This window comes from Spermophilus citellus (assembly GCF_964194105.1).
Source record: "Spermophilus citellus genome assembly, chromosome: 4".
In the NCBI taxonomy this organism is placed as follows: Eukaryota; Metazoa; Chordata; class Mammalia; order Rodentia; family Sciuridae; genus Spermophilus; species Spermophilus citellus.
The window spans coordinates 65417266-65561444 of NC_138185.1; positions in this window are offsets into that span (position 1 = coordinate 65417266).

Consider the following 144179-nt stretch of genomic DNA (forward strand, 5'->3'; position numbering starts at 1 on the left):
ACAAAATCAACTAACCCAATAAATAAGCGGGCCAAGAACCTGAAGAGACACTTAGAAGATGATGTACAATCGATCCACAAATACATGAAAAAATGTTCATCATCACTAGCAATTAGAGAAATGCAAACCAAAACCACTCTAAGATATCATCTCACTCCAGTCAGAATGGCAGCTATTATGAAGACAAACAACAATAAGCGTTGTATGGATATGGGGAAAAAGGCACACTCATACATTGCTGGTGAGACGGCAAATTGATGCAACCAATATGGAAAGCAGTATGGAGATTTCTTGGAAAATTGGGAATGGAACCACAATTTGACCCAGCTGTCCCTCTCCTCGGTCTATACCCAAAGGACTTAAAAACAGCATACTACAGGTCACAGCCACATCAATGTTTATAGCAGCGCAATTCACAATAGCTAAATTGTGGAACCAACCTAGATGCCCTTCAATATGTGAATGGATAAAAAAGATGTGGAATATATACACCGTGCAATATTACTCAGCAACAAAAGAGAATAAAATCATGGCATTTGCAGGTAAATGGTTGGAGTTAGATAATGCTAAGTGAAATTAGCCAACCCCCCAAAAACCAAATGCCTAATGTTTTCTTTGATATAAGGAGGCTGATTCATAGTGGTTAGGGAGCGGGAGCATGGGACGAATAGATGAACTCTAGATAGGGAAGAGGGGTTGGAGCAGAAGGGAAGGGGCATAGGGTAATTAATAATGGTGGAATGTGATGATTATTACTACCCAAAGTACATGTATGAAGACACGATTTGGTGTGAATATACTATGTATACAACCAGAGATATGAAAAATTGTGCGCTCGCTCTCTCTCTCTACTATATATATATATATATATATATATATATATATATATAATAAGAATTGTAATGCATTCTGCTGTCCTGTATAAATTTTTAAAAACTACATAAAAAAGAGTCCACCTCATTCCAGTCAGAATAGCTATTATTTAAAAAAAAATAATAAATACTGATGAGAGTGTGGAGAAAAAGGAACGTTTGTGCAATATCGGTGGGTATGTAAATTAGTATAGCTAGTATGGAGAACATTATGGAAGTTCCTCAAAAAGCTAAAAACTGAGCTATCATATGATCCAGCTATACCACTTCTTGGTATTTATCTGGAAGAAATCAGCATCAAAAGTACTACATGCATACCCATGTGTATTGTAGTGTTATTCCCAATAGCCAAATTATGAATCAGCCTAATGTCCATCAACAGATAAATGGATAACAAAATGTGGTCTATGTATACAGTGGAGTATTATTTAGCCCATTTACAGGGAAGTGGATGAACATCCTGTTAAACAAAATAAGCTAGATACAAAAGAGAAGTATTATAGGTTTTCTGTCATATGTGGAAATGAAAACAGAGAGGAAGGAAGGACAAAATAAAAGGAGAAGATAAAGAAGACTTGGATGTAAAATATAAATTACACAGATGGAAATCCATTAATTTGTTTTTTAAACCATTAATAACTATTAATAAACTTTTTAAAAAATTATTAATCCCACATACAAAAATAAGGCTTTTCAAAAGAAAATAGGAGCCAACCTTAAGAATCTCCTAAAGATGGAACAATCTAATAAAAAATAATAATAGTGTTGGATTATAAATCAAATAATTAAACATCCTTGAGTGCATCCTGTGTAAGTTAATGATATGATAAATAAATAAGTGGGGGAAAATAGGCAGAACTTCATTACAAAATAATTCCAAATAAAAATGCAAAACAAAACTAATAAATCAAAGTATTTTCTCAAAACATTCATTAATCATAAAGGGAAATATAATAACTTTATAAAAGAGAAATTTAGCAGAAACCACATTAACCAAGGATTCAATCATATCTCTAACAATAAGGCTCCTCCATATCATGGACCCTGGACAGGGTATGTTGTGAAAGGCCAGAACTTCTGTGGTGTTCCCCTAACCCACAGCTTTAATCCAACTGCAAAAAAAGTTCAAACAAGCCCAAATTAAGGTACATTTCACTACATACCTGAGCAGTTCTCTTAAAAAGTGTCAGGGTCATAATAGACCAGGAAATATAGAGGAATTGTCACAGATTTTTGAAGAGTAAAGAGACATGTCAAATGCAGTGTGGGATCATGTAAGAAAGAAAGCATGCTAGTAGAAAAACTAGAAATATGAATAAGATATATGAATTTAGTTAATTACAATAGTATCCTACTTTTGATTATCATGTCATGGTTATGTAAGATGCTTTCATTAAGAAAAGCTCAGTAAGGAACATATGCGTATCTTGTATTGTTGTTGAAACTCTTCTATTTAAAGAATGTAAGTAAGCCTATTTAAAATCTGCTTTAAAATAGAAGACAAAGACAACAAAATTTTGAATCTTCCCCATCAGGTGGAACACAAAATTTTGAAGGTCCTGGAATAAGACAGAGGGGACATCAAGTATGAGGAAGAATGGCCACCAGGGTTTCTGGGATGTTGTTGGGGGTTTCTTGTTCATTTCAAGATGTTGCCTGCTTTTATCTTTGTTGTAATGCAATTCTATTTTACACTTTACCACTGAGCCACATCCCCATCCCATTTTTTATTTTTTGTTTTGAGACATGATTAAGTTGCGTAGGGCCTCAATAAGTTGCTGAGGCTATCTTTGAGCTTGCAATCCTCTTGCCTCAGCCTCCCAAGCTACTGGGATTACAGGTGTGCATCATTGTGTTAGGCTGTAATTCAGATTTTGCAAATTGAGTTCATAAGGATGCATTCCCTAGACAGAGATCAGTGGAGGGTTCTTATTCCACGATTCTTAGAAGCAACACCTATTGGGAACAAAATAAAGAATGAGCATTAAAAGTAGTTAAACAGATACATAATTTCAACAAAGGCTCCAGCTGACCTATAGGAAGCCCTGAAGCTAGGAAGGACCCTCAGGGTTGACCCAAGTTGGGATGAGGATGGCAAGTCTTTTACTCCCAGTTCATGAATCATGGAATGCAGTTTACTCCTTGGGAAAGGCAGTTTCTTCAATGGAGACCATCACAAAATGAGAATGACAGCTCAGTCATCCAACAGAGATATAAATCAGAGAAGTGAGTCTTTCATTTATGAAAATGGACCCACCGTGTTGTTCCTCTACAACCATTAGGCAACATGTTATTCACACACACTAAAAATATTTGCAGTGATGTTCCCAGGAATGCAAAAGCAAATGAAACAACTAAAATAAAATAAAATAAAATAAAATAAAAACAAAGTGCCCAACCTTACACCCTTGTCATACAGCAGGCTGTCAGGATGACAGCAAATATTCCATCAGAAGTGGACTCAGGGAAAAAAATCATGGCAGGAAAGGGATGTCCAGACACAACAAGAGAGTATTAAATCCAAATGTGTGGCATAGGACCCGAGGCGGTTTATTTGTTCATAGAGGAAAATGTGACCCTCCAAGAAGGTCTAAAATCCCAATGGGTAAGAAAGTGTTGCAAAATTATATTACATAATTTTTTAATAAAATAATGGTGTAGTTAAAAGAATGATGTCCCAGGTCCCCATTCCTCAAAATTGTCCTCATTGTAATCCCTGGAATCTATGAACATGTTAAGTTCCATGGTAATGGGGTATTGAAGTTCCAGATAGGTAAGGTTTGTTAATAAATAGACCTTAAAAGAGGGAGATTATTCTGGAATATTTGAGTACGTGCAATGTAATCACAAGGGTCCTTTAAAGTGGAAAGGGAAGAGAGAAAAGTCAGAGGGAGATGCAATCATGAAAAATAGAGATGTTATGTGGCTGGTCTTAATGATGGAAAAATGAGGCCACTAGCCAAGGAATGTGGGGAACCACAATAAGCTGAAAACAGCTGGGAAAAGGATGTTCATCTAGGGCTTACAACAAGTCCTGCTGATATGTAGAGTTTAGTCCAGTTAGAACTGTTTCAGATTCCAAACTGTAGAAGGGTAAAATATTACATTCGTATTGTTCAAGCCACTAAGTTTGTGATCATATGTTGCAGAAGCCAAATAAAAATTTAAAAGTTTGGGGTCCCACACTTCCCTTTTAAGTAGCTATGTCTGGTGGGTAGGGTAGGTAATGCCTTTTATTCACCCCATCCCTGTATGTTTTTCTCTTTCCCCTTCTGGGAGCCAGGCACTGGAGGCTGTATCATTCAAAAGTAACTACAGGGAAAGGAAAAAGTCACTGTGTGTGCACAGGAGAAAGTACAGACTCGGGCTCAAAGAGACCTGAGAAGTTTACACCTCTAGCTAATCCTTGGCACAGACACAGTTTGCAACAATAAAGTGAACAAACAAAAATCAGAATCAAAACCCAGGCAAGGGAAAAAATCTGATTTCCAGAGTCGTCATATAATTAAATTCAAATATCCATACAGAGAAATGGATAAGAATGGCACATTCAAAGGAAAACAAATAAACCAAAAGAAAGTGCCCCTGAAAGAGACCCATTGATAGACTTACTAAATAAAGACTATACAATCACTATCTTAAAGTACTCAAGGAAAAAAAAAGGCACATATGAAAAATTCAAGGAAATGATTTATGAACAAAATAGAAAATACGCTTAGTGATAGTAAAACTAAAAATAAACCCAAACTGACCCCATGAATCCTGTCCCAGGAAAAGGTTGCACTAAAATTCTTCAATTTATGAGTGTGTGTCCCCATCCTTGAGATTCTTAAAAGGCAAGGCCAATGTCAGCTCTTTCTTGGTAGCTCCAATACCTAAATGGGGTTTGGCATTTGGCATTCGGTAAAGATTTGTGATCCCTATTCCATTATAGCTAGAGAAGTAGGACATGATCCTTAAGACCATAAAGTGCACTTGTGTTTGGTCTAAGTTACAGACCACTTATGTAAGGAATGAGGTACTAATTGCAAGTCACCAGTGTTGGGAAGTCATCAACAGGATTTGTAGCTGATATTATGGAGAAGCCAAAGTACAAAAACGGATGTGTTCTTGGCAGGGTAAGGTGTGTGTGTCTATCTCTAAAGGTATTTTAAAATAAAGAAAAAGAAGGAGAAGAAGAAGAGGGGAAGAAGGAGGGGAAAGAGGAAGAAGTAAGGGAGGTACAAAGGATGGAGGAGAGAGGAAATGTGGAGGGGAGACAGAGACAAACAGAAATTTTTTTTTCAGTCAGAGAAAAAAACACACAATAAAAAGATGGATATCAGGTGTGTGATCAACACTGTAAGAACACTTAGACAGCAGACTATACCTAAGGGTATGGTTTAGGAATCTAAGCATCAGGTGAGGCTGTGTGGTTGTCAGGAAACCAGATACCCAATTCCTGGCCAAATCCTAACAGAATTGAGTCCAGGCTTTATCCTGCTGACTATTCAAAAGTAGATCACTTCAGTTAGGAGTATAAGATTTCCTTCTTCAACCACAGCATTCAAAGCCAAAATCATGGATGCTCCAAAGAGCTATTAACAATCCTTTTTGTAACTTAGTTTGCTTCCAAAGGAAGATTGCAAGAATTAGTCTGTCTGTGTGTCAGAATTTTGCTCTCTTAGCACCCATTTATCAGAAAATTGAAAACACATTTGGCAGAAGGATGGCAAGAATATCTTTGGTTGGGAGACTGAGCTGGATCTTATATCTACTTGAATTGTTTTCCTGTAGATCACAGAGTATTTTTATTGGAAATATGAACGAAAATACATAAGCAGTTGGTATATGGGAGGAAGAAACTCATAAACCTCCATAACTTTATAACTCCGAGAAGAGTTCATAGATTATTAAAGAGTAATGAATAGGTAGAATATTACTGAATTCTCAGTGATTTGCCCTATTGAGTGTCTCTTCTCTGCCCTGTAATATGATAATGTGCAAAGAAATGTATGACTAATGCTTGAATTAAGAACATTATTTAATATGGTTTCAAGATCCCTGAAATCAATAAAATGACTTCAGACCCCTGTGACAAAAGTAAGAAGGCATCATTACATTATTACTATTGGGCAAATTGGAACACTCTGAATAAAGATTTGTGGTTGAGGAAGTGAGTGAATCTTGTTCCAGTCAAGAAGGTTTATGTAACTCTAAGTAATCTAATACACATTGCACTAGGAATTTGAATTTTATTATCAAGGCCAGCAGTCTTCACAGGGTACAAAACAACCAAGATGCAGGAAGAAATTATCAGAATTTCTATTTATAAAGATAGACAAAAAAATAAAGAAAATATGTTTTACTGATATTACTATATAGATTGTAACTAGGCCCATTGTGTGGGTCACGTAAAAGGTGATCCTAAATTGCACCTGGCATGCAAGCATCCTGTGCTAAGACTATGAGGGCCCAAAATAGGAGGTGATGACTCAATTCTTTTTTGTTTGTTCACTTTAGCACATCATGAGGGAGATGGGTGAGTGAATTTTTGTATTAAGTAAAATTTAAATTAAATAATCTGACTTTCATTAAATGATCACAAAATAAACAGGTGGTTTTAAGACTTTTTTTTTCACCAAGAGCAGCAGGCTGAAATAATATTAATAATACAAATACAAGACAACAACTCAAACCCTGCAAATCTGACACTTCCCCTTAACCTTGTAGGAGCCACGTGATAAAGCAAGAAATAACCACCATGTCATCCTTCTGACAAGGCATTAGCTAAAAATACTTGAAATTATTAAGAAGGTTCTTTGAAATAGTTACAGCTACTGTTGTTAAATATGAACATTTTCCTAAGTATATCTTCTATTGTTTGCTTTCAACTTACAATAGTATAACTGCAGCATGATTGGTGAAAAATGTTACAATACTATTCATTTCATACTATTCACATACTTTTACATATTTTATTATGCAGTGTAGCAACATACTCAAGGTAGCATAATATTGCAATGCATGGATATGCCTCAAAGTAACCATTGAAAAACTGAGCACAAATATTTGAGGAATCTTGTCATTAATGTCTAATGATGGGATTCTTGAAAGTAATTTTGAATGCACTGTTTTAATAAAATGGTTTCAAATAAAGAAGTAACTTTTCAGTCTAGTTTTGGAAAGGTGGCTAATAGATGAAGGTGAGTTGGAGGAAATCATAAAAGGAGTCACTAGCTAGTAGGCTATTTTGATGCTGAAAACAAGAGTCAAAGCAGATCTCAGAGAATCAAGTTGACTTCTCTCTAGGTTCTGCCAGCAAAATAGTCTCATATAGAGGTCTTTGTCCAGAGGGAATTTTCTTTTAAAGAAATAATATATTACAGAGGAAAAATCATAATAGGATAAAGAAAACAAGAGCAAGGGGGAAAAATGACTCCACCCCTCTCCTTTGCTGTTCTGAACTAAAATATGGAAGAGGAGAGAGAAATATTTACCCTCTCCTAGGAAAGCAATTAAAGAGTAGGAAAAAGTTTCTATCTGTTCTTTCCTTCAGAGATGCCCGAGATTTAATCCGAAAGTATTTACAATGCCAACATTTGGGGTCCTCAAACCTTACTGGGAAAAGGGAGCAACCAAGGATCTAATGAAAATGCAGATTCTGATTGAGAAAGCATGAACTTTGTTCTAAAATCCTGCATTTCAAACAGTCTCTCAGGTGATGCTATTTCTAGCGGTTGGCTGACCTTAATTAGAGGAGTAAGGCTTCGACAGTAATCTCTGAAATTATTTTGACCTGCATTATGCTCAATAAAAAATGTGAGAGCATGTACTCTGGATATATGTGGATTTATTAATGTATAAAGTAACAATTTTGCTATCATTTGCTACCAATATTATAACTGCTATAACATGCAACCAAAAAGTAGAAAAATAAACATGATAATTAAAAAAAAAATAAATGTAAATAGAAATTCAATTCTCTTATTCCTGCACCCTCTTTCGGTAGGATCATGTTTTGTACCCTTGGATCAGTTGCCTCATTCTGGAGGTCAAAGGGCTAGAGGAAGATGATTAGATGATTATTTGGTCTTGATTTTTTAAGTATGGGTGGTCACTCCAGGTCAATAGGAGTGCCTACACATTCTTATATAAGCCGGGCATTGAGGCTTCCACAACAGTCATTACTTGAGTCTACTGTGCGTTTCTAAAATATGACTTCCTATAAATTTAATGCTGCTTTTTTTTTTTTTTAAAAAAAGCATTATCACTAATTATTAATTTTCCAAAACACATATCAATTAAAATAAACAGAAATTGTTAATTAAGAATGGATGATCTAAAACAAATCAAGTGCTTTCCTAGCTAAGCTGCACTGTAACGATACAAATTCTCACATAAACTTTCATACATTTTTTTCCGGCTAACTTTCACTTACATACTAGATAATCAAGAATCTTAGCTTGTATGGGTGATGAACAATAGCTGTAAAACATCTTCAAGGGATCCATCAAAGCAAAATTATCTACCATCACCACCTTCCAAAATGCTCATAAGATGAGCAGAGAAAATAAGGGTAAGTGTCTTTCTTTGGCTTATTATAAGATTATATAGTTATTTTCCTTCCACAGGAAATAAAGTTTTCTTGACAACTACCTCTCTGCCATCAATTCACCATTAGTATGAAATCTAAGCTGTCATAAAATCCAGTGTGTGTAAGAACTTCCCTATGGAATTTGTTTAAAATCTGAATTCCTACAGATTCTTACGCATAGATCTAAATAAAATGAAAAGAAAAACGTGCAATGAAAAAGCATGAAATATCCCCCCAAATATAAGGGGATCACGGTGGAGGGAGGGAAGGAGAGATAAGGGAAGATCTGGGGAGTAAAACTGACTAAATTATGATTTTTGCATGTATGAATATACCACAGTGAATCCCAATTTTTATATAAATATAATGCACCAATGAAAAAAAAAACATAAATGTAAATAAATGAAGAGAAAATCAGAAGAGTAGTAGTAGGAAAACAGGGGGAGGGAGGCAGGGAGGAAAAGGGGAAATAACTGGGAACAAATTGGATTAAGTTATATGCGTATATGAATATGTCACAGTGAACCTCACTATTATGTATAATTATAATGGATGAATAAAAACATAAAAAAAGAAAACTATAAAGCCTAGAAACAGAAACAAAGGTATAAAACTACATAATAGATATATTTTTAATCAATAAGGAAACAATAGAATGAATACTCAATAAATGGCATTAAAACAATTAGTTTTCCTTATGGATATAAATAAAAAGGGGGTCACATAAAGTCAGCAGGAAATAGATGGCACACTAATGTTACAATATTTGAAGGAAGGTTTAATAAAGGGATTATTAAAAGAGATGCAAGCAGGGTATAGTGAAACCACAGAGGATGACATATCCCAGGACTAAAATCAGCAAAGCAGTTTCCGCCTTTAAATTCAAAGAGAAAAAGGGTGAGAGAAGATTACCAGAATCTGATAGCAGAGCTGCTATGTCAGGAGGGCCACCCTGACATTAGATGCCACCTTCAACCCAGAGGTACAATCAACTAGAAGCCATATTTCAAGGAAGAAGCCCAGCTTGAGTATCTACCCACAGACAGGCAACACCTCCCACCTTCCCTCCAGTCTCCTTTGGTAATTTATTGCCTGGAACAAACCAGAAATCAGAGATCAAGGGATCCCTTTGTTGTTCATTGTATAAAGAAGCATAACTGGGCAGAGAATGGGTGAAGAAAGGAAAGAAACCGATCTGGGAGGGGAATGTAAGATACTCAACAGAGATTACTAATGCACACCATATATAAAACAATTCCAGATCCCTTAATATTCCTCTTAATTCTGCTATTCTCAGAATATGGTTGTTATTGTTTTATTTATATAAAGTAGTATATCTACTTTTCTTTTCCAATTTAGTACCAGCATTGGAAAGCAGGGACACTCAATCCCTGAAACACATCCCCAGCCCTATATTGTATTTTATTTAGAGACAGGGTATTACTGAATTGTTTAGCTTCTCCCCGTTGCTGAGGCTGGCTTTGAACTTTTAATCCTCCTGTCTCAGCCTCTTCAGCCACTGGAATAACAGTCATGCATCAGCATGCCCGGCCAGTATATCTATTTTTAAGATAACTATTTTGTTGTTGCTCCGGGACACTTTTTTATCATAGTTTAAAATAAAATTACTGTTGATAAGGTTCTAGTCCTTAGCAAAATGCTTAACTAGCACAATTTCCAGGCATCGCCCCCAAGAATGGTCTCAAAGGAAATACAGAAGAAAAGCAAGATACACTAAAAATGTGAAGAATTGCTAGGGTGAACATTTGTTTGTGTGGTATAGTGGTTTTACTGAAAGACAAGAAAAAAAAATTTGCTTATTCTCAACCATTGCTTTGAGATCAATTAGTGATTCTAAAAATGTGGCACTACAGCATCATCATCATCGTCTCTGAATTTATGAAAAATAAAATAAAGTTGTAGAAACCAATACCATATAAACTGAGTCAGAAACTGCTGGGATGGAAACTAAATGTTCATCTCAGTGCACAAAGAGATTGATACTAACTCAAAATATAGTCTCTGAATTGGAAGTAGTCAACACTACCTGAGATGTTGTAAGAAATGCAGATTCTCAGGCCTGCCTCAGAACGACTGAATCAGAAACTGGAGAAGTGACCAAGAACACTGTTTACCAAGTTCTTCAGATGACCCTCTTGCAACCCTAAGCTCAAGAAATTTGAGAAGCATAGTGCAGTCGTCTCTCAGGATCTGCAGGTTACACATCTGCAGTTTCAACCAACCACACATAGAAAAGTTTCAAAGAAAAAAAATGTATGAGACATGTATAGACTTTTATTTCTTATCATTAGTCCCTAAATAATATGGTGCAACAGCTATTCACTTGCATTTACATTGTATTAGATATTAGAAGTCATCTAGAGATGATAAATAAGGAACTTGAGCAACGTCACACTTTGTCATCTGGTGGGTGGTGGGGTATGGGGATTCCTGCGTCCAATTATCTGAGAACACCAACGGACAACTGTAGTAACTGACCTCCAGCAATTAATCCTACCCTTTCTTCTTTCAAATGTGAAAGCCTGAGAAGCATCTCAAAGATGTTTCTCCTAGCAAAGCAAAGAATGAAGATTTGACCAGAGGCGTTGTTTTGTGTCCTATCAGCATTTCTGCTGAATTAAATGCATGAAAAATGACAAATACCTGGCTGAGGATCCATCTGGTCTCTGACTTTTCTTAGTTTGTAGGTATTTGATAGTATCTTCAATTTCATTGCTTGAAATTGTTCTGTTTCAATAGTCTATGTCCTCCTGATTCAATTTGTGTAGGTCATATGTCTCTAGAAATTTGTCCATGTCTTCAAGATTTTCTATTTTATTAGAGTATAATTTTTCAAAATTGTTTCTGATTATCATTTGTATTTCAGTAGTGTCCATGGTGACATTTCTTTTTCCATCACAAATTTTAGTAATTGAGTTTTTGCTCTCTTTTGCTTCATTAGCATGGCTAAGGGTTTATCAATTTTATTTAATTTTTCAAAGAACCAACTTTTTGTTTTGCCATTTTTTTAGTTGTTTCTTTTGTTTCAATTTTATTGATTTCAGCTCTGATTTTAATTATTTCCTGTCTTCTGCTTTTGGTGTTAATTTGTTTTTTCTAGGGCTTTGAGATGTAATATTAGATGTAATATGAGATGTAATATTAGATGTAATATTAGGTTATTTATTTGGCAATGAATGCCCTTCAACATATGAATGAAAAAAAGAAAATGTGGTATATATATATACAATGGAATATTACTCAGCTATAAAGAGAAATGAATTATTGCATTTGTCAGTAAATGGCTGAAACTTGAGACAATCATGCTAAGTGAAATCAGCCAATCCCAAAACCTCAGAGGCTGAATGTTCTGATATGTGGATGCTAACTCACAATAAGCAGAGTTGGGGGACATGGTAGGGAAGAATATAAGTACTTTGATTAGACAAAGGGGAATGAAGGGAAGGGAGGGGAAATGGGAATAAGAAAGATAGTAGAATGAATCATACATTACTTTCCTTTCATATATGAATACACAACCAATGTGATTCTACATCTTGTACAACTAAATGGGAAGTTGAACTCCATATATGTATAATATGTCAAAATACTTTCATTCTCCTATTATTTTTAACTAAAAAGAACAAAAAAGTACATATTTTTGTAGCTTATTTTAGTGAAACAAAGCATTATATTAAAAAAATTTAAAAACAAAAATAGCAAATACCTTTCCATAGTAGGGGGAAGGAATTATGCTCAACTCATGAAAGAAGAATATGATAAATTTGAGTCTATGTATTTTAAAGCACAATAAAAACAAGATGTTGAAGCTAAGTTTGTGAAAAAATATGAAATTTTAATCAAAAGAAAGCTTGCATGACTACCTTAATGTAAAATAAAATTAATATTAAAGCCAAAATTTCTGAATCATGGAAGTTAATAGGGTCATAAATAGAAAACAAAAATTCAATTTAGCAACAAATTTATAACAATTTTATAGGTGCAAGTATTTAATATAATAGCTTAAAATATAAAAAGCAATAAAAACAATAGAACTACAGGGAGAAATTTATAATTCCTCTAATTTAATAGAAAAATTCAAAATATCTCTCTTGGTTATTGACAGTTTACTCAGACAAAAAAATTAGTAAGGACATAGAGGATATGAAAAACATTCGACAGGTTGAATATACTGAAAACTTATAGAGTTCTATGCAGCAATTGGAGCATACACTTTTTTTCACACATATATTCAGATATTGGTTATTTACAAAGTCATAAAGAGTCAACAAGTTTCCTAAAGTAGGCATTCTAAGGTGATGATATCTGGTCAAAATGCAATTGATCTACACATAACAACAAGAATAGTTTCTTGGAACCTCCACTTGGAAATTTAAAAATGCAAGTGTATGCTGAAGAAGAAATCATAATAAAAATTTAGAAAATATTTATAAGTGATTATAAAAAAGACGGTCATGTGAGAAAACCCATGAGAGTCAGCAGAAAAATGCATCATGGCATATTTATAGCCTTAAGTACGTAATGAGCTAAGTGCCCATCTTGAGAAGTAGCAATAAAATATCAGAATAAAATACTAAGGAAAAGATAACAGAAGGGCAAAAGTAATAATCAAGAATATAAAATATAATGGTAAAGAAAAAAAATTGGTTATTTGAAAAAATTAAAATAGACACTTCTGGCAAATTACCAAGAAAAAATTTTAAAGTGATGCATGGGTGGAGTCCAAACAGGCTCACTCAGCAAGCAGTAGCAGCCAGGACTGACTCCTGTAATAGAGAAAGCATTCCTCCAGAATTCTCAATTAAGGAAGCACAGGGAGAGATTCTGGTATCAGACTCTCAGCAGGAAACGGAGAGCATCTCAAGTGGGGTAACTGAGGAAGGTTTAATAAAGGCACTGTCTCTAAGGATGCAGATAACCAACCAAGGTAAAGAAAGTGGCATGAATCAGCTAGGGGACATTTACCTTCACTGTCATGAGTTGTCCATGGGCTGTGTGTGTCCATGGGCTCTATTGCACATAGTAGCCAAATGAGGGGATAGGCCTGGCACTGCAGTTCCCTGCCAGGGAGTGATAGCATGATGCAAGTGCATCTCACCCTCTAGCTCTGCCTAAGATCCCACACAGCACCTGAGATGGCTGTGATTCACCAAGATGTCAATCAATCTGCTGACCAGAAGGCATCATGGAAGCAAAACTCCACCCTTGAAACCTTATCCCTGCCTCTGATGTCCCCCTCTATAAAATAAAGGAAACACTCTCCTTTCCAGCACATTCTTTCCAGCATGGAAGCTGACCCTTATGGTCAAAGAGCTGTCCTTACCTCAGTTTAAAAACTACTGTCTGTGTTGTGTGGTTTTCTTTTTCTTTTTCGTTTTTTTTTTTTTAGCTGTTTTCTTAGCTTAATGTGGCAGCCAGCTCATGTAAAGCCAGTTTGTCTCATCTGTTCGGGTCGTGGGAGAGACTTCACCATCCACAAAGTGGTAAGGATACACAGACTTTGTCAGAATCCAGTGAGAAGGGTGACCTCAATCCCTTCTACCCTGCAAATCCCACTAATGCTTCTTTTTGGTTGAACTCAACTGCAAGATTTTGATTAAAACAATTCTGTGCACCTGAGTTCTAAAAAGGGTGGTTAAAAAAAAAAATCAGAGAATTGAGACTCTGACTATTTGATGCTATGGCTGTAGTGAGGAATTGGGTAGACCTGCAGCCTCCTGAGCTTTTTGTTGTTTTGTATGAGGCCTTGTTCTCTGGGAGAAGGCATTCTTGTCCTTTGTAGTGGTCCGGAGTTAGCCAGAATGTCTCTACCTCTTTCTCTTGGTGCACTTAGGCATGTGCTAGAGAAGAAAGTGAACTCCACAATCACGGAAATGCATGTTGCATAGTCAGTTTCCAGGGTGAAGGCTGATCAGAGTAAGGTATGTCAGAGTTCTTTAATTCCAATGAACAGTACTGCCATTTGTCCTTTTGCCTGATCCTACAGCCCATCCCTCTGCCTCTGATCTTGGAGAAACTTCTTTCATGGAGATCTCTCTTACTGATTTTGCAGGTTGAGACACTCATTTTACTTTTTATGATGTTCTCACTTACTGGATTTTGTAACACACATAGGTTCTTAAATGGTACGGTGTGCTGGTGATCAGCTTTTCAGGTCCTTAATGCTACTGTAGATTTGCACTTTTTTTTCCCTGTTATTTCCCTGTGTTTTAGAGAAGAAAGTACAACTCTGATACTCCATCAGCTATCGTGAAATGGAACTTCTCAGAAATTCATTAGGAATGAGGACAGGGATCTGAGACCACTTTGGTCTCTTTGAAAAGGGAAAATATTGTTGATGGTTTAGAAATGATGTGTTCTAGTGGTTTGAGTTGAATTATTTACCAAATTCAGTCTGAGTTGCTAGAACTGAACAAAACAAACAGAATGAATCTGAAAGAAAATTGGGTTGCCAACAATAGAGGTTTTAAATAGAAGGCCTGTAGCCCTGGGCACAAGGGCTGTATTCCTCAAACCACAGCAACCTTCAGGCCCATGTGCTGGCTACATGTGGTTAGTACACCGAGTTGTTGAAAGAACAAGCCACACTTTAAATAATCTGGTACTACAGATTTTTTCTTTACTCTTTTGTTTTCTCACATTGGAAATGGTAATTTATGTTCTCCAGGAATGATTTGAAATTTTAATTTAATGTTGTTTGCAAGATATTCTGACCTGCAGAAATGGAATATATACTGAAGGATTACCTCCAACTTGTATCGTGTGTTTTAATGTGACCCCATCAGGAAATGTTCTGTTGGAGCCATTTGAAGAAGGTAGTCACATATACAATGTACAACAAAATTTACAGACAGATTTGAGACAATAAACAGTAAGGAACCCTGAGTTATGATACTATATTCTGCCTACTGGGGCATCTAAGGTTTATCCTCAATGCTAGCTAAGACTTTCTATGAATGAACTTGCCTCTTTTATCTTCTCCTCACTCATCCACCTTCTCTGGGTGTACCATAGTCTCTATGGCATCCGAACTCCTGATACTGCTGTATCTGTTACTTTTACGTTCCTGATTGTGGCTAGAAGCCACCTGATACTGCTTGCTCTTTTCCTTGTCATGGTAGTATAAGTACATTGTCTTGGGTTTCTGAAACATACCATGATCCTTGCACCATGCTCTTTCCACCCTGCCTAGAATACCCTGACTCCTTCACCTCTCCTGACCATCCTTTATCTCTCAGCTTAAATGTCACTTGTTCTAAGAAGGCTTTTCTGACCTTCTCATACAAATTTCTAACAGCTTGAACTTTTCCTCCAAAGTATTTATAAATATTGTGTTTTTATACCTGTGTTATATTTCATTGTAGTTCTTATTTAATGTGTCCCCGGTACTACATTAGGACAGATATAGTGCCCATTTTGTTTCCTATATATGTGCAATAAACTCACAGTACTCAATATTTGGTAAGTTTCCAATGTATATTTACTGAGTTACACAATCGGAAAGTACAGTTTTAGATAAATTAGGATTGAAGTACACACTAGAGGAATAACCAAGCTCAGGTTCACTTGGATACATATTAAAGAGGTCCAAATTACTAAATAATTCTGAACATTGTTTCTATCACTTCCTGCTCAGTTGACAGGCCCTTCTATAGTCATGGCATAGGAGATGATGACCCAAATTTGGAGCTAATGCCATGACTAGGTCTGTGACATGGTCAAATTATTGAACCACTCTGTGTCCCATTTCTCTTTCTTCAGAGAAAAGAGACCTATTAGCACATACTTCATGGAGTTGTTAATACTAAATGACTTCATAGAAATAAAGCTCGTAGTGTTTGGCAAACTATAAGTATAAAATGATGTTTATCATGTTTTTATTAATATTATTTTTCTACTATGCTTGCATATCCCATCTGTCCTAATGGCCAGTCCAATGCATGTAGACTTTAATTGATTTATTAATTTATTCATTCAACAAATATGTAAGAGTACCTATTATGTTGCAAACACAATCTTAAATTCTTGGAGTAGAGCAGAATAGTCAACATTCTTGCTTTTGTAATAAAACTTAAATTTGAAATTTGTAAGGGTTGCAAAAAAAAGCTAGAGAAGTCACTATTAAATATATGTATATGTACATATATGTGCACAAACATACATATTTCACATATAATTTTATGTATGGATAGAGACACATTTTTATATACTGATTTTATTGAGGCACAAAAAAGTAAAATAAGGCAATGGAGTAAGAGTGTTAAGAACTTTAGATAGGATATCAGGGATAAACACTCTGATATTTTCAGCCAAAATCAGAACACTGGAAAGGGTGCAGGCATTTGAAGGTTTTAGGGAAAAGTGTTCAAACAGAGGGAAAAGTAAATGTAAAGACACTGAATTAAAAGTAGCATCAAAAAGACCAGTGTGTCTGGAGAATAACAGGTAAAGGTAATAGGAGATAAATTCAGGCAAGTAGACAAAAGATACTGTCTGCTGCTATACAAGGAATTTATATTTTAACATAAATATAATGGAAAGTCAAAGGAATTAAGCAATTAGTGGTGTGAATTATTTCACATTTTATGTCACTCCATCACTTTATAATATTCAAGTGCAGAAATTCAAAGAATGATTTCTATCCCCAGTGTTGCTCTTCCTCTTGGTCATGTGAAATCCAAGGGTTTAGAAACACATAGCCCTTTAATTCTAGTATTTCTCTGTCTCTGTCTCTTTTTCAAGATTAGTAAATCATCAAAGATATTCCCCAAACACCTGTACCCATGTCTTGCAGACTACATATGAGGATCACCTGGGGACCTTGTTAAAGCTAGAGATTTCTGGGTGAAGCAGTCAGTATTTTTAGTTGCGAACAATAGGACCCACTCTTGCAAGTTGAAACAAAAAAGAACTTATTACAGCATATTTGGCTCCTCTCAAAATCCCCAGGGTCTTAGCAATTGAGATTTCAGCACACAGGTTATAGAGACAAGAACAGAATGGAAACCACTGTTTGGCTCTCAAATCACTGTTGCTGTGATGGGGTACCCAGCACAGATACTGACATTGCACCCAAAGCCAGCACACTGAGCAGAGCATGTTCCTGGTTCGAATCAGCTAACACTATCTCAGGGGGCTCTACATCTCTGCCACACTCCCCTCCAGCATCATCACTGATAAAACAAGACTTCCTTCCACATATCAGTCTTTTCCAGAAATGAAGCCCATGAAGGGGCACCTTGTGTACAGGACCTAAGATATATGCTGTAATCCCATTCACAAGGCAACTTGCAAAACTGAGTGTTTTAGTTAGCTTTTTTACTACTGTGACTAAAGGACCCAACCAGCATGATTGTAGAGGAGGAAAAGTTCATTTAAGGGCTCACATTTTGAGAGTTCTCAGTCCATATACAGCCAGTTCCATTCCCAAAGGGCTCCAGGTGAGGCTGAACATCATGGTGGGAGAGTTTGACAGAGGGAAGCAGCTCACAGAGAATCAGAAAGCAGAGAGAGAAGTCTCCATTCTCCAGATACAAAATATATACCCCATAGCCACACCCTGCAATGAACCACTTCCTCCAGCCACCACCCACCTGTCTCACATTACCACTCAGTTAATCCCATGCAGGGTTAACTTAATGATTAGGTTAAGGCTATGGCCCAATTAGTTCTCCTCCAAACCTTCTCACATTGTCTCACAAGTGAGCTTTTGGGGGACACCACATCTAAACCATAACATGAGTATTCAGGTTTCTACTTCAGGAAGATGGGAATTCTATAGTGGGAAATAACTGAAATGTAAGGGTAGTGTATATACAACTCTGACAGACACAAATGTTGTCAAGGAAGTGGCATCTGCAACCCATTAGCAGTTGAACTCCAAACACGTTTGCCTACTGAATCTTGGTATCATAATCACTAAAGAAAACAGTGCAACGGCACTCTGGATAGAACAATGCTTCACTTAAAGAAGAGACAGATCAGTGTGTTAGTCAGATTTCCATAGCTGTGACAAAATTACCTATGAGAAACAATTTAAAACAATTTAGCTCACGGTTGCAGGTGTTTCAGTCTGTGGTCACTTGACTGTGCTGTTTCGGGCCTATGGCAGCACAGTCCAGCAGGGCAGGAGTGCATGGTAGAGGAGACTGCTCACCTCATGGTGGTCTGGAAACAGAGAGATGAAGGCAGGCCAGGATCCCCAAATTCCCTTCAAGGGCAGTCCCACCTTCTTCCACTAATCTCCACCTCTTAAAGTTTCCACCACCTCCAAGTAGCACCCCACTCCACGCTGGAAACCAAGACTTAAACATGGGTCTTTGGAAAATATTTAGGACTTGAACTACAGCAATCAGCATCAGAACTGGGCATTTATCTCCAGGAGCCAATGAATCCTTCCCAGCAGCCATTTCAGGGTGGTTGACTTGCATTCACCCTTTTTGTGCAGAAGCAGAAAAATCTTGTCCCTTCTGAACAAAAGACAGACATAGCAATGAGCCTGCCCAGGTGCATAGAATGCATATGGTTAATCAGAACAAAGAAGTACCTGTTGAGCTTTAAAAAGGGAAAGATACTCCTGCACAAGGTTACAAACATAGCACAGCCTCCGGGACTCTTTGTCTCTTGGTAAGCAAGTATCCGGGGACTGTGGCCCCTTCTTATGCAGTTGAGTAGAGGTCAAAAGACTGTATTTAGGATATTACCTTTTTCAATGAATGTGATAAATTCCCTTGTGATTCCATGATTGTCCAGCCATAACATCAATTCATACTCTTCATATTGCATTTTCAAACACTCCCATACTGCTCCCACTAAATGTAATGCATCTATTATAAAAATAAAAAAATGTGTTTTCTTTTGTCCTAAAATGAGGTAAACCAAAGCTCATTTACATTTTCCTCCTATAAAACTTGTATCTTGAAGGGATGGCCATTCTCCTATAGTTCTGCCACAATCCTATAGACTAACTGGTGAACTAATATGAACTATGTACTAAATTTTATAGTTATAAAAGTCATTCTATAAATAATAATGGAAAATAGAAGACTAATTTAAATATTTATTGCTACATCCAGAAGAAATTATGGATAGATACTGCTCTTGTTTCTGCTATAAATTAAGAGGATTCGAATAGGATTTATTCCTTTATCCATTACATTTCCATGTTACCTTGTCCTCTGTCAGCACTTGAGACGCTCTGACTTCTTTTCCTTATGGGTGAACTATCCTATCCCTTTGTGACCCTGCCTTTATGAGGCTGCTTCAGCTTCCAAAGACTTTTACCACTGCACAAGACCTAAGTAGAAGGCATACCAGGGAATTTTCACAGTTTCAAAAAACAACATACTCCCAATCTAGTATATATGAACAGCAACATTACTGTTAAAGACCAAGATCAGTAACCCTACTTAGCATATAACTCACTTTTATTCTGCCTATCCAGTGTCCGAGAATCTTAAAATTTTAAAGGAACCATTATCAAATACCCTGGTGGAAACACATCTCCATTGGTACTAAGATCTCTGAATCAATAAAACCTGGAGGTAGGATAAAGGAAGCAAAATTGTGAAAATTAGTCCTTAGATATGATAATGTAGACAGCATTGCCATTTTTATCCCCACTTCTGGATTCATGTATTCTACCTATAAGTGATGTAACTGGAGTTTCGTCTTCTAGTAGAACTCTCACTCATTAACATATTTTCTATTCACAAGGCCTACTATTTCTGGATCATGGGTGATCACTGAAGGACCCCTGAATTTTATAAGCATAAGTCCATTGATTTTATTCCTTTGTTGTAACATCAGTTTCTTGGGCTGAAGCAATGCACTATATAGGACATTTACTCAATCATAATTCATATTCACCACAGAAACGTGATTGGTAGTAAAGACAATTCTAAGTCCAGATTATATGTCTTCCCCATTGAGGAAAAAACATCATTGACCCCTTCATGATGAAAGTTTTCCATTGTAACTAGCCTAACACTAGTAGGTAGGTTGCTCCTCCTAATGTAGTATGATAACGAGATTCAAAGACAGTCACATACTGCAAAACTAGCCACTCCATTCTGGAAGTAATGTTTTAGTAGCCTTCTTCATCTTTGAAAGCTTCTTAATGCCCCTAGATAAGATTTGTTTCCTCTTTTTGCATTTATTTAATATATAGGATATGGCTTTTTAGCTAGTTCCTTTATTAGTTTACTTAATAATAGGATATTGTTTTATAGTTATTTACTTCTCCCCCCATTAAATGGTATACTGTTACATGATAAAGACAGTTTTATGCATCCTTTCATTTCCAATACTTCACAAAATTAAAACAAGTAATGAAGGATGCAGAATGATGGCTAGTACATATATGGCCTTCATTTGTAAAATTTTATGTGAATGAATAGGTTTATATGCAAAATTTTGTATACAATCCATAGGTAGATATTAAATTGACAGTACAGATATAGACACACACACTCAGAACTTTAAACTTATTGACAAAAAGCAATGCAAGGTTTTGTTCCACATTTGTAAACCATGCAACATTTTGCATAGTGTTTAACAGGGAGTTAAGATTCAATAACTACTTTTTGGAATTAAGAATTAATTTTATTCATGGTCATTGAAAACAAAATAAAATTCTGAAGACCCTACCAATTATTTTGTGGATATTATATTAAATAAAATCCAATTTATCCAATAATATCAGTTTCTTCCCTAAAAGGTAAGTTGATTTGCTTACAAAGAGAGCCTGACACTATCCATGAGAAGGCTCTTTGTTTTCCTCTCTTCATGACAGATATTGTCAAACACCTAATTTCCAAGATTATTCATCGTCTCTCTTTGGAAGATCAGAAAACATTTATTTTTAATCTTCTGGTATTCCCTCAGTTCCCTATAATTTCATCAGCCTAGTGACTTTAAAATCTCGAATGATAAACCAAGTGATGTCCGTATAAGAATCAGTTATTCTTACTGCTTCTTACAAGAAAGATTGTTTCCAAGAGAGAAGAGCTCAAAATAACCCTCTAATTATCTTGACCATATTTCTTCAATTATGAAAAAGTTGAGTTCAAATTTATCATTTCAACCTGAGCAGTGTGCCTTGAAATTCATTGGTTTTCTCCCCGAAAACTGGATCCATTACCTCCCGTGGCAGGTCCCCCCACTGCAGTCCATGCATCCTTGAGGATCCTATCTATTTCTTCCTTTGCATTGACTCAACCTGTGTTTTCCCCCCTCCTAATTATTTTTGCAGAAGTGGCATTCACCACTATTCAGTCCTCACTCTCATTATGTTCTTTCTTCTCTCTTTCTGTTAACCGATTTCCACTTGGCCTGCAGGCAAAGAAGCAGCCTTTCATAAAGTCCCATTAACTGTTTCTTAAGAGTATTACCCTTTATGGGCCTAGTTAAAGAGGGTATTTCAGAAGCTGGCAGGTTATTCAATAACTCTGCTCATTTTTTTTAAAGTGTTTATTGTGATTTACAGATGAGCAGCAGAGAAATTGTGCATCATGACCTCTGAGTTGCCCAGCTAGTCCATGTAACCTTCCTCGTTACTGTATCTCAGAGCATTGCAAGAAACAGGTCAATGTGACTCGGGATGCTTAGTATACAAACTGCCAACACCTCCAGGGACAACCCTTTAATAAATGTGACATCAAATCTAGTATATTGTAAAATCTTAACTGGGTTTATAAAGGTAAATTAGAGGTTCCACCATGTTTTTAACATCTGCATTGATTTTATGTCTTGAGACAAAACAGAATCAGTTTCCAAATGCAGTTCGAGTTGATCTTTGTCTTTTATATCTCTTTGTTTATTTCAAGACAAAAAGGAAGCAGCTGAAAAGTACACGAGTTTAAGTATCATATGATCAAAGCAAAGGTGCTTTTCTTTGCTATTTTAGAAGATCTACATCAGTCACATATTATGGTTGTTAATGTGGACTCCAATTCTTAACATCCAAAATTTAAGCTCTAAGTACATTTTTGGGCCCCACTCAGCTGTACCTAACAGAGCTGAGGGCAACCTACAGGAATAACTATTGTTTTATGAGTCCCCTGGGCTTCAGCTATAAAGAGATAAACCAAGTTCCAAGCCAAGAAACACCAAATTCAAGATTTCCACTTATCTTCTCCACACACTAGAGTTTCAGTTTCAATCACAACTGAAAGATAAAATGTGAAACACAGGAGGATTCTAGATGAAAATGAGCATGTCCAAAGAAAACAAACTGAGAAACAAAATTAACTTTGCAAAGGGAACTTTAAAAATCTAGCAAATTGAAGTATATTTAAAGACTTCATGGATCTCTGGGGACTAACACTAAGGTTATCAAAATGAGAAAAGAATTCACTAAACTTAAACAAGCTTTGCTGTTTCCCCATGTCCCTTTCTTGCCCATGAGAAACACTGCCGGAGAGTGTTTGGCAAGAGGCCTGGAAGGAAAAAATAACAAAGGGTCTTTAATGATTGCACAGGTGAATGTTTAAAAACTGACTAAGAATAGAATTAGGTTTTATCTCTGATGACATAGTAGCATATTCCGTTGGAAAATGCACTCACTCTAGTAAATGTTTTTCATTTATTTGCCGAAGATATTTTCCTAAGAATCAGTAAAAGACAGCATATAAAGTATTTTTTGATAGTATCACAGATCTGATTATTGTTCCAAGATTTGAAGAAGTCTGAAGTTTAAAGTTGCTAAAGCTTAGAGGAGCAAGAACACGTGAAGGGTTAATGTTAAGAGAGCCAAAACCTTCACAATGAAATGAGTGCAATCCGATTGCAACACTTATTCTCTCATTCTCCTAAGTGGGCTCATGTTTGATGACTGGGTTGTATGCTGTAGAACAATATTCCTTTTATTAAATGAATATACATACACAACTTGTGGTGATAGAAAATACATGGGAAAATCCAGGACACATGGATTTGTTCCTTGTAAGAGGTCTTTCTTTTCAAGTTTAATTCTGTGTGAAAGCTATTTCTGAGAAACTCAGTTAATATTAACCTTAACTCAATACTATTTTGAGCTAAAGATAAGAGAGGAGCTTTGGGGCTGGAAGACCTTTTCTTCAAATTGTAGAAGATGAATGAAAGCACTTGAACAAGCATATCCCCTTTAAGATCAATGACCCCAAAGGCTAATTACCCAACCCTCTCACTCTAAATTTAAAAAGACCCCCCTTAACTGGAAGAACACATGATTAACTGGCTGAGGAGATTAACCACGATAAGAGTGGTTGGTGCTTCCAGCTTTATCCCTCCGTTACCCATTTGTCACATGCAGAATATACTCTAGAGCCTGTGAGCTGCAATTTAAGGGGTAGAGACTTCCATAGAGATTAGTGTATAGGTAAAAGGATGGGGTAAGATAGTCCAAGTCTTCATGAGCTTGTGCGTCCTGGGACAATGAGGAAGGCAGTGAGGCCTTAGGGAATCCTGGGCCAGTCTAAGTAACATTGTTCCTCTTCCTTTCAAATCTATAATCCTGAGTTCCTGGTGAAGGTAGAGCCATCTTTGGCTTCCAGGCATCATTATCCATCTAAAATTAATACTATCTTTACTAAAATGAAAATTAATGTAAACTATTTTCTTGCACTCCTCCTCCTTAGGCTGCTCACCTTGTGTTCACATCTGTTTGTGACTTATTGTATGCTATCCTCTGTTCATGAAGGGCCTCCCACACTCTCAGCATGGAGCTTTAGACCCCTTAGAACAATTTTCAGTCACATTGTTTCATTTTTCTTGCATTCTGCAATCCAGCTGTACCCTATCTCACATGTATCACTTACTTATCTCTTGGGCTAGGATAAGAAATTTATCACACAGGCCAAAGCTTAATTAATCTGTTTTCTGTGATGTTTAATGAAAAAAAAAACAAAAAACATTTGCTGGTGCATATACAAATTTGGTAAAACACTTTAGACCTATGTCATGGTTTATTTATTTTGGTTCATGAATGGCATTCCTGGGAATTTATCCTAAAGAAACAATTTAGCAGATGTGAAAACAAGCAAACAAACACAGTGATTATAAGGTAATCATTATCAATTATGTAAAAATTATTAAAAGCTATTCAAATGTCTGCCTATAAAAAATAGCTAAATACAGGTTACACCACTGAATAGTGTAGTTTAGGCAGATATTTGAAAATTTAATGATTAAGACAATGTAGAAAACTGAAATAGTTTACAATGTAGCATTAATTAAAAAGCATTATATGAAATAACATGTTGTTTATAATTGTAATTATATAAACCATAACTATGCAGATTAGGAGTGGGTGGTACTCTGCAAAAATGGAAATAGTTGCTGTGCTAAGTGAGGCTGTTAGTGAATTCTTTCCTTCAGAAATCTATATTTTCACTTCATTTTTGTTTGAGTTTTAATTGTATTGGTTTTTTAAAAGTCATCAAATATATACATTTTCACATATCAAATCTATGTGTGCTCTTCAGTTACTAAATATGGCAAATGGTGACTGAAACAAAATTTACCATTCGAAATTTATGCTTAAATATTACAAAACTAATACAAGTAAAATCATTTAAATAATTAACCATTAAATTATTTTTTAAATAGTTTGTAACGTTTATACTCCTGAAAATTATTAAAGCTCAAATCTAGTCTAAGACTTTTGGTTCACCTGTCTATAAGTAGACAGATAATCATTGATTTACTTAAATTATTGAGAGTAAGTTAAAGAGAGTTTGGCTGTCTAGTGACACTACTTCGGCATGTATTTCCTTGGAAAAAGAAAGCTTTCTCATGTAACTACAGCACAATGAGATTAAAAAAAAATTGGCATTATATTTTTTTGGGGGGTGTGGTACTGGGGATTGAACTCAGGGGCACTTGACCACTGAGCTACATCCCCAGCCCTATTTTGTATTTTATTGTGAGATAGAGTCTTACTGAATTGTTTAGCATCTCACCATTGCTGAAGCTAGCTTTGAACTTGCGGTCTTCCTATCTCAGCCTCCTGAGCTGCTGGGATTATAGGTGTATGCCTCCACACCTGGCTGTCATTATCCATTAATATTATATAATTCATAATTTATATTCAAATTCCATCAAATGACCCAATACTGTTCTTATAATTAGTCCCCCAGTTCCTATAGCTAGTCCCCAATCCAGGATTATGCAGATTATATTTAGTTTTCATAGACCCTCGGTCCACACTTGTAGTGTCCCTCACTTTGGTTTGTCAGATCTTTCCTCATGACTAGACTCAAAAAAAAATCACAAAATTAGTGAAGTAACCTTCTACACTTTATTTTTTATTATTAATAGAGAAAATTAACAATTTTCCTAAAGACATTAATTATATGTAACTGCACCCATAAAACAAATGTCACTACAAGTGAATCATGAAGTTTTACTTCTAAGAGATTAACCTTCACAAGAGAATGCATTATTGCAAGGGTTAACTTGAGTTTCTTAAAAGATGAAAAACTAAATAGAGTATTCAGTGTGCTACAATCAGTAGGTGAGGTAAGTCCTTCCACCAAATGAAGAGTTTATAAGAAGCTAATTCACAAGCCATCTAGCATTTACCCAAAGGACAATCCTGAGGGACATCAGCATTTTAAATATAGCTTTGCATCAGTGCAATTGAACCAGAGCGATGATGCTTTCTCTTCCATCACAAAATCCTAGCCACATCCTTCTGGCTGGTGAGTCTTCTCAGTCTCCACTCATCAGCCTTTGTAGACTAGCCCAACCACAGACCAACTGCTAGGTCAGAAAATCAGCAACTGCAGCTCTGCCGTAAACTGGGATGGTTCCAGTAACAGCAAAGCCAAAGCTGGGTGCTCAAACCTACAGAGCAGCTCCCAGTCTAGCTATTACAAAATTTGACAAGGAGTTAGATGCTGAGAAAACGTGATCTAGATATCACATACTGCAGATTCTTCTTCTGGAACAGGATGCTATTTGATGTGTTAATTTAGTTTCCTCTGCAAATCTCTACAAGTGATACTTGAAGAGGTACAGGCTGGGAAAAATTTTTAGAAAAGAGAATGTGTTCAATCCTCAAAAACTACTGTTGACTCTTCTGACAGTGACTCTGTTTATTTATTCCATTGATGATGCATGTTTTGTTCAACAAAAGAAAGCACATGATCATTCTGATGCATCCACAAATGTGACACCTACTCTTACAACTTCTAACCTTGGACTTTGATGATTATAAAATTTTAAGTGAATGTTTTCCATTTGCCTTGCCACTGTGATGCTTAAAGAGCTCTCGCTTATATTTTCAGTTGAGTATTACTGAACAGGGACAGGCAAGGGGATTGAGGTTACCTATTGCCAAACTTCTCAGCACCTTAAGAATGAGAAAGTGTAAGTGTGGGAAAATCAAGAAACAAGCCCAAAGTATGTAAAACTACATACTTACTGGCTTAGATTGAAGCAGAAAGACTGTGCTCCCAGAGCAAAGAAACAGAATCAGTCTGCCTTATTCCACTAAACTGCACAACTAATGTGTCCTAAGTAGACAATATGTCAAGTCTTCATTAAAGAATTTGAGACTTAGGTAGGGGAAGTAAAAGACACCAAAGGTTAGCAGAAACACAGGCCAAGAGAAGAAAAGAAAAAGAAAACTTAGCATATTGTGAAAATTAGCTCTTGCTACCTAACAAACTACCCTTAATGGTTTACAACCCTAATTTAACGTATTAGGATTCTTAATTAGATATGAGCTGGCCCGGCAGTTCTGCTAACATGAACTGAACAGTTGGCCCATGTATGCATCTTTGGTCAATTTCAGGCCAGGTTAGTGGCTTGACTGACCTTGCATGAGCTCTGTTACAGAAGTAGGGGCTCAGTTATAAGAGCTGGGCTGATTAGACTCTGATACATGGGTCTCAGTCTGCAACAGTCTAGTCCAGATAAAGTCTCATGGCAAAGACAGAGCAATGGAGAGAGCAGAAAAATGCAAGGCCTCCGAAGAAGTCTGAGCTCTGAACTGTCACACCTTCACTTCCGTTGTATTCCCTTGAGCCAAGCAAGTCACACAAAAGCTCAGATTTAAGGGAAGAGCTGCAAAGTCATCTTCGAAAGAGCTCAGATTCAGAAATGGAATTGGGGCCATTTTGGCAAATAATCTACAATAGAAAAAAAGAGTTAATCATCATATTTGGGTAAACACTATGACTATAGATGAAGGTCAGTGGTGGGAAATGAGACTGGTCTTGTAATTAAAGTCATAATTAGGCTTAATGTATTTTCAATTGGTTACCAGTGGGATGATCTGAGCACAGAAGTGATAGGATGGAGAACATTAACCCGGAAACATTGCATAGAATTAATGGGAGTAGGAAGGGATGATAGCTCCGGTTATGAGGCTATTAAAGGGTAGGGGTGGGGGTTAATGTATATCATGTCCCTGCGGTCAGTGTAGAGTTGAAGAGAGGCGTGAAGGCTTTTGAGACTTGGTGGAAATAAAATCAAGGGACTCGGTGTCTAAAATGAACAGAGAAGAAGGATGCCAACCTTCTCTGAGGATGTTTAGGATTGATGGCAGAAAGATGCTTATACAATTAATGCACACAGCAAAACTTCTCAGTAAATGATCCCAGTGTTCACTCACAGAAAGCACTGTTTACTTCTTATGATAAACCAGTTATGCTACGTATTACAACAAACAAATTCACAATGTCAATGGCTTATCAGGACAAAAACTCATTTCTCTCTCATGCACCATGGCCCACATCATGGGCTCTTTCCACACACCCCCTGAGACATCACCAAGGGTGAAGGCTCCATCATCTTGTAATAGTGCTATATTTAGGGTGACTGGTTTGTCTTGTTTTTCTGGGCACTTTGCCAGTTTTAACACTGAAAGTTCCGTATTCCAAGAAAAACCCCAGTCCTAGACAAACTGGGAGCGCGTGGGTCGTCCTGCATCTGGTACAAATATCATTCGGTGCCTTTCCAGAGAGAAAAGACAGCTGTTTTGCTCTACTTTTCTCCAACATCATACACTATTTCCTATTAGCTAGAATTTATCACCTGGTCTCATCAAATGTCAGGGAGCTGGGAATATAAGAAAGCACAGAGAGTATTTGCTAATAGCAAAGCCCCTGCTTTGAGATCTTTCAGAGGGCATATTCAACTGTGTCAAAAAAATGATGTTTAAAAAATGTATGGAATTACTATTTTTTTTCCATTTGCTCTATTACTGCATGTAAAATTCTTAAATTTTGTTTAGTCATGGTTTTCTGCAAGGCCAGTATCACCCTCTTATGATGTATCCCCACCAGCCCTACTGGGAATACCTGCTCTATTGATTAATGGACTCTTGCCCTCTCACCTTGAAGGTGCTCACAGTAGAACAGTCGAATGAAGTTCTGTTGACTAATCAAATACATGAAAATCTAAAGTCAGCAGATTTGACATGAAGACTGAATATATAGCATATTTCCTCATGGAAGGATACTTAACACAGAAAGGAGAACTCAATCTTAAAAATCAGAGGTTTTGGATTTAACTTCTGTATCTGATCTTTCTTGGTTATGTGTCCTTAGACAAGTCTCTTATTCTTTTTGAGTTCCTTTTCCTTTACTTGCAAATTTATGGAGAATAATAATGACCTTATTTGGCTACTGTGAAAATTAAATAAGATAATGTCTACAAAATGTTGAGAAAAATACCGACTACATTTTAGTTATACAGCAAGTGAACATTTCTTTCCCCTTAATTACATGAACATATCTCTCCACTGAATGTAACAGGAGAAAAAAGATATGAAGGGACTCTAATGCAAGAATTTTTTTCAAATGTTTCCTAATATGTTACAGCTTCTTGTTTGCAAAGATCCTCTCTATTAACTGATCAAGAATCACATTTAACTCTTTGTTCCAATTGCCTATTGCTGTACAAAAATAGAACTCAAAATGTAGTGACTGAAAACAACAATTTCACTTACTTTGGTCATAAATCTATAATCTGGGTCCAGATCATTTGGAAAAGTTCTACTTTCATGTACCAACTGGAAGTCTGGTGCTTTGAAGGCTTGCTTCTCCATCAAGATTTTAATCAGGCTGTACAGACCCACCACTCCATGGTCACCCTGTAAAAGAAACAAGTGAGAGGGATATATTGGAAAATATAGCCTGTCACATTCTCCAATCAGAAATGGGCCTTGGGAGGAAGGTTCATTTTTAAATTTTGGGCTCATTTATGCTCTTTATGCAAAGATGAAATAGGGTCGACTATATCACATATACTTAGGGTAGTTTTCTTCCTAGTGTGGGAAAAAGAGTTCAGAAACCTATGAGACAGTTCTTCAATCCAAAATATCTATTATAATTTATTCAACTATAATTGTGATACATTTTGTCTTTAACAAAAAGTCAAGGAAGAAAGAAAGGAAAGAAGGAAGGCAGAATGGTAAGAGGGAGAAAGATTTCGCAAAAGTACTTGTTTACCAATCTGTTGGTTGAAGTTGCAGTTCAGTACCAGAGCATATGTGAATCCCTGGATTCAATCCCCAGTACCAAAAAATAAATAAGAACAAATAAAAAATAAAAAGGTAAAACTCCTAAAGAGAATCATAGTTTACATAGTCCGGAATTGCTGATGTTTTCCTCTTAGCAGTGGTTCAATTTATGGATACATTAGAATGTCTTTAATGAATTTCCCATTTATGTAATTACCTCCATTGTTTGTAATGCTTTTCTACTATAAAAATACAAGAAAATACACTCTCTAATCAAACATATTCCTGAGCACTTTGCTTAGTTTCTCCTTAAGTCTTAAATTGTCTTAAGTGTGTCTTTTTGTTTTTTTGTTTTCTTAAAAAAAAAAGTATAAAGTATAAGGTGGCCATCCCAAGCTCTTTCTAAGACCTCCTCTAGTAGTGTCCCACTCCTGTGAGTCCTTTAAATTCTGACTTATTTTAAGCAAACTTGGTTAAAATGAAAACTTGCGTTTTGTTGCTTTACATCTGTATATAAGTTTATATGAATATGGCTTTTTATAACTCAGTTTGTATAATTGTCAGTCATGATACTATTGCTTCCTATAAAGTGTTTTTATTTAGTTTTCAAAACAAGTACTGATGATAAAATAAATTCAGAGTGGCCAAGTCACTAGTTCTCTGAAGACTTCCCGGACAGCCAGTGGCAGCTCTAAGTCTAAACCTGACAAGAGAAATTTAGCCTGACTCCTTTTCACTACATAACACTGAATTCTCACTAACATGTATAAAACATTGGTGGAGGCAAAAATGCAGTGACATATTTACACACTATACAATGTATCTTTCAGGGTGACTCCTTTCTATCCTCCTGAAGTCCTTCAATGGCTTTTTAAATATATATTATACAATATAAGTTAGATTCTCTATGTCTTTTCTCTCAGCTCTTCAGCTCAAGGATGTGGCTGATGAACTTGTCTGACCTCGGCCCTGACCCTGGCACCTGTTTTCACTGGCTTTCTCTGATCCTCAACCCTCTGCCTCCTTTTTCTCTCTTTTGTTTCCATCATTGGTTCTCTTCTTCCTCCTGCTCTCAGCATTGGGCTTTCCAGAAACCTCAGCCCTCTCTCTGTCTTCTCTTTTAACACTCACCCCAGGAGAGCTCATCCATTCTCATAGCTTTAAACATCACTTCTATGCTAATGACTTCTAAATTTACATTTCCAGGCCCATCTTCAATCAAGACAAACCCTCATTAATCACCAGGCTCCTGTTCCTTGTCTCCACTTGCCTACTGGACATATTCAGCAGGAATATTGTACTGTTAATGCACTCTTAAAACCATACACATCATCTATCCACTGAAATTAATCCTTCTAAACTCTCTTGTAGTCCATGGCACTATCCGTCCACTCCTTGGGTAACGCCTGCTAGCCCTCTCCACCTTAACTCTGGAAATAGACTACAAACTGGATGCTTCCTTTATTTTAATTTGCATTGTTAGAAAAAGCTAAAGGAAAAGATATTTAATGCATGCCTAGAGAGAAGCTTCTCATTCTTTAGTTGAATTTACAGGATAAACATAGCTCCATTTCTCTCCTCTGGGGAAGATGATAATGATGGCTATTAGTTTTTAGACACTCTTTATGAATGAGGTTCTGTTCTTAGCACTTTTCACATGTTAAATCATTTATTCTCTGTAGACACCTGATGCTATCCCCATTTTGCAGACTGGGTATCTAATGATAGATCATAGCAGAAACAGCTGATTGCATCATTTCTGCCCTGAATATACATGAACCCCACCCACTCAGTTCTTCCCTTTGTTTCCCCAGGACTGGGCACAAAATAAAACCAGTTAGTTTAACAGGCAGTTTAGCTTCCTTTTCTCTCTTCCACTCCTTTGGCTCTCTCTGATAGTCATTACCAGCGTGGGTCCCCTGATCTCCAGAGTCCTTGCTCTTCTGAACAGTGGTCAGTCAGATCTCCTGCTTCCTCTCTTTGTCTACTGCCACTATCCTGTGGCTGGCCCTCACCCTATCACCTGACCACCCAGTCCTCCTGGCTGGGTCTCCTGCTCCCCTTGCCCCTTGGTTATGACCCACCCCATGTGTTGTTTATCAGACAAATCCTCCAGTCCCAGCCTGGAAAGTCCACTTCTGCTGGGACATAAAAAATAATTCCATGTTCCTTATTTGGCCCCCAAATCGAATCTCAAATTATCATACTGATTATCATAAAGGGTTTTTTCTTCATCTACATTTAATTACTTTTGTTTCTTTCTGAGCCATTTAAAATATCTGTACACATGACAAAAGTTCATAGTATAGGCAGTCCCTGACTTATAATGGTGTGGTTTATGATTATTTTACCTTATGTTGGCACCAAAGCAATACACAGTCAGTAGACAGTTCAGTTACCATTTGACTTTTGTCCTTTCCTGGGCTAAGATCCTCTCACGGGCTTGGCAGCAGTAGTGAGCCACAGTTCTCCAACAGCCACATGATCATGAGAGCAAAAACCTGACACTCTACCAGTGGGGGTCCCTTGATCTCCAGAAACATTGTGGCCATCATTTTGGGAATAGAAGTCTCCAATAAATTATATGAAATATCTAACACTTTATTATAAAATAGGCTTTGTGTCAGCTGATCTTGCTCAACTATAGGTTAAGAAAATGGTTCTGAACATGTTGAAGGTAAGCTAGGCTAAGCCACAATGTTTGTAGGTTAGGTTATTAAATCCATTTTTTAACTTGTTTTTATTGGTGCATTATAATTATTGTTTTTTTCATGTATACAACTTAATTCAATCAATCTCTTTCTCCATTTTTTCCATATTTTTATTGGTTCATTATAGTTGTACATAATGTGGGAGTTGTTAAATATTTGTACATAAACACGATTTAACAGTATAATTGGACTAATATAATTGTCCAACATATTTTTTCTGTCCCAACCACTCATTCCCTTCTACTCTACTGATCAGATGGATTTATTGGGATGTCATTCATTCATAAGCAGGGGAGCATTCGTACAATGTATTCATCATAAAAATGACTTTATGTAAAAACTGGTGAAATGGTGAAATTTGGGTAAGTTTTGTAGTTTATCAAGGAGTTGACTCTATGTACACCTATTTCCTGGTTTTGATAACTTACTGTGGCCCTGCAATCTTATCACTGAGAGGAGCTAGGTGAAGCATACATGAGAACTCAATATACTATTTCAGCAAACTATTGGGAATTTTATTGATTTCAAAATGAAAATTAAAAATACACTAAAACATTTCTATATAAGGATATGCCCCATGCTGTTATCATTTGAGATGAATTGCAAAGAAAGGAAGTGAAAGCATTTTCTTTTCATCCTATATAGTTCTGCATTATTTGAATTTCTAACTAGATTAATATATCCATATGTAAGTAGTATGTGAATAAAATAAAAAATATATATATATCCAAAGACTCTAATCTTTTTTTTTAAGTGCAAATATATGTGTTTGGTCCTGAACTTCCTAATTATTGGTTTCTTACTATTGTCCAAGACTATTTTACACTAGTGACACACGTGATGCTTTCACATTGGATGAATTCCAGGCACCTCCCTCATTTGCCCTTGTCTTTGCTGTCTTAGGGAAACCTCGTGGATTTGGCCATGTCTCCTCCTGACTCATCTCTCATACATCACTCTTGAATTCCAACTGCTGGGAGTCCTTGGCATTTAGATTTTTTTTCCCCCAATGGTATCTCAAACTTTGTGAAAATATTGAGCTTTTCTTCCCTCACTGGCTAGCTTCTCCCTCAGCCCTGTGCTTGTCTGTTAAGGACATCATCATCTTTGCAATCACTTAGACCCAATCACATTAGTGTCATCTTTTTTTCTTTTGTGTCCCTTTTCTACCACCCTTATTATCCACACTTTATCCACACTTGGCTGTCTCTGTATCATGGTAGTTAATGTCATATAAAGTCTGCTCTCAGCACATTTTCCTAGGTCTCTCATTACTCAACACCATGCTTTCTACATTTTCATGAAAATGAAATTTTCACCATTTTTCTAACAGGTCTCTTTTCTTCTCCCTGCCACACACAGGTAGACAATGGTGTTTCAGAGGACTTGTAGTCATACTTCCTTGTCTTTATATCACTTGCCGGTATTATGTCACATTCAATAAGCACTCAAGAGGTATTTGTTAAATTAAATCGTTTTTCCTAATCAGATTATAGTTTTCTGAAAAGAGATTCTTTCGCACAAGAAAGATTGTGAACGCATAGTAGGAGCTTAATAAATATTCATTGATTGATTGCAGTTGGCGAGTCTAGTTTCATTATTCAGGGAAAATGAAATATGGAAAATACACTGTCATCTCAGGCTAGATTTTCCTCCTAGAAATAAGTGGAGATGAATGATTCCATTGAGTTATATCAGATGAGTATCTGGCCTAGTATCCATAAAGAAGAGTAAATTAGATTTTTAAAATAGTTTCAGAGTTAATAATGCAAGATGTTATTAGTAACACAAGTAAGGAATCATTCTTAATGCAGTCTACGACCTTTATCTTGATGTACGGGAATAAGAGATTTATACATCAGAAGGGATGAATTGTTCATTTCCATTAAGGATTTGAAGACAACCGAGCAGAAACTCAAAATGTGAAGATTCAGATTTTTCTAAAAACCAGGTGTAAGAATGCCCTGTGGTCTCTGGGACTCTGGAGAAGTTTCTGACTTACAGAATTGGCCTAAAGAGAGAGAGTAATAAGGACCAAGAAAGCTATCCTTTTTACACACAAGTAAACAAGTCACAACCATCAATAACTTAAGAGCAAAAAAAGAAAATACAAAACTCACCTATGTAAATTTATTCAGATTGGAGAAAATATGATATTCTTTTATTTCAATACAATAGGCCTCTTTAATGTATCCCTCATAGGATTTAATAGAGGTTAACAAGATTTAAACAATCATAACCCATTTTTATTAAATATTATGTAGATTTTATAAATTCACTTGAAAGTCAATACTTGGTATTGTAAATCAATATTAAAGTTAGTAAATCTTGCCTCATGCTTATTGGTACTCTGTAATTTAATGAGAAGTTAGGCATAACCAACACTAGGAATTAATATTTACAATTTTACTTAAAAATAGATGATTCAAAGGCTTAATCCAATATGCTTAAGACTTAATAGATATTATCTCAACTCAGCGAAATAAATACGGAATAAAAATAGCCCTAATTGCTTCCTCTAAGATAAGTGTTCAATTTCCCAATCATTTTATTTATTTTTAATAAGTTGATTATTAAATCAAGTGCAATGTTCATTACAGATTATATCAATTTAAGGAATGCATTTCATCTATGATTTATTCAATCTAATGTCTCATTGATTAAATGTTCTCCAGATTTTAAAAGTCCTCTTCAGATTTAATAGGTATCAGGTCAATTTAGCAAACCATCCCGGACACTTGAAAGCCAGCAAGCAAGGAAGGGATTTGTGTACTCTGTGCTATATGGGTGAGGGGAAAGGGAGTGATATTGGGAAATGGTTTACTTAAAATACTACTTAAAGGCATTTTGGAGGGAAAATACCGCAATCCTATAAGCTTCTCAGATGCCTCTAAGTGGGACAGATGGTAGCAGATACATGAGCCAGGGAGGAGGTGGTGGAAGGCTGATATTCTCAGGAGCAGAACCAGAAATACGACTTTTTGGCTAAAGTGCCTTCCCTAGGAAAGGCTTTTGAATTAGGGATGTAACAGTATCTCAAGGTTTTCAGGGGGTGTTGTACTCTCCACTGTACAACATAAGTAGGGCATCAATACAGAATATAGCTCGGTAATTTGGAGTACATTATTCTTTGGTTCAATTTCATAGTGATGTAATAGCCTTATTCCAAGATTTGATTCCTGCTGGCTATTATTTGATAGATACAGGATATATATATATATATATATATATATATATATAAAACATAAATTCTATTTGGATGCCTCATATGCATACATACCTTGGATACTGCTTCCAAACTGTGACTCTATGTGTTTATGGGCAGAGAAAGCATTGCATTTACTACTTAACTGTTAAGTCAAAAGTTCCTGGACATAATAGGCAATTAGAGCACTCAGATTGCTTATTTAACACCAAAAGAATACCATACTCATACCCATTAGCTTAGTAGCCACTTTACACCAGACATTATTTTAAAATTTATTATAAATATGTTGAATAAAAGTTCTAAATATCTCCAAATTGAAGATTAACAAATGAGGATTTGAAAATCAAATAATTGCGATTTCTGGTAAGTAGCATAAACAAGATTTGAAATCAAAATTATATCATTGCAAAGTCTATGATTTGTTTTACTACCCTGCTTTACTGCTTCTGTGGAATATCAGGATGGTCAAATTTGATTAAAACCATGAATTGAGTGTCTTACCTTTCTCCCAGTCACAGTGCTAAATAATAAAGATCTGTAGATTAAAAGACAAGTCTTTTTTTTTGAAGTCAATCACTGTGTGGTTGGGGAGACAGTCAAAGAAAGAGAAAATTAGCATGCAATAAGATAAAAATTTTGGTAGAGTGATTATCTGTGCTATAAGACACCGCAAAAGAGGGATTTCACTACAGTATATGGGAAAAATCAAGAAAGTTTTCTGAGAATATGAAGCTGTGTTTGGGGTAGTACTAAAGATAAAGAAAAATGGTGTTGGAGGCAGAAGAAATTTCAAATTGCAAAGGTCAAGTAACAGAATCCATTTCATTTTAAGTATGCATGAGGTTTCCACATTCCTAGGAAAAATGCATGTACACTAGCAATGCCATTTCTCCAAACTTAAGATCAGGTGTTCAGGTGCCAAGTCAAATAAATTAGGAAAGAAAATTATTTTCAATGACAGGTGCTTGAGCAATTGATGTCCAGATAAACAAAATAAGCAATGAAATTCTTGATCCCTAACTCACTCTAAGAAAGAAAAAATTAACTTGAGATGGTAAAGTTCAAAATGTAAAACTTAGAACCATAAAACGTCCAAAAGAAAATATAGGGTAGTATCTTTATCCATTTGGGTCAGGTGAAAATTTCTTAGAACAAAATTTGCTAATCATTAAAGGAAGATATGATTGATAGAACTTCATCAAAGTTAAAAATGTAGACTGATCTAAAGGCATTTTAAGAAAACAAGTTGACAAGCCGCAGACAAGAAGAAAATATTTGCAATATATAGTGTTGGAAAAGAAAATATTTTCAGAATACATAAGGGATCCCTATAATGCAATAACAAAGAAGACAAAATCCAATTTTAAATGGACAAAAAGACTTTCACAGATATGTCACCAAAATATGTGTGAATGGACAATAAACTCATGATAAAGTGCTCTACTGGTAATCAAGTGCTGACTTATACTATAATAAAAAGCTGGTTTGTACCTTCTGTAATGACCTAAATAAAAAAACTAATACCAAACACTAGAGAGCAAATGAAGTAGCCAGAATTCTCTCACACAGTGTTTATAGAAGACATTTTGAAAATTTCTATGGCAATTTTTTAAAATAAAGTTAGGTATCTCTATAGCCTGTGACCCAACAATTCCAACCTCAGTTACATACACAAGAGAAAGGAAAACACCAAATCCATGCATGACTTACATAAGAAAGTGTATGCTGTCTTCATTCATAAGAGCCTCCACTGAAAACAATCATCCAGAGACACATGAATATACTAATATGTCATAGTCATTCTATGCCTCAGTCCTCAACAACAATAATTAATAAAATGATGATGCATGCAAAAGTATGGATAAATTTCAAAAATATATTAATATGCTGAATAAACCAGACACTAAAGGAAATACACCATCAAAATGAAAAGAAAATGAAAAATAATATATACCATTAGAAAGCAATTGGGGTCTGGGAAGGCATAGACTAGGAAGGGTATTGATGAAACCCCCAGGAAGTATTCAGTATCTTGTTCGGGGTAGCAGTTTTTCATGGGTATATTTAATAGAAAAAACTCATCAAGCAGAATTTTAGCAATATATGTTGGGGAATTATACTTTAATAAAAGAAAAAGAAGACAAAAGAAGCCAGAACAAGATATTATTTTCATTCTTTTGCACTGAATTTTGGAGAATGAAGAGGAAGCTGATTTTAGGTCTTTATATTTCAAGAACTTCATACTGATAGGCTTTCAAGTTGGAGGGTAAAATGTGTTCTATACCTCACTAGTTATTTTTTAATTCATTGGATAGTGAAGGCCTGAATTTCCCTCTTCTATAATAACTATTAGAAGCTGAATATCAAAATCATCTAACATGAAGAAAGCTGGTGAAGATTTAAAAGTTTCAAGCCTTCCAGGCTCTTGTCAGTGGTAGTGTGTATGACTTTGGACAAGTTCAGGGACCACTGTGGAGCTCAGTTTTCCTCTGTGGGTCATGGCAGTGTGTGTTGAGGGTAAGGTGGCATTGTAATGCCTAAAGATGGACAAAGATTTTGTAATAGCAATATGATGAGAGATGGGAATGCAAAGGAAAGTTCTATCTTTCAAATGTCCTGAAAGACAGAAATTACTTTCTGGTAATTCTAAGGTGCATGAAAATGCTGAATGTTGAAAAGCATCATTCGGACGCTCTAAAATTAACAATCTGGAGTTAAATTTTTCAGCAAAGGCAGGATGTATGTGGCTAAGAAGCTCCAAGCTGAACTTTCAGAAGACGACTTTCAGCATTGAAGGCAAGAAAGAAAAATCTGGTCTAAAAGTCATGAGTGACATTAATAAATAACTGAAAACCTAGAGTCAGTCTGATATTTTGAAATGCACATGTGCATACTTAGTATGCTTAGTGCATGAGAGGGATATACATATATGCACACACTTTCTAAATATGAACTCTGTTTCTGCTGTCTTGTGTTAAGAGTACTTGAAAATTGCAGGTCAGAGCATGGACAACAAAATAGATTAGATATTTACAATGTATTTTTGCACAATTAGCACTATAGGTTACAATTATAAGGAAAGTTTCCTAAACATAACTTGGAGGCATAATATTTTGAAATATTAATCAGTATAGTTTGAATTTTATAACTATTAATAGTATTTTCCTGGGTCCTCATCATAAATGATGACCAGTTTGTATCTATAAAGTGATAAATTTGAATGACTTCTCCTTGAGTAATTTGTTTTAAAGAACTTGAGCCCAGGAAGCATTTTACATTGGGAATATTCTTTGTTGGGAAGTTAAGCATGTGATTTTGAATGTGACATTTATCTCTTCAACAAAAAGTTTTTCTGTATTCTTCATAATGTACTGAGAACTGTCTTTCAAAAATATTATACAAGTCATATTCTAGACTGTCACAAGTTCATGAGGATGTTATTACCACACCAATAAATAACTATGAGTGGCTTCATAATACTTAATGAGGTACTGGTTTCAATGCTTCTGTGGGGAGGAGGGTGTAACACAAACATTTATTTCCATGATGCTTCACAAATACCTCATATTTATACATGTAATGATGCCCCCCTAGTAACTTGTCAGATGATAGGCCAAGCATTATTACATATATTTGACAGACAAAGAAACTGAGGCTGAGAGGGTTGGTCATTTGACAAGTGAAACTCAGGTGCTAAAAGGCTAGAGAGAGATTTGACCTTAGTCTCCTGATTTAGATAGCAGAGGACTTCTCACAGCCCCACACAGACTCTCTGACTTACACCTTATTTCTAGAATCTTAAATACTTTTTGCTATAAAAGCCATAGAGCTTATCTTTCACATGAAAAGTAACAATGACTTATGTCCTTGATTTCAAGCTGCTAACCTTTAGCAGGACAGGAAAGGGGACTTCAGAATTTAAGACAAAGAGACCTGGAGGGAAAGTAGACTCAATACAAATAAGCCTAGTTATCCCTAGCTAATGCTCTTTTAAAATAGATCAGCCAGAGGGATTTCTGGGCAAAAGAGGAGAAACCATCACTCAGAAGGAGATAATAATCTTAATTGAAATCAGAAAACCTTCAAATCTCTTTGTGTATATATGTGTGTGCTGTAATAATGAGCATTTAGAATCCCATTGGGACTTCTAAAATTCTGGACAATGTTATATATATATATATATATATATATATATCATTGTGTATGTGTGTGTGTGTGTGTGTGTGTGTGTGTGTGTGTGCAGGAGAGCACACGTGCTCCTGCAGGCGAGTGCTTGTATGTGTTTTCAACTGGATGTGGGTATGAAGGAGGAAGTTGTGAGAAATCAGAATTACTGAACCATCCTCTGCTTTCTGAAAGTTCTTTGTGGTTACTTACTGGGCTTTCTGAAACCAGGGTCTTAGGGGATTGCCATGATTTGATTACTTCTAGTTAAAGAAACAAGCTGTAGTTGCAGGTATCCATAGACTCCTTTGGAGGATGGAAATGAAGTTAGTTAAAATTTTGCAACTTGACACCATAAAGACAGGGATAGGGGCTGGGATTGTGGCTCAGCAGTAGAGCGTTCGCTTAGCACGGGCGGAACCCGGGTTCAATTCTCAGCACCACGTAAAAATAAAGGCATTGTGTTGTGTCCATCTACAAAAAAGATTCTCTCTCTCTCTCTCTCTCTCTCTCTCTCTCTCTCTCTCTCTCTCTCTCTCCCCCTTTAAAAAAAAGATAAGGATAGCCCCATGAGGAAGGGAGAGGAGATGACACTGCTATGATTCAGCTCACAATATCTTTTTTGAGAAATAATTATAAAATGTAAATAAAATGGTGAAAACCTGTGATCTTGTGATAGAATAAGATATACTAAAGGACCCCTGGTTCTTTGTTCAGGGATGCTGAAATCTTTGGGGTTTTCTGATGGAGATGAGAGGGCCTTTTATTTTCATAACAAATGTCTTTCTACCTTACCTGAACATAAGTTGATAAGGTGATGGCTGCCACTGGAACCAACCATGTGATTATAGGGTCAAAACTTTTAGCCCCACTGGTTGAGCTCTGGAGAAGGGAGAGGAGCTGGACATAAATGTGTGATCAATAATGGTCAGTGATTTAATTGATCATGTTTTTTATAATAAGGTCTCCAGAAAAAAAAAACTTAACCAAAGGATTTCAAAGAGTTTCTGAGATGGTGAACATATGAAGGTTCTAGAATGGTGCTATGACTATGGAAAGCTTGGAAGCTCTGTGTCTTCCCCTAGATCTTGTATAATATACCTCTTCCAGTTAGCTGTTTCTGAGTTACATATTGTTATTATAAGCTAGTAAACATAACCAAATATTTCCCTGAATTTTATGACCCATTTTAGCAAATTATGTATCTCCATGAAAGGGTCATGAGAGCTACCAACGTATAGCTAGCCAGTTGGAAGAAGGGTAGGTAAAGACTGATGTTCACATCTGAAGAGGGAACAGTTTTGTGGAAGCTAACCCTTCACCCATGGGGTCCGCACTAATCTGAACAATTAATGTCAGAAATGAGTTAAATCATCCGCTGAGAACTAGATAATTAGTTGGTATGAAAAATTTTTAAAAAAACACAATTGGCTGTCAGAAGGGTTCTATGTGAACATAAAGAAAAATAGATTTTTCCTTTTTGCATCATAAAATAGAGTCAATCTATGAAGGCCCTACTCTCTTCTGTTCTCAATCATCTGACTAAAAAGAGATACTAGATACTAGTGATACCAGATACCAAATCAAGTGAAGAAAGGTTATTGCTGTGATCTGCAGCCACAGATACAGAAAGCAGACACAGCCCAAGTGAGGAACTTCCCAGATTGACCCTGATGCATTGATTCTTTAAAATGACAATCACATCTCTTAACCCCTTTTCCAGGGTTTAAATGTGTCTCCCAAATCATGTGTTGGAAAATTAATCCCCAGTGCAACCAAGGTAAGGCCATTGCCAAGGGATTGAGTCCTTACAAAAGATCAAGTTTAGCTCTCTTTTCTCCCGCTTGCCCTTTTGCCTTCTGCCATGGGATAATGAAGCATGAAAGTTCTTGCCACTTGTGATCCCTTAAGTCTGAGACTTCCCAGACTCCAGAACTACAAAATAAATAAATAATAAATAAATAAATAGATAAATAAATAAATAAATGATAAATACTGGTTCTTTATAAATTACCCAGTCTCAAAAACTCTGTTATGGCAACATAAAATAAGACTAAGAAAATTGTTACTGAGAAATGAAGCTGTTGATATAACAAATATCTAAATATACAGAAGCAGCTTTAGAACTGGTAATGAATAGAGGCTGGAACAATTTTGAAGTAAATTCTAGAAAAAAATCTTGTATTGCCATCAGCAGAGCAGTAAGGGTGATTCTGGTGAGGATTCAGAAGTACAATTCTGAATAAATATAAGAAAAGTCTGCAATTTCTTTGAGATTACAGAGGAGGTTGGTAGAAATATAGAGGCACTTTAGTATGGGATTTTTGTCTCCTTAAAAAAATATGTTGAGGGTTGGGATTGTGGCTCAGCGGTAGAGCGCTCGCCTAGCATGGGCATGACCCGGGTTCGATTCTCAGCACCACATAAAAATAAAGGCATTTTGTTGTGTCCATCTACAAAAGAGATTCTCTCTCTCTCTCTCTCTTTTTTAAAAAAATATGTTGAAACAATCCCCAAAGACATATGTTAGTGATGTTTGCAGGTGGAACTTTGGGGAGATAATTAGAATTAAAGTCATGAAGGTGGGGCCCTCATGATTATATTAGTGGCTTTATAAGAGGGAGAAGGGAGACACACATTAGCAAGCATAGTCTGTCTCTCCATGTGATGCCCTGTGCCATCTCAGGACTCTGCAGAGTCATAAGCAAGAAGTTTCTCACCTTTGATCTTGGTTTCCCCATACTCTAGAATTGAAATAAATGAATTTCTTTTCTTTACAAAACATCCATTTTCTCTTATTAACTATGGTAACAGAAAATGTACTAAGATAAATTATGGAGGCAATTCTGATGAAATTCCAGATGGAAGCAAGGAAGAGTGTGTTAGAAATTGGAGTAAAGACGGTCCTTGTTATAAATTGGCAAAGAAATTAGCTGGACCCTATATGTTCCCTACAGCTTTGTGGAAAGCTGAATTTAAAAGGGATGAATCGGGATATCTGGTGAAAAAAAAAATGTAAACAAAATGCTTCAGAAGCTGTGTGGCTTCTTTTAATCTCACTGAATAAAGTAAGAAAAGAGAGAAAATATTTAAAGATGGAATTTATCATTAAAACAGAAGTAGAATAAAAAAATGTAAAGCTCACAGACTGTAAAAGAAAAGAATAGAAACGTATGCAGGAATATAGCCAAGTGTTTCTTTGATATGAGGGTTAACATGGATAGAAAGAAGATGACTAGATAATTCCAAAGGCATTTTGGAAAATTTCCAGACTGCCCTTCCCATTAGCAGATCTAGAGGCTTCAAATTTCTCTAGTATCCTTAATTTTGTTTCCTCTCTTGTTTTCGGCTTCTTTGAGAATTTCTCCTCAGGGAGAGTCTGGCTATTTCAATTGTAATCTGTGAAACTCTTATTATAGTGGGGCTATATTTTTTTTCTTTTTTATTTGTTATTTTTAAATATACATGACAGAAGAGTGCATTTTGACATATTATACATACACGGAGTATAACTCATTCTAATCAGGATCCCATTCTTGCAGTTGTACATGAGGTGCAGTTCCACTGGTCATGTGTTCCTGTATGAACATAGGAAAGTCAGTGGGGCTCTAGTGACATGGTGAAAAGGCACGGAAAAAGAAGAGTGTTCTCCTATAAAGTACAATCTAAGTCTCAATCTTTTAATGGGACTGCTTCTCTGGTCTTTGAGTTTCTTAAGTATTTCTCCATTGTGGACCACCCTGGAGGGGACTGGAGTAAAAGCTGCACCCTTTTCCCACTTCTCTGTAAAAATTACCCCCCCACACACACACACACCAAAGAGTGGGCCTTTATTGTAGGAAAGACTTTTTGAGCATATTTCACAAGAATTACTTTCCTGCCAGTTCCAGCAGGGAGTCCTACTCAGATCTTCATTCACTATGTGAAGATTCCTGGGTATTCCTGGAAGTACATCTCTCATAAGTATGGGAGCCTTCCCCAGACTGCAGTTCCAGGAATATTGCATTCTCAAACTAGTTCAACTTCAACCTCCAGGAACTCATCAAAATTGTTATTTAAATGTTTCTATTAGCTTATGTCTGCAGTGATTTCTGTTTTCTATTAGCAGATCTTGGCTGCCATGCTCTGAAATCACCCAATTCTTTAGATTTCTTTTTATTTTTCATTTTGTTATTTGTTCTAATTAGTTATACATGATAGCAGGATGCATTTTGATTCATTGTACACAATCCCAGTACATGAAGTAGATTCACACCATTTATGTAATCATACATGTACCTAGAGTAAAGATGCTCATCTCATTCAACCATTGTTCTTGCCCCATGCGCCCTCCCTTTTCCTCCATTCCCTCTGCCCAATCAAAGTTCCTCCATTCTCCCCTTGCCCCACCATTGTGGATCAGCATCCACTTATCAGAGAGAACATTCAGCCTTTGGTTTATTGGGATTAGCTTACTTCACTTTGTATGATATTCTCCAATTCCATCCATTTAACTGCAAATGCCATAATTTTATTCTCTTTTAACACTGAGTAATATCCCATTGTGTATATGTATCACAGTTTCTTTATCCATTCATCTGTTGAAGGCATCTAGGTTGATTCCACAGTTTAACCATTGTGAACTGAGCTGCTATGGACAGTGATGTGGCTGTATCATTGTAGTGTGCTGATTTTAAGTCCTTCCCGTATAGACCAAGGAGTGGGATAGCTGGGTCAAATGGTGGTTCCATACCAAGTTTTCTGAGGAATCTCCATACTGCTTTCCATATTGGTTGCACCAATTTGCAGTGCCACCAGCAATGTATGATTGTATCTTTTTCTCCATATCCTCGCAAACACTTATTATTGCTTAAATGGTGCTGGGAAAACTGGAAATCTATATGCAGCAAAATGAAATTAAACCACTATCTCTCACCATGCACAAAGCTCAACTCAAAGTGTATCAAGGACCTAGGAAATAGGTCAGAGACCTTACACCTAATAGAAGAAAAAGTAGACACAAATCTTCATCATATTGGATTAGGTCCTGACTTCCTTAAGCAGACTCCTAAAGCACAAGAAATAAAATCAAGAATCAATAAATGGGATGGATTCAAATCAAAAGTTTCTTCTCAGCAAAGGAAGCACAGAGTGGGAGAACATCTTTACTACATGCACAACAGATAAACCACTAATCTCCAGGATATATAAAGAAATAAAAAACTTAACACCAAAACAAACAAACAAACACACAAACAAAAACCCAATCAATAAGTGGGCTAAGGAAATGAACAGATACTTCTCAGAAGAAGATATATAATTGAAAAACAAATATATGAAAATGCTCAACTTCTGTAGTAAGTAGAGAAATGTAAGTCAAAACTACTTTAAGATTTCATCTCACTCCAGCCAGACTAGCAGTTATCAATAATACAAACAATTCTTCTGATCTTAAGCTGTAGTCTAGCTTTATAAATTCACTTCTATAAGGAGTCCAAATTTTCATTTTGTCCATCTTTTCTTTGGAAGACTAGAGTGGTGACTTCTAAGATATTTGCATATCAGAGATGAAGATCGATGTCCCAGTATGTTCTGTGGAAGAGCTGAGGACTCCAAATCTTGCCACATTCTAAGGAACAATGCCTTAGTCTGTTTTGTGTTGCTATAGCAAAACACCTGAGTATGACTAATTTACAAAGAACAAAGATTTGCTTCTTATGGTTACAGAGGATGGGAAATCCAAGACTGAGAGGCCTGCATCTAGCAAGGGCCTTTCTACTGCTTATTCCAGTGGCAGAACATAAGAGGACAAGGGAAAGTATGGGAGCTAACTGAGTCTTTTGTAATAAATTCAATTCTGTGATCATGGCCTTCATCCATTCATGGGAGCAGAGTCCTTATGGCCTAATCACCTGTTAACACTCTCACCTCCTAACATCATTGCATTAGGATTTAAGTTTCCATTATCTACTTTTCTTGGGAGGGGTTTCTTCAAACCATAATATCTTCCTCTCAATCCTCAAACTAAGTCCTTCTCACATAGAAAATACATTTGTTCCATCCTAATAGCCATCCAGAGTCTTAAATCTAAATTATTTCTGCATCAACTCAGAAAGTCCAAATTCCCATGTAAAACATAAATAGGTGAGAATCAAATCATGATTTATTCCATGGTAAATTTCCTTCTAGCTCTGAGCCTGTGCAGTCAAATAAGCTGTTTCTAAAATGCACAATGGTGGGACATGGAGAGGTTAGAAATTCTCATTCCAAAAGAGATAAATAAGCAAGAAAGTAGGGGTAACTCTTCCAAACTAACTCCAAGACACAAAAGAGCAAACATTTTCATAGACTAACTCAAAATAGTTCATGCAGTCAACCATAAAATATGAAACTACAGAAATAGAAGACAACAAGAAGAAAATATAAATAGCAATGAATTTGATGACTAATTTTTATACCACACCAATAGCAATGATGCATGAAAAAAATTGCTAATTTGGACTTTATTAAAATTATAAATTTCTGCTTTGTCAAAGACATTGTTAAAGAAACAAAAAAGAAAATGCATGATAGGTGAATATATTTGCAAAACATATATCTGATAAGGACTTGTATCCAAAAATACAAACAACTTTCAAAACTCAACAATAAGAACACAAACCAATTAAAAATTGGGCAAAAATAGAGAACAAATATCTTGCCAAAGAAGATATACAGATTACAAGTTTTCATTTAAAAATGTTCAGCACCATTTGTAATTAGGGAATTGCAAATTATAGTAGTTATGATATATCATTAGATACTTATTAGGATGGCTAAAATCCAAAAACTGATAAAACCAAATGCTGACCAGGAAACAAATCAACTCCTATTCCTTGCCAATTGGAATTCAAAATGGTATTGTCTCTCTAAAAAGATAATTTGGTCATTTTTCACAAAGCTAAACATATTTTTTAAATATTTTAAAACTATTTTTGCAGCTTTTAGTTATAAATAAAATTAGGATTCATTTTGTCATAATTGTAAAATGATGGAATATAATTTGTTCTAATTCAGTCCCTAATATTTTCCCTTTACCACCTCTCCTCTCCCCTGATTCCCTTCCCTCTAATCTACTGATCTTTCTGCTAGTTACTTACAGTTGTTTTTTTTTTAATTATTATCTTCTGGATATACATGATGGTGAGATTTATTGTGATATATTCATGTATGCACTTAGGGAAGTTAGGTCTGATTCATTTCTCTCTTTCCCTATCACATTCCTCCTACCTTCTCTTCATTCCCCTTTGTCTACTTCACTGATCTTTCTTCTGTTTTATTTTAATAACTTCCCTTATTTTGGATTAGCTTCTCTATATCAGAGAAAACATTCAACCTTTGACTTTGGCAATTGTCTTACTTCACTTATCATGATAGTCTCCAAACCCATCCATTTACCAGCAAATGCCATAATGCCCTTCTTCTTTATGGCTGAGTAATACTCTATTGTGTATATATGTTTTTCTCATCTGTTCCTCTGTTGAAAGGCACCAAGATTGGCTCCATAGCTTAGCTATTTTGAATTGTGCTGCTATAAATACTGATGTGTCTGCCTCACTGTATATACTGATTTAAAACTTTTGGATATATACTGAGGATTGTGGGAAAACTGGGTTATATGCTAGTTCCATTCCTACTATTTTGAGGAATTTCCATACTTGTCTTAAGAGTGGTTATAGTAATTTGCATCCCCACCAACAGTATCTGAGGGTACCTTTCTCCTGACGTTCTCACCAACATTTGCTGTTATTTCTACTCTTGAGCATTGCCATTCTGATTTCAGTGAAATGAAATATCAATGTCATTTTAATTTTCATTTCCCTAATTGTGAGAGATGATGAACATGTTTTCATATATTTGTTGACCATTTGTATTTTTCTTTTGAGAAGTGTCTATTTAGTTCTTTTGCCCATTAACTGATTGCATTGTTGTTATTATTATTTGGTGTTAAGTTTTTTAGTTCTTTGTATATACTGGGTATTAATGCTCTATCTGAGGAGCAGGTGGCATAAATTTTCTCTGGTTCTGTAGACTCTCTCTTCATGTTCTTTATTGTTTTGTTTCCTTTGCTGTGAAGAGCTTTAAATTTGATGCTATCCCACTTATTAATTTTTGGCTTTTTTTATTGAACTTTAGGAGTCTTGTTAAGTAAGTCAGTTCCTGTGTCAACATGTTGGAGTGTTAAGCCTACATTTTCTTCTAGCAGTTGCAGGGTTTCTTGTCTAATTCCTAGGTCTTTGGTCCACTTTGAGTTGACTTTTGCATACTATTTCATATGAATTTGCAGTTTTCCCAGCACCATTTGTTGAAAAGGCTATTTTTATGTATGTTTTCTGTATGTATGTATGTTTTCGGCACCTTTGTCTAGCATGAGATAATTGTATTTATGTGAATTTTTCTGTGTGTCTTCTATTCAGTTGATCTTCATGCCTGTTTTCGTGCCAATACCATGCTAGTTTTATTACTATAGCTCTGTAGTGTAAGTAGTATAATTGAGGTCAAGTATTATGATGCCTCTTGCTTCACTTTTCTCACTAAGGATCTGGCTATTCTGTGTCTCTTTTTTATTATTAATTTCATAATTGATTTTGCTAGTTTTGTGAAGAACATCATTGGGATTTTGATGGGAATTGCATTGAATCTGTATAGTGCTTTTGGTAGTATGGCCATTTTGACAATATTAATTCTGCCTATCCAAGAATGTGGGAGGTCTTTCCATCTTCTAAGGTGTTCTTAAATTTCTTTATTGTACTGTAGTTTTCACTGTAGAGGTCTTTCACCCTTTTTGTTAGATTCATTTCCAAGTATTATATTTACTTTCAAGACAATTGTGAATGGAATGCTTTAACTAATTTCATTTCAGCAGATTCACCATTGGAGTGTTGATCTTGTAAACATTTTTATCATATTACTTATTGATATTACTAAACTAATTTGATAACTTAGGCCTAGACAAAAATTGTATATAAATGTTTGTAGACTATTCATAATTGCTCAAACTGGAAGCAACCAAGGAATTTCTTAGCAGGTAAATGGACAAATAAACTGTGGTACATACATAAAAGAGTGTTTTATTCAGTGATAAAAATAAATAAACTTTTGAGTCCTAAAAAGGTACAGGTTAATCTGAAATGCACACTGCTAAATGAAAGAAGCTGGTATTAAAAGGATATGTACAATATAATTCTGATATATGAAGTGTTTATAAAAACAAAATTATGTAGATTGTAGATAGCTAAGTGGTTGCCAGGGCACTGGTGGGGTAGAGCTGAATAAGTGGAGCACAGGGGATTTTCAATGTGATGAAACTATCCTGGAACAATGTAACGGTGAAAACAAGATTTCAAACATCTTTTAAAACTCATAAACCCTTATAGCACAGGGTAAACCTTAATGCATGTAAATTAAAAATAAAAAAGAACACTCAATAAGTTGAGAATTACAGGATGGAATATAGTATATTGCAAAATGTTTCAAATTTATAAGATGTGATAATATAAATATACAAAAAAATCTCACAGAAGAAGTGGAGGAATAAGATATTGACCTAAATAAGTCTGGAAATAAAAGGAGTCTAAAAAACTAAGAAAAGAAAGAAAAGAAAGAAAGAAAGAAAGAAAGAAAGAAAGAAAGAAAGAAAGAAAGAAAAACACTGTAATTTGATTAAGTTATTAGTTGTGGGAGTTACATATTGACAATTCTGATACTGTCATGCACATATAATGAAACTGAAGAAATCAGAAAATGTAAGGTGGACAGTGCTTTTCACTGTTGGAATGCAAATTGCAGATAAGTAAGGGGAAAAGAGTAGAATGTTCCTTATGCTAATAGATTAAAGTTGGAGACATCAATATGAACTTGTGTGTAGATGAATATAGGTACAGATGTTTAAGTATAGAAATAGGTATGCAAATGTATCTGCACAGTAGTTAAGACACACATATCCTTATTCTATCAGCTAAGACCTAGAAGAAGTGAAGACACCAATAGTAAAGAAGAGAATGAGCCCTCAGACTTTTGGGTAAAGGAACCAGGACTCCTTGGAGAAAGGACTGATACTAGAGATATGACAGGAAGTTTACAAGACAGTGGTGCTAAATAGTCATAAAGTGTTAAAAACTGGAAAAATAAATAAATAAAAACCAGGAAAACCCCACACTGACTAAAGTATGTAACAAGAACATAAGACCTCTCAATAGTCATATCTGGAATTTTTTAATATGTATTCTTTTAGTTGTAGATGGACACAATACCTTTATTTACTTTTATGTGGTGCTAAGGATTGAACCCAGTGCCTCACACGTGCTAGGCAAGTGCTCTACCACTGAGCCACAACCCCAGCTCATACCTGGAAATTTTGAGCAGTCAAATGAATCAAGCAAGAATCAAAATATAACCCAAAGTATAAAATAAGCAGCCATGAGCTCAAACTATGTAAATAAATGATTGAATAAATAAATGGTGGGAATAAAGAAATCCCATTGTAAAAGAATTCCAACTAGTAGTGTCATGCATACAGTATAACAAGCAAATCTGGACTCTTGAAGCATGGGCAGTGCACAATGTTCATCCAAAGATACAGTAAGGAAAGTGAAAGCAAAAGAGTGGAAAAAACTGACAAATAGGAGCTCAGGTCAGAGGGTCACAGTTAACCCCAACAGTGATAAGTTGTATTGATATGAAGTAATAAAAAAAGCATTTTCCTCTATTGTCCTCCCCAAACTGTATAACCCCAGTTGAATTATTAAACAATAAAATGAAATCTGACACATGCCAAATAAGAAACATTCTAAACAATAGTTGACCAAAAATCTTCAGATCTGTGAAGGTTATCAAAAACAAACAGCATTAGGCCAAGAGAAGCCTAAGGAGACTTGGCTCTTAAGTATAATATCCTGGATTGGATCCTGGAACAGAAAAGGGACATCAGAGGGGAAAATTTAACAGCTCTCTATAAAGTATGACTTTAATAATAATACTGATGTTAGCTTATGAATTGTGACAAAAGTTTTACTTTTGTTAGTAAAATACTGAGCATAGGGTATATGTGAACTATGTACTGTCTTTGTCAGTAATTCCTATGTCTATGCGGCTCTAAAAGAAGTTTATTTTTTAAAAGAATATGCAGTCATCTAAAATGCATTATATCTCTTTCTTGTCTTTATTGTCATGTAATTATAACAACTTTATGGAAAAGCAACACCTTTCAACACTGCTCATTTTCTGCTTCCTGTGATCTCTTGATAGCTGGAGAACATTTAATTTGAATTCACATCCTCAAACACAGTCTCTCATATGATGTTGCTTTGCAGAGAAACAATGGTTATAAGTGACATATTGAGATTTTTGGAGGGTAGTCTTGACAGGTGTGTTTCAGAAAGTGATCAATGGAAGGAGACAGTTGGGATCCCCAGAAATGTGTCATTTATTTTGAAAATAAGTGCAAGGATACCTTGACAATCTAGGTAACTTCTTCCCAGTGAGACACATCTATCAAGTCAAGAACTTTAACCCTGATTACCTGATATATTGCTCTGTTTTCTGCTTTTGTTTTATAGTTGGTTTTGTTAATTTATTGTTTACATGACTTTGAAAGTATTGAAGAATGTTGACAAAGTGCCCCATGATACCATCGTGCTTCGGGAAGATGGTAACTCAAGATCAAAATTGTTTCTAGATCACCAGCCCAGTTGAGTGTATGTTGATCTTCTGTTTTCCAAGACTCCTGATGGACAAGGTCAGTCGGAGAAGTGGGAGACACATGAGTGAAGGTAGGACCAGAGGGCCTGCATGGCTATAGCTTATTTCAGAGTACCCCACATTTAGAAGATCAACAAAGGAAGAGGAAAAGCCAGTGGGAAACTCTGAACCAAACAGAAGGGCAAGAAAGGAGGGTGCACAGAGAACGTGTGCAATGAAACTGGAGCCCTGAACCAGACTCAGGTGGACACAGTCTTACATGCATGTTAAGGTATTTGAATGCTATACTGGAGGCAGTAAAAGATAACTAAAAAATTTAAGATCCTAAAACTAATTTCATTCCTTGACTTATTTCTAGAACTAATGCTTCAGGAGCCAATGATGATAGAACATGTGCACCTATGGTGAACTCAGCTTTAAAATCACTGAAAAATTTACCTAATAGCATAATAGGTAAGAATCCTCCTTCCTCTCCTCCAAGCCAGAGAGCTAAGGAGTTAAGGTACAGGATCAAAGGTTAGAGGTCAGTCTTTCTGTTTTAAATTATTATTATTTTTTAGTTGTAGGTGGACAGAATGCCTTTATTTATTTTTATGTGGTGTTAAGGATCGAACCTAGTGCCTCATACATGCTAGGCAAGCGCTCTGCCACTGAGCTACAGCCCCAGCCCTGGAGGTTAGTCTTTTTTGTGGAGATTCAATAGCACAGATAAATGGCTAAGGCAGCCCTGGATGGGGAGAATAATAGTAGCAAATATAAACTAGAGTCCTTGAAAGAGACCACACATGACTTTAGAAAGTACTAGATAGATCATAAGATTTTTTAAAAAGTGGCAAAATAAGATCAAAAGATCAAAACAAGAGAGAAAGTCCAGGGTCAGGACTTTCTCACTGAGCAAATGGTGGAGCAAGTGGTGAATTAGCAAGTGAACCTTGAGGCAGGAAGTAGGAACAGCAGCCGTGCCATAAATAGCCATTGAACATTGTAAAAGTTACTTAACCTTTTTGTCCTTTTGTTTTCTCCTCTGTAAAATGGGAAAAGCCACTGTACCTCCCTCATAGGGATGCTATGAGGTATAAATGGAATAATGCACATCAAGTACTTAGAAGCACTCAGCTGGTGCTCAATACATGTTTAGCTCTTATTGCTTTGTATTATTGTGGCTGCTTTTTTAGACTCACTGATACTTGGTATGGGGAACTAATTAAATCAAGGTTAATAAGGAACGAGAAAACAATTTCAGGCTGGCTGAAAAATGAGAGATGGAACAACATTTTGATCCAAATGTGTACATGAACATCCCCATGAGGAACAGAGAAGGGCTCCTGGGCTTTCTGTAGATTGCCAACAGAATCATCAGTTCTCCCTTCCCTAAAAGACCTTTCATTCAGAGGGGAGAATGGCTTAATTTATGGAATCAGACATTAAGTTAGGAACATAAAAATCAAGACAGAATCATCTTTCCTTCCAAACAAAACTGTGCCAATAAACAGGTGCAGGAAGAGTCTACAATACATTCCTCCAAGCAGTCTCTTTGATGTGCTCAAACTGTCTGCCCTTTCTGTATTTGTTTATGGCGTGTTAACTGTAACTGCGCTTGTTTCTCCCAGATGTTTGGACATCCATCAATTAACACATCCTCTACAACATATTTGTGGATGTTTTTCACCAAGTGAAAGGGAAGGCTGTATCAGCTGGAAAGAAACTGCAATTAAGAAAACTCTCTCTCTCTCTCTCTCTCTCTCTCTCTCTCTCTCTCTCTCTCTCTCACACACACACACACACACACACACACACACACACACCTTGCAAATGTGAGAGGAAGACGAGGGGAGAATGTGAGCTCTGTGGAATGGCAGTCCAGTGGGGCCCATTCCTACCTTAAACATTTTCATGCTCACACATTGTCAACCAATATTTAACTAGCATGTGACTCCAAGGTCAGGTTGACTCAGGGAAAAAATAATCTTGCCAGAGTAAAAAAGAGAAGCCTTTTTTTACCCTCTACTGTGAAACTGGCCAAAGTAGGACTCCTCAAAATTCATTAGTTTTCTTGACCTCTCTTTGACCGTTTTAGTCCTGGTTAAGGAACCACCAGAGTAACCAGAGGATTCAGTGCAAAAAGAGCAACACTGATTTTTTAAAAATCAAACAGACAATCTGGTGGAGAGTTGGTTAAGTTGCCTCAACTTCCTACCTATGACAAACCTGTTTGAAAAAGGTAGAGAGTAGAAGGCGAAAGCTTCCCTTTCTCTAGTATTCAATCGCTCATCCTGGTCCCCCACCACCTTCCCTGGAGAACCAGTGTCCTATCCCTCCTATTAGAGGAGATGCCATCGATTCTCTCATGAAACAATAGGACCAACATCTGTTAACTCCTGAGTAGTTCATCAAACATTCATTTGTCAGATTTTACTCACCTCTTTAGCTCCTCCTTTTTATTTTATTTTACTTTTTGAAGTCAGGTATCCCTTACCCTACCTCGGTAGCTCAGGAGGCTGAGGCAGGAGGATCACGAGTTCAAAGCCAGCCTCAGCAAAGGGGAGACACTAAGCAACTCAGTGAGACTCTGTCTCTAAATAAAATACAAAATAGGGCTGGGGATATAGCTTAGTGGCCGAGTGCCTCTGAGTTCAATCCCTGGTAAATACCCCACCACCACCAAAAAAAAAAAAAAAAAAAAAGAAAGTATCCCTTACCCTGATCCATGACATTGACCATTTTATGGACAACGATGGAGGACATGCAAAAGGCCAGAGAGTGGGCCCTGGGAAACATCTCCTCTGGTCCAGAAATTCATCTCTCTGGAAAATTAATAATCTCTATAAAATCTCATTCCTCACATCCTAGGAACTAATTTTTAACTTTTAAGGGTCATTTCACATTTAGCCAAAGCCATAATGTGAGACTATGATTTGCAAACATTACATTGGAATTATTCATTATCATTTTAACATTTTACCTCTGGTTGTATTTCTTAAAGAGAAAACAGCCAAATGCCCCCTGAATCTTACTAAAACACATGTGTACTCAGAATGTACCAAGGAATTGCAATAAATAAACTCTAAAGCACAGTGCATTTTTTGTGAGGGTTTGTAGATGAGATGGGAACATAAGAGGAAAATGAGGCACTGTGCTAAGTGTAAGATCTTCTCTGTTCTCCCTGTACTAATATGAATTTGGCACTATTTTTCCACAGACAGATAAGGAAGGCGAGATGCAGAGGGAAGAAGTCAACTTCCTCAAAGTTGAAGACCCAGGAGGGATATTTGTAGGACTACTTCACTGAGTAAGAGGGTGGGTGGGCCTGAGAATCTACAAATGCTGGGTCACCTTTACCTTATCAAAGAAAGAGCTATGGAAGAGGGGGAGATGGGGAGCCAGGCTAAAATGACAGGGGGCCAACCAGACTTTATGTGCAGAATCCAAGTAGAGGAAATAAGTAAACATACATGGACCAACAGTGCATCCTCGTTAGCCAGAGAATTATTTAAAATATGTAAGTCAGATGCCCTCATTGCTGTGAGTGTAGGGTAAATTCTAAAGGCAAAGAGCTCAACCTTGGAATCTCACAAAGTTGTGACATAAATTGTCCAGAAATTGATCACTTCATGGGTAGATCAAAATGACTGACTGATCATTTCATATGTAGATTCATCTTAACACACAAAAGGACACACACACACATACACATACACACACAACACACACATTTTGAAAAGTAGGCATTATTGCTCCCATTTAGTGTAAAGCAGAGTAGATCACCCACATACATGGGCAGGGGCATGACTGGGATTTCAACGTAGATATGGCTGACTATAATCCCCACACCTTTATCCCATGCTTAATTAGAGAAATTATGAATGAGACTTTGGCTCCTTGGAGGCAGATAGGTATCAGGAATCAAGAGGAGCCCACATAAATATCAAAAGAAGTACAAACAAAAGGATAAAAATTTAATGGTGGTGGGCTACAAAAACACTCAACTTTACTAGTCACCAGGAAAATGAAATTAAAGCATTAACAGGACGCCACTTCTGAATTATATGGTTGATGGAAACTTTCAGTGTTTGCTCACATTCAGAAATTATTAAGTGTTAAAATATGGATAATCTTACACACTGCTAGTAGGAGTTACAACTTTTCTAGCTGTTTTGGAGAACAATCTGGACATATCGATTAAATTTTTAAAATGTAAATAACATTAACTCATCAGTTCTACTCTTTGGTGTACACTGAAGAAATATTTTCACAAAGATTGTGCTAAGTGCCAGAGATATGAATACAAAGACATTGTTGCAGAGTTGCTTGTGCTCTCCAAAATTCAACAAAACAAACAAAATGTCCAAATAGAAGAAATAGGCAAATCGAAATTGTGGTTGATTACATTGCTGCAGTTTTTAAAATGGGTTAGATTAATGTGTGCTGTTTGGGGAAAATCTCTCATATATATTATTATATTAAAAAAATCTGAGGCGCAGTTCTGATGGACTTCATTGGCACCTGCTGTGGCCCATTAAGCCGGTGATTTCAATGGTTGGGTCAAAAAAGTTAAACTATTACCACGTCTGTTGGTGGTCACCTGTAATCCCAGCGACTTTGGAGGCAAAGGGAGGAGGATTGAAAGTTTAAGGCCAGCTTGGAAAACTTGTTCCAGCAGCTGGTTACAGGGTGCAAATGGCCAGAGAAGGAAGACTTATGTCAAGGGATCAGATACCCAGGATTGCACAATTCAGCTCCTCTAGGAATTAAGCCTCGAGCCTGTATGTTTCCAGCATCAAATAAATTTATAGGAATAAACAGTAACTCAGCAGTCAATCAGAACAAGAAGCAACATGAGCAGCTTCAAGAAACAAGGAAGAAAAGGAGTACAAACAATGCAGGATAGCCTAAATATTCAGGAGGACCTAGAGTCATCAGAAAAAATGGTCATATAAAGACCTCAAGGAACACCTTACAGATGGAATGGAACATCAAAGAGGATACAAGACAGCAAATTCAAGCAGTGAAAGAACACATTGAGAATGAGTTACATAAACACCTAAAAGAAGAAGTTAAGCATCTTTATCAGGAGATAGAGATTATAAAGAATAATCAAACAATAATTCTAGAAATGAAGGAAACGATAAACCAGATTAAAAACTCAATTGAGAGTATCACTAACAGAGTGGAACAAGTAGAAACCAGAAAGTCAGATAATGAAGACAAAATATACCATCTTGAAAAGAGTCTAGCCAACTCAGAAAGGCTGGTAAAAAATCACGAGAAAAACATCCAAGAGATTTGGGATAACATGAAGAAACCAAACTTACGAGTCATCGGGATAGAAGAAGGTACAGAGATTCACACCAAGGGAATGAGAAACCTGCTGAATGAAATAATTACAGAAAACTTTCCAGAAATAAAAAAGGAAACAGATATACAAATTGAAGATGCATACAGGACACCGAGCACACAAAATCACAGTAGACCAACGCCAAGACACATTGTTATGAAGATATCCAATATACAGAACAAAGAGAAAATATTAAAAGCTACAAGAGAAAGGAGACAGATTACATTTAGGGGTAAACCAATACGGTTAACAATGGACTTTTCATCACAGACACTGAAAGCAAGAAGGTCGTGGAACAATGTATTTCAAACACTGAAAGACAATGGATGCCAACCAAGAATTCTGTATCCAGCAAAATTAAGCTTCAGGTATGACAACGAAATAAAGATCTTTCATGATAAACAAAAGTTAAAAGAATTTGCAGCCAGAAAACCTGCATTGCAAAGCATTTTGAGCAAAACACTACACGAGGAAGAAATGAAAAACAATAACCAAAACCATCAGTGGGAAGTGCCTCAGTAAAGACAGAGGGCGAGGGGAAAGATAATCACGGAGAAACAAACTAAATATTTAAAAAAAAAAAAAAGGATAAACAATCAAACATGGATGGAAGTTTAAACCATATATCAATAGTAACTCTGAATGTTAATGGCCTAAACTCTCCAATAAAGCGACATAGGCTGGTATCATGGATTAAAAAAACAAATCCAACAATATGCTGCCTCCAGGAGACACATCTGATTGGAAAAGACATACACAGGCTGAAGGTGAAAGGATGGAAAAAAATATACCACGCACACAGTTCTCGTAAGCAAGCAGGAGTGGCCATACTCATATCGAATAAAATCAACTTCAAGACTAAGTTAATCAAAAGGGATAAACAAGGGCATTATATACTGTTAAAAGGAACCATTCACCAACAAGACATAACAATTATCAATATTTATGCACCAAACAATGGTGCAGCGACATTCATAAAACAAATTCTCCTCAAATTCAAGAATCAAATAGACCACAACACAATAATTATGGGTGACTTCAACACACCTCTCTCACCATTGGACAGATCCTCCAAACAAAAATTGAATAAAGAAACTATAGAACTCAATATCACAATCAACAACCTAGACTTAACTGACATATATAGAATATATCAACCATCATCAAATGGATATACTTTTTTCTCAGCAGCACATGGATCCTTCTCAAAAATAGACCATATATTATGCCATAGTGCAACCCTCAGTAAATATAAAGGGGTGGAGATAATACCATGCATTTTATCTGATCATAATGGAATGAAATTGGAAATCAATGATAAAAGAAGGAAGGAAAAATCCTACATCACATGGAAAATGAACAATATGTTACTGAATGATCAATGGGTTACAGAAGACATAAAGGAGGAAATTAAAAAATTCTTAGAGATAAATGAAAATACAGACACAACATATCGGAATCTATGGGACACAATGAAAGCAGTTTTAAGAGGAAAATTCATCGCCTGGTGGTCATTCCTCAAAAAAAGAAAAAACGAACAAATAAATGAGCTCACACTTCATCCCAAAGCCCTAGAAAAGGAAGAGCAAAACAACAGCAAATGTAGCAGAAGGCTAGAAATAATTAAAATTAGAGCAGAAATCAATGAAATTGAAACAAAAGAAACTATTGAAAAAATTAACAAAACTAAAAGTTGGTTCTTCGAAAAAATAAATAAGATCGACAGACCTTTAGCCATGCTAACGAAGAGAAGAAGAGAGAGAACTCAAATTACTAACATACGGGATGAAAAAGGCAATATCACAACAGATGCTACAGAAATACAGAAGACAATAAGAAATTATTTTGAAAACCTATATTCCAACAAAATAGAAGATAGTGAAGACATCGATAAATTTCTTAAGTCATATGATTTTCCCAGACTGAGTCAGGAGGATACACACAATTTGAACAGACCAATATCAATGGATGAAATTGAAGAAGCCATCAAAAGACTACCAACCAAGAAAAGCCCAGGACAGGATGGGTATACAGCGGAGTTTTACAAAACCTTTAAAGAAGAATTAAAACCAATACTTTTCAAGTTATTTCAGGAAATAGAAAAAGAGGGAGCTCTTCCAAATTCATTCTATGAGGCCAACATCACCCTGATTCCGAAACCAGACAAAGACACCTCAAAGAAAGAAAACTACAGACCAATATCTCTAATGAACCTAGATGCAAAAATCCTCAATAAAATTCTGGCGAATCGAATACAAAAACACATCAAAAAAATTGTGCACCATGACCAAGTACGATTCATCCCTGGGATGCAAGGATGGTTCAACATACGGAAATCAATAAATGTTATTCACCACATCAATAGACTTAAAGATAAGAACCATATGATCATCTCGATAGATGCAGAGAAAGCATTTGACAAAGTACAGCATCCCTTCAGGTTCAAAACATTAGAAAAATTAGGGATAACAGGAACTTACCTTGACATTGTAAAAGCTATCTATGCTAAGCCGCAGGCTGGCATCATTCAGAATGGACAAAAGTTGAAGGCATTCCTTCTAAAATCCGGAACAAGACAGGGATGCCCTCTATCTCCACTTCTATTCAATATAGTTCTCGAAACACTGGCCAGAGCAATTAGACAGACGAAAGAAATTAAAGGCATAAAAATTGGAAAAGAAGAACTTAAATTATCACTATTTGCAGATGACATGATTCTATACCTAGAAGACCCAAAAGGGTCTACAAAGAAACTACTAGAACTAATAAATGAATTCAGCAAAGTGGCAGGATATAAAATCAACACGCATAAATCAAAGGCATTTCTGTATATCAGCGACAAAACTTCTGAAACGGAAATGAGGAAAAACACTCCATTCACGATATCCTCAAAAAAAATAAAATGCTTGGGAATTAACCTAACAAAAGAGGTGAAAGATTTATATAATGAAAACTACAGAACCCTAAAGAGAGAAGTTGGAGAAGATCTTAGAAGATGGAAAAACATACCCTGTTCATGGATAGGCAGAACTAACATCATCAAAATGGCGATATTACCAAAAGTTCTCTATAGGTTTAATGCAATGCCAATCAAAATCCCAACGGCATATCTTGTAGAAATTGACAAAGCAATCATGAAATTCATAGGGAAAAATAAAAGACCCAGAATAGCAAAAGCAATTCTAAACAGGAAGTGTGAATCATTCATGAATGAATCAGGTGATTCATATCCAAATAGCAGGAAGCACAAGGGTAACATGTGGATATTTTATCCGCAGTGAAAAGCAAATAAAAAGCAGAATGCAATAACACTTCACACCCATTAAGGATGGTTGTGATTTTTGCTTTAAATATTTTTTTAGTTGTAGATGGACACAATATCTTTATTTTTCTTTGTTTTTATGTGGTGCTGAGGTTCCAACCCAGTACCTCACACGTGCGAGGTAATCGCTTTACCACTGAGCCACAACCCCAGCCCAAGAATGATTATAATTTTAAAAAAGATAAATAATAAAGACAAATGCTAGTGAAGATGTGGAGAAATCAGAACTTTTAAACAGTGCTGATGGGAAAATAATATGGTGTGTTTTTCTTATCATACCGGGACAATTCCAGTCCTAAGTATCTACCCCCAAAAAATGAAAACATATGTACACACCCAAATGTGCACACTAACGTCTATAGCAGCATTATTCATAATAGCCAAAAAGGGAAACATTCAGACGTTATTCAACTGCTGACTGAATAGACAAATATTGTATAGCAATACAACGCAGTCTACTTGGCCAGAGAAGGACTGGAGTATTGAAGCATGCTATGACATGCAGGAACTCAGACGTTATGCTGAGTGAAAGAAAGACAGCACAAAATACCACATGTCATATAATTCTATTTCTATGAAACATACAGAATCAGAAAATTCAGAGAGAGAATTATTGGATTTGTTGTAACCTGGAGCTGAGAGCCATGCAAGAAAGTGGCTAATGTGCATGGGGTTTCTTTGAGGAGTGATGCAAATGTTCTCAAATTGATTGTGGTGATGACAATTTATACACCAAAAACTACTACATTGTAAAACAAACCAAGAAAAAAATGTGGGAAATCATAGCTTTAAAAAATAGCAAAACATGTTGTATGCATGTATGAATATGTAACAATGAATCCTATCTTTATATAAAACTATAAAGCACCAATAAAAATGTGAAATAAAACAGCAAAACAGATAACACAGATCAAGTTACCTCATTCTGAAGGGGAGTGAAAAGTTAATAGTGGAATATCGGTATGCTATTGGTAAAGATGAAGAAAAAATTGTCTCAAAATTAATGATCTGAGAAACAGGGGCAGTTCAGCTCATGTTTCAAATTAGAAATCAATATAGTCCTTAAATCTTTATTGAAAAATAAAACCTGCACATACTCTTCTCTTCTGAATGGTCTTATTTGGTGACAGACATCATAGATAAACACATACCTTGTCACTCAACAAATTAACACCAAGAACCACACACAAACAGTCTGATCACATTAAGAAAAAAAAATATGCAAAGCAATTGAGTCTTTGCCATCGCAAAATCCTGGAATAATTCTCTTCGCTGACATTAGTTTCAGACCTAAACAGTCAAATCCTGTGAATTCTTCACCAGTAACGTTTCCTACATATGCCTAATCATACTACCATCAGCATCTTCTTACCTCAGGACTACACTGTTGCCACAGCTACCCAAATATTCCTGCTCTATGTAATTTACTCCTTTCCAGTGTATTCAGTGTTTTGCTGTCAAATATCTTAGAACATGGTTTTATCATGACCTCCACTATCCAGAAATATTCAGACTTCCCTGTGTCTAGAAACAGAGAAGCTCAAGACCCTAATTTTGGTACTCTGCTATATCCTTTATTATCCCAAACTACTTCTCCAGAATTGCTTTCTTACTAAGTCTCCAAGATTCCTTTGATGTACTATTATCTTAGAAATGACTGAAGTACACCAGTTTGTGCCACAGGTGGGCATATGATATGAGAGAGGGGTCAGCCATCCCCCATCCCTCCTGAAGTCTAGAAAAGATGTTCCAGGGAATTGGGCCTGCTACCTGATCCATGGAAGTTGAAATTATCCAAGAAGACTCTTTCCCCACAATGACTAGAGCTTGTGCCATCCAGATGCCTACAGAACCAGGAAACTTCCACCAGATAGTGTGGATGAATTTGGAAGATATGAGGATTTGGGGCCTAATTTCTCATGGATATGTTCAAACTACAGATGGCCAAGAAGTTTCAGGAGCAAATGATCAAATGCCTGCTGTGTCATCCTTCTCTCATACCCCTGCCTGGTCTAGGAACAAAGTGGACACATTGCAGACAAAGGCACTTTCAGATCCACACCACAGCTTCAGGCTCAGACATCTTTCCTGGGGAGAAACACCAGCTCAGTAGTTCTAGGGGCATCTTCCAGATACTAGAGAAAATCGCTGAAATTTAGCACTAGGTTTCAAACTAAGGCTTGGGACAACACAGGGTTCAGAAGGGCGACTATCTGAGCTACTCTCCCTTATCACAGTTGTTCCTTCCAATTACAATGGCAGTTTCATTCTAATCTGTTGTCAACTGTGTGGCCTTTAGCATCTATCTTAAGATTTCTGAGCCTTGGCTTTATTATTTTAAAAACAAAGATATTGGGAAATATTAATAATGAGACTCCTAACTCTAAAGTTTTATGGTTGACACCTAACATGTGTACAGCACTTTCAGGAGTTCGTAAGGGCCTTTCCCCAGCACCTCAGACCATCTTTACCACCAGTGAAAAGGGAGCAGAGGTATCACTAGCCCCAATTTATAGATGATGTTATGGAGAAGCAAAGACCATAAGCCAATTGGTAGCAGAAATCCAATTGGAATCTGGATCCTCTAGAATAGGAATTACAAGCTGCTGCCTAAAGGCCAACTCTGGTTCTTGGCCTATTAAAAAAAAACTTTCTTGGCAGATGAAATACCCCTTGTTTTATTTATTATACATGGTGGCTTTCACACACAGTGCAACAGAATAATTGAGTAATTTTAACAATGGTCATATGGCACACAAAGCAAAAAAATAATTGTTAGTCTTCACTCTGGAACCTAGGTTTAAGATTTTACTATCATAATATCTAGCTCTAAGCTCTGCAAGTCAACTCTATTTTTTCTCACTATCATTATAATCAGATTTGTGTCTCTCTTCTGCAGACCCTACCTCCCAAGTCCTAATTGGGTTGGAAAAATCACTTGCAGAATGGGGTGCAAGAATTAAATACACCTGATTCAGAAATCAGCACATACATTATACGTTTCTATTTTAAATACACGAGTGGAAAAATCAAAAAGGAAAAAAAAGAAATCTTTTAATCACTCAGACACCTGCATAAGAAAAGAGCCATGCTACAGCACAGATATACTGATTTTGTTATTATTACTCGGTTGTTGAGCACTAGCAGTAGTAAAACACATAAAGCCACAATCAGCTGAAGCCTAAAGCCCTTCAACTGAAGCAAAGCACATGGCTTAAAAACAGAATCAAGCGCTAGAAAAACTGCTGGAATCTCCAAGGTGTGATTGAGCTTTCAAATGTAAGCATTGAATAAGGATGTTCACTCGATGTCACAAACCCCACTGTCGCAGAGATATCCAGTGACGGATATTATGTGGTTTTCTGATTTGGTGCACACATATGTGTGTGATATTTCAATTGTTACAACTCCATTGCTTTTGTAACTGTTTTTAATTACTCCTGAGACCATTTCTCAGTATGAGCTAAGCATATGGGTACTTTGCATTTTTAAAATCCTACTTTCCGAGTTATCCATCGGCTGAAAAACGTATTTTTTTTAAAGCGTAAGCAAGGTGTTTTGAAGCCTTCACATCAGCAACAAGAGGGAAGCAGCTCACTGGGTTTCTACTGGTCATCACCTTGAGAGTGCTCCCCTGGAGAACTCCTCAAACAGGGGTGTGTTTCTTGGTTGTGGAGGCTGTGCAGGCATTCATTTGTCCAAGATTTCTGGAAGAAACACTGTGAACTTGGCCCTGGATAAGGATAAAAAAATGAATGAAAGAGGATCTTGCTGTGCATGATGAATGATTCATGAATGAATCAGGTGGTATAGCGATACCAGATTTCAAACTATATTACAGAGCAATAGTGACAAAAACAGCATGGTACTGGTACCAAAACAGGCGGGTGGACCAATGGTATAGAATAGAGGACACAGAGACTAATCCACAAAGTTACAACTATCTTATATTTGATAAAGGGGCTAAAAGCATACAATGGAGGAAGGATAGCATCTTCAACAAATGGTGTTGGGAAAACTGGAAATCCATATGCAACAAAATGAAACTGAATCCCTTTCTCTCGCCATGCACAAAAGTTAACTCAAAATGGATCAGGGAACTTGATATCAAACCAGAGACTCTGCGTCTGATAGAAGAAAAAGTTGGATCCAATCTACAGATTGTGGGGTCGGGCTCCAAATTCCTTAATAGGACACCCATAGCACAAGAGTTAACAACAAGAATCAACAAATGGGACTTAATTAAACTTAAAAGTTTTTTCTCAGCAAGAGAAACAATAAGAGAGGTAAACAGGGAGCCTACATCCTGGGAACAAATCTTTACTCCTCACACTTCAGATAGAGCCCTAATATCCAGAGTATACAAAGAACTCAAAAAATTAGACAATAAGATAACAAATAACCCAATTAACAAATGGGCAAAGGACCTGAACAGACACCTCTCAGAGGAGGATATACAATCAATCAATAAGTACATGAAAAAATGCTCACCATCTCTAGCAGTCAGAGAAATGCAAATCAAAACCACCCTAAGATACCATTTCACTCCAGTAAGATTGGCAGCCACTATGAAGTCAAACAACAACAAGTGCTGGCGAGGTTGTGGAGAAAAGGGTACACTTGTACATTGCTGGTGAGACTGCAAATTGGTGCGGCCAATTTGGAAAGCAGTTTGGAGATTCCTGGGAAAGATGGGAATGGAACCACCATTTGACCCTGCTATTGCCCTTCTTGGACTATTCCCTGAAGACCTTAAAAGAGCATGCTACAGGGATACTGCCACATCGATGTTCATAGCAGCACAATTCACAATTGCTAGACTGTGGAACCAACCCAGATGCCCCTCAGTAGATGAATGGATAAAAAAAATGTGGCATCTATACACAATGGAGTACTATGCAGCAATAAAAAATGACAAAATCATAGAATTTGCAGGGAAATGGACAGCACTAGAGCAGATTATGCTTAGTGAAGCTAGCCAATCCCTAAAAAACAAGTGCCAAATGTCTTCTTTGATATAATGAGAGCAAATATGAACAGAGCAGGGAGGAAGAGTAGGAAGAAAAGAGTAACATTAATCAGTGACATGAGATGGGAGGGAAAGGGAGAGATGAGGAAAATTGCATGGAAATGAAGGGAGACCCTCATTGCTATACAAAATTACATATAAGAGGCTGGGTGGGGAATGGGAAAATAAATAAGGAGGGAGATGGATTACAGTAGATGGGGTAGAGAGAGTAAAAGGGAGGGGAGGGGAGGGGGGATAGTGGGGCATAGGAAAGGGAGCAGAGTACAACAATTACCAATAGGGCATTATGTAAAATTGTGGATGTGTAACCGATGTGACTCTGCAATCTGCATTTGGGGTAAAATTGGGAGTTCATAACCCACTTCAGTGTAATGTATGAAGTATGATATGTCAAGAGCTATGTAACGTTGTGAACAACCAATTAAAAAAAATCTGTAATAATGATGTGAAAAAAACAAAAATAAATAAATAAATAAATAAATAAATCCATATGACATTTGAACGATGGCTATATGCCATTATACATTTGTCCAATCCCTTAGAATGTTCAGCACCAAGAACAAACCCTAGTGTAACTGTGTACTTTGGGAGATAAAGATGTGTTAATGGAGCCTTATCAATTGTAACAATGCCCCTCTCTAGAGTGGGGGTGTTGACAATGGGGGAGGCTAGACATGCAAGGGGTCAGGGACCATGTGGAAGATTTCTATACCTTCCTCTCAACTTTGGTGTGAGCCTAAAACTGCTCTAGAAAGTTTATTTAAAATAAAACCAAGTACCAGAACAATACTATGTTTCCATAAGCAAATGTAAGTAAACCCCAAATTTTATACTTTTGTAGATAAAGGTATGGTATTTGCCAAAGTGAACATCATGGTTCCTCTGAGGAAGAGATAAGAGTTGGAGTCTCTTTTTTAGTACATAAAGCAGTTGACCTGTCTGAAATTGTTTAAAGGTCTTATAAAGACATATATTCATATCTTTCTTTTGCAATTAAAAATAACAAAATTTTAAATGAAACAAAGAAACAACAAGAAAAAAAGTCATCGAACACAGTATCAGAAAAGAGAAAGATAGGGTCACCAGCCGTGGAGTTCTGGGAAGAGAAAGGAAGAACAAGGATGAATGATAAAGGTACCTGCAAATGTCCAACACCTTGTCCCAGATTCAAAAGGAATCTGATATCAGGTGGGAATCCTGCTTTTTTGATCCATCTATCCACGCCATTCCTTCATATTGCTGATGGCAATGTGTGGGGATGATCTTTGACCTCAGGAATGCATTAAAATTTGGCTAGGAGTGGACTGATGCCAGCAGGATCCATATGTGCTTTGTGATCACACCACTCTTCAAAATCACCTCAGTATCCAGGTGTGGTGACCCACACCTGAAATTCCAGCAACTTGGAAGGCTGAGGCAGGAGGGTGGCAAGTTCAAGCCAGCCTCAGCAACTTAGAGAGACTCTGAATCAAAATAGAAATTTAAAAGGCTGGAGATATAGTTCAGTGCTATAATGCCCTTGACTTGAATCTCCAGTATCAAAACAAAAACAAAAACCAAACACCATCAAAATCATCCTAGGACCTGAGAGACCATGTAAACATTAGCCAAGCAGATGCTCAGATGAGTCTCCCTGGAAAAGGTATTTCAAGTGTGGGGCTGAGAGAAGCTGTCTGGATTAAAGAGAACCCAGTGGAGTGTAGTTTCACAGCTCCTTGCGGTTCCACTCAGATGCGGAGCACAGAAAGATGCTCCTGGCTGTTGCTGGCCTGGATAACCTGCGAGCTGACTCCCATTTGGTTGCTGAAGGAGGGAGATTCAGACTAAATAGGAGATACACAGTTCTCACAAACTGCTGGTGAAATGGATGGTTTCCACAAGTGGAGACACAAGGAACTGATCCTGATTCATGCCTTATCTGGGTAACCGAGGCTAATGTTTCAAGATGGCAGGAGTAACTGTAGGAATGAACTTTAATGGAACCACAAACAGTTCCATTTAGCCTTGGAAAAAGTCACAGCAAATAAATAAATAAATAAGAAAATACACACATGCAAATGGGACCATGGGCTTCTCCCTGGGCTGATTCTGCGATGGGGAATTCCCCAGGTTAGAGTGGAGGATGCCTGAAAATCTCCTGTGTTCAAATGTCCCAACTGTAACGTGCCATGGATCAGGGAGCAGCACCCCAGCAGCCCCTCATAGACAAAGCCAATTACCTCAAAATGCTGGGAAATGATTAGTCATGTTAATTAAAAATATTTTTTTTGTTCCCACTCCTAAAAAGGTCACACTGTCTGCCTTATGGAAAAATTGAGGCTTCGTGCGTTTTCATTTGATTTCCTATTCAAAGTCTAATTAGTCACAATTCACTGTTAAAACTGATAATTTTTTCTTTTTTTGATAATTCAGTTGCTTTTGATCATGTTGCCTTCATTTTCATGGCAGCCTTAATCTTAATACTGTCGCAGGGTGGTGTTTTTACTCCTCTAAGCTAATGCATTTAGGAGCTGATATTTCTTTAAGCACTGTTGATCAAATTGAGAAAGATCGCAAAGTGCTCACAGTGGAGTGGAGGGGACACTATTTCCCAGTCTGGCTTGAGTGCTGTCCATGATTACACCAACCGATATGCCATCGAGTCAGAAAAACCTGTGCCCAACCCCAGTTCTGTCACATATAGAAGCTGGGTAGTCCACTTTCCCTATTAGGTCATTAAGATTCCCCAACTAAAATCTAGGAATAATTATGTCTATCTCATAGAATGTCTGGTAAAAATACATTCCAAACATCAAATGCCTAGCACAGTCCTGAGCCTTCCAGAGGTCATCAGCAAATGTTAGTGAAGAGAAGCCTAATTGAGAGAAAATGAATCTACTTCCTCCTAAGTAAAGACTAAATGATAGTATTAAAAATAACCTACAGGGCTGGGGATGTGGCTCAAGCGGTGGCGCACTCGCCTGGCATGCGTGTGGCCCGGGTTCGATCCTCAGCACCACATACCAACAAAGATGTTGTGTCCGCCGATAACTAAAAAATAGATATTAAAGATTCTCTCTCTCTCTCTCTCTCTCTCTCTCTCTCTCTCTCTCTCTCTCTCTCTCTCTCTCCCCACTCTCTCTTTAAAAAAAAATAAAAATAACCTACACTAGGAACTACAAAATTGTACAATGTTCTTTTACATAGATTAGATTACTCCAACTTCCTGCTGACTGATGATATATGTCATCTTTGAGAAAGGAAGTGACTTGTCCAAAGTTACAAACCAGAGTGAATGATAAAGCCAGGTCACATATTCTAATCATATTCAAATCACTGCATTAATTTTTAAAGAGATGTTAGTGCTCTCTGCAACACATCAGCCCTCTGTAGAGTGTTGGTTGCCTGTGGTAACAGACCATAGGCAAAAAGCACAATCCCCTTTAGTATTCTCTGGTGTTTTCTCTGTTCTGTTCAGGGATCTGAAAACAAACCTCTTTATGTTAAATGAGGGCTTGGAACAAAGGCCTTATTGCAATACCCACCCACAAAAACACTGGAGTAATCTGGAAGACAAATAAGACATCATCCAATCCTGGAGATGAGAGTAGGAGGAGGAATCTTATAGGGCTTACTCTTTTTGCCTTTTAACCCCAAACTATTCCCATCCAAGATTTCAGTGAACAGGAGAAATGAACTGAACTCCACTGAACTCCACATCTCACATTCACGTACCCTAGTCATACTTTATATATATATATATCAGTGTGATAATCCTATGTAAGTAGGCACATTGTCATTTAAAGACAACTTTTTAAAAATGGAATAAAGGTAAATAAAAGAGCCTAGTTTTGATGTAATACAAAAGACAGCATGTCTTAATAGCACCCATCAACAGGGATGGTCCATTCAATAATGCCAGTCAGAGGAGAAACACTTAGGAGAGCCGCAGCACCGTGGATTAAAAAGCCTTTTTGTCAAATATAAAGGTCACCGAGGCAGTAAACTCCTTAAAGGGAAAGACAATGCATTTCATGCATGAGAAGCTTGGCCTGAAACAAGACGTGTTGACCATACAAATGATAATCCTATCTGAGTTGAAATAGACTCAGAGACATCATTTGCAGACATAATGGCATAAAAATAAAGCAGCCATCAGAGAGAATGGGCAAGTTCATCACTTCCCCTGATGCCACCCACAGATGAGTGTCCTTGGGAATCTCTGAAAGTGTGGTAAAAACATCCAGATGGCGTTGCCTGAGGCCATGACCCTGTAGCTGCAAATCGCACTTCATGCAAGGAAAAGGTCCACAGGCCAAGGGCTTCCCGCGTCACCCGGAAAACCTACTCCCTTTGCTTACTTAACGGGCAATGTCCATTCTGGGACAAGTTCTCCTTGGGGATGGCTTGGTTGCCCTTGGGGCTATGACCTTGTTAGTGCAATAGAGCAGAGCAGATTGCTGGTGCTCATGTTCACTAATAACCCTGAGGATCTGTGCTAGGCAAGCCACCAACACAATCTTTTGGAGAAATTTGCTTGTCCATTAACTGCCTCTCCATGTTCAGTCCCTAGTGTGCCAAGTCATCAGACCCAACTGTGCATGCAATCATGCAGTCTGAGTAAGGGAGCAGGGGCCCAGAAGGAAACCCACCAACTGCCTAATTGCTGATAAGCATCTCAGCCCATTTTCACTCCCCTATGCTATTGCAATGGGGCCAGTACAATCCTCTATCTTTGGAACATTTCCACTCAGAGTGGTATCCATCAAAGCTCAGCCAAAGTTTTCACTGCCAATTGGGCCATATATGTTGGACCTACTCCCTTTTACACCTTCTCTGGGCCTGACTAGCTGCACTGAATTGGATTAAACACAAGCTGCTCCCAAAAATGCACCCGACTTTCCAGGCCACCACATATGGTTATAGAGGTTTCCCACTGCTTAAAAGCAGTTGGACACTGGTTCAATTTTCCAGCAAATATTTTTCAATAAGAATATCAAATCATCTGATTAAATTAAGCAATCTGGATTCTGGGATGTATTTACGTTTCCAAGTTTATGATATTTGTCTCTGCTGAGGCACCTAAAGCTGAAATACATGAGATAAGTGTATTAATTGTCAGAGTTCTTTGGATGTGAGGAAGAGGAACAGTCTCTGGTTATAATTTATGACAAAAGAGATTTATTGGTAGGAGGATAGTTAAGTCACAGAACTGAAAGTCTAGTGAACCAAAAAATGGGGTGGGAATCAAGACAGATCCAGGGCCCAGGCTACTTGATAAGAATATTGAAAGAGTTCCATTCTTACTGAACAGTGGTTATTGAACAGATATTACTATCTGTTCAATGAGAGCAAATTAGCCCAACTCAGATCACAAGTGTGTTCCTTGGCTAGAGTTGGGTGGAGAGCCCTGATCTCCTATTCCACCAAGGCTGCACAGGAGAGAAACAGAGAGGAAATTTCCCAAAGAGATGAGGATGTGCTTTTACCAAGCAAAAATGAGGCATATTGGGCTGTCCAAAATAGCAAGTTTCCACCTAAATTCCAGGCTCCAGCTGTCCTTCTCCAAGGAAGCATCAAGTGTCCAGTAAGCACCTGTTACAAGAGCAGTACTGAAGGAACAATGAGGAGATAAAAGCAGGACATGATCTCTGACTTTGCAAAATAAAACAAAACATGTGCAAGGCACATGCCTCCACATCTGTCTTGATTTATAAAATGTTTTGCAAAAAAAAAAAGTGTGGCAGAATAAATCATTTTCAAACTTTGATACTTGAAGTGTGATTCATAGTCCATTACTGGGGACATACTTCACACGTTTGTGGTTAGAAAATTTTGACCTAGAGAATTTGTGGTTTTGAAAAGTCTCTTTCTGCCTCTGTTCTCCGTAACCCCTTGCTGCCTTGCTGCCTGACTCTGGGAAGACTGGGGTGGCAGCTTTTAAGTGGCGCGTGCTTTTATGCACTTGCTGGAAAGCTGTCAGTTGAATAGAATATTCTCTGGAAAAACCAATTGGCAAACCACTGCTCTTCAAGTTCAGAGTTAAAGGGTCTCTGAGGAAGAAAGCTTCTCAGAGAAAGGGCTGTTGGAAGAAATGTGTTTAAGTGAGGTCAGTGCAAGAGAGTGCTTCAGAAAGGGGTTAGTCTATGCCAGGGAGCAGAAGTTGACACACACTTGACTTGTCACACAGTAGTGAATGCACAGGCCTGACTGAGAGGGGGCAGGGAGGACTGAGCAATCCGTGCATCTGGAGAAAGCAATGCCATGGCATCGTCCCCATGGGACTCTAGTGAGGATCACATGAGACCATCTTGTAATGCTCCTAGTGTGGGAGCCCTGCAAATGGGACTTTTAAGGTAGGCTTCAACATATTCCAGCTGCCTGTTGATCAGTTTAGGTTCTTAAATGATGAAAGTAGGACTGGTGACAGCCTTGTACCGATGGTCATCACAGGCCCGGTGGGACAAGAACTGACTTTTTTTTTTTTTTGAGAAGATTACCTGCTTGGGAGGGTATTAATGTGTGGGCACCTGGAATAAGGCCTAGATGACAATATCAAGATGAACAGAACCAGATGATAATGGAGTATTTCAGGCCCTCACCTCAAACTTCAAAAAACGTTCTTTAAAAATTCATATTTAAATCTGAGGAAACCATAATGAAGGAAATTTGTTACAACAGTGACAGAAATGCTGTAGAGCCAACAGAGGACTTCAGGCAACCCAGAATTTAGTGGTCTTCACACCAGGATGGAAGAGAAGGGAAAAGAAGTATTCCATAAGCCCAGCAGCTAGGATCACTGAGCAGGGGTTTGAGGAGAGAAGTTGTGGTGCTGGGGTTGAAGAGGAAATGGCCACTGTCGGGGATATCTTCTCAGCTAGAGACCTGGGACCACACTACCCTGGCTTCCCGCTTCCTAGGCCAGTCTCCCCTGGCTTCCTGCTTCCTAGGCCAGTCTCCCCTGGCCTGGAAAGAGATGCAGGTGTGCAGGAGGAGGAGCAGGATAATGGCTCAGTGGGTTCCCAGGCAAGCAAGTCCAGGACAAAAACAGGTTGTGAAGAAAGTCTCGGTAGTCACTGTTAAAAGATACATAGAAGGGAGAACTGAAGAGTAATGAAGGGGGCCAGGGACAAGAAAAAGGGGAAGAAGGGAAGGCAAATTGACCAAATGATGTTGTGTGCATGTATGAATATCTAACAGGGAAGCACACCATTGTATAAAATTATAATGCACAGACAATTAAAACAAAAAAAAAAAAAAACAAACAACAACAACAACAACAAAAAACACACTAAAGCACACTAGGATTTAAATGAGTTGTTCCGAACACCCAGGAATTCATAATCCAGAAGCACTGGAGATCCAGCAGTCCAGTACTGGCTGTGCCTTGGGGAGAGGCAGAGAGACAGCCTTCATAAGGTATTTATCAAAACAAGACAGTGATTGGTCTTTGGTGGGTTAAAATACTAAGTTCATGCTTAGAGGAGAGTTGGAGGCTTCTGATGGGCTAAGCTTGCATTTCATTTTTTTGTTTGTTTGTTTACACTGGGCTTCCATTTGCTTGTGTAGGAATCCAAGGCTGTCTCAGCCTGATGTTCCCTTCATTATTATCATCAGTAGTAGTAGTCATCGTCATCGTCATATTAAACAAAACAGAGCAAGGGAAATAGATAAGCCCAACCTGCATCTTCAGACACAGGGGACTGTGACAGGGGGTTTGGCCACGAGGAAGAGGAGGTGTGAGGTCTAAGGAGATGGCTGGCTGGAGGGAGGGCAGAATCTCATTTTACATCCAGCATTTCCCAGGAATATATCTTATCCTGGTTCTTCCTTGCAGACTTTTCTTAGGATCTTGCTTAGGGGTGAGCAGGATTCAACTCTTATAGGTGTGTGTGTGTGTGTGTGTGTGTGTGTGTGTGTGTGTGTGTGTGTGTTTGGTCTTTCCACCCATTCACTCCAGCTGACACGTTCTTTCCTAGATACCTCAATGCTACTGATAGATCTACTGCTGGTAACTCTTCTGCTTTCAGTTCTGCCTCTTACTTACCTTTAAATGTTTTATTGGTCAAATGCTCAGAGGTAAGTTTGCCTTACTCAGACTCCTGTGAACTCCACACTATCTCATTAATTCCAACAGGAAATTTGGAAAAAGTGACCAATCTAGGACAGATAGGGGAGTGGAAAGGGATATGAATAGAAGCACCACAAATTAGTTTATTTCTAAAACATTTTTTAGTTAAATTTTAAAGGCTATCTTAGGACACCTAGCTAAATTTTCTTACTTTGTTTTATTTTTTAATTGAACTAACAATTCGTTAGATTGAACTTAACCATGGATTCGTCATACTACAAAGGTGTGGCCATAACTGCAAAGGCAGTCCTCCTTGGCTGGTGCAAATAGAGCTGGCATGAGGAATACCCAGCTCAGCACCACTTCTCAGGAATGCTGTATATTGCCAGGGTTGTGACTTTTACAGCTCTGGGTGAATTGCATATCTGAGTTCATATATCCCATGACTACATTCTTAATCCTAAGGAAATACTGGCAGAGGACGGCCATTTTCTGTACTCTTGTAGTTTACTAAGGAAAAGGCATGAATCAAAATAATGATTTATGAATAATATACCATAGTGAATAATATCCAAATAATAGGAGTAAAAGCTATGTGCAGGGCTCAGGGGGAGGGCCTGAATACTTCATATTCAGATCCTATGTGTTCCCTTGTGGATATATGGGGGCAATCTGAAATGTGCATATCATTCCATCGTAAGAACTAGTTTCCACGTCAAGGGTAAAGGGGCATGTTTCTCCTTGGTTCCAGAGTGGAGCTCAACAGTGTAGTATGCTCTTTTCTCCACCTGAACACCTACACATTATGATTGAGTGCTTGGCCTCAAACTGGCCTGGCTGCATATTAATAAGAAAAAAATTTTTTTTCAACATTCCTCAAACCACAATTCTCAAAATTAGGCTACAGTTCTTTTCCAGAACAGCTCTGTCTCAATGACATTTATGTGCAGATGTTTGTTTGTGTATTTGTGGCTATGGTTCCTTTTATTCTCTAAAGATGGAAAATTTCTTCAGCAGTACTTTCACATTTGCTACATCTAATTCCACCAAAATGGAAATGGAATGGGCCAGAGAAGAGATGCAAACTCACCTTCACTGCCAGTTGGATGTTTAGACCATCTTCCCAGTCACTTTCTAACAGGACAAGATGAGCAGGTGGGTTCCCTCTTGGCTGTTTTGAGTGTTTCCTTCAAGCCTCTCTCAACTTGGTTAATGGGATATTCTCTCAGTAGCTTTAACTAACTCTCTTTTGCATTGTAAGCTGCAGAGGAGAAGAGCATCTCTAGGCCCTTCTGTTTCCCCTAACTGAACAATGACAACAACCACAAGAAAACAATCTACAACTGCATTAAGGAAGTGAAAGGAAACTAGCTTTCACAGATAATGGTGGACCAAAGCAGCTCAATATTTCATCCGGGTGTTCTGTCTGTTTGAAGACTTTCATGAGCATCTTGTTTATAATTCCATTGAAAATGAAGTACTCAAAAATAAAAGCTGTTTGGTCTTTTCAAGCTAACTGTCCTTTGTTCATGGCATATTAATGGAGCAATTTTTAAATAATGACTTATTTTTTTCCCCTCCCTTGTGAAAGATGCTTTCCGCAATAAAAAGCAGTGTTCTTTATTTCCTAGCTTGGCACTCACATTCATTAGGACTAGTTGCATCCAACTTGTAGAGGTTTATTTGTTCAGCTGGAAATGGGACATTAACATTTTAAGAGGATGAGGCACAAGCTTTTAGAGATAATATTCTCCCTGCCCTATTCTGTTGACGTTCTCTTCGAAAATGCAAAATGTGACATACATTTTCCCCCAAGAAATGATGAGTTTCTAATAGCTTATCACAAAAGGCATTTTTTTTAATTTCAATCCTCCCCCATTTTGAAAAACTCAAAATTTGGATTGCAAATAGAGGGCATGCAAATATGACAGATGTCCTGAACTAAGTGTACATCCATTTCCCACAAACAGTGAGCATCCACGTGTGCGTGGCCAGCCAGCACAACAGATGAACAGGCAACAGGGATAGCAAAGTCCTAGCCCCTCTCACTTCCTTCCTTCCTCTTGTATCTCTAAGTGTCTTTCCTCTTGTTGAAGGGATTTACCTCTCCTCTCCCCTCTTTAAGATTCCCTCTCTCAATTTCACCATCTCTCTCCTGAATCATTTCTCTCTTCCACTGGGCCTTCTGGATTCCTCCCACTGGCAAAAACACAAACTCCATTCAGCTTAACCTTCATTTTCCCCATCTAAATACTGCCTTATTCTTCTCTTCCTTAGCCAAACTATCCATTCTCCTCTGACTTCAATCCCTACTACTCCTCAAAAATCTCTTCTTGCCAAAGTTACCAAAGAACTTGTTTTGGAAACTTTTTTTTTAATAGTATTCTGAATTACATAGGATTTTTTTTAATCATTGTCTATTATTAATCATTGTCTATTATATTCCAACAAAACCAACCATTCTTTCCTACTGGTAAGACTCATGACAAATTAGAGACAGAGGAGTCCTCCATATGCCCATTGCTTCATTTTGGGTCTCATCCTAACCCCTTGCTCTCAAGGTTAGACCACCACATAGTAAACACAGATCAGTTCTGATCCACTTCTATTCATATCTTTAAAAAAAAATTAGATGAAACTGACCAGAGTTTAATCTGTAAGGATTTCCTTGTAAAGTTGCTTCTCCAAGGTCAAATCCGCCATTGGGGAAAGGTCCTCTTTGGAGTCTCAGTGGTGATATTGAATACGACAAGAAAAGATAATATAATCAACTTGTTGTTTTTACTATAATCTTGGTGTTTTACTCATGATCCAAATACTGGAAATAAAATGGAAACTCAAAGCAAATTTCATCCTTGAAAATATCTTTGATTCTTTCCTTCTGGTCCCCATCAAGGTTTCTATGAAGATGACTCCAGGAAAGGATCCTGGCCAGTTATCACAGGCCAGTTGCTCTGTCTCTTTGCTAATATTATGGATTTAAGTGAATTTATTAATGAAACAGATGGGGACGTGGGTGTTTGAAAGTGCTTTGCACATAGTGATGGGGAATGAACCACTTCATCAACTCTGAGCAGCGAGCCATCTGAGGACTTAATTGAGAACTGCCTTTGGAACTCAGAGTCGCTGTTTCACTGGGGTATGTTTCACTAATCATCCCCTGGGGAATCGGTTCTCTGTCACTTTTCTTCCTCAGAGGCCTGTCAGTGTTCTCGTTCAGCCCTCCTCCCACTTACAGCCCTACTGCACAGTCTAACTAAGGCTTCCACTTGTCATCCAACAGCCCTTCTACCTCTGTATTTCTCTCCTGCAGAGCACCAGGAATTGCGGACACTTTGACAGCTGAGCCAAATTAACATGAACAGTAAACACCACCCGGCACTGCGACTTCCCTAGACTCAGCTATTTGTTCCCCTCAGAGGGAATGGACAATGAATCAACAAGGAGAACCACAGAACAATGAATAATATCACCACGGCTCTTGAAATGAGCCTGGGGAAGCCAACACTCGATTCCAGCCCAGGGTTACATGTGAAAACCTCAAGTCTGGCATTTCGCAGCAGTGAGAGTTTTTGTTTTCCTGTGGCCAATGCCCAGGGGGGTCTGTTCAAGCACATGCCTGGTGCTACAGTCCTCTCCTTTTGATGGATTGCCAGAGGCATTTCTCCCCTATAAAGGGCTCTTGATACAACACAGCCAGCTGTGAATTCTGTTTAACCACAGGGTGAAACCCTCCAGCCTCCAAACCACCAGCAGTCAGGTCAATGGACACCTAGCTTCATTAGTCAATGTAGCTTTGCACGAATTTATCCCCCACTCTGTGGATGAGCACTAAGGAGCGGGGAGGGCTGTGCAAGAAGTAATGTACAGCTTCCCCAAACCTCGTCAGTTCCTCTCACAGGTATCAGAGGAAACCCAGCACCCTGAATACCACCACTCTTCTCCATCAGGGATCAGGACTGATATGGGTGGCTGTGGGCCAATTCTATATCCTCTCCCCTCCCATCTTCTATTCACAAAGATTTAAAGAGAGTCACAAACATGCCTACTCCCAATATTCTCTATCACCTGCACTAAGTCCCCTAGGGAATAATGGACCTACTGCCCCTTATTCCTGTTTATGTGACAAGACCCTCCCAAGTTGTCAATCACCTCACCCACTTGGTCCAGTACTGGAAAGCTCTACATACCCCCTCTTCTATTTCCTCCTTCCACCACTCCCCAGCTTCTGAAATCCTCCCACTTCACTGTCTAGAACTCCCAGCTCACTAGCAGCTTCATCTCCCTTGACATCAAACTTTTCTCTTAATTTTCTTCTGACGTCCCACACTAAGTGGAACAAGAGCCTCCTCTGGTATAGCTTTCCCTGGAGCCTTGTGAAACTGCATCTGTGTTTCCCCTGAAGCCTCCAAATCTCTGGACCTGGCTGTGGAGAAAGCTTCATTCTTGGTATTCATTGGATTTCCAGATTGTTCTCCATCCACTATTTTCTTCTTCCCTTGAGACGGCCGGCTTTGAATCTCTGAATAACAGACTATATCAAGAGTGGCCCCACCCTGTTCCAGTTGGTTCCTGACCCCCAGGTGGCTTTCTTGTTGTTGTTTTTTTTTTTTTCTCTTCAGAATATGTCTTTCTCTCCCTCATGGCTCTTGATGATTGATGATTTCTCTATCCATGGAATGAACTTTCCAACACTTGGCATTCATTTTTTTAAGCATTTCCCATGTTGATGATGTCCTTCGTCCTATCTCAGTCCCATTTCCATGCTCATAATACAGAGTTCCTCATTGCCCAATATCCACAGGCACATCACAATCATAGTTCTATGTACCCAACTCTGCCTGCCACTTCCTATCTTTATAGATAATTCTTTTGGGTAGCTTGACTCCAGTAAAATCCCAACCACACCTTTTCAGTCTCTTCCTGATATTTCTTTCCCTCCTTCCCATGTCTCTTATCTTTCATTATAACCACTCTTTACATATACCTTAATTCTCTTGCTCATATCTCCCTTCATTACACACAATCAGCATATCTAGAACTCCAGTTAAGTTCAATTCTTTATCTACTTCTTTCTGTCATCATAACTGTAAAATATGGCCATAGATAAAGAAATACCCTGTACTATCTCATTTTAAATACATGGTCATGAAATTCAAGTGGGTTCTTACTAATGTCTGATGATCTAATGCCAAATCCTTGATCCATTTACACCCTCACCCTCACTCTCTGGGAGAAAAAACTTTATGCATTTTCCCCTTTTCTTCAAACCCTCAACTAACTCTTATTCTCATCTTATATCTTTGATTCCTACTTGAAGGAGATAATTGCTATAATCACCATTGTATATATTGCCCACATTTAGCATTTATACTTTTTATTTCAACCTCTTACTAAAGCAGCACAGTTCTTTGAAGGAATTGCCTACACTGATTGACTTTTCCTCTCCAAATATCTTTGAAATGAGTATTTTGGATTCAGTGTGATGTATGCTTTTTAGGGTTGTCATCCAAACTGTGCTTATTAGGGTTGTCAGTGACCTCTACATTGCTAAATCCAAAGGCCAATTCTCAGCTTCAATTCACTTGATATGTCCACAGCATTTAGGACAGAATATCATTTTCTCCTACTCTGTACTGTTCTCCCCTTTCACTCATCTTCCAGAACCATACACTTTCTTTCTTCCCATTGCCCAGACATTTCTCTGCCTTGGCTGATCCCTCTTCCTTTCTCAGTTTAGGAGTGATCCAGGGCTCCATTCTTGTTCCTCTCCCTTAACTACTTTGGCTTCCTTGGGGTTTCCATTCACCTTGTGAGTTTAAACACCACCTCTATGCCAATATCTCCAAAATTTGTATTTCCCACATGAGCCTCTCTCTTGGACTCAAAAGTCTTATAGCCATGTTTCTGTATCTCCATTCAGGTTCCCAAGATTCACCTCACACTTACTGTGTGCACCTCATCTTCCCTGATCCTAAACCTGCTGCCCTCCACTCTCCTCACCTCAGCTATCCCAACATCCTCTCAACCACCTGTGAACCTTCCTTTTCTCTCACATATCATATCCTTGCTATTGATCAAACATGTCCAGCAGACTTCCACATCAGAGCTTACCTCTTCTCCTTCCTTCTGCTTAGAAAGCATTTATTTCACAGGTCCCTTACTATTGAACATTACTTTCTAAGTGATTTCCCTATTGCAAACCACTTGATATCTCTTCTAAAACTTACTCTGTCCTTCCTTGCTTTATGTTTATCTTCATTTATAGACTAGATAAAAATGCATTCATATAAGTACCTTTACAATATTAAATCACCTAAACTTTAGAAAAATTCTATGAGATAGATAGTATTATTATTAGTACCCTTCTCCTACAGATGACAAAAGGGAAGCATAGGGAATTAATAACTTGCCAAGGTCATACTTTTGGCCTCTGCAAGAGACACAGCTGGCATTAAAATCAGAGTCTGGCTCCAGGGCCTGCACTCAGCCATCATACTGTGCTGTTTTTGCAAAATACTTATAATCTTTGGGCACATCATATACGATTTTTTACATCATTTTTTTATGGTTCATAATAGTTAGATATAACGTTAGGATTCATTTTGACATCACTATAAATGCGCAGAGTATAGCTTACTTCAATTAAGTCCCCAGGACTTACCATCCCTCTCCCCCTATTCTATTTCATCTACTTTACTGATCTTTCTATTTATTTACACATTTTCTATAAGTTAGCATCTTGTGGATATACATAATGATGAGATTCACTCGAATATATTCACATAGACACGTTGGAAAGTTAGGTCCGTTTCATTCCACTCTTTTTCCCTTATCCTGTCCATTCTTCCTCCCCCTTATGAGACATAAAAAATCACAGTGGTCCATTTTCAAAATACAATATTTAGCTTTAAATGTAAAATGATTTGGGATGTAAGAAAGGCAGCTGGAGGGGAGAGCAGAATGGAAAGTTACAAGCAGTTAACACTGAGTGTAAAAATTCAAAGCATCTTGACAAACAGGGGTGAGAAGGACCCCCCACACACACACACCTGACCAACAGATAATCTGTGTAGGGGTCAAAATGCACTCAACCCAGGGGTGTTTTCCCCACCACAAGGGAACAAAGAGAGGTGGGGACAATGAAAAGATATATTTCTTTAAATAATCCAATAGGAGATAGTGAAGTTAGCCCTACCAATGAGTAGTGGTAAAGAACCTTCTTTCTTTAAGAGCTATTCATGCCAAAGATTGTGAAGTCAGCCCAGATCTTGGACTGTTTTGGCCAGAGTGTAAGATCAGGGATAAAGGTTGAGCCGACTGACTGCTTTGGTTTTGATTGCTGTGTGCCCTTCTGCAAGTGGAAGTAAAATCATTGCCCTGTGGACAGGGATGATTAGTATCCTATTGTCTATTTTGGCTCCCAGGGGTGCCCAGGACACCTGAAATTTCCAACACCCTCAATCAATTCCCTTCTTTTTAACCATTCATTTGTCTGCTCCTTCTACAATGTCAGTTGTATAAGGGCAAATAGGTTTTAATATGTTTATCACCACTCTGCTCCAAGAACCCACAACAGTCTGTAGCACATAGTACCAACTCAATAAATACTTCTTCCATGAATGAATGGGCAACTGCACCAGCAGAGAGCAATGTAATTCCACCGTGAACAAAACCTTCATTCAGGAGGTCTGCTTAGCATGGAGCCCTAAGGAAATGGGCTGCCATTTAGTTTCTCAATAGGCTATTATTTTTAAAGCATTTCTTAAAAAATAGGGATCAGTATGTATGTCAACAAGTGATCAATATGTCATTCATTCAACCTAATGTTTGCTTGAGGTTTTAGCAAAAGTGTAAGTAAATTTCGATTCTTTTTTTTTTCTTAAAGAGAGAGAGAGAGAGAGAGAGAGAGAGAGAGATTTTTTTTTTTAAGACAGAGTATTTATTTTTTAGTTTTCGGTGGACACGACATCTTTGTTTGTATGTGGTGCTGAGAATCGAACCCCGGCCGCACACATGCCAGGTGAACGCGCTACCACTTGAGCCACATCCCCAGCCCAAATTTTTATTCTTAACAAGTAGAAACAAGAGTTTAAAAACAGACAAGATGCTGGCTGGGAATGGGAAAAGTTTGTGAATCCTTCACAGTGACAGATAGCTCTTGGGAAACTTCAAAGTGATTCCTACTTGGACAGCAGGGCTGGAGATTTTGCACTGAGTGTGCCCCTCAGTGTTACATGGAGGCTGACTGAGGATCAATAAGTTAGGTAGGAAAAGTGGCCTTGATGAAGTCTACCATTGCTCATATTCATAGGCCATGTAATTTTTATTGGCATCAATTCCTCCTCTTTAAATATAAAGCAATCCGCTCTACAGAGTGCCAATTTGAGGAAGTGTATGATTTGTATTCAGTTTAAAATCAAAGCAAAGTAATCACTAACTACTTTTCATAAGAACCTTTATAGGCTGGTTGCTTTAGGCAATAAACTACAATACTTGGAATTTGGAGTCAGATCTCTGGACACTGCCAATGAGAAGCTGAGAGACCCCAAAACCAATTATTCACCCTCTCCAAGCCTTATTTTCTTATTTAGAAAATTAAGATAATAATAATACCCATCATATGGATTTTAAGGGAGTGTTAACTGATATAGTAAAGTTATTAGCAAAGTACTTGGAAGTCGTCAGTGCTCAACAAACATGGGCAGGTAGTGTCCATCACATACCTGGCACTCTATTGAAATAAACACTATTGTCCTCTTTCTGTATGGGAGAGAACTAAGGCTCAGAGATTTGCTCAGGGACCCTTGGCTTCCCAGTGACAGAGCTAGAATTCAGGCCTCAGTCGGCCTGATTTTTTATCTACCCTTCTAACACTGTCTAGTACCAATAATATAACAATCATAATCACAATGATATTGATAATGAGAGCTTTTGCATTTGGAAATCACTCCATGCCAAGGTTGTTCTGGAAACCTCACGTGTATCAATTCATTCAAACTTCATAGCAACCTCATGAAATATCCCTAGTATTACCCCACTTTACAGATGGAGAGAAACAGGCAGAGACAGAGAAAGAGAGGAGAGACCAACGTGTGGCCACGATTCCACAGTTAAAACAGAGCAAGCTGGAAGATAGCCCTGGGAAACTGATGTTCAAAGCTCCCCTCCTGCAGCCCAAGGAAGGAGGCTCCCTGATGAAGAACAGTGAGTCCAATTCCAAGTTGTCCTGCTTGTAAACTTTTGCAAAAATTAAACCTTGCTTTCCTGTTTTTTCGAGTCCACTTGTCATGTGGGCTTTCAACTCAGTAATTAACAGTAATAATAGTAATAACATCTTGTCCTGTGCTGAAAAATCTGACACTGACTAAAGCGGCAAATCTAAATAATTGATATTAATTACATGAGGTTTTTAGGAATAATCTTCCCGAAACAACTCTGAAATGAGAGGATTAAAAGGCAGAGATAATTCTCAGCAGCTGCTGAAAAAGCATTATACAGAGGCCTGAGTGACACCAGCCTGTCAGCTCCCAGTCAAAGCCTGACACTCCTCTTGTGCTTAGTTTACACATTCTAACGGAGACTGCTGTCAGGCCAGTCATTGCTTATGGAAAAACTTATCTGCCCCGCCCCCATCCTCTTTTGTGTTTCTAAACTCTGGTGCCTATGTGAAACCTAAACATTTCTGATTTCTTCCCCTGCAGATGACCTTAATTGTTACAATTATAGAAATCATGTATTCTTGGTAGAATTTATTTCACCGGATAGATGTAATTAAAGCACACAGACTGGGTGCCTTTAAAGAATAAAAATGTATTTTCTCACTTTCTGGAGGCTTCTCCGGAATTTCCTAGATCCATCTTCCAGCTTCACCCTGAATTAACTGGAAACTTGGCCACACATGGCTCTCTCTGCCAGCTTTTCTTCCTCCATAAAGGGGGCTAACATGAGGGCTACTAAATGACATCAATAAATTTAAAGGAATTAACGAATGTGAAGCCCCAGAACAAGCCTGATAGGAGTAAACTTGTTCTTTAGTGTTGCTTGGTTTCCCTCCAAGGACCCTCTACTCACCTCATTCCATATCTTCCTATAGATTTCTGTTTGTGCCCTAATCTCTTCTCATAAAAGCACTGACTGGGGTTAGGATTTACCCTAATGACCTCAGTGTAACATAATCACTGCTTTGTTGTTGTTTTGTCTTGGTTTTGGTGCTGGGGATAAAACTCCCAGCATTGCACATGCTAGGTACCCCCCTGAGCTACACCCCAGCCCTGAATTTGATTACTTCTTTAAAAACCTCATAAGCATGTCCATACTGAGCAGCTGGGGATTCAGACTTCAGTATAGGAACTTGAAGGGGTGGGAGGGAATGAGATTCAAATCATGGCAGTGGTAGATTTCATCTGTTTTATTCTGTCACCTCCACCTCAGCATCCCCTTTTTTTGTTCTATGGAGGCTTTGCCAAGGCAGAAGGAGCATCTGGGAATATGGATACTTGCCACTTCATCACACTAGCTCCCGTTCCCACAGGTTGAGGCATCAGGCCACAGACATCCCATCCATAATCTACTCTGAACTTCTAGGATAGGAGAATGAGACGACTATACATTAGCAGAGCACGTACAAGCAAACCAGTTATATCTTTTACATACTATATTCCATTTAAGACTTTCAATAAACTTATGAGTATTATCCCATAATAGAGATAAAAAGTTAGCCTTTAGAGAGTTTAATAAGCAGATCAAAAAGTCATAATTAGGGCTGGGGATGTGGCTCAAGCGGTAGCGCACTCATCTGGCCTGCACGGGGCGCTGGGTTTGATCCTCAGCACCACATAAAAATAAAATAAAGATGTTGTGTCCACCGAAAACTAAACAATAAATATTAAAAAATTCTCTCTCTCTCTCTCCCTCTCTCCCTCTCTCTCTCTAAAAAAAATCATAATTAATAATGGAAGAACTAACAGGTTTGGATTCTGGCCCAGAAAGAAGAAAGAAGGGAGGAAGGAAGGAAGGGAGGAAAGAAGGGAGGAAAAGGGAGAGAGAAAGAAAAGGGGGTAGAGGCCCTAAGGATAAGCAGGGAAGGGAGAAACTGAATGGTGTTAAAAACAAATAGGACAAATGATCACAGCAGAAAAGTTTAAATTCACATTGCCTCCAAATGAGCCATTTTATAGCACAATAAAAGACAGCCGCATGTGATACAAGCTAATGCCACCCATTTGTTTAATCATCATGTCCCACAGTCTCCCCAGACACCCATCATGCAAGCCCCAGAGCACTTCACGAAGCCAGCTGCAGACAACCCTTTTCACCCCACCCCTCAGTGCAGCTACCTTGGGGAGAGACGGGCTCCCAGGGCCCCTGGTCCAGGGTGGAGTGCTTACTTGCCAATGTCACTTACCATAGACACTGGACCAGTTCATTCTGCTTCAAGACAAAGTACAGGAAGAACCCACTGGGAGAAAGTGCCTGGCAGGGGTGAAATTACAAACCTCAAGGATTCTTTGGGTGTACACGTGTTGGGGAGAGAAAGAAAAAGTTCCATTTGTGAGATCATGACTCTGTTAGGCTTTGACAGACAAGACTAGAAAGAAATGGTTCGTCACATTTGCCAATGGGCATAGTGATTTTGAAGTAAATCAGAATTTGACAAGTGCCTGTTTTTAGACTGATTCTGGGTTTTAACGGGTATAGTCAGGCAACACTGGTCCCTGTTCAGGCAATACTGACCTAGCTGGTTCCTGAGTTTCCCACTAAATTTAAAGAGACAAGACCCCTCGATCCTAATGGATCCAATTTCCCCAAGAACATCTAGATCCTTCCTGCTTGGCACAAGTGGTTAGGTGCATAGATGTACTTTGAGAAAGGGAGAGAATACTTTCAGCAATTTCTAGGAGCAAAGGTTAGTTGATTATCTTTGGCTAATATTAAGTTGAGCTTACATTAAGAGTCAGTATTTAAAGGTCCCAGAGGAGTTATAAATTAAAAAGATGGACTAAAGATTGCATTATAACAGGACAGAGATGTGGGTCCTGGAGGCAGTCTATAAGTTCAAGCACCCGTTCCAGAGAACAGCACCTGTCCCATTTCCACCCACTGTAGGCAGAGGACAGGGGACAAGAAAGGCAAGAATGCCATCCTTCTTGAGGACTGACCAAGCAAGACCTTGGTTGCTCTGGCTCTATTTGTTATTTCATTTATCAGTGAGCGGTGGATGAACGAGAACAGCTTTTTGAAGTCATAAGATCTGGGAACACAAGCTGGGACATGTTTTGGCTTGCCCTAAATTCAATGAAGTTTTTATATATGGACATAAAAATATACATTTTTGGAATTTCCTCCAGATAATTACTCGGTAACTCCGACTTTTGTTTTTTGGCCGACCTATTATAATGCTGCTATGAACTTTATTTCATATCACACCAGGGACGGGGAAAGAGAGGGACTGAGAAGTCAGAGTGCTCAGATAGTACATGTAATAACAGAGTAATCAAAATCAATGCAAAATTTAATGCAAAAGAGCTCTGGGCACCCAACCATTCAAGTTAGGAGATAAGGCAGATGGAAAGTAGTATTGAGTTTCCAGAAAGTAGTACGGTATATTTTCTCTTACTTTACTGAAAATGTACAATCATGTTCCTATTTGCCAATCTATCCATGAGGTAAACATGTTTTTCTCCATGTTGTGGAAACTATTTCTCATTTGGAATAAGTAACCACCATTACAACCAAGTAAAAATAACACTTATTGAACTTGCTCTATGGGGTAGGCATTGGGCCAGGCAGTTATATCTCAGTAAATTTTCGTAACAATCCTGAATGGTTTTCATTATTCCCATTGCATAGATGAGGGTTCAAAGAGGTTCAGATACTAGTCCATGTCACACGCTATTCATGACTTTTTGTCTCCAAAAGCTGTGATATGTTCCAATGTCATTTCCAGGTCTAGCTTTCATATGCAGAGCAACGTGTGGGCTCTTCTGCGCACTGATGTGGTGAGTCCTGCGTAGAGGGATCATGGTCTCCTTTTTATAACCCTAGAGTAAAACTGGGAATACTCTTCTACCACCTTCAGTGTTTTTTCCATGCTTAAAAGAAAATGATTCATTTCAAGATAGAGATTCCTAGTCATTTGAGTTACGAAGTGCTGAGAAAATGAATCCTTTGGAAAATTGAGGAATTCTTTTGAAGTTTTTTATTTTCTTTTTAGAGTGGTGCTTTAAGATTATATGTAATGATGGAGTTCTTTGGGACATAGTCATTCCTTCTCATAATATAATTTGATTGATTTCAGTCCCTAGTACCTCCTGTTTCCTTCTCCTCCTCTCACCACCAATATCCTTCCTCAACTCTACTGGTGTTCCTTCTGTTTTCTTGAGATCTCCTTTTTAAATTGTTTTCTCTCTAACTTCCATGTGTGAGTGAGAACATATAACCCTTTATTTCCTGAGTCTGGCTTATTTTGCTCAACATGATGTTCTTCAGTTCCCTCCATTTTCCTGCAAATGACATAATTTGTTCTTGTGAATGCCTGAATGAAATTTCATTGTGTAAAAGTGAACTCAAAGTGGATCAAGGACCTGGGCACTAGACCAGAGACCCTGCACCTACTAGAAAGAAAAAGTAGGCCCAAATCTCCATGATGTCATCTTAGGAGCCAAATTTCTCAACAAGACTCCTAAAGTGCAAGTTCTTTAATTTCTCTGTACCCCTTTTTGTCATTTCTGTCTTGCCCTTAATAGCACATACCTAGGCAATGTGGTCATGATGGTTATATGAGATAATGCCTGTTAAGATAGTCTGTGGTGCACAGTAGGCCCTTAAAACTTATGGATGTTACTATTATTGTTACTTTCCTTCTACTTTAACTCTCCAAGTATAGTGACTTGTACCTGGAAAATACTGTACCAGGAAACGAATGTCAGGTTGACTAGTTAGAGGCTTACCAGGGTTGACACCTGGCTCCAGGATACAGGTGGCTCTGTATAGACTTGGTTTAACCCTTAGACCAAGTTATAGAAGTTTGTCATTAGCAGTTTCATATGTTTCTAAAACACTGTATGGTAAAAATAGAAAGAACAGGTCACATTTATAGTCAATTGAGTTTTGACAAGGGTGTCAATAATGACTCAATGGGGGAAAGAATCACCTTTTCAACAAATGATGTTGGGACAACTGAATGGCTCCTTTCAAAAGAACAAAGCTGGATTTATATCTAATACTGTAGACAGAAAAATAAGATCGAGTGGACCATAGACATAAGCATAAGAGCTAAACCTGTAAAACTCTTAGAAGAAAATATGTAAGTAAACTTTAGTATCTAGAGCTAAGCAAAGTCTTCTTAGGAATGTCATCAAAAGGATAAGCAAAAAATAAAAATAAATAAATGGTAAATTGGACACATTAGAATTAAAAAGAAAAAAAAATCTTTTGTTCTTCAAAACACGCCATGAAAAAAGCAAAAAAGACACCCATAAAGCAAAAGAAAATATTGCAAACCATATCTGTAATTTAGAATATATAGAGTGCTTACAATAGTGAAAAGACAAATATATGATTGTTTAAATATGGACAAAGGATATAAGCCTTATTTTCCAAATAAGATATCCAAATAGCAGGAAGCACAAGGGTAACATGTGGATATTTTATCCGCAGTGAAAAGCAAATAAAAAGCAGAATGCAATAACACTTCACACCCATTAAGGATGGTTGTGATTTTTGCTTTAAATATTTTTTTAGTTGTAGATGGACACAATATCTTTATTTTTCTTTGTTTTTATGTGGTGCTGAGGTTCCAACCCAGTACCTCACACGTGCGAGGTAATCGCTTTACCACTCAGCCACAACCCCAGCCCAAGAATGATTATAATTTTAAAAAAGATAAATAATAAAGACAAATGCTAGTGAAGATGTGGAGAAATCAGAACTTTTAAACAGTGCTGATGGGAAAATAATATGGTGTGTTTTTCTTATCATACCGGGACAATTCCAGTCCTAAGTATCTACCCCCAAAAAATGAAAACATATGTATACACCCAAATGTGCACACTAACGTCTATAGCAGCATTATTCATAATAGCCAAAAAGGGAAACATTCAGATGTTATTCAACTGCTGACTGAATAGACAAATACTGTATAGCAATACAACGCAGTCTACTTGGCCAGAGAAGGACTGGAGTATTGAAGCATGCTATGACATGCAGGAACTCAGACGTTATGCTGAGTGAAAGAAAGACAGCACAAAATACCACATGTCATATAATTCTATTTCTATGAAACATACAGAATCAGAAAATTCAGAGAGAGAATTATTGGATTTGTTGTAACCTGGAGCTGAGAGCCATGCAAGAAAGTGGCTAATGTGCATGGGGTTTCTTTGAGGAGTGATGCAAATGTTCTCAAATTGATTGTGGTGATGACCATTTATACACCAAAAACTACTACATTGTAAAACAAACCAAGAAAAAAATGTGGGAAATCATAGCTTTAAAAAATAGCAAAACATGTTGTGTGCATGTATGAATATGTAACAATGAATCCTATCTTTATATAAAACTATAAAGCACCAATAAAAATGTGAAATAAAACAGCAAAACAGATAACACAGATCAAGTTACCTCATTCTGAAGGGGAGTGAAAAGTTAATAGTGGAATATCGGTATGCTATTGGTAAAGATGAAGAAAAAATTGTCTCAAAATTAATGATCTGAGAAACAGGGGCAGTTCAGCTCATGTTTCAAATTAGAAATCAATATAGTCCTTAAATCTTTATTGAAAAATAAAACCTTCACATACTCTTCTCTTCTGAATGGTCTTATTTGGTGACAGACATCATAGATAAACACATACCTTGTCACTCAACAAATTAACACCAAGAACCACACACAAACAGTCTGATCACATTAAGAAAAAAAAATATGCAAAGCAATTGAGTCTTTGCCATCGCAAAATCCTGGAATAATTCTCTTCGCTGACATTAGTTTCAGACCTAAACAGTCAAATCCTGTGAATTCTTCACCAGTAACGTTTCCTACATCTGCCTAATCATACTAACCATCAGCATCTTCTTACCTCAGGACTACACTGTTACCACAGCTACCCAAATATTCCTGCTCTATGTAATTTACTCCTTTCCAGTGTATTCAGTGTTTTGCTGTCAAATATCTTAGAACATGGTTTTATCATGACCTCCACTATCCAGAAATATTCAGACTTCCCTGTGTCTAGAAACAGAGAAGCTCAAGACCCTAATTTTGGTACTCTGCTATATCCTTTATTATCCCAAACTACTTCTCCAGAATTGCTTTCTTACTAAGTCTCCAAGATTCCTTTGATGTACTATTATCTTAGAAATGACTGAAGTACACCAGTTTGTGCCACAGGTGGGCATATGATATGAGAGAGGGGTCAGCCATCCCCCATCCCTCCTGAAGTCTAGAAAAGATGTTCCAGGGAATTGGGCCTGCTACCTGATCCATGGAAGTTGAAATTATCCAAGAAGACTCTTTCCCCACAATGACTAGAGCTTGTGCCATCCAGATGCCTACAGAACCAGGAAACTTCCACCAGATAGTGTGGATGAATTTGGAAGATATGAGGATTTGGGGCCTAATTTCTCATGGATATGTTCAAACTACAGATGGCCAAGAAGATTCAGGAGCAAATGATCAAATGCCTGCTGTGTCATCCTTCTCTCATACCCCTGCCTGGTCTAGGAACAAAGTGGACACATTGCAGACAAAGGCACTTTCAGATCCACACCACAGCTTCAGGCTCAGACATCTTTCCTGGGGAGAAACACCAGCTCAGTAGTTCTAGGGGCATCTTCCAGATACTAGAGAAAATCGCTGAAATTTAGCACTAGGTTTCAAACTAAGGCTTGGGACAACACAGGGTTCAGAAGGGCGACTATCTGAGCTACTCTCCCTTATCACAGTTGTTCCTTCCAATTACAATGGCAGTTTCATTCTAATCTGTTGTCAACTGTGTGGCCTTTAGCATCTATCTTAAGATTTCTGAGCCTTGGCTTTATTATTTTAAAAACAAAGATATTGGGAAATATTAATAATGAGACTCCTAACTCTAAAGTTTTATGGTTGACACCTAACATGTGTACAGCACTTTCAGGAGTTCGTAAGGGCCTTTCCCCAGCACCTCAGACCATCTTTACCACCAGTGAAAAGGGAGCAGAGGTATCACTAGCCCCAATTTATAGATGATGTTATGGAGAAGCAAAGACCATAAGCCAATTGGTAGCAGAAATCCAATTGGAATCTGGATCCTCTAGAATAGGAATTACAAGCTGCTGCCTAAAGGCCAACTCTGGTTCTTGGCCTATTAAAAAAAAACTTTCTTGGCAGATGAAATACCCCTTGTTTTATTTATTATACATGGTGGCTTTCACACACAGTGCAACAGAATAATTGAGTAATTTTAACAATGGTCATATGGCACACAAAGCAAAAAAATAATTGTTAGTCTTCACTCTGGAACCTAGGTTTAAGATTTTACTATCATAATATCTAGCTCTAAGCTCTGCAAGTCAACTCTATTTTTTCTCACTATCATTATAATCAGATTTGTGTCTCTCTTCTGCAGACCCTACCTCCCAAGTCCTAATTGGGTTGGAAAAATCACTTGCAGAATGGGGTGCAAGAATTAAATACACCTGATTCAGAAATCAGCACATACATTATACGTTTCTATTTTAAATACACGAGTGGAAAAATCAAAAAGGAAAAAAAAGAAATCTTTTAATCACTCAGACACCTGCATAAGAAAAGAGCCATGCTACAGCACAGATATACTGATTTTGTTATTATTACTCGGTTGTTGAGCACTAGCAGTAGTAAAACACATAAAGCCACAATCAGCTGAAGCCTAAAGCCCTTCAACTGAAGCAAAGCACATGGCTTAAAAACAGAATCAAGCGCTAGAAAAACTGCTGGAATCTCCAAGGTGTGATTGAGCTTTCAAATGTAAGCATTGAATAAGGATGTTCACTCGATGTCACAAACCCCACTGTCGCAGAGATATCCAGTGACGGATATTATGTGGTTTTCTGATTTGGTGCACACATATGTGTGTGATATTTCAATTGTTACAACTCCATTGCTTTTGTAACTGTTTTTAATTACTCCTGAGACCATTTCTCAGTATGAGCTAAGCATATGGGTACTTTGCATTTTTAAAATCCTACTTTCCGAGTTATCCATCGGCTGAAAAACGTATTTTTTTTAAAGCGTAAGCAAGGTGTTTTGAAGCCTTCACATCAGCAACAAGAGGGAAGCAGCTCACTGGGTTTCTACTGGTCATCACCTTGAGAGTGCTCCCCTGGAGAACTCCTCAAACAGGGGTGTGTTTCTTGGTTGTGGAGGCTGTGCAGGCATTCATTTGTCCAAGATTTCTGGAAGAAACACTGTGAACTTGGCCCTGGATAAGGATAAAAAAATGAATGAAAGAGGATCTTGCTGTGCATGATGAATGATTCATTCACTTGGCAACTATTTAATTAGCATCTAGTACATGCTGAGCGCTATGCCAGACACTGAAACTAGAATGTTAATGGAGGTACACTGTTTTCCTACCCTTTTGGACCTTACATGTTTTTGGAACATATGTAAAAATTACCAAAATATATAACCAACCAAGGATATGTCACATAGGACATGTAAAAAACTCATATAACTAAATAATAATAATAAAAGTCCAATAGGAAAATTGACAAAATATGCATACAGATGCTTTACAAAAGAGGATATTCAAATAACTTATAAACATAGAAATACATGTTTAACTTTATTAGTCATTGGAAAGCTGCAAATTAAAACTAGAATATGACACTATTAAGTACCCATTTTAGAACTGATGAAATTAAAGGATCTAGAAAAGATTAAGTGTTGGCAAGGATATGGTACAACTTAAACTCCTATTTACCACTGGAAGAAGTGTCAATTGCTAAAACCACCTTGGAAAACAATTTTATATTATCAATTAGGTAGAACATGTCCCATTAACTCATATTTCCTATCTGAGAAAATACATAGCTATATTCAACGAACTAGAATGCTCCATAGCAGCACTGCTAGTAATAGCTCTAAATTGGAAACTATCCAAATACTCTTTCACATTAGAATGGGATAAACAGCTTGTGGAACATTCAGTCGTCCCTTTGGAATATTACATAGCCAAGAGTTAATAGTCTATGATGCTATGTAACGATACTGGTGAATCTCACAAACACAACGTTGTTGGATCAGAAAGATAACAGACAGAAAAGAATAATGACTGTGTGATTTGACTTACTTAAAATATGAAACCAAAACTCAGGTGTGGCATTGGAAATCAGGATGGTGGTGTTTCCTGGAGTGGGCAAAAAGAGGTTGTGACCAGATGGAGAACTAAAGGGACTCCTTGAGCTGCAAGAGCTCTCTTTGTGTGCTGATTACTTGGGTATATTGGCATTTAATAAATCCTGTTGGGTCATTCACGTATGATTTGCTTCATTAAAAGTATATATAAGACATTCCATGATAAAGTAAGAATCTTACAGTGAGTTCTTGGGAGGAAGCTACCCTTTGCTACAGAAAAAAGTCTCCAGTAGTGACACACTGGCTTGCAGCTGTGAAGAATGGGAAAGGTTTCAACTCACAGAGAGGGGACAATGCAATCCCTAATGAGAAAAATGGTCTTTGCAGAAGAGTGGACATAGGAAACTCTGGAGCAACTCTGGAACATGAGACGTGTGGAAGAAAGAGAAATAGCCAGAAAGGGAAGCCCAAGCCAGAACGAGGGGCACCTTTCTTAGAAGCAACTTGGCTTTTGTGAAATAGGCAGTGGGGAGCCATTGCGGGGTTCTGAGCAGGCAGAGGTGATGAGGGTTGTGTTCAGGGAGGACTAACTTGGCAGTTATGTGCAGAGTGAATTGGAAAGCAAAGAATCTAGGAGAAGGGAGACCAATTTGGATATAATTGCAATTGTCTGGGTGATACGTAATTAGGCCTAAATTAGGATGGTAGTGTGAGAGGAAAAGAAGAGAGATGCATGCAAGAAGCATTAGAGGAGAAAAAGCAACTGATTGTATTTTTTTTTTTTTTTTTTTGGCAAGGGAGAGAGGGAAGAGTCCAAAGAGGCCAGTCTGGGTGATTGGAAAATAAATCATGCCATTAGCTGAAATAGGTGAATTAGGATCTTGTTCTCCAGGGCAAGGGTTGAGCATGTGGTGGGCTGTTTTGGGTTTGGGTATGTTTTATCTCATACGCTGAAGCTGTCCCCTGTGTACCAGCTCAGTGCAGCTCAATGTGGGAGCTTGGGTCATGACATTTTGCCATCTATATGCTTTTTAGATCCTGACTTTTGGATAGAGTGGAAGCTGCCCAGCTAAAATGTGCATTTTTCATCTTTGCAGATGAGTGAGTTGAGAGAGGAAGTATAGAATATAACTTTTAGCCCACGCTCTTAAATGCAAGTAGAAAGTGCTTTCTTTCCCTTCCCTTTCCCTCATCCTGTTAGTTGAATGCAGATGTGATGGCAGTAGCTAGAGCAGCCCTCTAGACTATGAGAGAAGTCACAGGACATGGGAGTCTCAGTCTAAAAAGATAGAGGCAATTGTAGAACTCTAAGATAGATAATCTCTTTGGATCCGTAGGATGCAGAGAAAAAATTTTTGCTTATGTCATTGTTAGTTTAAGGTTCAATTCCTATACCTAAATCAATCTTAAATAATTTGAATCCCAAGCTTGTGGTTTTGACTTCTGAGCTATTGTCACTGGGGTTAAACTATCATTAGCTGAGCGATTTCTTACACACTCGACATTCTTCAAGGTGCCAATGATAAAACAATCAGGTTATTTGAGGATCTTCCCCCAAATAACCATGGCCATTTCTCAAAACATGTAGCCATTTCTCCAACCATGCTAACACAGGGCAAAAACTGCCAACCTAGAGACACTTTCCAAATGCCAGCCCAGTTTATGCTTGCATCCCTAGAACATATTAAACTAGGTCCTATTTTTATTCCCATTTTATGAATAGAGAAACTGAGCCACTAAGAAGTTATCAAAGCATTCCTCGAAGTAATTTCATTAATGATGCTTTTCTATCTCCAGAGTCCGCAAGAGACTATGCAAATTGTCCCACTGAAAAAGTTTGGAGATAAATCAACCTGAAAGGCAAACTGGGTTTGACCTAATCATAGAAAAGACCAAAACTTCCTGCTTCATAGAATATAATCCGTTTCTTTGACTTATTTGTGATAAAAACTGACGGTTCCCAAAACCTCTCTTATTTGAGACCCAGGTGCAGACTCTGTCCTTTGTCTGACCATTGAGAAGGGGCTGAGTGGGGAAGGCAGTAAAAACATGGAGGCAAAGAAGACCATGAGTGAGGGCATCCTCATCTGAAAGTCAGACATGTCCTCCTGGCTTTAGGTAAACCAATTTAGAAAGCAACATGAAAAGCACAGCTTTAAGGTATTTACAGGAATATTGGGTTATGCTGAATAAGAGTATAGTCCATGGAAGAGATGAAGTCATTTACATGTAAAAATGCTAGAGTGTTTGTTCATAAAAATGTAATATTAATAGCTACAATAATCATAGTTGAGACATCAGGTCTAACAGTGTGTCCAATCATCCTGTGCACCTGACAAAGGGAAAAGAAGAAGCCAGGCAATGTGTGTGTGTGTGTGTGTGTGTGTGTGTGTGTGTGTGCACCTGCAGTCCCCACTACAAAGGAGGCAGAGGCAGAAGGATCACTTAAGCCCAGGAGTTTGAGGCCAGCCTAGATAGAACCCCATATCTCAGACCAAAAAAAAAATGCTAGAAAATGAAAAAAAGTAAAATAGTTGATATTTTCTTTCATGAGCATAGGTCAAGGAGCATGTGGTAACTGGAGTGAAAGAGCCTTCTGATCGTGTGACAGTGGAAGGACATTAAGGTCAAAATGCTGGTGTCTCTGATCTTCAAACCTAACTACAGAGTGGGGGCCAGAAGCTGATGTACTTGGAGCAGATCAGAATGGGTGCCAATCTGTAAAGGGACAAATGACATTTTGGGGGGAGGTACCAGGGATTAAACTCAGGGACACTTGACCACTGAGCCACATTCCCAGCCCTACTTTGTATTTTTTTGTGTGTGTGTATGTGTGTGTGTGACAGGGTCTCCATAAGTTGCTTAGCACCTCACTCTTTGGACTTGAGATCCTCCTGCCTCAGCCTCTCAAGCCACTGGGATTACAAACATGCACCACTTGAGCCTAACCAGGGATAGCTTTTATTGCAGAAGATGCACAGGGAAAGGGATAGCTGAGAAAAATGTGTCCCAAGGGACAAAAAAGGGCAAGCAGAAGGATATAAAAATGCAAACACTTCATGACCATAATTGGCTTACTATAGGAGCCTGCAAAATTAACACAACAGGAAGCAGTAAATATATACCCTGGTGTTTCTGTCAAAACTCCTAAATGAGGCTAAAGCATCCTCAGGAATATCCTGCAAGAGCTTAGAGATAACCTAAGCCCACCTCCTTTTTTTCATCAGAATAAAATACAAAGATAACAGATCTCTTTTGATATCATTGGAAGCAGTTGATTCAACTACATAAAAAAAATTTTTTAAAATGATTTCCAGGTTAACGTATAAAATGTCTGTCTTTATTTTTTTCTTAACCAATAATGAATCAGATTTGGGCATTCTGCCCACTGACCAAAAACATCATCCCAAGTACTTATTGTATCCATGGAAAATCCAATTCAAATTACAGCATGTTTTCCTCAAACGTAATTAGCCATAAATATCGGTGTGTCTGTATCTAGAAAATATCTGTGATCTAATCTGAGAAAACAATATGCAAATCAATAGACAGGATGTATAATTGCAGGGGCTTTCTTTTTTATGCCCTTTCAGGATCCTTGAGAAATGACCAGAGAAGATGGTACAGAGCCAGATCTTGCAAGTGTGACTACAGACAGTATATTAAAAACCTCCCATCCTATAGTGCAGCAATTACAACTTCAGCTGCCAAAGAACATCGTCTATACCCACAGATGACATGACACACATCACCTAGGCAAATCACCTCCTACACAATTTGGAAAACGGGGTAGGGTAGAGTGTCATGAGAGCCGGGATGTGAGCAGCATTCAATTATAAAAATAATGCTGTCTTCTATTAAAAAATGCCTTGTCTCTGTTGAGCTCATGATAAAGCCATATCTTATTGTGAATTCTATTAATACATTAGGTTCAAAGTCATCTTTCATGCACAGATCGTTACAGGTGATCTTTTTCACACAGCTCCTATAGGTGGTCATCTAAAATTAATCTTGTTTCAGAAGCAGAGACTTTGGGTATGAAACACTGGGGTCACACAATGCCACTAGTCCCTGGGGGAATAAAGACTAGATCTGAGTCTGGCATTATATCATCATCAACAATCTGCCTCTCTAAGCCTGGGATGAGTGATCTGATGCCCTCCACTACTGTGACTCCAGGATGCTAACGATTATACTGGTGAACAGAAAACCTATCCTACCCCACTATGCAGCTCAGGTGAAGACCAGCAAGATCGAGAGGCACAAAGACATGCTAGGGAGTCAGGCAATCTTAGCACACTAGCTTGGCATGCTTCTGAGTCCTTGGTCTGCTCTTTAAAGTAAGTACAGAAATGTCCACTTCACAAGGTCATCGAGATGACTGGAGGTGAGTGACCTTCAGATGCTTACTGTTACAGAGAAAGAAAGAGAGGAACTTTGGACAATAATGAAAAATACTTGAACTCAGTTCTCACAATTCAGAAAAACATAACCACGGGGATGAAGCAGAAAATGTGAGGTCTTCTATCATTATCACCATTCAAGTGTTCAAGGGCAATTCTTCAAATTTACATTCTACGTTAGTTCTCTCCATCAGAAAGCACGTTTCTAATTTTAAAAGAAAATATGCCAGACCACCAATAAGTTGGAATTTGGTGTCACAAGTGACTCCTCCACCCCACCTTTTTTTTTTTTTTTTTGAAGTATCAGGGATTGAATTTAGGGGCACTGGACCACTGAGCCACACCCCCAGCCCTATATTGTAGTTTATTTAGAGACAGAGTCTCACTGAGTTGCTTAACATCTCGCTTTTGCTGAGGCTGTCTTTGAACTTGAGACCCTCCTGCCTCAACCTCCTGAGCCACTGGGATTACAGGCATACACCACCACACCTAAATTTTTTCATTTTTTCATGTCTTATCTGAAATCTGGCTGCAAATTGGCTGTCTGCTTAGTACCATTCCATCGTTACTCCTCAAACTGCAACATTCTCCATTCCCTCCTGATGAAGTGTTGTTTGTCTCCATATTTACCAAAGCAGCTCCAACTAGACCTTCCTCACCTAGTAGTGCTTGTGACCTAGGACTGAAAGCCAATTTGCAGAAAATAAAAATCCCTTCCTGGTTTTTGTTACAGAAAAAAAAAATAAAGAGAGGATGGTCCTAAGGAGATGAACAAGAAGAGAGATTTAGAGCTGGTGAGGACAAAACCCAAAGAATGAAGAAGGAAGAGACTTTTCCAACGGCTGCATGGAGGTTATGAGGTGAGCAAATGGCAAAGTCCCTATCTCCTTCCCCAAGGACCTGGCACAGGTTAGCGGCTGTGTCCGCTGCCTGAGGAGCCTAGATGGATTCTACCACCTTCTGCAAAGCATTCTCAGGAACCCAGAGTCTCCCCTACTGGCCTGGACCACAAGCACACCAGCACAGACCAGTGTCACCTGACGCCCAGGAGCATAAGGCAAGTCCAGTGGTACAGAGAGGAAGCTCCTCTGGAATTCCTTCATTACCTTAAACAAAAGCTGAAAGCCAGATTCAATGTGATATCAGAAGTCAATTCCATCACTTAGTACTCAACTGATTTTCAAGGTAAATTTTCATTTCTTTTAAAATTCTGTCTCCTGTGCATCCCCCACAGTACATATTAGCTTAATATGTGAACAAGGATTCATTGGGTACAAGGATGCCACATTCTAAGTCAGAACACGCTGTATAAATGTTCAGAATGTCTGCATAAGCAAATATGATTAACATGACTGACCCAAGCCGGAGGGCACAGGTAAGGTCACTCCTGGCCACCTGGGAGTAAGTCCATCCTTGGATAAATGTTGATTGAATATGGCTTCAAACAGAACCCTTGGTTGGTTCCTCTCTCTGCATTTCACTCATTGAACAATCTGGTCTCTTTTTTAATCATGCCAGTAATTCCTCCCTTCTTCTCCTTCAGCAATGAATTCTGCCAGAATGGGGGCTGGGAGATCAGGAGGAGTGAGGGCCTTAAATTAACCTTTGGTGATTTTCAAGTCATGAACCATCAACTACTAAATCTGCCCTGCACCCCCCTCTGTATTCACAGCATCATTGAGTAATGTTTCAAAAGGGTGTGGGAGCTGTGAACACTTCAAGAATAAACTGCAATGATGTCAAATATTAATAGTGCACTTGTTAAAGTCATTTATATCTCCCCTCTCATTTTTTATTCTTTTTTTCCTTTCTGTTATTATTCACATGAGTCTTTTTTTTAAGGCCAGACATTATATCATAAAAAATGAGATGCAACAGAAAAGAGTCTTTTATGCAAATGTGAAGGGACGTGCAAGAGTAAATGAAAACAATTTATAATATGTACAGTTCTAAATCAGCTGGTGTTTAATAAAAAAACAAAGTTTAGACAAATGTTCCCTATAAATCACTTTGGAGTTTATTTAGCATTATTTTCCTTCACAACACAAGAGCTCTTAGTTAAGCAAAGGCAATGACTTGGTAAAGTCTTGACAATGACTCCCCCGTGTGCTCCATGTGTCTTCTCTGCTGACTTTTTTTTTTCCTAGTTTTATATTGTTTCAGCCAACCTGGACAAGATTTTATGCATGTAAATGTGTGTATGCACAGAAAGTTAACTTTTCATGTAAAATAAATCTTTATCTATACTCCCGTAGGATAACTCTAGGTATCAACTCAGCTACCTGGTGGTGAAGAGTCAAGACTTCAGAAGCTCTTTAAATCATTTATTTTTTTTCACACTATGTCTTGTCCATCAATAAGTACAATGAGCACTCCTTTAATATAGGTTCCAAATGCAACCATTTCTTGTTACCACCACCCCTTCCTCTCTGGTCCAGGTGATTGGCAACTCACTGCTAGTCTATTGCAAAGTGATCTGCTTCATTTTACTATTGTTCCTCTACTCTCTACACCTCATAAGACAGACTGAGTCGTATGTATAAAGCATCTGTCACAGAGGACTTCTTGTCTCATATTATGCACATAACTCTTTTTTTATTAAGGCCAGATAGTATATTATAAAAAATAAGATGGAACAGAAAGGAGTCTAAAATGCAGACACAGGAAAAGAATGTCACTCCCACCTAATGTCAAGATAAGTCAGGTAACGTAAAAAAATCACAACTCTGTCAAAACAAACAGTATTGCTGAAGTCACAGAATAACCAAATGAACTGAGATCCATTAAGAACATCATTCTTCTCCCCAGACCAAGGAAATATGAGATGCACAGCACAGGATGAAGGTGAGCCTGTCCTGAGAGCTAGAAGAAGAAGTGAGGAAAAATATAAATGAACTGTTCAGGGCCAAGTGTGGGCTCCTGTGTCAACATGGAAACTGCAGACGTAGGCAAACTTGCATCCACTTCAGAGCTTTTCCTGTGCATTCTTACTGGGTGCATTAAGACTGGAGGAAGGGTAGGAAACTGCAAAATAATACTGACCCCAAGGAAGGGATTGGCTGCCACTGATGAAAAGACATAAAGCCTCCTGTTCCTGCTCAGATCTTTCTGTTATACATAGCAAACATCACTGAGCCAGCAAGGGAAGAGCAGCATCATGTTCTCCCTACTATTACTTGGGAACTTACAGAGGGGAAAATCATCCATCTCTGTTGAAAGGGTGCTGAAGAGTTCTGATCCCAGGTTCTTATAACCCAGCTAACACAGGTTTTCCACCACTGTGAGAGGGGCAGGGAATGCTGTCCCATATAAGATCTACCACACAAGCAACAGAGTTTGCCACCTGGCATAAAGAAAATGGGAGAAATGTTGGGAAATTCTATGGTCAAAGTTCAGGCACACAGAGGCTACCTGAGAAGGGTCTTAATCAACACAGACTCACTTCAATTAACAGTATTAGCCTAGCAAGTCAACATAATTGGAAAAAAAAACAGTTGAAGGAGATTGAAGAGGACCTACCCTCTCCATGCTACAAGCATATGTTGGTTGAAAATTGATAGAGCAGGATAAGAAATGAGAAAAAAAAATTTCTTGCATCCCAGCTTTTGCTTTAAGAAAGAGATATCAGTAGATCAACTTGAAGCCCATTGGCAACTCACTGCTAGTCTACACTGAAAGTGGTCATAATAACAACAAAACACAAGCCCAGTTCAACTCCCAAGTTGATCATACCTCCCATACTAACTGACTGAGAAGGGTATGCACATTCTAGGTGGAAATACCATTTACTTCAGTTGCACCTATTTGGTATGTCAGTCACTAAATGAAAGATTAACAAATATCCAAAGAAACCGGGGTAAATGATTTTAAAGAGACAAAGCAACCAACACAATGAGACAGAGTCTTAAAATAGCTATGAGTAACATGTTAAATGATTTTGTGCTAAAAATGCACATTATGCATAAACAGATGAGGAAATTTCAGTAGAGCAATAAAAAATTTTAAAAAATCCAATGGAAATGTAGAATAGTAATGTTTAAAAATTATGTCAGAAATAAGCAATTATTTCTGAACTTTAAAGTGGTTCATAGTAAATGAGATTCAATGGACTTAAGGATAGATAAGTCAGAAGAAACAATTTGAAAACACAAGAGGAAAGTGTGTGAGAGCATCTAGAGCTATATGGAAATACAAGCTAATGCAAAATAAGTGTAATTGTACTCTCAGAAATAGAAAAGATAAAAAATAAAACTGAAGAAATAAAGATTAAGAATTTTCTAAAAAAATGAAAGATATAAAAATAAAGAATCAAGAAGTGCAAAACCCCCCTAAGAAGGAAAACTATCAGACAAATAGACACCAAGGTATATTTTCCAAATATGTCAAAGATGAAGAGAAACTACTGGAAAAAAATTCAATGAAAGAAGGCATATCACATGCAGAAGAATAACCAAGAATTACAATAGATTTCTTAGAAATCATCCTGCATTTTTATACCCAGCAAAAAATTATTTCAAAAGTTAAGATGAAATAACTTTCAAAAAAATAGACAAAAAAGGTGGTCAAGAATAGACAAAGTAATCCTTAGAGAGAAAAGTGATGCAGGAGGCATCACAAAACTGGACATTAAATTATACTACAGAGCTTTAATAGCAAAAATGACATGGTATTGGTACCAAAACATACATGAAGACTAATGGAACCAAATAGAAGACACAGAGACATGCCCACATGAATACAGCTATCTCATACTAGATAAAGGTGCCATAAACATACATCGGAGAAGAGAAAGACTCTTCAATAAAAGTGCTGGGAAAACTGGAAATCCGTATGTAATAGAATTAAATTGAACCCCTAACTCTTACCCTGGACAAAACTCAACTGGAAGAATATCAAGGACCTACGCATTAGACCAACACCCTGCACTTACCAGAAGAAACAGTAGGCCCAAGGCTCCATCATATTGCCTTAGGAACCAAATTCCTCAATAACACTCCTAAAGTGCAAGAAGTAAAATCAAAAAACAATAAATGGGATAGTATCAAACTTTAAAGCTTCTTCATAGCAAAAGAAATGATCAAGAATGTAAATGGAGATCCAACAAAATGGGAGAAAATCTTTACCATCTGTACCTCGGATAGAGCATTACTTTCCAGGCTATACAAAGAACTCAAAAAATTTAACACCAGGAAAATAAATAACCCGATTAATATATGGGCAAAGGAACTGAGCAAATACTTCACAGATATAATACAAATGGTCAAAAAGTACATAAAAAATTTTAACATCTCTAGCAATTAGAAAAATACAAATTAAAACTACACTGATCTCACTCCAGTCAGAATGGCAATTATCAAGAATACAAGTAACAATAAATATTGGTGAAGATGTAGGGAGAAAAGTACTCTCATCCATTATTAGTGGTATTGCAAATTGGTGCAAACATGATAGAAAGCAATATGGAAATTCCTTAGAAAACTTGGAATGGAACCATCATTTGACCTAGCTATCCTACTCCTCAGTCTATACCCAAAGGACTTAAAAGCAGCATACTACACTAACATGACCACATCCATGTTTATAGCAGCCCAACTCACAATAGGCAAGCTATGGATATAACCTACATAACCTCAACAGATGAATGAATGGGTAAAGAAAATGTGGTATATACAACTAACTCACGATAGCCAAGTTGTGAAAATAACCTAGGATCCCTCAATGGATGAATAAATGGATAAAGAAAATGTGGTGTATACACACAATGGAATATTACTCAGCCATAAATAAGAATGAAATAATGGCATTTGATGGTAAATGGATGGAATTGGAGAATATCGTGCTAAGAGAAATAAGCCAATCCCAAAAAAACCAAAGGCCATATCCTTAGTGATTTGTGGATGCTAACCCATAACAAGGGAGGTTAGGGAGGGGAATAATAGAAATACATTGGTTTAAACACAGAGAATGAAGGGAAGGAAGTGGGGAGGAAAATAGGAAGGACAGTAAAATTAATCAGACCTAAGTTTCCTAGTCTTGTATTTGAATACATGACCAGGGTAACTCTGCATCATGCACAACCATAATAATGGGATCCTAAGTACAATAAGTTATACTCTACGTATGTATAATTTGCCAAGATATATTCTACTGTCATGTATAGAAAACAAATTTAAAAAAAAATACAAAACTTTCTCTGAAGAAGTAAATTTACAGACTCAAAAAAGGACTCAAGAATGAAAAGAGCTGTCCCTTTTTAAAATCAATAAAAATAACAGTCATAACCCCCCAAAACAAATAAAATATCTACTGTTAAAATATTTTTTAAAAGAAGCTGGTCAGCAAATCTATGCTGCAGTAAATATTAAAGGACCCTTTTCACTAAAAAGAACTATGATTCCAGACAGAAAGTTGAATCTCTATTATATTAAATTACTTAAATGTTTTCCAGAAAATTGAGATTAACAATTTTTTAAAAAATAGCCAAATAAATAGAAAATTATATTAAATTTAAAAAGCAAAGCCTAAGTATATGCTGTCTTTCAAAAGATGCCTTAAATACAAATACAAAAAGTAATAAGATAGAAAAATGAGTGCCCATGTAAACAATAAACAAAAGGAAGGAGGACTGGCTATCCAATATCAGACAAAATAGGCTTCAGAGCATGCAATATCACCAAGGATAGAAAGATACATCAGATACCAAAAAAGAAGATGATTCACCAAAACAACAACAACAAAAAAAAAACAACAAAGCAATCTTAATGTGAATGCACTTCATATTAGGGCTTGAAAAGGACAGTTTGTGACAAAAACATCCTCTTAGAAATACACAGAGCAAGTCAACAAAATATTAGAATACCTGAAGAAGACCACAGTGTAGCAGATCAACACTCCATCAAACATATATCAAACATAAGTATAGTATGCAAATCTTCGTGGAGATAAGCTGTATTTTGTTCCATAAAAATAAGCCTCAACAAAATCTGAATAACTTAAATTCTATGAGCTATGTTATATGACTATGAAGAATTACAGTTTTTCAATAATAGAAATGTATTTAGTACATTTCCTAAATTTGCACATTAAACATACACTTCTAAATAATTCCTGAGTGAAGTAAGAAGTTACAAGTGATACTGGAAAATAAATTGAGTCAAATGAAAACAAAACTAAAACAGTTAAATTTCTGGGTGAGAACTAAACAATAGTAAAGGGAAAAATTTATAAATTCAAATATTATATTAGAAAAGAAATCTCAAAATCATGATATAAGCTTTCATTTCATAAAACTAAAAGAACACCAAATCATACCTATAGCAGGCAGGAAGAAAGAAACTAGTAATGATAGAATCAGAAACCAGTAAAATTGAAAAAGAGAAAACAATGTAAAAACAAATAAAGTATTTAGAAAAGATCAATAAAGTTAGTAATTTTGAAGTCCAATGGTGGAGAAACTACAGATCATTGGCAAAATCTAGCCCACAATGTTTTTGTAAATCATTTGTGTGTGTGTGTTGAACACAATTGCACCATTAGTCTAAATTTTTCCATGGCTACTCTCTATTATCAGAAAGCTGAGAGGGTGAAAGACCAATGATATGCATATAAAAATACTTATTGTATAGCCCATTATGAAAAAAAGGGCCAAATTCTATCCTACTCTGGCTAAATGATGAAGAAACAAAAAAGAGAAAAAGCAGATTTTCATTATCAGGAGTTTTGAAATAGGGACTTCACTGTAGATCCTCTATGCTAAAATAAAGTGTGATCAAAATATAATTCAAAAAATTTCATGTCAATAATTTTACAAATTATGTGGGAACAGAACCAATTTTCTTGAAAGATATAAACTACCAAATCTCCTTCAGGAAGAAATGAATAACCCGAGTAGCTTTATGTCTATTAAATAAATTGAAACTGTGGCCAAAATCTTTCCCACAAATAAATTTTCAGACCCAGATGGCTTCACTGGGGAATTATACTGAACATTGAAGGAAGAAATAACACCATTTCTACACAAGCTTTTCCAGAAAATAGGAAAGGAAGAAACATTTCACAACACATTTTATAATGCCCAAATTACTTTGAGATTAAAATAAAGACTTCGTAAGAAAAGAATTCTACAGAGCAATATCCCTCACAATGTGGATGTGAATATCCTCAACAAAATATTAGGAAATTGAATCCAGCAAGATACAAAAATAATGAATTTTGGCCAAGGGAGTTTATACCAATATTAGAAAATAAATCAATGTAACTCAGAAGATTAAGGAAAAAATATAATCATCTCAATAAATGCAGAAAGAGTCTTTAACAAAATTTGACACCTATTCATGATAAATACTCTTGGCAAACACAATGGAAGGGACGATAAAGTTCTACAAAATCCTCCAGCAAATAGCACTCTTTATGATAAAAGACTTTTTCCCCCCTCTAGACTAAGAAAAAAGAAAATATATCTATTGTCACCAATCCTATCTGACATCATCCTAGATATCCTATCTACTACAAACAGATTGGGTTCAGGGTGAGAGAATGTATATGGATTTTAAAAGAAGAAATAGAACTCTCTCTATTTGCAGACTAATAATTATCTAAGTAGAAAATCCCAAAGAATCTACACATAAACTTCAAACACAAATGAGTGAATTCAAAAAGGTCACAGGACAGGTCAATAATAAAAATCAATGGTAATGCTCTACACTAGCAACGAATAATCAGAAATTAACTTTTAAAAGTATGTTCCACAATAGTGATACCACTGGTTACTGGTGACAAGTTCTGCTTCCTCACATATTGAAGTGTAACATTAGAGAAGCACACCAAAGCAAGCACATAAAGCAGGATTTATTTAAAAATGTGTAACATAGACTTCTCCTGGGAGGGAGAAGGGACCCATAGCTGGTATCCTGGTATCCCCAGAAGCCAGGGTTCTGCCTTTTTATATGGCTTAGGCTTCCTTATTTCTTATCTCTTCCCTCTATCTTTCTCTTTCCTGCATATGTGACTAGGCCCAGGAAATGCTTGGTGAGATGGCCAAAAGCTGGGAAACAGGTGGACTGGAGGGGTGGGGAGGAGTGATCCTGGCAGGAAGGGGGCATAATTAACAACTCCCTATAGGGAGGTTCATTCCCTGGGAAGGGTTACCTTAGCAACAGGTTGGAGCAGGGGCAGGTTATCTTGCTAAAGGTGGAGGAAGGGCTCTGAAGGCATTATCCTTTCAATCCCTCCATTCTCTGAATCTGACCTTTGCCTATCTGCCTGTCTATTTCTGGCTTCATTAGCACTAAAAACATAAAATAGTTGGGCATGAATCTAAGAACATAGAAACATGTTGAAAACTACAACACAGAGAAAGGGTTATCAAAGAAAACTTAAATAAATGGTGAGATACCGTGCTCATTGATTGGAATATTCATTATTGTTAAAAGGTCAATTTTTCTGAAACTAATCCTAATTGAAATCCCAGCAAGTCATTTTGTTGAAACATACAGGCTAAATTTAAAATCCACATGGAATGATAAAATAACTGTAATAACCCCCACACACACACACATACACAAAGTGAAAATGAAAAACAGAGTTGGAGGACTTACAATATGCAAAAGCAAACCAATGAAGAAAGGGCAGTCTAAATGGTGCTGGTTCAATTAGACATACACAGGCAAAGAAGAAAGAGGAGGAAGAAAGAACACTTGACTTAAAACATTAAGTTTCCTATAAGAAACATAGAAGCAAATCTTCCTACCCTTAGGTTATGCAAATATTTCATAAATGCAATACCAAAATAGACACTTCTCAAAAAAAGAACAAATGGCTAAAAAATATATGGGAAAATGTTCAATGTCTTTAGCAACAGGGAAATGTGAATCTAAACTACACTGAGATTACATTTTACTCCAAGTAGAACAGAAAGAATACAAGTAGCATAAAGTTGGCAAGGATTCAGGGAAAAGGGGAACTCTTAGACACTGAGAGTGTCTAATGTAAATTAGTACGACCTCTATGGAAATCAATATGGAGGTTGTTCAACACTGAAACCACCATGGATCTCGCTATACCCACTCTTTGTTATTTAATCCAAAAGAGTTAAAGTCAGCATACAATAACAATACATGCGTATCCATGTTTATAGCTGCCCTATAGTTAAACTATTGTTTGGTGAATGGATAAAGAATGTGGTATATCTTCACAATAGAATTTAATTCAGCCATAAAGAAGAGGGAAATTATGGCATTTGCAGGAAAATGGATGGAACTGGAGAGCATCATATTAAGGAAAAAAAAAAGCCAGATTCATAAAGTCAAAGTTTGCATGTATTCTCTCATATGTGGAAGCTAGAGAGAAAAAAGGGGGGAAAATACTAATAAAAATAGATGGGTAACTAGCAGGGCATGGACAGTGAAGTACTGGGGAAGAAAATTTGAAAACCAAAAGAACCAAAACAGGGAACAGACCTCAAACTGATCATTTTGTTATGTGCACACATCACAATGAATCTCACTATTATGTATAATTATTACCTATAATAGACTTTTAATATAAAAATTTAAAGATATGATACCAAAAGAAAGATCCATAGAAAAAGTTGATAAGCTGAACTGCATCAAAACTATACAAATCTGCTCTTCAAAAGACACTGTTAAGAAAATACAAAGCCACAGACAGAGAAAATATTCATTTGCAAAACACATGTTCAATAACAGGCCTGTATTCAGAATACATAAAGAACTAACGAAACCCAATAAGAAAATGAGCAATCTGTTTTTTTAAAAAAAAGAGTTTCTAATAGACACATCATTAAAAAGGATATGTGTATGAGTACATGAAAAGATTCTTGAAAGTATTATTTACTGGGAAAATGTGAAACAAACCCCAAACGATGTACCACTGCACACCTTTAGATTTTAATTTTTATTTTAAGTGCTGTGGGAAACCACAGACATGGCTAAAGCAAGGGGGTTACAAGAGCTCAGCCACATTTCTTGAGAAGATCACCCTGTTTGTTGTGCAGGTTAAAGAGGTGACCCTGGAAGCAGGAGATTATCCAGGTTGCTATTGTCAATTGGGGAAATAGTGTCTTTGACTAAGGTGGAGATGGAGGAAGAGGTTGTTCTGCATTTGAGTTAACTTTCTACGCTAGAACTTGCAGTGGACTGGATGTGGAGGAAGGAGGAAAGGAATAAAGCAGAAGAAAAAATGAAAGATTTATGTGACATTACCTTGATGTGCTAATGCTATCAGGGTGAGAATTAAATAAGAAATAAAAAACAGTGGGTCCATTTTCAGAAGACAGTCTTTAGCTGTAAATGTAAAAATGACTTGGGATGAAGGAAAGGCTGCTGGAGGGGAGAAGAGAATACGTTAAAAGCAGTTTATAGCAAGTGTAAAAATTCACAGCCCCTTGACAAACAGGAGGTGAGAAGGAAAAGGCCCAACCTGACCAAAAGAATAAACTGTGTACTCAAAAGGCACTCAGTCCAAGGAGCCACAAAAGAATAAAGGGAGGTGGAGACAAGTACATTTCTTTAAATTACCCAATAGGAGGCAGCAAAACCTAGTGATGTTTGGGAAGATTGTGCATCCCATAGTACTCCACCAATGAGGAACCAGAGGAGCAAGTTTATGCTCTAGGGGATAAAACACTGGTTGTAACCAATCTATGGGACCCTGACCACCAGACATCTGATCTTACAAGAAGACTGTAATTAAAGCCTTACTTTTTGCTGTACTTTGTGTCCATTCTTTGGGCCTGGACAGGTGAGTGTGTTTCTCACAAAAGGTGTGTGTGTTCAAAGTCATCAATTGTTCACATTAAAAAATGTGCAATGGGGCTGGTGTTGTAGCTTGGTGGTGGAGCACTTACCTCACATGTATGAGGCACTGGGTATTGTGTCCATCTACAATTAAAAATTTCTTTTTAATATGCCATACTTTGCATAGCAATTAATCTGCTAAAAAGAATAAAAATAATTATGGGGTGACTTCTACCTTTTCAGCTTCATTAGTCAGATGGTCTTGGTGCTATTTAAAAAGAAGGTAATAATAAAGTGGAAACAGATTGGGGAGAAAAATCATTAATTCGAAAGAATTATATTATCAACATCCCTCATTTTTATTTTTTTCCGCCATCAACAGATTTATTGACATATTTTACATTTCTTTATTGGACTATTGCAAAACCCATTTCTATGGTCTCTGCGTGCCCCGTCTTGTCCTGTATCAGGTATTCTATTCTTCAAAAATAAATCTGACTGTGCCACTTCTTCTCTCCACTACTGCAGTAGACAATCCACTCCCTAGGAACAGGAAACATATGTCCTCTGATCCAGTGCTTAATGTTCATTCTTAAACAAGTAAATGGAGTTTGCCACCCAAACAAGTCTCCTTCAGGCACAATCCTACAACCGGTTCATAAATGTCACGGTCCAGTCAAGTTGATAGATAAAATTCAGCATCAGAGTGGTATTAAATGCTCTGAGAAAAATAAGGAACAGTGAAAATGTAGAACTTGATGGGATGGCCAGGGGTAGGCTCTTTAGTAAGACAGGCTTTGGCTATCTAGGCAGATAATGGCTCACACAGATGAAAGAATGCATGCCAACAAACCTGAGATGGGTACATATTTGGCATAATCAAGTCCAATCAGAGTGCCACCACACCCTCATTTTAATACACTGAAAATATACCTACAGCAAACAGAGTTGAGCTTGGGAAAAAATATTCTAGCCCATTATACCTAAGTTTGACTTTCATCTTATTGTTCTAAATACCAAAAGAAAAGCATACATACTGGGTATCATCATAATTAAGTCATCAAACCTCTTGAAATATTCCCTGGAGAAGTTCTGGCACCAAGAGAAACACCAACATTCTAAACTCCAGTCCAGCATGGGAGCACACGCCTGTAATACTAGATATTCAGGAGGCAGAGCAGGAAGATCACAGATTCAAGACTAGTCTGAACAACTTGGTAAAACCCTCTCAGAAAGAAAGAAAGAAAGAAAGAAAGAAAGAAAGAAAGAAAGAAAGAAAGAAAGAAAGAAAGAAAGAAAGAAAGACTGAGGATGTAACACAGTGACAGAGTGCCTCAGGGTTTAGTCCTCAGCATTACAAAAAAAAAAAAATTATAAATTCCAATTCCCACTCTCAAGTAGATTCTGACCTATTTAAGAGGAATAATTAAAAATTCATGAGTAGTGATACAGTACTAAAAAATAAAACTGGTTTAAAAAAAAAGCATTTAGCATAACATCAGAAATGCCAAATGGCTTTTGTATGCAGGTTGTCAAACATGAGGGTCAGATGCAGAGCTGACTTCAGGGGGCAGGGAGAACTCCGTGTGCTGGGGTCCTCTTGGAATGTTTCTTGGTGGTAAGAGGACTTGGTCTTCATGCAGAGTACTGTGGATACTAGAGGTACTAGAGATACTAGAAACACATTCCACAGGCAGATGTAGAGTTTTACAAAATATAGCTCTTTGCCCTATCTCAAGGGAAATTCATCATCCCCTTTGAGAAACAGCTGTGGGTAGGAATAACAAAAATAATATTTAAAAAATCAGAGGTGTTTCTAAACAATAGTTCTGTAGAATTTTCTAGCCATTGACACTGTCATTAAAAGTGCAAAAATGAATATGTGCTCATATAGGCATTCTGTCTCCCTGAAAGACTCTCTCTGGGCAGAGATGAGAATCTGACTTTGCCTTTGACTCTCTGATTTGTTAAGTCCATAAAGAACATGCAGAATGACAACTAGAATGTGAGCATATCATGTCTTTTGTACCAAGACCTACTTTTTACTTAACCTTGTTCCTACTTTTTACTTAACCTTGTTCCCTCAGCCAAAGATCAAAGTTATTCACCATTCACCCCTTTTCATACAGAAATATTTTGGTCTGCACTATTACTAGACAGATCTGATGCAGCCTACCTGTGCTATTATTCTTTTAAATTTCCCCAAAGCAAATGGAAAAGGCTTTTTGGATTAGAAGTGCCTGTTTGCAAATAGCCTGCTGTGTCAGTCCACCCTTAAATAGACACCTATGTGACCACCTTCTGGTAGGAGGGGATGTAAAAAGATCCAGTTCCCCCTGGGAGATGGCTGAAGCCAAAGCTCATCCCTAAGGGCTAACAAATTGGATAGCCCTTTCTAAGACCAAGTGGGATTAAATTAAAGAGCAGAGCACACCTGTTTATGAAAAAGGATACCAAGTCTCACTGTGTGTTTGTCACCACATTGATGACACTGGTAGTGAATTGATTCTACAGTCAAAAAGCAAAACAATGCAAAATAGCAGTAATCAGAAAATGTTGTAGTCTATGACTCCTTTTCTATGAGAGTATGCTTTTCATTTCAGATGTGACCCAGGAATGACTCTCCTTGTCAACTTCCAGAATGGAATGGATATATCACCTGTCATTTTTCCTCATCACAACTGATTTCCACGATGGACAGATGTCAGAGACCAAAGGAAAGAAAAAAGAAAAAGAGTAAAAGCAAATATCTTTAGAAAAATACAAGGCAAAAGAAAGGTCATTGTTTGCTTAATAAAAAGAAAAGAAAAGAAAAGAAAAGTCAGATGGCAACCATACCTGTGAGAAACAGATGATGAAGAATTCTTGACAGGATCTTCTAGGAGGATAGACTTAGAAGCATTGCACACAGGCTACAGGAATGTCCTGGGACCCTGTGTGCCTCACAGTATTTCACACAGGCTTCTGGAATGTTCAGACAGACTATAGAAACTGAAGTCAATTCCTAATGAGAAGGGGTTGAAGACTAAAACAGAGTGCTGCTAAGGCACTGCTAGAGTCAACCAAACTCTCTCTTTCCCTTGGCATTCAGGTATCCTCTGCCTGGTCATCATGCTCCCTGAATGTATGTACGGCTGGTCCCTCAATGCTGCTCACATCTCTTGTCTCAGAAAGGCATTTGCCTGATAGAAAGCTGCATCTTCCCTCACTCTCTGTAGCATGAAGGGGCAAAGGAACAGAAACCTCTCTCTGCATTTCCAATGCAGGGAGTTGAATGTAAGAAATTGGGCTGGGAAAAGAAAAGACAGAAAAATGAATCAGACATTACTTACCTATGGTCTTATATGAATATACAACCTGTGTAACTCCACATCATGTACAACCACAAGAATGGGAATTTATACTCCATGGACATATAATATGTTAAAATACATTCTGGCATCATGTACAACTAAAAAGAACAATTTTTAAAAGTGTAAGAAAGACTAAGAAATAAAAATGAAGTAACCCAATTATTAGTAATTGTGAGGAGCAGTTTCCATCCCCCAAGGGATGGAATAAAAAAGGCAATGTTACTTAAGGGAGGCCAGGATTGCAGGAAGGACCTACCCCCATCCCCCAACAGCCTGCGTTATGGATGAAAATGGTAGGTGTGACACGTGGCCATGTAGTGGAGCAGGCCCAGAAGGAAGGTTATGTATTATTTGCATTTTTGTTGCCTGTGAATTATGATCCTTTGGCATCTTAAAAAAGCTTCCTGGGTCTTCAAGAGAGCTGAATAGAGAAGGTCGCTTTCCTGGCTACTCTGTGGTGTGAAACTAAGAAAACAGGCAGCTTCTCAGCCAGATGGGTGGACATAACCAAAGGAGAGACTTTAATGGAATTTAATATTGGACATTCAAAGCAGACAGGGACTCAAGAGGTTGGGTATGATAAAATAAGAAAAAATCTTATCCCATCTACTGCTGCAGCCAGAGGCACCAGTCAGCAGGGTCCCTCCATAAGCAAAGTGGGGGGACAGGGAATTAAAGGAACCCACATTTTAAGGAGGTCTGAGGCTAGTCTGTATAGGGAAAGTTTATAGATCAAAGACACTGCCTGACTAAACCAAAAGACATGCTACACAATATCCTTGTGTGGGAAAAAAAAGCCACCATCTCTCCAGGTTGTGTGCAGAGGACAGAGGAAGGAACCATTTTGCAACTGCAGCACAGGGTCTTGAGTTAGGCCTGAAATACAGGCCTGGCAAACCCATGCTTCATGTCATAGAATGTGGGTGAGTGACCAGGAGAAAGTCAAACATGGAGAGAGGTTTACAAAGGGGACAACTGGTTATGGAAACCCACTCTAATGTCCCCCTCCCCCTCCAACCAGGCTGCCTACAGGATTAGCTGGGAGAGACATGCCTGGCCAGGAATTTGAAAGGGAGGGAACTGGAGAGACTGAGTTTGGAGACTGAACCCCAAACCAGGAAACATGGGGTCTGCAGGTGATATAGTATACTAAGAAATGTGCCTCTACTACATGAGTAGAACCCAGGAGAGATCCCCGGGGTGCAGTCTTCCAGCATGAACTGGAAATGGATGGGCCTTGGAGTTCCACTGATTTAAAGTCTCCAGACCAATTTGCATTCAGCAAAGAACCTGAAGCCCACCTAAGCCTAAACTCCACCTTCAGAAGTTCTGCCTATGGAATTACCCCTCTTACCCCAGAGACCCCGCTAACACTGCTGAGAAGGGAAGCTGAGAATCTTTTTAAACACAAATGGACACAATTCTTTAATTTTTCATCAAGATCTTTCTCTTTAATTTTTTCTTTTCTCTGCTTAGTTGAGACCTTAATAGTTCATGGATATATATACATATTTGTATTTGTGGGTTTTTTTCCCCTCACTTCTAGCATTTTGAAACCAGTTATTTTTCATGGATCAGTATTTTGAGAACTAGGATGTTTGATTAGTTTATTTCAGAATTTTTTTTTGTATTCTTTTATTTTCAACTTTTGAAATATATACATTTAAATTTTAAATATATAAATATATATTTTAAATATATATGTGTATATACACATATATATATTCTCACTTATCTGTTTCTATTGGTTCTCTTTCTCTCTTTTCTTCTGCTAACAGCCAATCTCTATTTCTCTCTCATTCACTCTTCCCTTAATTTTTTACTTCTAACATGTCACTTCCTCCTTCGTAAAATCACATTCTACATCACTTTTGCTTTCTTCCAGTCCACCATTCAAAATTGTAAAACTTATTGCAAACATTCTATTTTATTATGGGCAATAACTAATCATATCATTTTTGTTTATTGTGACAATTAGCATTGTAGATGTCATAGCAGGAACTATTTTGTTTAATTGTTTAATTTTGCTTTTTGATTGTTGTTATTATCTGTCTTTCCCAAATGGTGAGGTACTGGAAACCTTCCGGTACACAAGTCCACAGGGCAGAAACTCTATTGCCTAAGATCCATATTGTTAGATGGGTACCCATAAAAACTACATGAAAAATCAAGAGAACAAATAGCTCCAAACAAACCAAGATACTTCAATAATGGAATCCATCAATTCTACTGTGGAAGAAATGTCCATAAGGGATTTATAATGTACATAGTTAAACTAATCTGTGATGTAAGGAGTGAAATCAGAGAGAAAATAGAAGAAGTGAAAGATTATTTCAATAAAGAAATAGTGATTATGAAAAAAATCAAGCAGAGAGCTGGGGTTATAGCTCAGTGGTAAAGTGCTTGCCTCATATATGTAAGGCACAGGGTTCTGTCTCAGCACCACATAAAAATAAATAAATTAAATAAAGATATTGTGCCCATCTACAACTAAAATATTTTTTAAAAATCAAGCAGAAATCCTTGAAATGAAGGAATCAATAAACCAAATTAAAAATTCAATGGAAAGCATCACCAACAGACTAGACCATTTGGAAAAGAGTTTCAGGCAATGAATACAAAATATATAATATTGAAGATAATGTTGACCATAGACAAAAATTGTTAAGAGACCATGAATAGAACTTTCAAGAATTATGGGATAACATTAAAAGACCAAATTTAAGATTTATTGGTATAGATAAATCTTAAATAATGCAAATCAAAAGAATGTACAAGCTTTTCAATAAAATAATATCAGAAAATTTCCCAAATCTAAAGAATAAAATGGAAAATCAGATACAGGAGGCTTATCTTTCCCAAATATACCAAATAACAACAGACCAACACCAAGGCACATGATTATGAAAATGCCTAATATACAGAATAAGTATAGAATTTCAAAGGCTGACAGAGAAAAATAGCAGGTTACATTTAGAGGTGAACCAATCCAGAACTCAGTTGATTTCTCAACTCAGATACTCAAAGCATCAAGAGCAACTAGACAACTAGGCAACTAGGACTGCGTACGAGGCAACTAAGGACTGCCTCCTAGCTCAAAGCCTGCGGGAATTTCTCAAACTAGCCATTTCTAAACTCTTCACCATGCCACAGCTGTTTTCCAGTGGAAACCCTAGGGAAGACTCCCTCTTAGACTCTCCCCTCACTTCTGCTTTCTTCCTCCTGACCATCATGAGGCCCTCATGGGGCCCTGCATGGTCTTCCAAGCCTCCAGTCTATAGAAACTTTGAGGATAGTGAACCCTGTTTCCCTGAGCTCTGCTGTGTCTTCTCTCATATCGCTACACCTGATTGACCTTCACATTAAAGGGCAGGGAACGGGTTGCAGGAATGTCTAAGGACACCAGAGTCCGTGATTGCAGCTAAAAGGGAGGGCAAGCAGGACCTTCCTCCAACATCTAAGTTTCATTTGGCAGAACCCCCCAGAAACTTTTCAGCAAGAGTGAGGAAATGGAATTTTCCTGGTTCCAACCTCCCACCCTTGCCCTGACTTCAACATAGAGCATAGAAAAGTCCTAGAGTGGTGCTGATAACCAAAGCATGCTCATGCTGCCTCTGGATGTATCCTCTCTGAAATTAATCATTTATTTGAGTGCTTACCTATTGTCCACCTCATCCCCATAAAATGGAGCATTAGATCAAAGAAGTAGATTGTCTCATTCACTCTTATATTCCCAGTGGCTCAAGTAGAGCCTTGAGTGAGTGACTGCTCAAGAAGTACTTGCTGGGTGAATTAATAATAATAATAATAACAATAATAATATATTTATACTCTATCAAATGAATAGACTACATATTTAAGATACTCTATATTACATTGTTGCATTCCTCTGTATTGTTTTATCTACTTTTGCCATTTTTTATTACTTATAAATTTCTAATGCAAGAAAGCCAATAAGGGGTTGGGGATGTGGCTCAAGCGGTAGTGCACTCGCCTGGCATGAGTGTGGCCCGGGTTCGATCCTCAGCACCACATACAAACAAAGATGTTGTGTCCGCTGAAAACTAAAGGAAAATAAAATATTAAAAGACTCTCTCTCTCTCTCTCTCTCTCTCTCTCTCTCTCTCTCTCCTCTCTCTCTCTCTCTCTCTCTCCTCTCCCACTCTCTAAAAAAAAGGAAAGCCAATAAGGCAGAGAAGGAAGAAAAATTCTAAATACATTATTGCTGTCATTATCATCATCAGGATTTAGTACAAATGAACTGATAAGCAAATTAAGACTTTTGGTGACCAAAGAGAGTGAACCAGTTTAACTATCCCTGTGCAGAAGGCTTTTCTAAATGCTTTTTCTAAATGGGTACCCTTTCCCTTCATCTGTCTCCTCTTGTAAGTCAAGGTATTTCTTCTTCTCTTCCCACACTGACGTCCTATGACACCAAATAAACCAGCAACCTCTAGAAAGTTCCAGCTCTGTCCACATATGAGACCTTTGCCCTTGCTGTGCTCTGGGATTGACGTGCCATACCTCCCTGTGCCATCCACCAAACGCTGAGACATGTCAGGAGGTTGGTGGATACTCCTGAACCATAAATATTGAGGAAAGGGAGTGAGAGAGAGAAGAAAGGAAGAGGAAGGGAAAGAAGAAGAGGAAACTTTACTTTCTGTGGGAAGACATACAATCTCACTTTCTGAGTGTTCTGATAATTAAAATCAGTCCTCTAAGTAGAACTTCAAATCATGCTTCCAAAAGCTGAAATTTCTTTGGACAGAAGCCTTCCAAGTTCTAGCCTCTCAGACAACATATAACCTAATTACAGATATCTTGAAAGAGTTACTGGGAAAATATAGATGACCTGTTGCAAATCCCTATCCCTTGTGGTCACCATTGCTTTCAGATAACCTTTTTGAAGTTTGCTAATGCATGGCAATGAGGTATTTCTTTGGGGTGCTTCTGCTTCTGTTGACCATAGGGTAATTCTTGGAGATGGTACTAAATTGTTTCCAAGTATAAAAGAAAATATGTGATTTAGGCAAATTCAAAGCCAGACTTAGGAACCAAGCAAGACCCTGGGAAACTCAACAAGACCCTGTCTCAAAATTTAAACAAAACAAAACAAAAACTGAAAAGGTCTGGGGATGTGCTCTGTGGTTAAGTGCTTCTGGGTTCAATCCCAAGTACAAACAAAATAAAATAAAACAAAACAAAACAAAGAAATAAAGAAAAAGATCATGTGATCTGGATACAAAAGGAATTGGTGCTAAGCACCACCCAGCCCTGGGCTGTGGAGCATTCTTTCTGCTCCTTCCAATACAATGCTTAAAAACAGGAACCTGATTTGCATTTCTCTAATTACCAGAGATGCTGAACATTTTTTTTTACATTTATTTGTTGAATGTATACCTTCTTCTGAGAAGTGTCTGGTCAGCTCCTTAGCCCATTTATTGATTGCGTTGTTTGTTTTCTGGTGTTAAGCTGTTTTAATTCTTTATGTATCCTGAAGATTAGTGTTCTATCTTATGTGCATGTGGCAAAAATTTGCTCTCAAAATGTAGGCTCTCTCTTCACTTCATTGATTGTTTCTTTTGATGAGAAGAAACTTTTTAGTTTGAGGCCTTCTCATTTATTAATTCTGGATTTTATTTCTTGCACTTTAAGAGTCTTGTTAAGGAAGTCAAGGCATAATCTGAAGTGATAAAGACTTTTTCTTCTATTAGGTGCAGGATCTCTGGTTTATTTCCTAGGTCCTTGATCCACTTTGAGTTGAGTTTTGTTCATGATAAAAAGTAGGGGTTTATTTTCATGTTGCTGTATATGGATTTCCAGTTTTCCCAGCACCATTTGTTGAAAAGGCTATATTTTCTCCAATATATGTTTTGGCACCTTTGCCTAGTATGAGATAACTGTATTTATGTGGGTTTTTCTCTGTGTCTTCACAGAGACAATACAGACAACAATAAATGTTGGCAAGGATGTGGAGGAAAAGGCACACTCATTTATTGCTGGTGGGACTGCAAACTCGTGCAACCAATCTGGAAAGCAGTATGGAGATTCCTTAGGAAACTTAGAATTGAACCACTATTTGATTCAGCTATCCCACTCCTCAGTCTATACCTAAAGGACTTAAAATCAGCATACTATAGTAACACAACCACATCAATGTTTATAGCAGCTCAATTCACAACAGCTAAACTGTGGAATCAACCTAGATGCCCTTGAATAGATGAATGGATAAAGAAACTGCTATATATACACAATGGGATAGTACTCAGCATTAAAAGAGAATAAAATTATGACATTTGCAGGTAAATGGATGGAGTTGGAGAATATCATGCTGAGTGAAGTAAGCCAATTCCCAAAAAAACCAAAGGCTGAATGTTCTCTCTTAAAGTTGATACTGATCCATAATGGGGAGGACATGGGGAAAATGGAGGAACTTTGATGGGGCAAAGGGGAGGCAGGCATGGGGACTTTTTGAGATTTGGGGGTAGGAAAGATGGTTGAATGAGATGGACATCATTACATTAGGTACAAGTATGACTGCACATGTGGCACGACACTACATCGTGAACATCCATAGAAATGTAAAGTTGTGCTGGAATTGCATACAATGAATCAAAATTCATTCTACTGTCAAATATACCTAATTGAAATAAATTAAAAAAAAAACAGGGACCTGATTCACCTTCTGAATCTGAAAACTTTCTCCATAAAGATTGTATAGACCCAGTATAAATTATAGTCCTTCTTGGGTCTAGGTAAAGAAATGGTTGCCCTTCTATACTATACTGCTGTCAATCTTCAAGAGAAATGTCTCCATGTCGATATTGGTGGTGCCTAAGATTCCACTTCTCTCTCAATTTCTAAACTTAGGATTTCCCCTTTTACCTAAATTTAATACTTCGATTGCTAAGAATCCTTCAAGATTAGGGTTAATGATTCTGAGATTTTTGCAAGTTTCTTAAGTACCCTGGGATTGATGAGAAATAAAATTTCTTTAAACACATAATCCTCCACTTCATGCTGCCAAGTCTATGTTGATTAATCAGTACACTTTGACATTTTTTCTTCCACTCTTATATGTATATAGCCTAGTTTAGATGCCAAAGAACTCCAGGGTCAAATAAGTTAGATGATAGACCTTTCTTTTCCTCTTACCACCTGTTAAAATTACATCCCCAGACAGGGGATGGGCTCAAAGCTTCCTGCTGCAATACAAACATTAAAGACCCCTTTTTGTAGGGTTTATTATATTTGCATGTTTCAACTTATTCTAAGCTTCGGTCTTCATGACATAACAGCTAGGATATTGTCTCTCATTCACACTTATTTCTTGGTTATTCACCCTTCTTGAAAAATTTCTTTCTTTTAAAAAAAATCTGTGATTGCCAGAAATGAAATATTTGCATCATATAATTATATGGAGAATTGTACAGAAATATTCATTGTTAAAAAAATTAAGTAGCCAGGCACAGTGGCATATGCCTATGATTCCAGAAGCTCAAAAGGCAGAAGCAGCAGGAGGATGGTGTGTTCAAAATCAGCCTCAGCAACTGAAGGAGGCTCTAAGCAACCTAGCTAGCAAGACCCTGTCTCAAAAAAAAAAAAAAAAGGGGGGGGGATAGGGTTGTGGCTCAGGCTCATTGGTAAAGCACCCCTTGTTTAATCCTTGATATAAACAAACAAATAAAATGATGGAAAGTAATACATATATGTGTTCCACATCAAGAAGCGAGAAAGGAGACTCTTGCTATGTGTCTTCCTGCAACTTTCACTCTCTCTGCCACTCACTTCCCTTCTTCAGAGACAGCCACTCTGATGAGTTTCTTGGGTCAGGGCTGCCATTACAACTAATCAAACAACTCACCTGAAGAAATGCAGTGTATTCTGAAAGCTCCATTTATGTATTCAAAGAGAGAGAAATTTATAACACTACATTTCAGCAAAATTTCAAACATCAACTATGTATAGGCTAAGAAAATTATAGAGGCAATTTTCTCACATTTCCTAATTAACTTTCTTTAGCTTAAAGAACTGATTACCCTGTTCTTGAAACTATTTCTTAATCCTTTCCTGAGTTGGAAATCCTTCAGGGGCTCCCCAAAACTGACAAAGTAAAATCTATCCCTTTTATCATTCACCCTTTCTACCAAAGCACACATTTTCCAGGCCTCCTAATCAAGAATTTCCGACTTCAGCTTTGTTCTCTAGCTCCGCATCGCTGCTTCTCCTTTGGAGTGATTTTGTGCATATGGGCTGGATTTTGTTCCTAGACTGCGCTTAACCCTCCTTGACTTCTTAATAAATATCTCCTCATCCTTAAAGACACAACCAGATCTCATCTCCTTTAGGAAGATTATTTTTCCTCCTCCTCCCTCTTCCAAAGTGAATTTTCTCTCCTCTCATCACATCCATCTCTCAATATTTATTATTGTACTCACAACACTGCATTTTTCCTCATGATCAAAGAAAGCTTTGCTGATTCCCAATGTATGTGATTCATCATGGGGTTGTGTGATGTTGTTTATTCAAATCTGTTCGCAGACAGGCAAGAAGATGAAATTACCTCTTAAATTCTCCATTTATCCTCTTGAAGTTGATTATGGTTTCCAACGATAGGAAAACCCACTCTGGTTCTATACTGTGAGGTGCATTTTGATGGTTCACCTGTGTGCTATTCCTATTGGAATGAACTCCATTTGAAGTCAAGGGCCTCTGCTCATTATGACACTTCCTTCCCTGTCCCCACAATCATCTGCTCGGTTTTCTAGCCAAGACCTTTCCAATATATAGCTTGCTTCCTTACCTCCTGCCTGCAGGTACTACTTCTTACTTCCCAAGCTGTCTATTGATTCTACCCCCATTTGGCTCATGCATCTCATCTTTTAAAGTCCACCTAAGCTGGCTGCTCCTCTCGGGTTCCTCTGCCACCTGTGCTGACTTTGCTCTACCCTCAGACTTTTCTGTATTCCCACTACTTTCTGATCCTGTCCCCATAAACTCCTAAGCTGCTGGGGGTCAAAGGCCAGTCTTTCATCTTTATATTCATAGGACTTACTGAGTCTGGCACAGGTAAACCTTGGTGAACACTTACTAGCAGGGGTATGTAAAGAGTTTTATGTCCCTTCAATCATCTGCCTCTGCCTCCAGTTCTGATTCTTGGTGGTCCTTTATTACCTAACCCTCTCTTCTACCTCTATATAGGACAGAGTTACTTCAGTAAGACTCCTTAGTCTTGTCCATCTGATGAGCTACTCTGGTGGTTCCTACCTGTCTAACTTCACCAATGAGCAGCCTCTAAATTAGATGACCCTCTTTGAGTAACCAGAAGTGAGAAACTATTTCCTTAGAACTCTTTCTTCTTATTCCAGCTAGCTCCAAGGTGACTATTCTTCAGTCTTTCAAACTTCAGCATACCTTGAAGCTCCTTCTGGGTCATGGCTATGCGCTATGATGGGCTCACAGCTCAGAATCTCCCACGTTAATAAGAGAAAGAGATTCTGTGCTAATAAGTTGAAATTTGGTATACAGCATATTTGATGGTCTGTTCTTAACTTTTACCTTGATTTTAAATATTTTTTCTAAGATAGTTGACATATTAAAGTATATACTTAAAAAAGCAAAAGATGTTTATAAAATTCTTATATCTGGGGCTTACATGTTGCTTGATGGTCATTCTGCAGGAGAAGCTCTTTCTCTCATTCCCATCACCTCTCTGCGGGGGATAAACATAGTTCTAAGTCTAGCCTTGACCTCTTTGTCTTTCAGTCCTACTGAGATTCACCACCTGACATCTAGTGAAAAAAAAAAACCCTTACAACATGGATAAAACCTACTTATCTTTTTCGTAAAACAAAGTCTCCAACTTTCCTGACAGAACTTGGCACCTCTTTCTGTCTTATCTCCTACAATAGTCATTCTCTGGAACATAAATTTTGGCAAGTAATTAATTTCTGTTCTGTAGGTTCTATAAGTAATTTAAATTTGTAAATTTTATCTCTGAGACAATTTATAGAACTTTAGGATATGGAGTAGAGCCCATTCTTTCCTATTTCCCTAGCCACAGTAACAGTGCCAAGTTCAAAGGAAGTATTCAATACATGCTTTGAATTAAAATTGGATAAAACAATATTTTAGAGGTGATCCATGATCCTTCTCAGAACACGTTATGGTTTCTAATATAAGAGCCATTGTAACAATAGCAACTTCTTGTTGAAATCTCTTCCTTTTACTCAGCTCATAGTATCTTCCTGGTTTCACCATGTTTTCCTTCAAAGGATATCTTGGAGAGGAGGTAAAAGCAGAACTTTTTGATGTACCTGGGCTAGAAAAACTGACTGCTGCTCACTTCAGATATATTTGTGATAGGTAATGCCCTTCACCCTGCAATGCTCATGGAAATGAGAAAATGAAGATCTATGGAAGTTGAAAAAGAAAAAAATATGCAACAATATCTATCCTTGTCACAAAGCCCCTACTGGCTACTTGTGGGACTGGGCCACAAGCACGCCTCCTTCTGCAAAATGTAAGGAACATTTGTCCAGATTCATACCTTTTCAGTAAGCTAGCAGTAATGCCTCAGCTCTGGGTAAGTCAGTAACTTTATATCTTCCACCAAGGCACTAGGCCAGAGTGGGGTTCTGTTCCTTATCTCTGATCTGAAATGAATGCTAAAATAAATGGTGCCATGTTTGCCAAATGACAGGTAGTTGGATCCAGGAAACCCAAATTAAGTGATGCTGAAAGAATTTCTCAAAAAGCTATGCAGAAAATAAAAGCAATTAAGAGTTATCCATTAAAGAACTCTTGCCAGGCAAATTCCCATCTATTCCTAGTTAATGGTCACAGATATCTTTGCAATTGAGATTAATCGGTGCCCATTTTTCCAATGGGAGTAAACCCCCTTCCCACAAAGAGCACTGCTCTTGAATGGCATGTCTGAACTTGGTTGTCACCTATGCAACTTCCACGTGCACTTTTCCCAACTCTCTGTGACACTCTACGCTATTGTAGAAGAGAAAAAAGTAAGTAGATTAACAAACCAACAGGCAGAATTTTATTAGCATATATATTTTGTGCATGTAGGAAAGAGAACTAAAGAGAAGAGAACTTTCAAGGAGGAGACTTAAAGTGCTGTCTAGTATACTTCAAGAAGGAACAATACATTTTTAGAGATATGACAGGCAAAAGACCTTGAGCTTCCAGAAGTGACTGTCGGATGGCAAATATATAGGAAACTCATGGTAACTAAGGGCTAGTAAGTAAAGTTCGTTAGGCAGATTCCTCTGGTGCTGTTTCCAGGGCCATCAAAGCTCCAACGTCTTCAATCCTGGTAGAGAAGCAAGGAGGAGGCATACCTTTATAAATTTGTATCCTGCTAATTTATTTGTCTAAAAGACTTTAGGGGGAAGGGCAGAGAGCTTTCTCACATTTGTTTTTTATCAATTTTCTCCAGCTCAAAATAATCCTTATACCAAAGTGACATGTTTTGGGGCTGGTGTATTCTGCTACCCTGCATTGCAGAATAAGCCATCCTAAAGAAGTTTAACCCACAGTGCACGATGAAATGTTCTAGTCAAAATACTGAATGATTATCAAAGTGCTGAACTTTGCTAGTTTGGGGAAGCCTGGCTGTCACACCTAAGAAGTACTTTGCCAGCTGCGATGGACTTCTTTAAGAAAAGAGATAAACGAGAATTCATTCACGTTTTGAGATAGCCGGGAACATAGCAATCTTGTCACAAAAGCATCACTAATTTTAAAATAATTCTGAGCATGGGCCTCAATTTCCTAGATGAAGAAGAATGTTCATCAGAAGCTCAGGAAGCAGGGCTCTTATAGGTGGAGGAGGAACAAAGGGGCAAGGCCATCTTCTGCCTTTTGCAGATTGGTGGTGGCTGTACTGTTTGCTTTTTCTTAACAAATGGCCGTGTATTGGGTATTTTTAAATGCAGAGTCTTTTAATCTGCTGCTGTTTCATTTCTTGTGCATTTTAATAGGTGTGTTTAGTTTGATCCTTACCACTTAATGGGAATTAACCTAAGAGGGCACACACTTTGATGAATAAGGAAAACAATAAAATAAAAGGGCTAAAGTTAAGCTGGTCCCTGACTAGGCTACTTGGTGAGAACTTGCTCACTCAGAGATGCCTCCTTGCCTGGTCTCCGCCAGCAGTGCCCAAAGCTCAGTGGGAGGTCTGCACCAGAAAAAAAGGATGTGATAGAAAGATGGATTGTGTACATGGAATTTGGGGGTAACTTCATGAGACTGAACAAAAATTCTAGGTGTGTGAATTCTATATGGTTTGAAATAAAGTTGAAATTGGACAGTGATAAATGTCAGCAGGCAGCTTAGGTAATTGAGACCAAATATTAATTTGGATTTTGACAAGGATCTAGGGATCACAGATGACATGAACCACTCTTTTAGGTGGATGAAAATTATCCTCTGTGATCCTAGGCAAATTGGTAAACTGAGATAAAGAAAATGTTAGCTGTTGCAGAATAAACCACAGGAACAAAGCCTAACAAAAAAAATAAACATAATCAAACCCCAGAGTATTTGTGTAGAAAAGAGAGAATCGAAGTAGGAACTGAGTGTCAGGACTCACCAAATATCCTTTAAACAACCAACTCGTGCTCTTGGTTTTCCAGGGCAGTGATGTAACTGGCCAATGGGGTATGACAGACAGTGATGGCAACTCTTCCCAGGTGGCCCTTTCACTCCCCTTTCATCACGGCTTTAGCCCCATATTCCTGCATGACAATCTTGGAGGCCAATGTTATAATCAGACTTTGTCCGGATATATATTGAATTTTGCTTATGGCAAGAAATTAATCTTTTTGGCATTAAGTCATTGAAATTTTTTGAGCCATGACTGTGGCAGTGAAAAAAAAAATAGCTTATCTTGATTAATACAAATTTACTGGAGTCTTTGGATACTTTGAACTTAGACTATGAGTGTTAATGTAAATAAACATTGAAGAAGAACAAGACAAGATATAGAAGGGATGATTATGATAATGTAGATAATGGGAAAACCAGATTGACTTTCATAGTTGCAAAACGTGGAAATGATCTACCAATGGACGACTCTGGATCATCTCTTTTTAAGGACACTTTGCAGACAATCAAAAATTATTAATAATAATAATATTGCACTGTATGGTGCTGTATATATTCAGAGCATATTTTCATGGTAACTTAAACAAAATTCTTAAGGGAACTAGAGGTGACCAGATTATGTCATGGAGTTTTCTTCTGACAATTTAACAATGAAAACAGGCTCCATCTATGTACCTCCAGCATGTTACCAGCAAGAGGCTTCGCTCCATCCTACTTTGACCCCCTCCACAAAGCTTCCATAGCTGACAAGGAACCAAGCAGTCCAAGAAATGCCCAGGTAATGGCCTTTGCTTATCTTACAGCATCTCCTGTCTGTCCCTCAGGCAAAGGAATCATCATCAGAATCTCACCAGTGAATCATGGGGCTCACACTACAGATCTTGCCTTTCAGCATGCCCAGAATGAACCATTATGCTTCAACCCAGTATAAAATAATCCCAGTGAAACCAGCTGGCCTGTCAGATGGGGCCTAGATAGCACTGAAATAAGCAGCGCTTAATTTGGTGGGAGATCTGTCAAAAACAATAAAGACTGGTGTAAAAACCAAGCCATTAGTTATTGATCTGATATATTACAGTTGCTTTGAAAATAACTGGATTTCACTTTTGCCCTTTAATTTCTCCATCTTAATCACATTTTGTCAAGACTGGAGCACAAATATTATGCATTAAAAGGTCAAGAGTACCCTTGTGTATTATCCGACCCCAAACTGAGGTGTGTCCCAGACACTGGCACATATGCATTCAAAATTGCCCACATATAGACCTCTGTGAACTGAACAGCCAGAAAAATGCAGTTGATGTGGCTCTAATCTCTAAAGCAAATGAATGCCCAAGATATGAAAAAAGGTCATCAGTAACAATATTCCAGATTTGTTAACATCTTTTCCAATTAAATTCTATATCCAAACTAGAGTGAGATATTCTCTGGGATCTCTGGGGACACCAATTTCTGGCCAGACTTTCTTGAGTGAAGGACACACACTTTTTTGTCACTGTTATAATCAGGCTTAGTCCTAATTGTAAGTCTTTCTTCTACTTTGATGGGGGCTGTATTACACAGGGCCTCTGCTTAAGTCCTGCTGTTTTCAGGGCCTCTTCGTTGCTGTCTTTGACCTGTGGAACACTGGGGGGTTTGGCCCCTCCAGTACTATATCTGGAAAGATGTTCCTTACCACTTAGGGTGCTTTTACTTTCATTTTGGACACACAATTGAGATTTCTCTTGTGGAAAAAAAAAATGTGGCACTTACCTTCTCTCCAAGGATCCAACATTATTAAGATTTCAACATGACCATAACTATAAACAAGTTACAAAATGGCCCTCAGAAACGCTCTATGAATCTCATCTAACTGCTTTCTTTGGGCCTTTCTTTCTTATCTGGTTTTCTCTTTGCACACAGTGCACACTAACAATCACACACACACAAGATTGCTATACAAATAGTAAATTTCATGAAAATTTGCTCCTCGTTCGGATTCCATGAGCTTCTCTAGTTGGCCTTTTCAACTCAGGTTGCACTTATTCCTTCATTTATTCAGTATCAATTATTGATGTAGAAATAACTGAAGACCAATTGAATAGGAAAAGCAAAGGTTATTTATTCTGAGCTTGCTGCAGCATGGGAATGAATCACTGTTTCTTGTGTTTTGACAGAGATTTAAGGGCAGGCAGAGGAATGGGAAGGCCTCCAGGGGAAGCTGCAGGTATGAACAACTGAAGGCTCTGAGTGTGGAGGAGCTGGGAGCTGGTTAACTAAAAGCAGGAACCTGTGAGTTTGGTTAGGAGTATGTTTCTGGCTCTCTCTGGTTGGTCCTAAGTTGAACGTGGAAACAAAAATTAAGAAAGCTGTTAGTAATTAATCAGGTCCTGGCCATTGGAACCTATTGTTAAGGAAATTATTGTTTAGCTTCCTAGATTGTCACTGGAAATAGCAACCTGATTTCCAGAAAGTCTGACATATGGCAGGCTGGCTCCCTGGGTTGTTTATTGTAGTAGATAAGGTGTTGGTTGATTTCCTGGACAGGTTGCTATAGGTTGTGGGTGAAAGTTTTTATATGTAGTGGGGCTTTGGTCTATTTGTATGTTCAGTCTGCCAGTGAGGACCAGCTATGTGTTAGACAGTGTAGGTGCAGGTATACGTTGTATACATGTAAGCAAAAATGATAAATTTTACATTAAAGCATGGATTTTATGTTCCAGTGGAAATGACAAGCAATCAAAATAAACAAATGAAATGCCAGATCATTATAAGATTTCTTAAACAATAAGGAGGGTGAGATAATAGTTAAAGATGGAATTGTTCCTATTTTAGAGAGTGGCCAGAGGAGGCCTCTCTGGGTGGGTGGCTGATATCTGAGTCTTCATTCTCCTCTCTGGCTTATTTTGCTTGTACCCACAATGCATTTTTGTTATTAGTAACATAAAGAGAATGCCTTATTCTCAGAGTCAAAACCCTGGAAATGTCAGAGTTGCTCTATGATTCTGTAGAAAGACCTTAGGAACAGGATCTACTGTGGCTTCATTCCACATGTGTTGTATGGCATTGGAAAAACAACACTTCTCTTTATCTTCAGTCTGTTCATAAGTAATAAGGCAATAAAATGCCTTCTTTCATTTGGTATGATTTTTAAAAAATCAGTAATTCACTTGACATGCAGTAGAGCATCTCAATCATTTTGGCTAATCCCACCTGACATATCTGCTGTATTGTGATCCCTGGGTGTTCCAGGAACATGGTACAAAATCTTCATGGTCCAAGGGAATATTTAGGACACAATCCATCCTGTACTCTTTTTGCTAACTGCAATGTGAACAGATGCCCATCTCCTGTGAAAGGGCAGGCCACTCAGCATACTCATGCCCTTGGGTGAAAAAGAGGGAAGTAGCTAGCCAGGGCTTTATCCTTTTTAGCACTGTTATCTTGGGCATTTTTCTCAGGCAATCAGAGTTGCAAGAATCATTAGCCCTTCTGAGAAGGATAGTAACACATCTCTATCAATGGTCACTTCCTGCCAGAGGCCCAGGCATTCACAGAAAATGACAGAGTCAATATTTTATGGACTGTGAAGGCCATCACAGAATTATTATAAATACCTCTACTGGAGAGACAGCAGATTATTGAGAAAATCTGAAATTATCATCTTAGAAGAACTCATAAATTCTGAAATGTATTTTCAAAGTAATGTTAGCTCCAGGGACTCCCATAATAGGTCAAGAGCCTTTGTTTGTGTGTGTGTGTGTGTGTATATATATATATATATATATATATATATATATATAGTATCAAAATTTATAATTGCAAAAGTCTACACTATAGAAGTATATCTCCATCCACATCATGACAGTTCCTGTAGAACATGTTAAAACACTTATTTGGGGGGTGGAGCTAAACAATTGTAATGCTGCTGATGGCCTGGGGACCACACCTTGAGTGACACTGCTTTATAGGCCAGCATGCAGAACACACATATCCTCAAACCAAAAAGCTCAAAGGATACGTGTTGTATACAAAAGGCAACATGGAAGATGTAATTGAGACCCTTGGATGTTAAATTTTCAGCATATGTCATAGATTTACAGACACATTAAGAACATCTATTTCAAATTGGCACTGTCTTAAGAAAATACAGAATGTCTGTTTCCCTGAACTACATGCCACTTTCCCAAATGATCTAATTAGTTCCATTTTTCAAAGATGTTACAGAGATAGAAAAATCCCTTCATTTCTTTTTTTATCACCATAGCTAAGTCCCAAAGAGGAAGAAAAAGGATACAAAGCATCAATGCAGACCACTACCAGGGCCAGATGCTAGCATCATCTCTTTATTCCCAAGTCCCCTCCCTAGCCCCGGCAAGAACTTTGCAGGATTGTCGTATATTCAGAAGATGAGGCTCCTGGCCCCTGTCCTGAATCAGGTAGCAATCTAAAGGAAAGAAAGCAACTTTAAAAGAGGCAGGGGACTTTGTCTTTGATGTTATAGAGAAGCTTACAGCATCTTTCATTAATATTTTTAAGGAAATGGAAAGATATCAACTAATCCACACAGTGTGGCCCAGTGGGACCATTTTCAAGGGTTACAAACTACAGTTAATAAGCCTGGGGTGATCAGGAGCAGCTGTTCAGTTTCCTTTGAGAACTCAGGATTATTCCTTCATTTCTCTTAATTACTCAACAGTGTTAACTCAATCAATGAAGTTAACAGTATTCAAATTACGAAGCCACTATTGAGATTAAAATAATACATTAATACCTCTCCTTTCAGGCCTAATAAAGCCTGAAAACAATCACATTTACTCTCTGTTTCTTATTTCTGAAGTTGTTGGTATTCCCATCCTGCAGGCAGCAAACCCAGGTCCAAATGTCACCCTTGTCCCTTTTTGCCTCTGTCTTTTTTGCCTTCTGTACAGAATGATGTCATGTCGCTCTCCTCTTCTGCCCCACTTAGGCCTACATATGGTTTTTCCTAGTGAAGATATTATGATTGAAGTGATAGTTCAAAAAAAAAAAACAAAGAAAACATTTAAAAATCCCTCCCACTTTTGTGGCAGAAAGAATTCTAAATTGGAAGTGAGGACACCCAGAATTTTATCTCAGTTCTTCAACTATCAAGGGACATGATCCTGCACAAGATACTTGACTTCTGAGCATGTTTTTCCTTAGTAATAAAAATATGTACTTGGTTCCCCCTCAGTTTTAAAGATATTTCTTTTTCATACATTTTTATTTCAACCTGTAGAAGAAGAAGCTGCATTCATTAGGTTTCTGATCTATGCAGGGTCTTTTTCTGGTGGCTTTTCTTCTTCCCCACATGATACACACTATCCTTCCAGGTCAAAGATAACCTCTCTTATCTCTGATGGAATTGTTTACATGGCTTCATAAACCATGTGCTGTACACAATTCATTCATTCATTCATTTATTCAATTATACATTCATTTACTTCTTGAATATTTTCTTGAATGTGGGGTTCCATAGACAAAAACAAAAGTCTAGAGTTTATCTGTGGCCTGAGAGTAAATCACCAAATCTGAATTTGTCCTTTCCCCTAGAGAATTGTGTGTTCAGCCATGTCTCATTTCTAATTTCCAAACTCATAGGGATACAAATTCTTGACTCCTTAGCTGAGATGAAATTAACAGATTAAAAAATAAGGTAGGATTCAAAATTGCCTGCCTCAGGTTTGACTCATTTTGGTGAGCACTGCCCCTGAGCCTTAATGGGTATCATAAGTATGTGCCTCTGTGGCAGCTGTGGGTCAGGCTTAATGTGGGTGAATCCACATGATCCAGACTTTCAGCTTCTTTGTGGAGCTTCTATTAATTCAAAGGGAAGTGGTTGGAGGCTGGCAATCTGCTTGGAATGAAAAACTTGAGACATTCATGTTGAGAATCAGACAAAATAGTCTATAAACATAGTTTATTATTAAGCATACTTTAATTCACATTTAATAAAGTTGAAAAACTGTTTTGATCCTTTTAAGAGAGAGTTGGAGAAGTAGAAATATGCTGTAGGGGGGTTGTATGTCATACATAGTAGGTTGAAGATAGGTAATATGTGCCATCAGAGCTGATAATACCAGTGATAGGATATCTACCTGTTGGAAAGGCAGACTCTTCCTAAGTTTTCTGATATGATGTACAAGGGATAATTGAATTTAGCTAAAGTGCTTAGTTTAAGAGTAGAAAGATTTGGAAAAGACACAATGTCTTTGACCAAACATATATGAATGGCTCTCATAGCAAAGGAAGATTTGAAGTGAAGGGGAAGAATGCCAAAGATAAGAACTTATTTTGTCTCAATATAAGAAAAGCAAGTTACATCAATTGCAACTATCTTCTAAAGAAATGAGCTTCCATGTGTAGTAAAGAGTTCTTTGTCACTGAAGATGTCCAAGACAAGATGTTCAAGTGTCATTTTTGGATAGAGATTCATGCATGATGACAAAAGACTTTGGTTACGGCTTTTTAAAAATATCCCTACATCTTGCATTTTCAATTAAACTAAAGTTCAGTGATATTTTATTCTTTGTAAATTTATCTCACTCTGCCTCATTTCTTTTACAGTCTTGGAACATCCTCCCCCATGGCTTTGCCAATTCTGTTTTCCCTCTTTTGTTTCCCCATGAGCTGTGGTGATTTCCTTCTTATCAGCGTATGTAAATTTTGTTCAATTTAATCTAGCTCAGTGAGCATTGGTTCAGCTCCTGTTGTACTTAAGCTCTGTGATAACTATAATGGAAGGCCTGAAGATGAACAACGTGGTATCTTGAGCTTCAGGGAATTTGCAGGAGTCTGACAAAGGGAGACGACAAGTCCAAAAATAGCTATTACATGAGACAGAAGATAACTATTACAACTTACGAAAGTTAGATCACATCTACTGGAATTGTCTCAGGGAACAGATAGATAGCATCTGAGGAGAACCTTAAAGATTATGGAAGATGGATTTCAACACTCAAAGACAGAAAAAGATGGACATTTCTTGCAGAGCTAGCAGCCTAAGGAAAGACAGAGGAGCAGAAAAGGCTTGGATGTGTTGGGAACCAGGGACAGCACATCTGGCAGGGCAAATGTCAGCATGACAAGATGGGAAAAGCAGGTCTGGAACATCAACTGAAGAACCTTGAAGTTCAAGGAAAGAAATTTTTGCTTGTTACAATTCAAGAAGCTGTAGCAGAGAATTTTTTTTTTCTTTTTTAAAAAATTATTTATTTATTTTTATTGATTTTGTAGCAGAGAATTTAAGGTTTAACAGTGAAACAGTATGGTAGGAGTCATTCTTAAAGGGAAATTAATGTGCTAGTTTTATTTAGGAATGATTAAAGTGGAAACAGTCAAAAGTCGGAGAATCAGAGGATACTGTGATAGTTTGAGAAACAGCAAGCTTTCAAAGACAGAAGCACCTGTCTTTGAAAATGCAAAGGAGACAAAGAATCTGGTTTTAAATTTGTTGTTGTTGTTGTTGTTGTTGTTAAATATGCATTGTATTCAGGAAAGAAACTCAGGAAATATGAGGAAGAACAAAGAAGAAAATTAAAACTGCCAATAATTCCACCAATCAACAAGAGATTAACATTTTAATGTATATCTGTTCTTTTAATTATTTACCTACACTTTTTCTTATAAATTGAGATAATATCAGCTTTGTGTATTTCAGTTGGTCACATATCACAATTATTCATGTCAAGAAATACACTTTTATATACCATGCTAATAGCTGCCGAGTATCTTACAAATACATGTATTTTAATTTATCAAATGAGTTCCCTGTTTGGATTCTTAGTGGTATCTGATTTTCCCATGGTGTAGTACTGCTGCCACAGACACCTGTGTATATTCATTGTTGACATACCTTCTGATTACTTTCTTACATACATTTAGAAAAGCAGAGTGGGGTCAGAGTTTACTGCTGGGTTCTCTGTAATTGTTCCCTGCTTTTCATTTAGATTTTGACCCCTGAATTTTTGCTGAGGCATGGATGCCTGCCATATATCTCACCTTTTCCCAGCCACCTCTTCAACCAGAAGCTCTAGGCATTGGAAGTGAAGTAGAAGTCTGAGGCAGGATAGATTAGGACCCTCATCCCAGGTCCCACTCTACCTCAATTAGCAGGGCGGACCTGAAGGAGCCTAAGGACTTTCTTTTATTCCCTTTACCCCCCCTCCCCCTCCCATTGAGTTATCAGAGGGGCTAACTTCCCCAAAGTATAGACAACAAAGTCCTGTTTTTTGAAAAGATTGTCCAATCATTCTGAGGAGCATGTGCAGAGATTTGTCACATACACAATAAGCATTATGGGCAAGGCATGGAAATCCGTCGATGACCACTATTTTGGCATAAACCACTCCTAGCAAAAAGCCTGCTAAAGGTGAACAAAGAATCAGAAGCACATATAAGCCCATATCCACTCTGAGTCCACATGGAGATGTCTTTGTTCTGTGCGTGCTGTAGACTAGCAGTGTATCTTCCTCCAATAAACCCTCTTTACTGATTTTCTTGGTGAATTCTTCTCACTGTCCCCTACCAGTTGTGTTATGGCTTAGATATGAGGTGTCCCCCAAAAGAGGTGAAATGATTGAGTTTTGAGAGTTTTAACCCAATCCCCTAATAGAGATTAACTAGTGACTGTAGACATGCAGGGTGTGGCTGAAGGAGGTGGGTCATTGGAGTATGACTTTGTGGTACATCCTTTGTCCTTGGTGAGAGAAGAACTCTCTGCTTCCTAATGACCATGTCCTGAGCTGCTTTCCTCCATGACATTCTTCCAACATAATGTTCTGCCATACCTCAGGTACAGAGCAAGGAAGTCAGCCTTCTATGGACCAAGACATCTAAAATTGTAAGCCCCAAGTAAACTGTTACTCTTCTAAAATTGCTCACGTCAGGTCTTTTGGTCACAGAAAAAAAAAAAAAAAAAAGGTGTTTAAAACAAGCTGACATCCAAAGTTTCCATAATAAAGTGTATGTCTAAAAAGTGTTCCTAGGTGAAGTCTGCTTGCTGCCTTTTTCTGGCAGAATGCTTTCTGATGGTTGGAGTCAAAGAAGCCACCAAAAACCTGAGAATTCTTTGTTTGTTTGATATTAGGGAATGAACCCAGGGGCACTCTGACTCTGAGCTACATCCCCTGACCTTTACTTTTCAAATTTTTATTTTGAGAAGGGTTCTCACCAATTTGCTCAGGCTGACCTTGAACTTGCAATCCTCCTGCTTCAGCCTCCATAATAGCTGGGATTATAGGTATGTGCCCTTTTCAAATTTTTATTTTGAGAAGGGTTCTCACCAATTTGCTCAGGCTGACCTTGAACTTGCAATCCTCCTGCTTCAGCCTCCATAATAGCTGGGATTATAGGTATGTGCCCTGACGTACCAAGACCTGAGATGTTTTTACTGGGATGAATTGAACAATAAGATAGAAGGTGGGTCTATAGCATCTCCACAGGGTCCTGCACGGCCCACTCCAGAAAGAAGGAAAAATTCTCTTTATTTTTTCTAAGTCACTTTATAAGTTTTTTTTTAATCACATACAGTTGAATTAATTCTAACTAAAACAGTGGCTTTGAAAGTTTGCACATTTTTAAGGCTTCCCGTGTAAATTGCCAAATTTGAGTCCAAAAAGGGCGTGCTGATGAATATTCCTACCAATAATGTGTCAATTGGAGTCCCATTCTCCATTTATCCAGGTAACACAAGGTCTTATAATTCTTTTTAAATTGTTGCCAATTTGGTAGTTGATAATTGATCTCTCTTTGTTTTAATTTGCATTTCCAGGATCATCCTTCTGAACCTTTTCCCCATTCTCTTTTATTCTCCCCTGATACAACCCTCTTTTTGATTAGAGATGCTGAGACGTCATCCATGTTAAAAACATGGCTCTGATGATGAACTACTTGGCTTTGTTGTCATTAATATCTTTCTGTCTCCCATTCAAGAAAGCAGGACTTCTGATCCAAAGACAATGCCCCCAAGGCTCTTGCCTTGCTTTTCACTGATGAATTTCCTTCTCTGACCTCCTGTTCTGCCTGGGTGCAGCAAGTTCAGCTGTTCGTTTAAAGTGATCAGGCTATTTTATAGCTGTAAGAGGAATATTAGGGTACAAGTAGCAGGTAAATTGAGCAAATCCCAAATACACAGAATTTCAGCATTCATGGTTGCATTTATTTCTCCTTGACTCTTTTTGCCTCTGTCATCTCTTCCTCTCACTTGTCATCCTGGCCAGCCTATGGTATCCTCTTATATATATCCTCTCTATATATATTTGCAAAAAGTGTGATGTGTGATTTGAGAATTTCAAATGTGAGAATAATTGATTGGAACCTGTGATTGTCTAACTTTTGATTAACAGGTTGACCTAGGAGTATTCAGGGAACTGCCACTGAGGAAAGTGTTCTAGCCTGTGAATTTATTGTTATTCAACAAATTTTGACATCGTAGAAAGACATAAACATGTTTGGTCTACCTTAATGACACAACTCACTAATGACACTGGAATAAGTTTTCTTCAGTGATCCGTCAAAATTGTTCTCTTTGCATTCAAGGAAAGAACCCCCATTGTATAGCCACTCTAGACTTTTCCCTTAAAGCCCCCCTTTCTTTTCCTATAATGATCATGACTATAGGAAAAAAAAAACTGATTAAAAGACAGCAAAACAAAAATAACAACTTCAAGAATAAATAATGCTTAAAAAGTAATAGAGAAAAAGTCCCTAAGACATTCATAATATATGTCACTCATCCTCTTCTCTCTTCCCCTCTCTCTCTCTCTCTCTCTCTCTCTCTCTCTCTCTCTCTCTCTCTCTCTCTCCCTGGTTCTGTTTGTTTGTTTTTCCCCAATACCTATTTTTATCAGCTCTGCTTCCCTCCACAGCATCTTGTTGCAGATACATTGCCCTGGACAGGGTCATTTCTAAATGCACATCTGCACACTGATGGTCACTTCTTATTACCTGCATTGCCATAACATTAGCATCCAGAAAATTCAATTGAGTTTTGAGTAGCATGACCCTGACCCACATGGGCTTCTTCCAGATCCAGTTATGAGTTTTAGTAAAGGTAAGTAAAAATAGTGGTGTACTATTTTTTCCATTATCTCTCTCTTTACAAATCATACCACTTAGGATTCCCTATTCTGTTATCTTCCCTAAAGACTTAAGAAACTGCTATGAGTTCATCCTGGAACTTAGGTTCCATCCTCCCTGTTTTACCTGACAGTCTTCATTTTTCTCCTTCTTTTTGCTACTGGGAATTAAATCAGGGGTAGTTACCACTGAGTTATATCCCCAAATCTTTCTATATCTTTCTTTTTTTTTTTTTTTTTTTTGAGACAGGTTCTTGTTAAGCTATTGAGGATCTTGCTAAGTTGCCCAAGCTGGCCACAATTTGTAATCCTCCTGCCTCAGTCTCCTGAGTAGGTGGATTATAGGCAGGCATCAAGAGCCCTGCTGATAGTCTTCATTGATTTGCATTAATTCCTCTTAATATAAGAAGTTATTTGGTATCCACTGAAAAACCAGCCTCTATCTCAGAGCAAAGCCTGTCCAAGGAAGGAACATGGCCTTTGTCCTTGGAAAAACCCACAGAGCACTCCTAAGTACATTCCCACCCTGCTAAATTGTTTATCTACAAATAACAGGAGAGATCTGCTGTGCCAGGTGTCCCTGACTCAGTCAGGCTAGGTGGAGATCCATAGCAACCCTCTAGCAGCCACCAATCAGAATGAGACAGGGAAATACCTGGGATGCCAGATGACCCTCCCAGTAGTTTATGGTGGTTGATAACGTGTTGGGAAACCATGTAGTTCAGCATGTACACCCCTCTTGGCTTAAACCAATCAGTTCAAATGAATACCCCTTTTGTACTGACCAATCACCCCTACCCAACTTGTTCCCCGCCAGTGAATGTGCTAATCATGTTTTAGAGTCGTTATTTGATTTTCCCTCGGTGTGTGATGATTTGCTAAGAGCTGCTATGATGTATGTGAAGTCCCTGCCTTCTCCAAAGAATGTATAAAACTGCTGCAAACCCTGGGCTCAGAGCCTCTCAGCGTCACCAGTTGCTGTGTGTGCATGGAGGACCGAGCTAGCTTGCAATAAACACCTCTTTGCTGCTTACATCGATCTTGGGTCTCTGGTGGTCTTTGGGGGTCCCGAATTCAAGCATAACACCACTACCATACTCAATCACTTTGCATAGTCTAATTCTCAAGATAAATTTATGAGGCAAATGGTATTAGTAGCTCCATCTCTTGTCCCCGGTATTAGGGATTGAACTCAAGGACACTAGACCACTGAGCCACATCCCCAGTCCTATTTTGTACTTTATTTAAAGACAGGGTCTCACTGAGTTGTTGTGTACCTCATTTTTGCTGAGACTGGCTTTGAACTTGCAATCATCCTGCCACAGCTTCTGGAGCTGTTGGGATTACAGGCATGCGCCACTGCTCCCAGCAGTAGCCTATCTTAAAGGAGAGTACACTGAGCCTCAAACACCTGCCAGTAGGTGGTGGAAACAGGATTTAAATCCTGAAAACCTAAAATGGTTTGCATATCATCAATGAGACTCTTCTACCTCTTCCTAATTTCCTTCAGCTTTTCCTCTATGAGCCCATTATTCTTCATTTTCATATTGCTCTTTGTCAATCTGACACCTTTGTTGGAAAGATTTTCTGCTATCTACATATAAACTTGCATTAGACTGAACTCTTGACCAGTAAAATCCTGTAAGTTTTACATAATCAAAGCAACAATTTGGTCTTCTCATCCTTTAGGGCTGGTGAGAATCAATGGAAGCCAAAGTGGTATCAATTGCAATAAAAATCAAACTGCAGAAGCAGGTTCTCCAAGAGTCTGCTTTTCTGATGATGATAGCTAACAATAAGTTGTTGTTAATAATGTTATCAGACTGTGCTGAGCTCTTGCCATGCACCATTTGGTGTTCACATAGAACCTGAGAAGAAGGCACCTTTACTGTTCCCATTTTACAATAAGAAAACTGAGATTATAAGACTTCCAGTTAATTGCTCACCTAATACAATGAACACCTGGAATATCCATCATTTGAGACTCTTCTGCTCAAATTCAGAACTTACTTTAACTACTGTACTACAATGTCTTCTCTTTGTAGTAAACTTTATGATATCATTTGAAAATATCAGAATCCCATGGGAAAATAAATACTCAACAATGTGTCCTAAATCAATTTTTTTCATTTATATCATCCAATACATGACTATGCTTATTTACATTACATAACATTATAGATTAAATTATATTTTTTCTATATTTTTCATTAACATTCCATCAAGCATGCAACTCTGGCAATAAATTTCAAATCCTGAACAAATTGATGATTTCCTAGCAACATCAGTTGCCAAAATTGAATCAATAAGTCGAAAATTTGAATGTCTAGTTATCAATGAAAAGAAAACAAAGGTACTAGTATTAGGTGGGTTTCCAACTGAGTTAAACTAATCTTCAAATAATTGGTATTTCTGTGTTATTAAAAAAATTCAGAGATAAAAAGATGGACATTTATCCATCCATTTATGTGTACATTTTAATACTAAAATATAACAAATATGCTATAGCAAAGAAAAAGCATTGTATGTTCTCAGTACAATTGCAATATTAGAAAATTGATTCTGCAAAGTTATTAAAATAATAATACATTATAATCACAGAAGGTTTATTCCAGGAAAATTAAGGTGGTGAATATCAAGAAATGTATTTGTACAATACACAATGTCAAGAAAATAAAGAATAAAGCATTTGCAAAATGCTGAACTTATTTGGAAATCTTAAGTAGAATTAAAGGTGAAAATAAACTACTAAACAAAGGAGAAAATATTTATTAAGTGGGTGATATTTAATATTTAAAGTAAAAAATGAGGCAGAAATTTCCTTGATTACTATTATAATTTAACGTTAGCTTAGAGGTACTAACAAATAAAAAGACTCTAATACATAATTCTGAAAAAGAGAAAAAATTGTTTTTGTTTTCATTTTTGATTTTTGGTACCTGGGATTGAACCCAGGGGCACTTAATGACCATTTAATGACCACATCCTCAGACTTTTTTATTTTATTTTATTTTATTTTGAGATTGGGTCTTTCTGAGTTGCATAGGTCCTCACTAAGTTGCTGAAGATAACTTTGAATTTGTGATTCTCCTGCCTCAGCTTTCCTAGCTGCTGTGTTTTCACTGAGGTATGCCACCACGCCTGGATGCAAATATTGATTTTTAAAGATTGTATATTCTTGCTTAAAAAAAAACTTAAATTTACAATAGGACTTATAAGTTAGGAATAACCAACTATTCATAGAAATAGGAAGAAAATATCCCACACGTAGTAGAAAAAAATAAATTGTAAAAGACTTAGAAATAAATTGTTAAAATGACATTATATGAGCATGATAAATTATATAAATCTTATTACAATATCTAAACAAATGGAAGACATGCCATCTCTTTGGGTAGAAGACTTAAGGTCACAAAATATAAAATCTCCCTAAATTAATAAATAGAATAACATTTCAGTTAAATGTCAAGAGCCTTTCTTATGATCATAAAAACTGATTCTTAAAGTTTATATGGAAAAAATAAGCTTGAGATACTAGTCAAAAATTAAAAAGAAGAAAAGAAATAGAAAGGAGAGCTGTTATTGGCCATGGGCATGACACAGATGCGCAGGGTCTCAGATGATTATAAAACTACAGTAAATAAATCAACATAACATTGGCCAGAAGAAATAATGACATTAAAAGAAGAGAATAGAAAATCTAGGAATACATCCGAGTTCATATCAAAATCTTAGCTCAGTTGGAACAGAACATATTTTTAATAAATGGTGTTAGAGCACTGGTTACCCATTTGGAATAAAATAAATTGGACCTTGACTTATACAATATATGAAAAGCTTTCCAAGTAGATTTAAGACTTAAATGTGGAAAATGAAGTAATAGAGCACTTAGAGGTTATCTTGAGGACAAGTTTTACAATCCAAGGGCAGGAAAAGCCTTCTGACACAGGCTAGAAACTTCAAAGCTATTAAAGAAAAGATAATTGCATTTGACTACTGTCTTATACTACTGTCAGGTAAGCATGATTTTAATCTCCATTTGCAGAGCAGACACAAACAAGTTATGTCATCCTGCCTTGGGTCCTATATTGTAGGGCTGAGCTTCCAACTCAACCTTCCAACTTCAGTGTCTGGGCACTTAACCACACTAACCCATTAGGCTGCATGATCCAAGGAAAGAATTAAGCAAACAAAATATTATAACAAAATACTTGAGACTGGGTGACTTATGTTTATGGTTCTGGAGGCTGAGAAATCCAAGTTCAAGGTCCCAGCACATGCAGTGTCTGGTGTGGTATCATTTTCATGGATGGCACCTTCTTGCTGTGTCCTCATGTGGCTGAAAAGGCAAACAAGCTTCCTCATGCAACTTTTATTAGGGCACTAATCCCATGCATGAAAGCTATGGCCTTGTGTGTTAGTCACTTCTCAAAGTTCTCAGCTCTTAATACCAACAGATGGGAGATAAGAATTAAAAATATGAATTTTGGAGGAGCATTAACATTCAAACCATAGCAACTCTGTTAAAAATTGAGCTGGGTGTGGTGGCACACTCCTCTAATCTCAGTAGTTTGGGAGGCTGATGCAGGAAGATTGCAAGTTCAAATCCAGCCTCAGCAAAAGCAAGGTGCTAAGCAACTCAGTGAGACCCTGTCTTTAAATAAAATAGAAAATAGGCCTGGGGATGTGGCTCAGTGGTTGAGTGCTATTGAGTTTAATCTCTGGTAACCCCTCCAAAAAACTGATAGTTTTGAATGACAAATCATATCATTAAGTAAATAGACAAATATTGGATTTAGGGCCCAAAAGCTAAGATCCTCCTATAAATGACACCAGGGTTAAGCAATACGAGAATTCATAAGAATTTTAACAGACAGTAAACCCCAAACCCAAAAAATTATGAAAAGATGTACAAACTGATTAGTAGCTAGGAAATAAAAATTTAAGCAGCAAGCTGTCACTACAGTATGGCAAAAAAAGGGTTCAATCCTCAGCACCACATAAAAATAAACAAATAAAATAAAACAGATACAAACATTTTTGGGGGGGTAATCTAGGAAAAGAATAAAAATGGCCAAATCCTATAAATGAATATCTTTCTGAAGGAGAATAGTTGATTATGGTGCATCCACGTTGTACAATTTTTACAGCATTTTTTTAAAAAGATGAATTAGAGTTAGTCCAATTGACTTGGCTTTATTGATACATTCTTTGAAAATGCAAAAACTAAGTACAAAATAACCTATTTTTTTAAAGTGAGAAAAGACAAAAACTCTGTATCTGTGATTATGACATAATCATGCAGAAAACTGTGGAAGTGTACACATTATATTTTTAACAAGCGATAGGGGAGTACACAGGTGGAGGATTTTATTGACTAAACTGCAGGAAGAGAACAAGTGAGTAAGAGAATAAAAGATTCCACTAAGTTTATTATGTATACTAAGTTTATTTTATTTGTTTTTGTAAAAACTATGCCTATGGGTATATTTATAAAGAAAATATTTAAAGAAAGAATTAAAAATGTATAAGAATAACACTGATATTTTCCTCACTTGATTTTACCACCATTTCTCTGTTGTGTTTGTATATATGTCTTAGTTCATTTTCTTTCTTCTTCCCAAATAGGTTAAAAACACTGATGGCCCTGAGTATCAGTCATAATCCTTCATCAACTACATTGTTATTTATCATAGTAAAAGTAGAAGAATTAAGACTATAGTCACATAAATTATTGACATTTGCATTATGAAATTGTTAATTTCCTTGAGTCATATCAATTTCAGGTATCTCTCTTCTAAGTGCTAAAATTTTTTCTTATTAAAGTCACAGATCCTATTCTTGGTTTCCAAAAGATGTACCATAATATCTGTGAATGAGTAACACTGAAAGAACCAAATATCAGAATCAAAGTTCAGTATTTGCCAAGCTTTAGAGTCAGAGTCCAGTGTTCTTCCTGATCCTGTCTAACTAGAGAGAAGGGAGTGGTGTGGTAGAAATCATTGCACCAGACCTCCAGTGCCAAGAGAGATCTCTTCACACACCAACCTCTTTGTGAGCCAACAGGACACCAGCCCCACCCAAAATACTGTTAACCATTGACTGAAAGGCCAGAGGGGACACAGACATCCTGTCAATCTTCTAAAAGTGAAATAAGGAGGGCTCATATGGACACTGCTCTTCTTATGTGCCAGGAACTGGGCTAAGTCTTTTACTTAATCAATTCATTGAATCCTCACGATGGCTCTGTCAGGTAAGTATGATTTTAATCTGCATCTGCAGAGGAGATATAGAGAAGTTATGTAATTCTGCCTTGGGTCCTACATGGTAGAGCTGAGCTTCCAACTCAGGCTTCCAACTTCAGTGTTTGGGCGCTTAACCCCGACCCATGCTGCCGTGTGATCCAAGGGAATCATTAAGCAAAAAAAGATGCAAGTTCAAAAGATGTTTATTTTCGGATGTAGGATGATTGGTTTGAAACATTGTAGCCTGTTTCAGTCCCCCAATGTCCAGCAGTAACTTCCTCCAAATAACTCAATATAACCATTCAAATGGATAATTACTTACCTGAGCAGACTCAGAATAATGAAAATTTGCCCTGTTTGGTGGAACAGATATTCTTTATAACTTTTTTTTTTTATTTTTGACATGCATGTATTGAATTGCACTCTTATGGTTTTATCTAATCCTTATTGGCTATAAAGCTGATTTTACCCACAGTAGATTTGTCAGGCATGATTCTTCTTAGATTTGGTTGGAGTCATGGTAATGAGATTTCCCCAAAGTTTCTTCATCAGCATTGGTAGAAAAAGAAGAAATTCACTTGGCTGGTGACAAGCTATGAGGAGCTTCAGGGGAGGTGCTGGAGATTGGAGAAAGAACCGGAAGTACCCCCATCTGTTCCTACACTACTGTGAGCTCCACTCAAGTAGAACAGATCCCTGTCCTGGGATAGAGTCCTTCCTATACACTCTCAGAACAGCCCTCCTCTCTTACCTTTATTTACATAAAGTAAAACTGAGTTTTCACTGAGGTTTTCATAAGAGACACAGTAGAGACATATTTATAACACCACTCAGAATTTTACTTTTAAATAAATCACCCCTCAGATTTGTCTCTTCTTTCTCAAATTCTTCTCTGGACTTATTTCTGGGTTTCATATCTTTCTGAAGATCTCTCCCATTAGGCCGCCTCCAGTTTCTTCCATGTCCAGAAACTTCTCCCTTCCACCACATTTTCTCATTTCTTACACAGAGCCAACATTTCAGCGGTGAGGATAAAAAGCCATTATACAAAGTTTGGCTTTGAACTCCAAACAAAAGAGAACAAAGATATACCAAAACTATTTGATTTCATCCTCCCTAGAATATGGTAGGGCACAGATGTAATTTTTCCCCACCACAAAATGTATTTCTTGTCACTTTCTAAAAAATATTTATTTTGTTATAGTTATAGGTGGATACAATACATTTATTTTATTGTTATGTGGTGCTGAGGATCGCACCCAATGCCTCATGCATACTAGGTGAGCTCTACCGCTGAGCCATAATCCCAGCCCTTGTCACTTTTTTTTTAATCTTATAAGTATTCATTTATATGTGCTCAACTGGTGGGAAAATAAATTCTATGTGTACAGGTCTTCCACTGTAACTGATACTTTTCTTCAAAGCCCAAATTTTTGAAAAGTAGAATTATCTTAAGAACAGGCTGCAGTTGTTCCAAGGGCCTGATGAGATCTAGCTCCGATTATTATGCAAAGACTGTATCTTAAAGAAACAAATCATGTTTGGCTTCACCAAACTAATCATAATCCAGGCTTTTATTTTCCTGTTTCCTGGGAACATTGACCTGGTTTCAAAGAGAAGTTTCAAATATATTTTAAGTAATAACTACATCATTGCAATAAGTGTAGAGCCTCGGGTAAAGTCTTGATATGCACAACACAAATTTGGATGTATAGATTTCTTTGTGCTTTTTAATAACACCATCAGTCCTTTTAACTATGGTCACCCCTCATAGGTTGCACATTCCCTATGGGCAGTGAAATTAAAGAAGAGGTAAAATACATCATCATTTGCTGTTTAGATTTAGAAGGGAACAGAGTAAAGAGTATAAAAGCATGTAAGTATTACCAGGAACAGAAAAAAAATCATAAAAAAATTCACAACCAATTAGGTGTCTGCATGCACGCTAA